Here is a 144,179-nt window from a genome sequence, read left to right as displayed (position 1 = left end):
TGTATTTCCAAAAAAATTGTATTTGAAAATTTAGATTTGTATTCATATGTCACAATTTATGTACAATGATAAAGAATCACACATGCTTGCCTTTGGAACAGCCATCTTATTCCACAGAAAAAAGGCAAGGCGCTATCCTAGGTGTGTCCTCTGCTTGAAAGTACTGCAAAGATATTGAACACTGCAGAAACTTTTATTGCTGCTTTTCAATCTGTCTTTTATATTCCTGGATGATACCCAGCTTCAGAGGTTATTATATAGAAGACATCGCCTATTTTCTTCAAAGTTGGAGTCTTGCATTAAGTCAGTACAATTTGATTTGAGTCCCCTAATCAACCGGTTGTATTGGGCCTTCCCTGGCTACAATAACATGACCAGACTATTTTTGTGTATTTTTTGAACAAAAGATCGAAAGGTTAAACAATAAAGACAATTTTTCACAGCCTTCTTTGCTCATATTTACCAAGGGTGCCAATATTAGTGGAGGTCACTGTAGTTGCTTGCAACAAATGTAAAGTTTTTCAGTACAGCTGGACTTCAATTGTATGCTACAAAAATCATAGAAGACGGAACTTGGAGTTACAGGAACGTTTTGTTGGGCCTGCTGGAATCGATTTAGCAGTTGTGTGTAAAAAGTGGCTTCAATTTTTCCAGGAGCGATGATGAAAGATGGCTTTTCCTTCCTAAAGGATTTATCAGAGAAAAATGCTGAGATAAGGAGTCTGCCTTGTCGTTTTAAGATCCCTGAGGAAGTGCCACTGAGGCAGGAAATGCAGTGGATTGGTGTGTACCTTTTTGTGATTTTAAATGGTTGGATAAACCTGTGTTGTGCTTACAATTGTTTGATATCCATGAGAGCAGAGCATTTTTTTAACAAAAGATCAAAAGGTTAAACAATAAAGACAATTTTTCACAGGCTTCTTTGCTCATATTTACCAAGGGTGCCAATATTGGTGGAGCCGGAGGGCACTGTATGTGGTGGCCTAACCTTAAACAAGCTGTCTTAAAAAAAAAAAGTTTTTCCACCTGTTCTTCCAACAAACATATACAGTGGGGCAAAAAAGTATTTAGACAGTTACCAATTGTGCAAGTTTACCCACTTAAGAAGATGAGAGAGGCCTGTAGTTTTCATCATAGGTATACCTCAACTATGAGAGACAAAATGTGGAAACAAATCCAGACAATCACATTGTCTGATTTGGAAATAATTTATTTGCATATTTTGGTGGAAAATAAGTATTTGGTCACCTACAAACAAGCAAGATTTCTGGCTCTCACAGACCTGTATCTTCTTCTTTAAGAGGCTCCTCTGTCCTCCACTCATTACCTGTATTAATGGCACCTGTTTGAACTTGTTATCAGTATAAAAGACACCTGTCCACAACCTCAAACAGTCACACTCCAAACTCCACTATGGTGAAGACCAAAGAGCTGTCGAAGGACACCATTAGAAAATGGAAGACATACAAGGCCTCTGATAATCTCCCTCAATCTGGGGCTCCACACAAGATCTCACCCCGTGGGGTCAAAATGATCACAAGAACGGTGAACAAACATCCCAGAACCACACGGGGGGCCTAGTGAATGACCTGCAGAGAGCTAGGACCAACGTAACAAAGGCTACCTTCAGTAACACACTACACCGCCAGGGACTCAGATCTTGCCAGACGTGTCCCCCTGCTTAAGCCAGTACATGTCCGGGCCCGTCTGAAGTATGCTAGAGAGCATTTGGATGATCCAGAAGCGGATTGGGAGAATGTCATATGGTCAGATGAAACCAAAGTAGAACTGTTTGGTAGAAACACAACTCATCGTGTTTGGAGGAGAGAGAATGCTGAGTTGCAACCAAAGAACACCATACCAACTGTGAAGCATGGGGGTGGCAACATCATGCTTTGGGGCTGTTTCTCTGCAAAGGGAACAGGACAATTGATCCGTGTACATGAAAGAATGAATGGGGCCATGTATCGTGAGATTTTGAGTGCAAACCTCCTTCCATCAGCAAGGGCATTGAAGATGAAACGTGGCTGGGTCTTTCAGCATGACAATGATCCCAAACACACCGCCCGGGCAACGAAGGAGTGGCTTCGTAAGAAGCATTTCAAGGTCCTGGAGTGGCCTAGCCAGTCTCCAGATCTCAACCCCATAGAAAACCTTTGAAGGGAGTTGAAAGTCTGTGTTGCCTAGCGACAGCCCCAAAACATCACTGCTCTAGAGGAGATCTGCCTGCAGGAATGGGCCAATATACCAGCAACAGTGTGTGACAACCTTGTGAAGACTTACAGAAAACGTTTGACCTCTGTCATTGCCAACAAAGGATATATAACAAAGTATTGAGATGAACTTTTGATATTGACCAAATACTTATTTTCCACCATAATTTGCAAATAAATTCTTTCCAAATCAGACAATGTGATTGTCTGGATTTGTTTCCACATTTTGTCCCTCATAGTTGAGGTATACCTATGATGAAAATTACAGGCCTCTCTCATCTTCTTAAGTGGGAGAACTTGCACAATTGGTGGCTGACTAAATACTTTTTTGCCCCACTGTACCTAAAGTCCCAGCCTGTTCAGTACAGTGTAGTCCTATTCCCAAACAATGTTGCACATACCTTACTAGGGATTTCATAGTTGATCTATCTCCCTCTTGAGGAGGAAAAAGTCATATGGATCATTGTAAACTGGTTTTCAAAACAATGGCACTTTTTGCCCCTGAAAAGCTGCAATCTGCCTAAGAGTTATTACATTTATTTATTTAAAATGAACTGGGAATTACCATCTCACTCTAATCTGGTGGTAGATCGAGATGGTTGATTCAGAATTGGAAATTATTTATTTCCCCCACCAGAATTGTCTCAGAACTCTTTGTGGCATACTTGCCTTCAATGCTCTTGGTTACCAACCCAAAACATTACCCATGCAATCAATCAGAGAAGATGTACCAGCCACTGATTAACTAGTTAGACTTTTACTATCTCATTGGCATTGGGTAAGAAAAATCTTGCTTCATACCACTCTGCAGTACAAAACCATGGCCAATTAATACCAATGAATTTATTAATTAAGGATGTCTGCAAAAATTATCTGGTTAAAGCAGCCTTCTAAGAAATTCTTATTGTGTTTTGTTGATTTCTTCTTGTTGCTGAACTTTGTACTGTTATTGCTCTTATCTGCAGTTTAAGTTTATCTCTCTGCTGATTCTGCTTAACCCTGCAACTTTGCCTGCTGTTTCGGCTTATCTCCAGTTGCTGACTCCAGCCTGTTCTTGGCCCTGCTCCTAGACAGGACCTTTCTAGTATATTACTCCATCTGTAATAGCTGGTCGGTCACGTCTTGAGTCTTATTCAGGAAGCTCTGCTTGGGTTATTCTATCTTTCCCCTGAAAAATTATAAATTGCTTTGGTTTTACTATTCATAGGTATGTTTTTGAGTAAAATGAACTTTTTTGTTTTATTCTAAAAACTACTGACAACATTTCTCCCAAATTCCAATTTAAAATATATTCATTTAAAGCATTCATTTGCAGAAAATGACAACTGGTCAAAATAACAAAAAAGATGCAGTGTTTTCAGACTTTGAATAATGCAAAGAACACACAGTTACTTATATTTTAACTTAGCAAGGCATCAGAAATCAATATTTGGCTGAATAACCCTGATTTTCAATCACAGCTTTCATGGCATGCTCTCCACCAGTCTTTGACATTGCTATTGGATGACTTTATGCCACTCCTTCCATCGTCCTGTTGATCACATTACAAAGGTTTTCAGTAGGGTTCAGGTCTGGAGATTGGGCGGGCCATGACAGGGTCTTGATCTGTTGGCCCTCCATCCACACCTTGATTTAACTGGCTGTGTGACATGGAGCATTGTCTTGCTGGAAACCAATCCTCAGAGTAGCTGTATATCAACCGAGGCACAAAGTATTTTATAAGCGTAAAATGTAATTCATTATTAATGAAAAAAAATATGCCAGAAGTGATACAAAAGGGAACTCTAACCAGGTGTAAATTAAGTCCTCAAGTTTTACTGGTTCTCAGGCTTTTTATTTTGAAGGATGTTGGATTGAAACTCTTCTAGTTTTAAAGAATAGGTGTTTATCTTATGTCTTACTTATGATCATTGTGATCCATTAAACAAAATGTTTGTTTTTTTCTTGAAAATAATTCATGATCTTCTGGACTTGTGTGTCATTCTCCCAATTCCTTTATTAGACTGAGGTTTTTTTTTTCCAGGTTCTTCATTGTTCATTATACTCTTGAATTTGCATAACTAGATTATTTCACACAAACATAAATCTTGAACTATGCTTATCTGTAAATCCCTATTCATCAAGATGAGTTGTAGCTCAGTGGGTTCATTTTGAAACAATTCTATTTTGGATTGTGTCTTCCTCTTTTGGTTTTACCAGTTCCAAATTTCAGATCTCACATGATCACAAGTAATTCCTAGATTGAAGGACTTCTTGTTGAATACTTCATTAAGCAAAGTAGCTTGTGCACTTCCATTGAGAGGTTATTAAATGTTATGGATGGCAGATGTCAATTTGTTGTTTAATATCATGCTAGATACAGATTTCTCAATAGTTTGTTTATTTTCAGAATGGACACAAGATTTATACAAAGAGAATAATGCACATTTGAAAATAGAAGGGATTTAAGTGTTTTAAAATTGCATGTTCTTTCTGATTCTTGCAAGTTTAATTTTGAAGTTCCTATACCTTTAAACTTATTATTGTATTTATACATCTAATTTGAGTGCACAGCATTTTTGGTAAAACTAAAAAGTTTACTTAAAGGTACAGTAACGACTAGTATACTTACTATACTGAAAGTGTCTTCTTAAAGGGACATGATTTTTTTCATTCATGATTAAGATAGAGCATGCACTTTTAAACAACTTTCCAATTTACTTATTTTATCTAATTTTTTTTTAATTTTCTTTTTCTTTGTTTCCTTTGTTGAAAAGCAAGTAGGCTGAGGTTGAGAAGCAGGAAGGAAGCTAGCGGATGATTGGTGGCTGCACATATATGCCTCTTATCATTGGCTTAAAAATGTGTTTAGCTAGCTCCCTCAAAGTTTTGCTTTGCTGCACCTTCAACAAAAGATACCAAGAATAATGAAGCAGAATTGATAATAGAAATAAAATGAAACGTTGCCTAAAATTTGTACTTATCTGAATCATGAAAGAAAATATTTGGGTTTCATAGTGAAATCTAATTTTTTTCTTTTATGATTCTTAAAATTCAACACACAAATTTAAACAATTGTCCTACTTCCTTCTATTATTACAGTTGCTTCATTATCTTGATATCCTTTGCAGAAGGATTAACAAATTCAACACAATACACAGTCACATACATTAACATCAGAATTTTTGATGTTTAAAAACATAGATAATCCCTTTATTACCCATTTTCCAGTTTTGCATAACAAACACAGTTATAATAATACAAGTTTTACCTCTGTAATTACCTTGTATCTTAGCCTCTGCGATTGCCCCTTTATTTCGGTTCTTTTGGCAGACTTGCATTTTAGCCAATTAGTGCTGGCTCCTAGGTAACATCACATGCGTGAGCTAAACATTATCTATATGACACACATGAATTGATGCCCTCTAGTGGGGAAAAACTGTTAAAATGCATTCAGATTAGAGGCGGCCTTCAAGGTCTAAGAAATTATCATATGAACCTACCTAGGTTTAGCTTTAAACTAAGAATACCTTAGAACAAAGCAAAATTGATGATAAAAGTAAATTGTAAAGTTGTTTAAAATTGCACGCCCTATCTGAATCATGAAAGTTTATTTTGGACTTCTTGACTGTCCCTTTAATGTACACATTCATTTTCCATACCATACATAATTGGTTGACAAGCGTGGGGTTACTCATGCAGTGTCAGTAACACCATGTTATTGCATTAACTATTTTACTGTGTCCACACAATCCCATTACCACACACGCTTGTCATTGGTTGAATAAGCACAATGTGGTTTTACTCTTGAAGTGTCAGTAACACCATGGTATTGTGTCAACCAACAACCATTTTTACTCACCGCACACACTCACTCTCACATGCCCACTTTAATTTTATTTTTAAATGAATTACCTTTATGGCTGCTGGCTTTGCACTATAAGTTTTACTTTTAAAGTTTTAGTCTGTTTGTTCTGAAGCTGCACTCAAAATTTTTTTTTATACTATTTTAAAAAATACTTTCTGCCGGCAGCAACCATTTCTTTTTAATTTAAAAAGTAAATTTAAAAAAATGCAGAGAAATAATCTCTTTGTTTAGATAGTAAAGTTGTTGAGGGCCTATGATCACTGATCAGTACGCAGTTTGAATAGATGTCCCCATAGATAACTCACTCTACATTTACATTTTTTTTATGAATTTTTATGATTTTATTTATTTCATTACAGAGTTCTAAGTCTGCCAAATAGTATTTTTCTCTTGAGTGACAACTAAATACGACTTTGTCTGGAAAAAAAAATGCAGCTGCCGACCCTTTCCTCCCCCAGCAGCTACTACAGGAGCCACAAGAACATCAGTGGCTGCGAGAAGTCTGTTTAGATTATTTGGGTCATGACCTTCGGCCAGTGTTACACAAACATTATGTGTGACTGACCCACTTAATAAAAGTAGTAGTAACACCAGCATTGCTATGCTACTAAAGTGACAAAGCCACGGGATGTGTCTGTCCATAGCCTCCACAGATCTAAGACACTGATCACTGGCATTTCACTTCCCTCCCTCCACCTGCCTAGAAAACTTCACAGGTTTCCACAGACAGGCTGAGAGAAACGGTCATTCTTTTTGGCTCCTCCTTCCTGGTTTGCATTTATTGGAAAAGGCCTGCTTGCATCATAAATAACCGCATCGATAACCAAATACAAAAATTTTAAAAGAAAATAAAGCATTTTTATTTTCTATTTTTATTTTTTGGGTCTTTTAATTATAGGTAAAGCAAAGAATAGAACGAAAATGCCATTTTCATTGTTTTCTTTGATCCTTCCAAAAATTAATGCACGTCTACTGCTTACTAAGGCTAGTAATGTGCAAAATAATTGTAACAACAAAGGACAGTTTCATAAACCTAGATAAGCTTATTAAAGCTTTGAAAAACTAGAAATATAAATGTATGAAGCAGCCCTCATACACATATTCTAAGCCACACTCTATATTGTGAAAACTGTTCACCATGAACTAAAAACATTTTTCACAATGAGAAGTCTAAAGTTCCAAAGGTAGTAAAGAAAGCAGCAAGAAGTTCACAATTTTTTGCTGATGAGGGAAATGTTGTATAAAGGAAGAAGAGTAATTCAGGTGTCCAATTTCTAATGAATCCTGCCCTATCTACCTCCATCTTCCTCCAAGGAACACTCACTGGCTAGCTTTCATGTCAGTCATATAACGGTTTACATTTCATACAAGGCTCTGTTCTGTTTCATGCACCATATTACTGTATATGTACTAGTTGTGATTCTCACACGTTCATAACATTAGAGCAACTGTATTTTTAGCATCTCATACAAAACTGAGGAACAGCTAAGATATAACTACATTTATTATTAGATATTCAAAGGATTACCCGGCCCTATTTACTCGACAAAAATGGCAACAAGCAGGATTGCAAACAGTCACCAAGAAAAAAATTTCACCCAACTTTTTCTTTTCTCTGTGTGCAGAGAGTTTTTGTCTGAGATAAAACTCCTCCCCATCTCTTAATCATTCTATAGATTTGGATATGCTCTCTTCTCTGATTGGCTACAATTTCTAGTATTAATAAGTCATATGTTTAATATACATGGGACCATATAGTGCCATTTAATACAATTTAGCATGTATTTATAGAGACTAAACATGAGTATATTACTTATCATATTTTAGAAAATGCCTTAAAAGTTGCATTTTTATGAGGTACTAGTAGTATCAATCAATGAAATATATATGTCTGACTTATTCTTTATATAAGTTCATTTGATATACTGGTACATATTTTATTTCCTAGTCACATCTTATATCATAGATATACATGAGTATTATAGTTATTTATTAATACATGTCTCAACAGTGTTTAAGACATGGGCCCCTATTTATTAAGGGCTGGCGGACCTCGCTGAATACGGCGAGCAATACGCTCGCCGTATTCAGCATTGCACCAGCAGCTCACAAGAGCTGCTGGTGCAACGCTGCCCCCTGCAGACTCGCGGCCAATCGGCCACCAGCAGGGGGGTGTCAATCAACCCGATCATACTCGATCGGGTTGATTTCCGGCGATGTCTGTCCGCCCGCTCAGAGCAGGCGGACAGGTTATGGAGCAGCGGTCTTTTTGACAGCTGCTTCATAACTGCTGTTTCTGACGAACCTGCAGGCTCGCCAGAAACACGGGGCATCAAGCTCCATATTGAGCTTGATAAATATGCCCCATGGGCTATGATGCATTTGTATATTAACTTATAGCATCTTATTTGGAAACCTCATATTTACACCAGTTCATCCCTGTAATGTTCATTAGATTTCTGGAAAACAAAGAAAAATGTGTTTATCTTTAAATATATGTGTTAGATATTTTTAATTTACTATACAGCTACTTATTCAATACAGCAGACATGTATCCAATATAGTATAAGTTTCAGGTAAATAATACATATATATAAATATATATATAGAAACTTCTCAAAAGGAAGAGGCACTCACAGGTCTTAATATGCAAAAAAGTACTTTTATTAATTCATAGGTTCAGTCAACGTTTCGGTCCTCGCAGGGACCTTTGTCAAGACTGTTTTTTGTTTTGTCAGTGTCAGGCGCTCACCGCTGACCACCTGACACTGACAAAACAAAAAACAGTCTTGACAAAGGTCCCTGCGAGGACCGAAACGTTGACTGAACCTATGAATTAATAAAAGTACTTTTTTGCATATTAAGACCTGTGAGTGCCTCTTCCTTTTGAGAAGTTTCTACCTATCTACCATAGAGTGCACCCAGGCGCATACCACTAACAGTGAGTGCTTGGATCCCAAAAACTTGTGTATATATATATATATATATATATATATATATATATACACATATACTGTATATATATGTTGTTACTATAATCTTATATGAAGATTAAGTCACAGCATTCCTGTATGTCTGTAGGTAATTTGAGTTCAGATTCTTTGTGTATCTGAGGTTCAGGGGCAATTAATTAACAGGCCTGTGCTAATTACTATATTCTCAGAATTTCTGTTTGCTTATCTGACTTATGTAGAGAATCCTGTCTCCAACATCCCATGATGTATCCTGGCTTGGTTAATTATCTATCTTCACTAATTGAACCAAATGTTTTCCCTTTTGATTTCCAACTTGTCTTAAGCAGCAGTGAGGGTGGGCAGTGGTGGTCTGATAGAAACTCTAACCTCACACCTTAGGCAGGAAACCTTTGAAAGCATTTCCCTTGTTCTTGAAATCTGTGCTTCAGAACGAGAGGGGGGTTGTTTTACAAACAGTTTCACAAATAAAATGAGTTCTTGGTCTTATCATATATATATATGTGTAGATAAATATACATATATACAGGTAGCCCTCAGTTTACGGTGGGGTTAGGTTCTAGAAGAAATGGTTGTAAATCGAAACTGTTGTAAATTGAAACCCAAATTATAATGTAAGTCAATGGGAAGTGAGGGAGATAGGTTCCAGGCCCCTCTCAAAATTGTCATAAGTAACACCTAATACATTATTTTAAAAGCTTTGAAATGAAGACTTTAAATGCTTGATAGCATTATAAACCTAATAAAATAATCACACAACACAGACTTAACTTGCATTTTTCTGCAAACAGTTCTTTCTATGCATTCCAATCTTGACTGAGTTATAGACAATAAGATCTTGTTCCTTTGAAATCTGCTCGATAGCTCAGGTCTGGTTAAACTGATTAATTTCAGCTTGCTTGGCTTTGCTGCAACACAAGCGGACAGCTGCACCTACTGGCTATTTTAATAAATGAACTGCTTCTCAATGCTTTTCATAAGCAGTCACATGACTGGAAAAAAAGGTTGTTATTCTGAAACTGTGTAAATTGAACCGTTGTAAAACGAGGGCCACCTGTATATATATTATTTAATAACACTCACAGATATCCTGACACTATTTCCTCCTAAACTGCCACACACCCTCATCGCAAAGTAACCCACTAGACTATTAATACCTAAACCACCACACGTCATCACAAAGTAACCCACTACACTATTAAACCCTAAACCACCATTTTCCCCCATCGCAAAGTAACCCTCTACACTGTTAACCCCTAAACCACCACACCCCCATTAAAAAATAACCCACTAACCCAACAACCCCTAAGTTACCCCAAAACAGACTAACCTTGCCTGTAAAAAAAACAACCTATCAGTTCCTCTAAACAAAAATTACCTGAAAAAAAATAAAAACCTAATCTTACCTTAAAACTAACAAAACTAACATTACAAAAAAAACACCATTACAATTTTTTTTTATAAATGTACCAATACAAAAAACAATAAACAAATTACCAAAAAATGAAAAAAGTTATGCCTATTCTACAACCCCACTAAAATAAAAAAACTACCCCAAAATGAAAAACCTATACTAACACTAAACTGCTGAAATAGCCCTTAAAAGGGCATTTTTTAGGGCATTTCTCTAAAGTGTCAGCTTTTTCTTAAAAAAAAACAAAAAAAACTCTACAATTAATCCCCCACCACCAAAAAAAGCCTATCTAAAAAAAATAATTATCAAAATATCATTTGGGTGAGCATTTAGCGGTGCACTATGCAGTGGATTAGGGGTTATTAGAGTATGGGGCTTTTGGCGATTCAGGTTAGGCGCAAGTATGGTGGTTAGGTTTTTTTCCACTTTTCTCTCTCCATTGAAGTCAATGGAGAGTACATTAATGTGGTTGCGATATTGTAACTTCTCTTTGGGAGAGTTGGGTTAGAGCACAAGCAAAAAAGATTTACTTTTAACTTGTAATACAAACTTTACCCAACACACACAAAGAGCAGAAATCGAGTGGAGTTAACGTGCAAGCAGGAACGGTAAAACTAGTAATCTAACCTTTTGTGTCTTGAAAATCTTATTTTTGCACAGCACTTCTTAGGGATTCCAATGGATCCATCTTGTGTTCCTTTCATATTTTCAAACTACAATCAATAAAATAGCAAGCAAATCAAATTAGTAAACAGAAAAACATGTAAAATGTTTAATCATGATTGCTAGTTAATTGAATGTTCTAAAAAATGTTACTGCATAACTCCTTAGCCTACCTACTTTTCAACAAAGGATACCAAGTGAATGAAGTAAATTTAATGACGGAATTAAATTGTAGAGTATGTTAAAATTAAAGGCTCTATCCGAGTCTTGAAAGTTTAATTTTAACATCCAAGTTCCTTTTATATTATTTAATTGTTTTTTTAAATAATCGCCAGTAATCTAGGATTACGGAATATACACAACTTTCTGAGGACTGAGAGTAATTTAATTAGAAAGCTACTAATACAAATGGTGGAATTAACAAATCTAAACCGCCTCTTCTGGTTCTAAAAATAGATCTGTTTTTTTTTTTCTGGTGATCTGTGATTAAGCTGCTTCAAAGCTAAAGATAACACTGCATTTGTTTTGCTTTGAATGTACACATATCGCTTATTAAAATATTTAAATCAGTAGCTTACTTCAGATTTAAAAATAAATAAATGTGCATGGTAATTAGATTAATGGGTTAGTATTTAATTTAATTGTAGATACAACCCCTGTCTTCTGCGCTATCACTGATCAATCATTAAAATGTATTTGTGTTTGATTTGTAAGTAGATGATGTTTAACTGTGCTATACAATTGCATACTATGGGCCAGATTACGAGAGGTGCCCTAACAGTTACACACGAGCGAAAAGGGGTTTATCGTGGGTGTTTCCGCACATCAGGTTTGTCGCTCACAATACAAGTTGAAAGTGAACAAGTGAGCGCAATTGCGATTTACACTAGAATGATTATCGCATCCTCAGAATTCTGGTTAACTGTTTTGCAAAAAAAAAAGTGCACAAAACACATAAAAAATACATTACAAAGTACAATTACAGAAAATCTAGGAAAACAGTGGCACTATCTAGTAACTAACAGGATTATATAGTATTACTTTAGAAATTACAGGTAGATATTAGACTAGATCCACCTGGTGCTACCCACTCCCAATTATAATTACCAAGAAGGGAAAGAAACTAAAAGGACAATATAAATCAAGGTGATGCTTTTGGCCGTACACTGGGCCTTTTTCAAACCAGTATATTGTTTTTCGTTATTTTTTAACTGCTGGAGGTTTGAGCTGTGTCCCCACCTGACCGGGAAGCTGGGGTGCACATTTATCTGACCTTTCCGTCAGTGTGTATATCAGCCTTTCTGGTACTTCTCTAGTACATAGTACAAGTACCCTTGTAAACAAGGACTTTTTTGCCATTTGTAGGTAGTAGGCTATCAGCTCTTTTTGGGACATTTTTGGTCCATATTCCTCAAAACGGTCCTACATATTTTAATCTATGTTAAGTTTAAGTTAGAAATATTTGCACTCTAAACACCCATTTTGGTCTCCTTACTTTCTTGGAAAGTACAGTTACACTCATAAAAACACAATCTAATAGAAATGCATAAAAATAAAATTGCACAAAAAAGTTATAAGGGCTCAAAGATATTAGGTATCAGGTGTTAGAAGAAAAAAAGGTTGCATAGGGCTTTAACATAGAGATATATACATCTCTAAAGACAGTTATGTAAGTATATATCTATGTTTATATGTGTGTACATATGTATTTACAAATTTCTATGTATTTACAGACATATATACACACATAAACACATAAATACATATGTATACATATATAGACATATACATAAGTGTATTGGAGCCTTTTGCCATTTAATAATAGAAGAAAACATATTTTAGAAAGTGTTATACTGTGTATTTACTGTAAATATTTCACATTCCAATGTTCTGAACATAGGAGAATATGTCTGATGTATTTATAATTAGATATTCCTATGTATATCTGTATATATATATATATATACACCTATATATAAGTTTATATATATATATATATATATATATATATATATATATATATACGTTTAGTGCTACGGTAACCAGTATGTGATTCAAACCGTTAAGCACTTATTGAGCAGCAACGTGAATATACTGCAGTGGACAGCACTAACTAGCAGCCGCAATTGCAATTATACTTAGCACCCAGGAACTCTGCAACCATAGGAGAAACCTACTACAGGAGCGGTTGAACTTGGAAGCAGGCAAGCATAACTTAAAGGAGGTGTGGATTGGAAGCATACTCCGTGACAGCAAAGTAGGTATTCTGAATGCACTCTGCTGAATACTATCGCAAGCAACCTGAGAGGTATCTGTTATTACACTTCGCTTTACAACCAAAGCTAACAACCTGAGTGAGTACACAAAAAAAGCTCTGTTACAAGTGGCTGTATGGAGTATTCACTGGAACTCAAACTTAATGCTTTAAGTTCAAATCCTAGACTTTAATTATTGGGACTTATCTTGCTTAACTTTTATATGGCAAATTCAAGGGGCCCCTTGCTACAATAAAATGTATTTATGTTGCCAAATATTGATTCACTGTTGCTGCTTTTTGGTAATCTTTCGCATTTAGCATTAAATTGAAATTTAACTTGTACAAAACCGTTGTCTATAACCATTTTTTAATTCAAATTGAACCTTTTGGTGTACTGGTAATTAAGGGTTAATGATTTAGTGCTGGAAAAGACTGTCTGCTCCTATTTTCCCCTTCTTCAACCTTATTCTATCTATTTCTTATAGAAATATGTATATACGAATAAATAGAACATATTCTGCTATGTGAAGAACATTGGCATGTGACATATTTTCATATCGGTTTAGCACACAAGTAGGGTATTTTTTTCCCACATTTGTTGCTCCATTGACTTCTATGGAGGAATATGTTATCACAATATTCTACGTTCGGCTTTTTGCGTGCATCGGGTTATCGTAAAAAACCTTACTTTGAACAGAGTTAGCATGCTCCGCTTGTAATTTGGCCCTTTATGTGTTGTGTAAGAAGAAACATTGGGGGGTTGTGATATATATTTATTTTATTTAATGTAATCATTTTTATTAATCAAATTGAATAAATTAATATAATTGATTTGATTAATTTGATTATAAAAATTAAAAAGCCCACAATCAACAATTCATCTGATCTCAGAGATGAGAGATCATTAAGGGAAGGAAAGTTTATAGTTTAAAAAAATGTTTAATTGTTGTTATAAAAAGCACTATGCAGTGGCTTATATTTAATAATACATGTATTATTCATCTGTTTAAATGGATCATCCCTTTAATCTATTTTTTAAAACTTAATTTGTGCAGTGTTCATTACTTCTTGTCACAGCCCTACAAGAAGGCTGTGGTCTCTACAGGAAGCTTATCGAGCATGATGTCATACAACTTCAAGAGTTAGTTTAGTATTTGCTCATGCTCAGAACTGGCAGAATGAAACTTAAAGGGACTGTCTACTTAATTTTTTTCATTGTATAAAAAGATAGATAATCCCTTTCATTACCAATTCCCCAGTTTTGCATAACCAACATAATGAAAAAAATTATGTAGACTGTCCAATTTAAGTTTAAAAAATGTTCTACTCTTATCACACTGGGGGCAGGGGCTACAATGAGAAAGTGTTTTGCACACAAAAAAACACACACACAAAAAACAAATAAGTTGTTTGCTGTTTTCTTTACACAATCTGTTTCTTTTTATGTTTACTTTGATTTAACATATGTTGTTTTACCAAAGGAGCCCTGTTTAATATCCCTTTACATGATTACTCATTACTTGTTTATATTTTGTTAGATACCTTCTACCCACCATTATTTGGATGAGGTGGAAAAAAGTAATATTCCAACAAACTTATAAAAAATCTAAGTTTCAAAGGTTCTCGGTGCCCTACTCTCTGTAATCAGAGAGCGGGGTATTGCGGTGTTACCTTATTTGGACAATATCTTGGTACTTGCTCAGTCTTTACATTCTGCAGAATCTCACACAAATCAACTAGTGTTTTTTCTTCAAAGACATGGTTGGAGTATCAATTTACCAAAAAGTTCCTTGATTCCTCAGACAAGGGTAACCTTTTTAGGATTCCAAATAGATTCAGTATCCATGACTTTGTCTCTAACAGACAAAAGACGTCTGAAATTGGTTTCAGCTTGTCGGAACCTTCAGCTTCAATCATTCCCTTCAGTAGCTATGTGCATGGAGGTTTTAGGTCTCATGACTGCAGCATCAGACGCGATCCCCTTTACTCATTTTCACATGAGACCTCTTCAGCTTTGTATGCTCAGCCAATGGTGCAGGGATTATACAAAGATATCACAATTAATATCCCTAAATCCCAATGTTCGACTATCTGTGACTTGGTAGTTAGATCACCATTGTTTAGTTCAAGGGGCCTCTTTTGTTTGTCCAGCCTGGACTGTGATCACAACAGCTGCGAGTCTTTCAGGTTGGGGAGCTGTCTGGGGATCTCTGACAGCGCAGGAGGTTTGGAAATCTCAAGAGGCGAGATTACCAATCAATATTTTGGAACTCTGTGCGATTCTCAGAGCTCTTCAGTTTTGGCCTCTTCTGAAGAGAGAACCGTTTATTTGTTTTCAGACAGACAATGTCACAACCGTGGCGTATGCCAATCATCAAGGTGGGACTCACAGTCCTCAAGCTATGAAAGAAGTATCTCGGATACTTGCATGGGCGCAATCGAGCTCCTGTCTAATTTCTGCGGTCCATATCCCAGGTATAGACAATTGGGAAGCGGATTATCTCAGTCACCAGACTTTACATCCGGGAGAGTGGTCTCTTCCCCCAGATGTGTTTTTTTCAGATTATTCAGATGTGAGGGTTTCCAGAAATGGATCTGATGGCTTCTCATCTAAACAGGAAACTTTCCAGGTATCTGTCCCGGGATCCTCAGGTGGAAGCAGTGGATGTGTTGACACTTCCTTGGAGTTATCAACCTGCTTATATCTTTCCGCCTCTAGTTCTTCTTCCAAGAGTGATTTCCAAAATCATAATGCAGCGTTCGTTTGTACTGCTGGTGGCTCCAGCATGGCCACACAGGTTTTGGTATGTGGATCTTGTTTGGATGTCCAGTTGCCAACCATGGCCACTTCCGTTAAGGCCAGACCTTCTATCTCAAGGCCCATTTTTCCATCAGGATCTCAAATCATTCAATTTGAAGGTATGGAGTGCGAACGCTTAGTGCTTAGTCATAGAGGTTTCTCTGACTCAGTGATTAATACTATGTTGCAGGCTTGTAAATCTTGTAAATCTGTGTCTAGAAAGATTTATTACCAAGTTTGGAAGACTTACATTTCATGATGTTCTTCTCATAAATTCTCTTGGCATTCTTTTAGAATTCCTAGAATTTTACAGTTTCTTCAGGATGGTTTAGATAAGGGTTTGTCTGCAAGTTCCTTGAAAGGACAAATCTCTGCTCTTTCTGTTCTGTTCCACAGAAAAATTGCTAATCTTCATTGTTTTGTACAGGCTTTGGTTCGTATTAAGCCTGTCATTAAGTCAATCTCTCCTCTTTGGAGTCTTAATTTGGTTTTGAGGGCTTTACAGGCACCTCCGTTTGAGCCTATGCATTCTCTGGACATTAAATTACTTTCTTGGAAAGTATTGTTCCTTTTGGCCATCTCTTCTGCTAGAAGAGTTTCTGAATTATCTGCTCTTTCTTGTGAGTCTCCTTTTCTGATTTTTCATCAGGATAAGGCGGTTTTGCGGACTTCATTTAAATTTTTACCTAAAGTTGTGAATTCCAACAACATTAGTAGAGAAATTGTTGTCCCTTCGTTATGTCCTAATCCTAAGAATTCTCTGGAGAGATCTTTACATTCTTTGGATGTGGTAAGAGCTTTGAAATATTATGTTGAAGCTACTAAAGATTTCAGAAAGACTTCTAGTCTATTTGTTATCTTTTCTGGTTCTAGGAAAGGTCAGAAGGCTTCTGCCATTTCTTTGGCATCTTGGTTAAAGCTTTTGATTCATCATGCTTATTTGGAGTCGGGTAAATCCCCGCCTCAGAGGATTACGGCTCATTCTACTAGGTCAGTTTCCACTTCCTGGGCTTTTAAGAATGAAGCTTCTGTTGATCAGATTTGCAAAGCAGCAACTTGGTCTTCTTTGCATATTTTTTCTAAATTCTACAATTTTGATGTTTTCTCTTCTTCAGAAGCAGTTTTTGGTAGAAAAGTACTTCAGGCAGCTGTTTCAGTTTGATTCTTCTGCTTATAATTTCAATTTTTCAGCAGAATTGGCTGTCTTTATTTTTATCCCTCCCTCTCTTGTGACTCTTGTGTGGAGTTCCACATCTTGGGTATTTGCTATCCCATACGTCACTAGCTCATGGACTCTTGCCAATTACATGAAAGAAAACATAATTCATGTTAGAATTTACCTGATAAATTCATTTCTTTCATATTGTCAAGAGTCCATGAGACCCACCCTTTTTATGGTGGTTATGATTTCTTTGTATAAAGCACAATTATTCCAATTCCTTGTTGATGCTTTCGCTCCTTTCTTATCACCCCACTTCTTGGCTATTCATTAAACTGAATTGTGGGTGTGGTGGGGGGTGTATTTATAGGCATTTTGAGGTTTGGGAAACTTTGCCCCTCCTGGTAGGAATGTATATCCCATACGTCACTAGCTCATGGACTCTTGCCAATATGAAAGAAATGAATTTATCAGGTAAATTCTTACATAAATTATGTTTTTCATTAGAATGTACATTAAAGCTGTAACGGACCTAATCAACAGAGGACCCTGGTGCAAAAATAAAATATATCCTTCTCTGTATAATGATTTTGAGTATATATGTGTATACATACTGTACATATATACACATACACTGATAATGAGCATGATCTTTATAAAGATACTGAGCATCTATACACTGGCAGTGAGCACACTGTGCGGTATAATGAAGTGAGTGCTATACCCTGATGGGTACATTGCTCTATATAAATATGATGAGTATGTATACTCTAATGAATATGGTGTGCTGTATAATGATGTGAATTTATATACACTATACTCTAATGAGTACACTGCTCTATATAAATATGATGAGAAGAGTATACTTTAATAAATATGCTGTGCGGTATAATGATGTGAGTTTATACGCACTATACCCTAAGGAGTACACTGCTCTGTATAAATATGATGAGTATGTATACTCTAATGAATATGCTGTGCGGTATAATGATGTGAGTTTCTATACACTATACCCTAATGAGTACGTTGTTCTATATAAATATGAGGATAGTATACTCTAATGAATATGCTGTGCTGTATAATGATGTGAGTTCATATTCACTATACCCTGATGAGTACATTGCTCTGTATAAATATGATAAGTAGGTTTACTCTAATGAATATGCTGTGCTGTATAATGATTTGAGTTTATATACACTATATCCTAATGAGTACACTGCTCTGTATAAATATGATGAGTAGAGTATACTCTAATGAATATGCTGTGCTGTATGATGTGAGCTTCTATACACTATACCCTAATAGGTACATTGCTCTGTATAAATATGATGAGTAGAGTATACTCTAATGAATATGCTGTGTTCTATATAGATGTGAGTTTCTATACACTATACCCTAATGAGTACATTGTTCTATATAAATATGAGAATAGTATACTCTAATGAATATGCTGTGCTGTATAATGATGTGAGTTTCTATACACTATACCCTAATGAGTACACTGTTCTGTATAAATATGATGAGTAGAGTATACTCTAATGAATATGCTGTGCTCTATATAGATGTGAGTTCTATACACTATACCCTAATGAGTACATTGTTCTATATAAATATGAGAATAGTATGCTCTAATGAATATGCTGTGCTGTATAATGATGTGAGTTTCTGTACACTATACCCTGATGAGTACATTACTCTGTATAAATATGTTGAGTATGTATACTCTAATGAATATGCTGTGTTGTATAATGGTATGAGTTCCTATACACTATACCCTGATGAGTACATTGCTCTATATAAATATCATGAGTATGTATATGGTGTGTTGTATAATGATGTGAGTTTATACGCACTATACCCTAAGGAGTACACTGCTCTGTATAAATATGATGAGTAGAGTATACTCTAATGAATATGCTGTGCGGTATAATGATGTGAGTTTTTATATACTATATCCCTGATGAGTACATTGCTCTGTATAAATATGATAAGTATATATACTCTAATGAATATACTGTGCTGTATAATAATGTGAGTTCCTATACACTATACCCTGATGAGTACATTGCTCTATATAAATATAAGTATGTATACTCAAATGAATATGCTGTGTATAATGATGTAAGTTTCTATACACTATACCCTAATGAGTACACTGCTCTGTATAAATATGATGAGTATGTATACTCTAATGAATATGATGTGCTGTATAATGATGTGAGTTTCTATACAATATACCCTGATGAGTACATTACTCTGTATAAATATGTTGAGTATGTATACTCTAATGAATATGCTGTGTTGTATAATGATGTGAGTTCCTATACACTATACCCTGATGAGTACATTGCTCTATATAAATATCATGAGTATGTATATGGTGTGTTGTATAATGATGTGAGTTTATACGCACTATACCCTAAGGAGTACACTGCTCTGTATAAATATGATGAGTAGAGTATACTCTAATGAATATGCTGTGCGGTATAATGATGTGAGTTTTTATATACTATATCCCTGATGAGTACATTGCTCTGTATAAATATGATAAGTATATATACTCTAATGAATATACTGTGCTGTATAATAATGTGAGTTCCTATACACTATACCCTGATGAGTACATTGCTCTATATAAATATAAGTATGTATACTCAAATGAATATGCTGTGTGGTATAATGATATGAGTTCCTATACACTATACCCTAAGGAGTACACTGCTCTGTATAAATATGATGAGTATGTTTACTCTAATGAATATGATGTGCTGTATAATGATGTGAGTTTCTATACAATATACCCTGATGAGTACATTACTCTGTATAAATATGTTGAGTATGTATACTCTAATGAATATGCTGTGTTGTATAATGATGTGAGTTCCTATACACTATACCCTGATGAGTACATTGCTCTATATAAATATCATGAGTATGTATATGGTGTGTTGTATAATGATGTGAGTTTATACGCACTATACCCTAAGGAGTACACTGCTCTGTATAAATATGATGAGTAGAGTATACTCTAATGAATATGCTGTGCGGTATAATGATGTGAGTTTTTATATACTATATCCCTGATGAGTACATTGCTCTGTATAAACATGATAAGTATATATACTCTAATGAATATACTGTGCTGTATAATAATGTGAGTTCCTATACACTATACCCTGATGAGTACATTGCTCTATATAAATATAAGTATGTATACTCAAATGAATATGCTGTGTATAATGATGTGAGTTTCTATACACTATACCCTAATTAGTACACTGCTCTGTATAAATATGATGAGTATGTATACTCTAATGAATATGCTGTGTGGTATAATGATATGAGTTCCTATACACTATACCCTAAGGAGTACACTGCTCTGTATAAATATGATGAGTATGTTTACTCTAATGAATATGATGTGCTGTATAATGATGTGAGTTTCTATACAATATACCCTGATGAGTACATTACTCTGTATAAATATGTTGAGTATGTATACTCTAATGAATATGCTGTGTTGTATAATGATGTGAGTTCCTATACACTATACCCTGATGAGTACATTGCTCTATATAAATATCATGAGTATGTATATGGTGTGTTGTATAATGATGTGAGTTTATACGCACTATACCCTAAGGAGTACACTGCTCTGTATAAATATGATGAGTAGAGTATACTCTAATGAATATGCTGTGCGGTATAATGATGTGAGTTTTTATATACTATATCCCTGATGAGTACATTGCTCTGTATAAATATGATAAGTATATATACTCTAATGAATATACTGTGCTGTATAATAATGTGAGTTCCTATACACTATACCCTGATGAGTACATTGCTCTATATAAATATAAGTATGTATACTCAAATGAATATGCTGTGTATAATGATGTGAGTTTCTATACACTATACCCTAATTAGTACACTGCTCTGTATAAATATGATGAGTATGTATACTCTAATGAATATGCTGTGTGGTATAATGATATGAGTTCCTATACACTATACCCTAAGGAGTACACTGCTCTGTATAAATATGATGAGTATGTATATGGTGTGCTGTATATTGATGGAATATCTATACACTAATAGTGAACATGCTGTACTGTGTAATGATGTGAGTATCTATACACTGTTTATGATCACATAGGCACAGGCCTATGTATAGACTCTGGTATGGGCCCTTAGCACTTGGGTCCTGGTGCGACTGCACCTGCTGCATCAATGGTAGCTTCACCCAAGTATTTAAAATACAACACACATAGATTTTTTTTCTATTTGAATACTGTAGTCAGAATACATTTAAAATATATAACCTAGTATATAAACAATATGCATGAACTATTTTCATTAGATAAATAAAGAGAAGCGCTCAACCTGAGAACGAACAATAGCATAAAAGATTGTTCTATGGCTAGTTACCACCCTAGTAGCAGCCTCTTTTTGCTCAATATGTGCCTTTCACAGAGAAGAACTTTCCTGTAGCATATCAGTCTGATCCTGACTTAATAGTACAGTCCATCCCCGAAATACCAGGCAATTCCTCTCGGAAAGAGAGAGGCAGCAAAACCCCAGATGTACGTTTCGGCCTAGTGTGGGCCTCATCAGTGAGGTGTAGCCATATCCCTCTAGGCACACTGAGCAACGGGTCAACGTCTGGAATCCCGCATCACACTTAGGGAGACTTCCCCAAGATTCATAATTTGCATTAATAAAAAGAGAGAAGCGCTCAACCTGGGAATGAACCATAGCATAATAGCTTGTTCTATGGCTAGTTACCCCCCTAGAAGCAGCCTCTTTTTGCTCAATATGTGCCTTTCACAGAGAAGAACTTTCCTGTAGCATATCAGTCTGATCCTGACTTAACAGTACAGTCCAGCACCAAAATACCAGGCAATCCCTCTCTGAACGAGAGAAATGGCAAAACCCCAGACATACATTTTGCCCTAGTGTGGGCCTCGTCAGTGAGGTGCAGCCATATCCCTCTAGGCACACTGAGCAATGGGTCCACGTCTGGATTCCTTCATCACACTTAGGGAGACTTCCCCAAGATTCATTATTTGCATAAATAAAAAGAGAGAAGCGCTCAACCTGTGAACGAACAATAGCATAATAGTTTATTCTATGGCTAGTTACCACCCTAGAAGCAGCTTCTTTTTGTTCAATATGTGCCTTTCACAGAGAAGAACTTTCCTGTAGCATATCAGTCTGATCCTGACTTAACAGTACAGTCCAGCACCAAAATACCAGGCAATCCCTCTCTGAACGAGAGAAACTGTAAAACCCCAGACGTACGTTTCGGCCTAGCGTGGGCCTCGTCAGTGAGGTGCAGCCATATCCCTCTAGGCACACTGAGCAATGGGTCTACGTCTGGATTCCTTCATCACACTTAAGTCAATCTCTCCTCCTTGGAGTCTTAATTTGGTTTTGAGGGCTTTACAGGCTCCTCCGTTTGAGCCTATGCATTCTCTGGACATTAAATTACTTTCTTGGAAAGTATTGTTCCTTTTGGCCATCTCTTCTGCTAGAAGAGTTTCTGAATTATCTGCTCTTTCTTGTGAATCTCCTTTTCTGATTTTTCATCAGGATAAGGCGGTTTTGCTGACTTAATTTAAATTTTTACCTAAAGTGGTGAATTCCAACAACATTAGTAGAGAAATTGTTGTCCCTTCGTTGTGTCCTAATCCTAAGAATTCTCTGGAGAGATCTTTACATTCTTTGGATGTGGTAAGAGCTTTGAAATATTATGTTGAAGCTACTAAAGATTTCATTTGTTATCTTTTCTGGTTCTAGGAAAGGTCAGAAGGCTTCTGCCATTTCTTTGGCATCTTGGTTAAAGCTTTTGATTCATCATGCTTATTTGGAGTCGGGTAAATCCCCGCCTCAGAGGATTACGGCTCATTCTACTAGGTCAGTTTCCACTTCCTGGGCTTTTAAGAATGAAGCTTCTGTTGATCAGATTTGCAAAGCAGCAACTTGGTCTTCTTTGCATACTTTTACTAAATTCTACAATTTTGATGTTTTCTCTTCTTCAGAAGCAGTTTTTGGTAGAAAAGTACTTCAGGCAGCTGTTTCAGTTTGATTCTTCTGCTTATAATTTCAATTTTTCAGCAGAATTGGCTGTCTTTATTTTTATCCCTCCCTCTCTAGTAACTCCTGTGTGGAGTTCCACATCTTGGGTATTTGCAATCCCATACATCACTAGCTCATGGACTCTTGCCAATTACATGAAAGAAAACATAATTCATGTAAGAATTTTCCTGATAAATTCATTTCTTTCATATTGGCAAGAGTCCATGAGACCCACCCTTTTTATAGTGGTTATGATTTCTTTGTATAAAACACAATTATTCCAATTCCTTGTTGATTCCTTTGCTACTTTCTTATCACCCCACTTCTTGGCTATTCATTAAACTGAATTGTGGGTGTGGTGGGGGGTGTATTTATAGGCATTTTGAGGTTTGGGAAACTTTGCCCCTCCTGGTAGGAATGTATATCCCATACGTCACTAGCTCATGGACTATTGCCAATATGAAAGAAATGAATTTATCAGGTAAATTCTTACATAAATTATGTTTTTCATTAGAATGTACATTAAAGCTGTAACGAGCCTAATCAACAGAGGACCCTGGTGCAAAAATAAAATATATGCTTCTCTGTATAATGATTTTGAGTATATATGTGTATACATACTGTACATATATACACATACACTGATAATGAGCAGGATCTTTATAAAGATACTGAGCATCTATACACTGGCAGTGAGCACACTGTGCGGTATAATGAAGTGAGTGCTATACCCTGATGGGTACATTGCTCTATATAAATATGATGAGTATGTATACTCTAATGAATATGGTGTGCTGTATAATGATGTGAGTTTCTATACACTATACTCTAATGAGTACACTGCTCTATATAAATATGATGAGAAGAGTATACTCTAATGAATATGCTGTGCTGTATAATGATGTGAGTTTCTATACACTATACCCTAATGAGTACATTGCTCTATATAAATATGATGAGTATGTATACTCTAATAAATATGCTGTGCTGTATAGTGATGTGAGTTTCTATACACTATACCCTAATGAGTACACTGCTCTGTATAAATATGATGAGTAGAGTATACTCTAATGAATATGCTGTGCTGTATAAAGATGTGAGTTTCTATACACTATACCCTAATGAGTACACTGCTCTATATAAATATGATGAGTAGAGTATACTCTAATTAATATGCTGTGCTGTATAAAGATGTGAGTTTCTATACACTATACCCTAATGAGTACATTGTTCTATATAAATATGAGTATAGTATACTCTAATGAATATGCTGTGCTGTATAATGATGCGAGTTCCTATTCACTATACCCTGATGAGTACATTGCTCTATATAAATATAAGTATGTATACTCAAATGAATATGCTGTGTATAATGATGTGAGTTTCTATACACTATACCCTAATGAGTACACTGCTCTGTATAAATATGATGAGTAGAGTATACTCTAATGAATATGCTGTGCTGTATAAAGATGTGAGTTTCTATACACTATACCCTAATGAGTACATTGTTCTATATAAATATGAGTATAGTATACTCTAATGAATATGCTGTGCTGTATAATGATGTGAGTTCCTGTACACTATACCCTGATGAGTATATTGCTCTGTATAAATATGATGAGTATGTTTACTCTAATGAATATGCTGTGCTGTATGATGTGAGTTTCTATACACTATACCCTGATGGGTACATTGCTCTATATAAATATGTTGAGTATGTATACTCTAATGAATATGCTGTGCTGTATAATGATGTGAGTTTCTATACACTATACCCTAATGAGTACACTGTTCTGTATAAATATGATGAGTAGAGTATACTCTAATGAATATGCTGTGCTCTATATAGATGTGAGTTCTATACACTATACCCTAATGAGTACATTGTTCTATATAAATATGAGAATAGTATACTCTAATGAATATGCTGTGCTGTATAATGATGTGAGTTTCTGTACACTATACCCTGATGAGTATATTACTCTGTATAAACATGATGAGTATGTTTACTCTAATGAATATGATGTGCTGTATAATGATGTGAGTTTCTATACACTATACCCTGATGAGTACAGTACATTGCTCTGTATAAATATGATGAGTATGTATACTCTAATGAATATGCTGTGTTGTATAATGGTATGAGTTCCTATACACTATACCCTGATGAGTACATTGCTCTATATAAATATCATGAGTATGTATACTCTAAAGAATATGGTGTGTTGTATAATGATGTGAGTTTATACACACTATACCCTAAGGCAGTGCTTTCCAAACTGTGTGTCGGGACACACTAGTGTGTCGGCAGCAGTGTGTAGGTGTGTCCCTGCTTCAGCACAATTTTTTTTAAATTTTTATTTTTTTGGTTTCCGACTTTCTGCCTGCCTGCTACACATATCACATGGTTGACACGTGATTTATACCTAGTGGGTCACCGATCATCTTAACTAATTGGCGCAGCTCAGTGGGAACTGAAACTATTCCCATTGGCGGCTTTGGCAGGACATTGGCTCCTGACTGCAGGTGAAGTCTCCTTAATTGGCTCGTGACTGCATGTGTAATCAGTGAGTGGGACAGCAGTGTGTTTGCAGCACAGACAGTAGTCAATCGGACTCACGGAGCTCTGAGGGTGGCAGCTTAAACGCTGAGCTTAAGTCAGAATTCACAGTGGGGTTTTATTGCAACTAGCTCCCAGTAGTGCGTTGCTGCTCCTGCTCTTGATATATGGATAGGAAGTGGAAGCTTAAAAATGCTTGATGATGAAATGCAAGTGTCTTTATCTAATATTCCACCAAATATTCAGAAACTGTGTTCATCCCATCAACCTCATACATCCCATTAAAATAGTAAGTAGATATTGGTGTTATTAAACTTTTTTTAATTCTTGCACATACATACTGTTACTTGTAAAAACATTTCATTATTATATAATTTATGTATGTGTCCGTATCTCTTAAAACAAGTTAGTTTAACCTCCATTTTGCTAGTACAACTGAATTAATTACTGTGTCGCGAAATGATTTAGGTCTAAAAAGTGTGTCACCAACATGAAAAGTTTGGAAAGCTCTGCCCTAAGGAGTACACTGCTCTGTATAAATATGATGAGTAGAGTATACTCTAATGAATATGCTGTGCGGTATAATGATGTGAGTTTTTATATACTATATTCCTGATGAGTACATTGCTCTGTATAAATATGATAAGTATATATACTCTAATGAATATACTGTGCTGTATAATAATGTGAGTTCCTATACACTACACCCTGATGAGTACATTGCTCTATATAAATATAAGTATGTATACTCAAATGAATATGCTGTGTATAATGATGTGAGTTTCTATACACTATACCCTAATGAGTACACTGCTCTGTATAAATATGATGAGTATGTATACTCTAATGAATATGCTGTGTGGTATAATGATGTGAGTTCCTATACACTATACCCTAAGGAGTACACTGCTCTGTATAAATATGATGAGTATGTATATGGTGTGCTGTATATTGATGGAATATCTATACACTAATAGTGAACATGCTGTACTGTGTAATGATGTGAGTATCTATACACTGTTTATGATCACATAGGCACATGCCTATGTATAGACTCTGGTATGAGCCCTTAGCACTTGGGTCCTGGTGCGACTGCACCTGCTGCATCAATGGTAGCTCCACCCAAGTATTTAAAATACAACACACATAGATTTTTTTTCTATTTGAATATTGTAGTCAGAATACATTTAAAATATATAACCTAGTATATAAACAATATGCATGAACTATTTTCATTAGATAAATAAAGAGAAGCGCTCAACCTGAGAACGAACAATAGCATAAAAGCTTGTTCTATGGCTAGTTACCACCCTAGAAGCAGCCTCTTTTTGCTCAATATGTGCCTTTCACAGAGAAGAACTTTCCTGTAGCATATCAGTCTGATCCTGACTTAACAGTACAGTCCATCCCCAAAACACCAGGCAATTCCTCTCGGAATGAGAGAAGCAGCAAAACCCCAGATGTACGTTTCGGCCTAGTGTGGGCCTCGTCAGTGAGGTGTAGCTATATTCCTCTAGGCACACTGAGCAACGGGTCAATGTCTGGATTCCCTCATCACACTTAGGGAGACTTCCCCAAGATTAATAATTTGCATTAATAAAAATAAAGAAGCGCTCAACCTGGGAATGAACCATAGCATAATAGCTTGTTCTATGGCTAGTTACCACCCTAGAAGCAGCCTCTTTTTGCTCAATATGTGCCTTTCACAGAGAAGAACTTTCCTGTAGCATATCAGTCTGATCCTGACTTAACAGTACAGTCCAGCACCAAAATACCAGGCAATCCCTCTCTGAACGAGAGAAACGGCAAAACCCCAGACGTACATTTCGGCCTAGTGTGGGCCTCGTCAGTGAGGTGCAGCCATATCCCTCTAGGCACACTGAGCAATGGGTCCACGTCTGGATTCCTTCATCACACTTAAGCCAATCTCTCCTCCTTGGAGTCTTAATTTGGTTTTGAGGGCTTTACAGGCTCCTCCGTTTGAGCCTATGCATTCTCTGGACATTAAATTACTTTCTTGGAAAGTATTGTTCCTTTTGGCCATCTCTTCTGCTAGAAGAGTTTCTGAATTATCTGCTCTTTCTTGTGAGTCTCCTTTTCTGATTTTTCATCAGGATAAGGCAGTTTTGCGGACTTCATTTAAATTTTTACCTAAAGTTGTGAATTCCAACAACATTAGTAGAGAAATTGTTGTCCCTTCGTTATGCCCTAATCCTAAGAATTCTCTGGAGAGATCTTTACATTCTTTGGATGTGGTAAGAGCTTTGAAATATTATGTTGAAGCTACTAAAGATTTCAGAAAGACTTCTAGTCTATTTGTTATCTTTTCTGGTTCTAGGAAAGGTCAGAAGGCTTCTGCCATTTCTTTGGCATCTTGGTTAAAGCTTTTGATTCATCATGCTTATTTGGAGTCGGGTAAATCCCCGCCTCAGAGGATTACGGCTCATTCTACTAGGTCAGTTTCCACTTCCTGGGCTTTTAAGAATGAAGCTTCTGTTGATCAGATTTGCAAAGCAGCAACTTGGTCTTCTTTGCATACTTTTACTAAATTCTACAATTTTGATGTTTTCTCTTCTTCAGAAGCAGTTTTTGGTAGAAAAGTACTTCAGGCAGCTGTTTCAGTTTGATTCTTCTGCTTATAATTTCGATTTTTCAGCAGAATTGGCTGTCTTTATTTTTATCCCTCCCTCTCTAGTGACTCTTGTGTGGAGTTCCACATCTTGGGTATTTGCTATCCCATACGTCACTAGCTCATGGACTCTTGCCAATTACATGAAAGAAAACATAATTCATGTAAGAATTTACCTGATAAATTCATTTCTTTCATATTGGCAAGATTCCATGAGATCCACCCTTTTTATGGTGGTTATGATTTCTTTGTATAAAGCACAATTATTCCAATTCCTTGTTGATGCTTTCGCTCCTTTCTTATCACCCCACTTCTTGGCTATTCATTAAACTGAATTGTGGGTGTGGTGGGGGGTGTATTTATAGGCATTTTGAGGTTTGGGAAACTTTGCCCCTCCTGGTAGGAATGTATATCCCATACGTCACTAGCTCATGGACTCTTACCAATATGAAAGAAATGAATTTATCAGGTAAATTCTTACATAAATTATGTTTTTTATTAGAATGTACATTAAAGCTGTAACGGACCTAATCAACAGAGGACCCTGGTGCAAAAATAAAATATATGCTTCTCTGTATAATGATTTTGAGTATATATGTGTATACATACTGTACATATATACACATACACTGATAATGAGCATGATCTTTATAAAGATACTGAGCATCTATACACTGGCAGTGAGCACACTGTGCGGTATAATGAAGTGAGTGCTATACCCTGATTTGTACATTGCTCTATATAAATATGATGAGTATGTATACTCTAATGAATATGGTGTGCTGTATAACGATGTGAGTTTCTATACACTATACTCTAATGAGTACACTGCTCTATATAAATATGATGAGAAGAGTATACTTTAATAAATATGCTGTGCGGTATAATGATGTGAGTTTATACGCACTATACCCTAAGGAGTACACTGCTCTATATAAATATGATGAGTATGTATACTCTAATGAATATGCTGTGCGGTATAATGATGTGAGTTTCTATACACTATACCCTAATGAGTACATTGCTCTATATAAATATCATGAGTATGTATACTCTAAAGAATATGGTGTGTTGTATAATGATGTGAGTTTATACGCACTATACCCTAAGGAGTACACTGCTCTGTATAAATATGATGAGTAGAGTATACTCTAATGAATATGCTGTGCGGTATAATGATGTGAGTTTTTATATACTATATCCCTGATGAGTACATTGCTCTGTATAAATATGATGAGTATGTATACTCTAATGAATATGCTGTGCTGTATAATGATGTGAGTTTCTATACACTATACCCTTATTAGTACATTGCTCTGTATAAATATGAGGATAGTATACTCTAATGAATATGCTGTGCTGTATAATGATGTGAGGTCCTATTCACTATACCCTGATGAGTACATTGCTCTGTATAAATATGATGAGTAGGTTTACTCTAATGAATATGCTGTGCTGTATAATGATTTGAGTTTATATATACTATATCCTAATGAGTACACTGCTCTGTATAAATATGATGAGTATGTATACTCTAATAAATATGCTGTGCTGTATAATGATGTGAGTTTCTATACACTATACCCTAATGAGTACATTGCTCTGTATAAATATGATGAGTATGTATACTCTAATGAATATGCTGTGCTGTATAATGATGTGAGTTTCTATACACTATACCCTAATGAGTACATTGCTCTATATAAATATGATGAGTAGGTTTACTCTAATGAATATACTGTGCTGTATAATGATGTGAGTTTCTATACACTATACCCTAATGAGTACATTGCTCTGTATAAATATGATGAGTATGTATACTCTAATGAATATGCTGTGCTGTATAATGATGTGAGTTTCTATACACTATACCCTAATGAGTACATTGCTCTATATAAATATGATGAGTAGGTTTACTCTAATGAATATACTGTGCTGTATAATGATGTGAGTTTATATACACTATACCCTAATGAGTACACTGCTTTATATAAATATGATGAGTATGTATACTCTAATGAATATGCTGTGCTGTATAATGATGTGAGTTTATATACACTATACCCTAATGAGTACACTGTTCTGTATAAATATGATGAGTACACTGCTCTGTATAAATATGATGAGTAAGTATACTCTAATGAATATGCTGTGCTCTATATAGATGTGAGTTTCTATACACTATACCCTAATGAGTACATTGTTCTATTTAAATATGAGAATAGTATTCTCTAATGAATATGCTGTGCTGTATAATGATGTGAGTTTCTGTACACTATACCCTGATAAGTACACTGCTCTGTATAAATATGATGAGTATGTATACTCTAATGAATATGCTGTGCTGTATAATGATGTGAGTTTATATACACTATACCCTAATGAGTACACTGTTCTGTATAAATATGATGAGTACACTGCTCTGTATAAATATGATGAGTAAGTATACTCTAATGAATACAGGGAGTGCAGAATTATTAGGCAAATGAGTATTTCTTTCATGTAATTAGCAAGAGTCCATGAGCTAGTGACGTATGGGATATACATTCCTACCAGGAGGGGCAAAGTTTCCCAAACCTTAAAATGCCTATAAATACACCCCTCACCACACCCACAAATCAGTTTTACAAACTTTGCCTCCTATGGAGGTGGTGAAGTAAGTTTGTGCTAGATTCTACGTTGATATGCGCTCCGCAGCAGGTTGGAGCCCAGTTTTCCTCTCAGCGTGCAGTGAATGTCAGAGGGATGTGAGGAGAGTATTGCCTATTTGAATGCAATGATCTCCTTCTACGGGGTCTATTTCATAGGTTCTCTGTTATCGGTCGTAGAGATTCATCTCTTACCTCCCTTTTCAGATCGACGATATACTCTTATATATATATATACCATTACCTCTGCTGATTTTCGTTTCAGTACTGGTTTGGCTTTCTTCAACATGTAGATGAGTGTCCTGGGGTAAGTAAGTCTTATTTTCTGTGACACTCTAAGCTATGGTTGGGCACTTTTTTATAAAGTTCTAAATATATGTATTCAAACATTTATTTGCCTTGACTCAGGATGTTCAACATTCCTTATTTTCAGACAGTCAGTTTCATATTTGGGATAATGCATTTGAATCAATCATTTTTTCTTACCTTAAAAAATTTGACTTTTTCCCTGTGGGCTGTTAGGCTCGCGGGGGCTGAAAATGCTTCATTTTATTGCGTCATTCTTGGCGCGGACTTTTTTGGCGCAAAATTTTTGACGTTCTTTTGCGTCAAAAGTGTCGGCGTTCCGGATGTGGCGTCATTTTTGGAACCAAAAGCATTTAGGCGCCAAATAATGTGGGCGTCTTATTTGGCGCTAAAAAATATGGGTGTCACTTTTGTCTCCACATTATTTAAGTCTCATTATTTATTGCTTCTGGTTGCTAGAAGCTTGTTCACTGGCATTTTTTTCCCATTCCTGAAACTGTCATTTAAGGAATTTGATCAATTTTGCTTTATATGTTGATTTTTCTATTACATATTGAAAGATGTTCCGCGTTGCAACTGAGTCAGAAGATACTTCAGGAAAATCGCTGCCCGGTGCTGGAGCTACCAAAGCTAAGTGTATCACTTTTGGTATCTGTTCCTTCAGCTGTTGTTTGTATTAAATGTTATGACAAACTTGTTAATGCAGATAAAATTTCCTTTAGTACTGTTACATTACCTGTTGCTGTTCCGTCAACATCTAATACTCAGAGTGTTCCTGATAACATAAGAGATTTTGTTTCTAAATCCATTAAGAAGGCTATGTCTGTTATTTCTCCTTCTAGTATACATAAAAGTCTTTTAAAACTTCTCTTTTTTCAGATGAATTTTTAAATGAACATCATCATTCTGATACTGATAATGGTTCTTCTGGTTCAGAGGTTTCTGTCTCAGAGGTTGATGCTGATAAATCTTTGTATTTGTTCAAGATGGAATTTTTTCGTTCTTTATTTAAAGAAGTATTAATTGCATTAGAAATAGAGGATTCTGGTCCTCTTGATACTAAAACTAAACGTTTAAATAAGGTTTTTAAATCTCCTGTAGTTATTCCAGAAGTGTTTCCTGTCCCTGATGCTATTTCTGAAGTAATTTCCAGGGAATGGAATAATTTGGGTAATTAATTTACTCCTTTTAAAACGTTTTAAGCAATTATATCCTGTGCCATCTGACAGATTAGAGTTTGGGACAAAATCCCTAAGATTAATGGGGCTGTCTCTACTCCTGCTATATTTTTAGCGGATGTTGCTGCAGCTTCAACTTTTTGGTTAGAAGCTTTAGCGCAACAAGTAACAGATCATAATTCTCATAGCATTATTATTCTTCTATAACATGCTAATTATTTTATTTGTGATGCCATCTTTGATATCATTAGAGTTGATGTCAGGTATATGTCTCTAACTATTTTAGCTAGAAGAGCTTTATGGCTTAAAACTTGGAATGCTGATATGTCTTCTAAGTCAACTTTGCTATCCCTTTCTTTCCAGGGTAATAGATTATTCGGTTCTCAGTTGGATTCTTTTATCTCAACTGTTACTGGAAGGAAGGGAACTTTTTTACCACAGGATAAAAAATCTAAGGTAAATTTAGGTCTAATAATCGTTTTCGTTCCTTTCATCACAACAAGGAACAAAAGCCTGATCCTTCATCCTCAGGAGCGGTATCAGTTTGGAAACCATCTTCACTTTGGAATATATCCAAGCCTACCCAATGCCAGCTCCTAAGTCCCCATGAAGGTGCGGCCCTCATTCCAGCTCAGCTGGTATGGGGCAGTTTTCGTTTTTTTCAAAGAAATTTGGATCAATTCCGTTCACAATCTCTGGTTTCAGAACATTGTTTCAGAAGGGTACAGAATTGGCTTCAAGTTAAGGCCTCCTGCAAAGAGATTTTTTTCTTTCCCGTGTCCCAGTAAACCCAGCAAAGGCTCAAGCATTTCTGAAATGTGTTTCAGATCTAGAGTTGGCTGGAGTAATTATGCCAGTTCCAGTTCTGGAACAGGGGCTGGGGTTTTATTCTATCTCTTCATTGTACCAAAGAAGGTCAATTCCTTCAGACCAGTTCCGGATCTATCAATATTGAATCGTTATGTAAGGATACCAACATTCAAGATGGTAACTGTAAGGACTATCCTGCCTTTTGTTCAGCAAGGGCATTATATGTCTACAATAGATTTACAGGATGCATATCTGCATATTCCGATTCATCCAGATCACTTTTAGTTTCTGAGATTCTCTTTTCTAGACAAGCATTACCAGTTTTCTGGCTCTACCGTTTGGCCTAGCATCAGCTCCAAGAATTTTTACAAAGGTTCTCGGTGCCCTTCTGTCTGTAATCAGAGAACAGGGTATTGGTATTTCCTTATTTGGACGATATCTTGGTACTTGCTCAGTCTTCACATTTAGCAGAATCTCATACGAATCGACTTGTGTTGTTTCTTCAAGATCATGGTTGGAGGATCAATTTACCAAAAAGTTAATTGATTCCTCAGACAAGGGTAACCTTTTTAGGTTTCCGATAGATTCAGTGTCTATGACTCTGTCTTTGTCAGACAAGAGAAGTCTAACATTGATATCAGCTTGTCAAAACCTTCAGTCACAATCATTCCCTTTGGTAGCCTTATGCATGGAAATTTTAGGTCTTATGACTGCTGCATCGGACGCGATCTCCTTTGCTCATTTTCACATGCGACCTATTCAGCTCTGTATGCTGAACCAATGGTGCAGGGATTACACAAAGATATCTCAATTAATATCTTTAAAACCGATTGTACGACACTCTCTGACGTGGTGGACAGATCACCATCGTTTAGTTCAGGGGGCTTCTTTTGTTCTTCCGACCTGGACTGTAATTTCAACAGATGCAAGTCTTACAGGTTGGGGAGCTGTGTGGGGGTCTCTGACGGCACAAGGGGTTTGGGAATCTCAGGAGGTGAGATTACCAATCAATATTTTGGAACTCCGTGCAAATTTTCAGAGCTCTTCAGTCTTGGCCTCTTCTGAAGAGAGAGTCGTTCATTTGTTTTCAGACAGACAATGTCACAACTGTGGCATACATCAATCATCAAGGAGGGCCTCACAGTCCTCTGGCTATGAAAGAAGTATCTCGAATTCTGGTTTGGGCGGAATCCAGCTCCTGTCTAATCTCTGCGGTTCATTTCCCAGGTATAGACAATTGGGAAGCGGATTATCTCAGTCGTCAAACGTTGTATCCGGGCGAATGGTCTCTTCACCCAGAGGTATTTCTTCAGATTGTTCAAATGTGGGAACTTCCAGAAATAGATCTGATGGCTTCTCATCTAAACAAGAAACTTCCCAGGTATCTGTTCAGATCCCGGGATCCTCAGGCGGAGGCAGTGAATGCATTATCACTTCCTTGGAAGTATCATCCTGCCTATATCTCTCCGCCTCTAGTTCTTCTTCCAAGAGTAATCTCCAAGATTCTGAAGGAATGCTCGTTTGTTCTGCTGGTAGTTCCAGCATAGACGGATCTTTTTCGGATGGCCTCTTGCCAACCGTGGGCTCTTCCGTTAAGACCAGACCTTCTGTCGCAAGGTCCTTTTTTCCATCAGGATCTCAAATCTTTAAATTTAAGGGTATGGAGATTGAACGCTTGATTCTTGGTCAAAGAGGTTTCTCTGACTCTGTGATTAATACTATGTTACAGGCTCGTAAATCTGTATCTAGAGAGATATATTATAGAGTCTGGAAGACTTATATTTCTTGGTGTCTTCTCATCATTTTTACTGGCATTCTTTTAGAATTCCGAGAATTTTTACAGTTTCTTCAGGATGGTTTAGATAAAGGTTTGTCCGCAAGTTCCTTGACAGGACAAATCTCTGTCCTTTCTGTTCTTTTTCACAGAAAGATTGCTAATCTTCCTGATATTCATTGTTTTGTACAAGACTTGGTTCGTATAAAACCTGTCATTCAGTCAATTTCTCCTCCTTGGAGTTTGAATTTGGTTCTGGGGGCTCTTCTAGCTCCTCCTTTTGAACCCATGCATTCATTGGACATTAAACTTCTTTCTTGGAAAGTTTTGTTTCTTTTGGCCATCTCTTCTGCCAGAAGAGTCTCTGAATTATCTGCTCTTTCTTGTGAGTCTCCTTTTCTGATTTTTCATCAGGATAAGGCGGTGTTGCGAACTTCTTTTGAATTTTTACCTAAGGTTGTGTATTCTAACAACATTAGTAGAGAAATTGTGGTTCCTTCATTATGTCCTAATCCTAAGAATTCTAAGGAGAAATCATTGCATTCTTTGGATGTTGTTAGAGCTTTGAAATATTATGTTGAAGCTACTAAGTCTTTCCGAAAGACTTCTAGTCTATTTTTCATCTTTTCTGGTTCTAGAAAAGGCCAGAAAGCTTCTGCCATTTCTTTGGCATCTTGGTTGAAATCTTTAATTCATCATGCCTATGTCGAGTCGGGTAAAACTCCGCCTCAAAGGATTATAACTCATTCTACTAGGTCAGTTTTTACTTCCTGGGCGTTTAGGAATGAAGCTTCGGTTGTTCAGATTTGCAAAGCAGCAACTTGGTTACTCTTTGCATACTTTTACTAAATTCTACCATTTTGATGTGTTTTCTTCTTCTGAAGCAGTTTTTGGTAGAAAAGTACTTCAGGCAGCGGTTTCAGTTTGAATCTTCTGCTTATGTTTTCTTTAAACTTTATTTTGGGTGTGGATTATTTTCAGCAGGAATTGGCTGTCTTTATTTTATCCCTCCCTCTCTAGTGACTCTTGCGTGGAAAGATCCACATCTTGGGTAGTCATTATCCCATACGTCACTAGCTCATGGACTCTTGCTAATTACATGAAAGAAAACATAATTTATGTAAGAACTTACCTGATAAATTCATTTATTTCATATTAGCAAGAGTCCATGAGGCCCACCCTTTTTTGTGGTGGTTATGATTTTTTTTGTATAAAGCACAATTATTCCAATTCCTTATTTTTATGCTTTCGCACTTTTTTCTTATCACCCCACTTCTTGGCTATTCGTTAAACTGATTTGTGGGTGTGGTGAGGGGTGTATTTATAGGCATTTTAAGGTTTGGGAAACTTTGCCCCTCCTGGTAGGAATGTATATCCCATACGTCACTAGCTCATGGACTCTTGCTAATATGAAAGAAATGAATTTATCAGGTAAGTTCTTACATAAATTATGTTTTTGACCACATCATCCTCTTTATGCATGTTGTCTTACTCCAAGCTGTATAGGCTCGAAAGCCTACTACCAATTAAGCATATTAGGTGATGTGCATCTCTGTAATGAGAAGGGGTGTGGTCAAATGACATCAACACCCTATATCAGGTGTGCATAATTATTAGGCAACTTCCTTTCCTTTGGCAAAATGGGTCAAAAGAAGGACTTGACAGGCTCAGAAAAGTCAAAAATAGTGAGATATCTTGCAGAGGGATGCAGCACTCTTAAAATTGCAAAGCTTCTGAAGCGTGATCATCGAACAATCAAGTGTTTCATTCAAAATAGTCAACAGGGTCGCAAGAAGCGTGTGGAAAAACCAAGGCGCAAAATAACTGCCCATCACTGGAGTGCCCAAAAGCACAAGGTGTGCAATACTCAGAGACATGGCCAAGGTAAGAAAGGCTGAAAGACGACCACCACTGAATAAGACACACAAGCTGAAACGTCAAGACTGATTTTTCTAAGGTTTTATGGACTGATGAAATGAGAGTGAGTCTTGATGGGCCAGATGGATGGGCCCGTGGCTGGATTGGTAAAGGGCAGAGAGCTCCAGTCCGACTCAGACGCCAGCAAGGTGGAGGTGGAGTACTGGTTTGGGCTGGTATCATCAAAGATGAGCTTGTGGGGCCTTTTCGGGTTGGGGATGGAGTCAAGCTCAACTCCCAGTCCTACTGCCAGTTTCTGGAAGACACCTTCTTCAAGCAGTGGTACAGGAAGAAGTCTGCATCCTTCAAGAAAAACATGATTTTCATGCAGGACAATGCTCCATCACACGCGTCCAAGTACTCCACAGCGTGGCTGGCAAGAAAGGGTATAAAAGAAGAAAATCTAATGACATGGCCTCCTTGTTCACCTGATCTGAACCCCATTGAGAACCTGTGGTCCATCATCAAATGTGAGATTTACAAGGAGGGAAAACAGTACACCTCTCTGAACAGTGTCTGGGAGGCTGTGGTTGCTGCTGCACGCAATGTTGATGGTGAACAGATCAAAACACTGACAGAATCCATGGATGGCAGGCTTTTGAGTGTCCTTGCAAAGAAAGGTGGCTATATTGGTCACTGATTTGTTTTTGTTTTGTTTTTGAATGTCAGAAATGTATATTTGTGAATGTTGAGATGTTATATTGGTTTCACTGGTAAAAATAAATAATTGAAATGGGTATATATTTGTTTTTTGTTAAGTTGCCTAATAATTATGCACAGTAATAGTCACCTGCACACACAGATATCCCCCTAAAATAGCTATAACTAAAAACAAACTAAAAACTACTTCCAAAACTATTCAGCTTTGATATTAATGAGTTTTTTGGGTTCATTGAGAACATGGTTGTTGTTCAATAATAAAATTAATCCTCAAAAATACAACTTGCCTAATAATTCTGCACTCCCTGTATGCTGTGCTCTATATAGATGTGAGTTTCTATACACTATACCCTAATGAGTACATTGTTCTATATAAATATGAGAATAGTATTCTCTAATGAATATGCTGTGCTGTATAATGATGTGAGTTTGTATACACTATACCCTAATGAGTAAATTGTTCTATATAAATATGAGAATAGTATTATCTAATGAATATGCTGTGCTGTATAATGATGTGAGTTTCTGTACACTATACCCTGATGAGTACATTGTTCTATATAAATATGAGAATAGTATTCTCTAATGAATATGCTGTGCTGTATAATGATGTGAGTTCCTAATCACTATACCCTAATGAGTACACTGTTCTGTATAAATATGATGAGTAGAGTATACTCTAATGAATATGCTGTGCTCTATATAGATGTGAGTTTCTATACACTATACCCTAATGAGTACATTGTTCTATATAAATATGAGAATAGTATTCTCTAATGACTATGATGTGCTGTATAATGATGTGAGTTTCTATACACTATACCCTGATGAGTACATTACTCTGTATAAATATGATGAGTATGTATACTCTAATGAATATGCTGTGTTGTATAATGGTATGAGTTCCTATACACTATACCCTGATGAGTACATTGCTCTATATAAATATCATGAGTATGTATACTCTAAAGAATATGGTGTGTTGTATAATGATGTGAGTTTATACGTACTATACCCTAAGGAGTACACTGCTCTGTATAAATATGATGAGTAGAGTATACTCTAATGAATATGCTGTGCGGTATAATGATGTGAGTTTTTATATACTATATCCCTGATGAGTACATTGCTCTGTATAAATATGATAAGTATATAGACTCTAATGAATATACTGTGCTGTATAATAATGTGAGTTCCTATACACTATACCCTGATGAGTACATTGCTCTATATAAATATAAGTATGTATACTCAAATGAATATGCTGTGTATAATGATGTGAGTTTCTATACACTATACCCTAATGAGTACACTGCTCTGTATAAATATGATGAGTATGTATACTCTAATGAATATGCTGTGTGGTATAATGATGTGAGTTCCTATACACTATACCCGAAGGAGTACACTGCTCTGTATAAATATGATGAGTATGTATATGGTGTGCTGTATATTGATGGAAAATCTATACACTAATAATGAACACGCTGTACTGTGTAATGATGTGAGTATCTATACACTGTTTATGATCACATAGGCACATGCCTATGTATAGACTCTGGTATGGGCCCTTTGCACTTGGGTCCTGGTGCGACTGCACCTGCTGCATCAATGGTAGCTCCACCCAAGTATTTAAAATACAATACACATAGATTTTTTTTCTATTTGAATACTGTAGTCAGAATACATTTAAAATATATAACCTAGTATATAAACAATATGCATGAACTATTTTCAGTTATCAGTCTGATCCTGACTTAACATTACAGTCCATCCCCGAAATACCAGGCAATTCCTCTCGGAATGAGAGAAGCAGCAAAACCCCAGATGTACGTTTCGGCCTAGTGTGGGCCTCGTCAGTGAGGTGTAGCCATATCCCTCTAGGCACACTGAGCAACGGTCCACGTCTGGATTCCCGCATCACACTTAGGGAGACTTCCCCAAGATTCATAATTTGCATTAATATAAAGAGAGAAGCGCTCAACCTGGGAACGAACAATAGCATAATAGCTTGTTCTATGGCAAGTTACCACCCAAGAAGCAGCCTCTTTTTGCTCAATATGTGCCTTTCACAGAGAAGAACTTTCCTGTAGCATATTAGTTTGATCCTGACTTAACAGTGCAGCCCTGAAATACCAGGCAATCCCTCTCTGAACGAGAGAAACGGCAAGAGCCATAAAACAAGCTATTATGCTATTGTTCGAGATTCAATAACTGTAGTTTAACAGCAATTGGTTAAAGGGACAGTAAAATAAAAACTAAACGGTTAAGATTCCAATAGATCGTGCAATTTTAAACAACTTTCCAAAATACTTCTGTTATCTAATTTGCTTTGTTCTCTTGAAATCCTTTGTTGAAAAGAATACCTAGATAGGCTCAGGAACAGCAATGCAGTACAGGCTGCTAGCTGCTGATTGGTGACTGCACATATATACATCTTGTCATTGTTTACCTGAAGTTTACAGTTAGATCCCAGCTATGCATAGCTGTTCCTTCAATAAAGGATAAAAAGAAAATTAATCATTTACTGGCAGACATTTTTAAACTATACCTCTTCAGTATTGGTAGTACTATTTTTATTCAACTTTGCATTTTTTCAAAGTGTGATTATTAAAAAAAAAAGCCCTGTATGGAGATTCAGATGACCAGTCCTCAATGTAAGCTCCTTCTAACTTGACTGCCTCCCATAGATTAGAGTTTGAGTTTTTAGGACTGCAAATCTATGCTCACTGTTTGCTCTTTATTTCAGCTACTTATTAATTTACATTTTAGGAAAAAGCCCCGTATGTAAATTCAGATGATGAGTATTAAATGTAGGCTCCTCATAAATTGTTGATTGGCTCCCATAAGTCAGAGTTGGTCAAGTGACATCAGTGTTGGCAACTGAAGAGAAAATGTTAATAGTTATTGGATTGTGAAAGGGACACTCAAGTCAAAATAAACTTTTATGATTCTTATAGAACAAGCAGTTTTAAAACACTTTCCAATTTACTTCCATTGTCAAATTTTGCACTGTCTTTTTATATTCACACTTTCTGGGGAACAAGATCCTACTGAGTAGTCATTTAAAGGGGCAGTCTACTTCAGAATTTTTATTGTTTAAAAATATAGGTAATCTTTTTATTACCCATTCCCCAGTTTTGCATAACCAACATTATTATATTAATATACTTTTTAACTCTGGGATTACCTTGTATCTTAGCCTCTGGAGGCTGCACCCTTATTTCAGTTCTTTTGACAGACTTGCATTTAAGCAAATCAGTGCTGACTCCTAGGTAACTCCATGGGCGTGAGCAAAATGTTATCTATATGACACACATGAACTAACACCCTCTAGCTGTTAAAAACGGTCAACATGTATTCAGTTAAAGGGACATTCCAGTCAAAATTTAAATGCACATAGATTTATTGCATCTTTGAATAGAAGCGTATTTATAATATACATGTATTGGCAAACAAAAATGCTTCTATTAAGAGTTATCATGTTTTAGTATTAACATTTTTCTCTGCAAGTGCATGTGAAGCATAGTTAGATATTCTCACTGCACCCACATTTTAAATAATGCAGCTGCATCAGATCATTAGTGGGGCTTGTATCATATCAGCAATTAACAAATTGAGTAATTACCAGATGGTACAAGCACCATAGGCTCTCCAAACAAGTGTTTGGTTTAAAATGCTCGTGCACGGTGCATACTTAAATACACTTTTGAAACAGCTATAGCTTTTATTAGAAGCATTTTTGCTAATGCATGTATATTACAAAACTGCTTCTGTTAAATTCAGAAATGCATTCATGTGGTTTTAAATTTTGGCTGGAATATGCCTTTAAGAGGTGGCATTCAAGGGCTTAAAAATGAGCATATGAGCCTACCTAGGTTTAGCTTTCAAATAAGAATACCAACAGAACAAAGCAAATTTGATGCTAAAAGTAAATTGGAAAGTTGGTTAAAATTGCATGCCCTATCTGAATCATGAAAGCTTAAAGGATTACTTTCTGTTATAATTTTTAAGCTAAACAACTAACATATTAAAGTTAATAAACATTAATTAAAACCTACTGACCTATATTTTATCCAATAACGTTCTAAAAGTTATATCTTTTATTCGCCGATGATGTCTCGTTATCCTGCCCACTATTTTCAGCACTGCATGTTCAAAATACTTAAACCAATAACTTTGTGTTTAAAGCGCCATTTTGAAACCTAGGTATTGTAAACGGATTGGTACAGAGCAAAGGATACCCACGGAGTGGGTTTGGAAAACAATTAAATTTGCAGACAAGATTTCTGATATACGGTGGAGATATGTTAATGAAATGCTATTGATAAAAAGCGTATTTGGGGTAGTTAGTTAGTAACAGGCATAGAAAATATTTACTTACAGTGGCCCTTTAATTCTGACTAGACTGTCCCTTTAAGTAAAATATGAAAACCAACCTTACATCAAGCGTGTTGATTGGCTAGGCACTCTCACACAGATTTTAGCTCTGATTGTGTTATATAGTCACACACTGCACTGGGGAGTCATCCCATTAATATACAGCAATTGTACATTTTGTAACTGATCTCAGTATATGGGATTATAGAGAGTTAACCTAAATATTGAAGTTTTGGAAATAAGCAAGGGAGGAGTCAAGGAGCATGGACTTTCTTCCAAAATGTTTTTCTTGCTCTATAGGCCCAGAACATTTTTTTTGGAACCTAGTAATGATCCTGAATATATCCAATATGTAAGCGGATCACACATACTTGTATTTCTTTTTTCCTCACAGGTCACATTTATATTTATATATATATATATTATATGAAATACTTAGCCTAGCAAAGAACTAAATTAAAATAAAATTGACATTGGAGTCACTCCCTCAAAAGCCTTACAGAGGCTACAGCTAAAGAAAACATTCATAAAATATGTACATGTTGGTATTAAAGAAGCAAATATAGGCTCATTATCCCATGTGTGTCATGTGTCAGTTCTCAGTATTTGTCATCAAGATAACCAAACTTTGTTAAAGTTGTATTGCATTATACTATAATGAATTTGTAATAAGAACAGCTGTAATGTATTTAGGATGATTTGCTAGTGAGATGTTAGCTCTGAAAAAAAGCAAAAAAAAGCTGTCAATGAAAACCTCCAGAGATGCATTAGACATTGATTTAAGTAAAAAAAAAAGTCATATTTGCCCTAAAAAAAAACCAATTTATTTTGACTTAAAGGGACACTAAACCCACATTTCTTCTTTCATGATTCAGATAGAGAATACAATTTTAAACAACTTTCCAATTTACTTCAATTATCTAATTAGCTTAATTTTTTAGATATCCTTTGTTGAAGAAAGAGCAATGCACATGGGAGAGCCAATCACATGAGGCATCTATGTGCAGCAACCAATCAGCAGCTACTGAGCCTATCTAGATATGCTTTTCAGAAAAGAATATCAAGAGAATGAAGCAAATTAGATAATAGAAGTAAGGTAGAAAGTTGTTTAAAATTGCATGCTCTTTCTAAATCATGAAAGAAAAAAAATTGGGTTTAATGTCCCTTTAAACACTAAATTAAAAACCTATAATCCCTTTCCATAACTGCATTTAGTGTAAATGTAATGAAGGACAGGATATGGTACTATACTATAAAAATTAGCTTAAAGTATTTCTATGAAAAGTAGGCAGCAACATCTAATGATTTTTGAGGTAATCTGAACCATCTGCCTCTGTATACTAAACAGTTCACCCTCTAATCCAGATTATGGCTGACAAACCATTTTTGGCATATCGTTCTCGGTATCTCTGAGCCCCTGACAAGCTGAGGCATCTGCACACATTGCTTTTGCAGAAGTTTTTTGTGCCAGGGGGGAATTTGTCTTATTATTTAGCTGTTGGTTTTATGATTGGTCATTGAAAACCATGTCTTTCTTATTAAAGAGCATGGTCAGCAGTCAGATGAAAAGCTTTGGTTTAGGTGGCACCAGTGAAGAAAAAAAAGAAGACAGTGAGGTTTCTGACCCGGCAGCAGCTCAAGGAATGACCCGAGAGGAATATGAGGAATATCAAAGGCAACTGGTTGAAGAACAGTAAGTAGTCAACTGTCATATGAAAGGACATTCTATTGAGTTAAATGTGGTACAGGTTATCATTATTATGATTCATAATACATTACTATAATTTATGTGTAAAGGGCCACAATGTTAAATAGTGATGAATACATGAGCAATCTGGAATATAACTCATTACACTTATTCACAATTACAATACAATATTAAGAATCAATACTTATATATAACAATGACGATCACAGATACCTTTAAATGCAATAATAAAATGCTCTGATTCATTAAAGCATGTTGTTATTATTGAATGAATGTTTACTAGAAACTATGTTTGACCCTTGCAAAAAGGTGTCCTTAATACTGCTAATGGACAGGGTTGCATTGCAGCTCCTGAGAGGGAATTTAACTATATGTTAAACCTATTTCCGGGGTATTAAAAAATAATTGCTGGTTAGTATTTGTACAATAATGAAATATTCTAATAAAATTGCGCATTTATTATTGTATTAGAAGGGCCCTTCAATACACAAGGAGATGAACCCTGCTTTGAAGAGATTGCAATTTAAAGATTTACAATTGAATGGGACAGAGGGCATTTGTGTTGCTTAGAGAATTCTTCAGTGGAGTAGGATCCAGCAGAAGTTTATTTTGGTGATATATTGTTTTGCAGAATTTTTAGAAGGTTGATGGTAAGATTCTCTAGATAGGTGGGTGTTCAAAAAGCTGTGAAGAGAAGTTTGTTGGATAGAGGTAGAGTGTTCCACTCTATAAGAGCGAAGATGAAATAATGGGAGAAGACAGATTTAGGTGGCAGGTAGGGGGATTTGGGCAAATCTAAAGACGAGTTTGAAAATGAAGAGTTTGTAGACTTAGCTGGTGAGTAGACATTAGGAAGAATGTCACTAAGAATTAAGTTTCAGTTAAAGGCAAGACTAGTGGGTGAATAAACATTTTGGTGGTGTCTTGGGAGAAGAAAGCCAGCATTCTAAAAGCGTTCAACTTAGGAGGTTATAGGTGAAACTTGAGCCATTTATGTTTCCCAAGTGATGGTCTATTAACCTGTAGAGAAGCACACCGTTATTCTGGATTGTGATGAACTAGAGGCCAGTAACAGGTTAATGTCTCTTGTTTAGGAAAGGTGCGTCAATTAAAATCACTCAAGTTATTAGTTAAAGAAAACTATATTCTTTTGTTTTTATTAGAAGTACTAATCAGCAAGTAATACCATAATTGTGCATAATGATACTTATTTGCTGGAGAAAAGCTATAGCTGTTAATATATTTGAGAAGCCCAGATACAAATTTCCATCAAACATGTCAGTTATTGTTTATTTAGAAAATGTACCTTTTAAATAAAGAATTATATTAAACAGTACACTCCAGAATGTTCATTGTTTAAAGAGATAGACAATCCCTTTATTACCCATTCACCAGTTTTACATAACCAACACAGTTATATTAATATACTTTTTACCTCTGTGATTACCTTGTATCTAAGCCTCTGCAGTCTCCCCCTTATTTCAGTTCTTTGACAGACTTGCGTTTTAGCCAATCAATAACTCCACAGGAGTGAGCACAATGTTATCTTTATGGCACACATGAACTAGCTTCGTCTAGCTGAGAAAAACAGTGAAAATGCACTTAGACAAGAGGTGGCCTTCATGGCCTTAAAAAATTGCATATGATCCTACCTAGGTTTAGCTTTCAAAAAATAATACCAAGAAAACAAAGCAAATTCAATCATAAAAGTAAATTGGAAAGTTGTTTAAAATTGCATGCCCTATCTGATTCATGAAAGTTTAATTTTGACTAGACTGTCCCTTTAATTGGTCTGTCACTGTGTGGGTAGTACTGGCGATCATTACAGTTTCTCTTTACTGGGCTAGATTCACTAGCAGCCTCTCCAGCATTTTACAGTCACCCCTCCAGTATCATATTATTTTGTGGAGACAGTAAATAAATATTGGAGGGATGAGTAGGTTACAGTGAAAGGAGCATGGCAATTGGAGTAAATTGGTTAGGCTGGAGAGGCTGGAAAAGCAGCCGGTAAATGTAAACCAATAGGTCTCCAAACTCTCCAGCTACTGTGTTGCTCCCTCATTTCTCCATTACTAATTACATTTAATAAGTATAGTACTGAGGTTATTCCCTGCCTCCATCTAGTTGTGGGTGCTAACAATATGAAATCTAGCTTTCACTACAATCCAGTAGTGAATTAGTGATGTGTTTGCGCATGAGCAGCAACTCTCTTTCAGATACCAGTGTAACCTAGGTTTTTAAAATGGCGGCACCCATAATTAGAGGGAGGTGCATGAAATGTATTTAGTGTTTAATGTCCCTGCATAGAATAATATAGAAATTACCAAGACACAGTTTGAATATAGAACACAACACACAACACTTTTGTTTACACCCCAGATAGATTATACGTTCTGCATCTCCACTCTACTTAAGTTTTTTCAACATTGAAGCTTTGCATATTGTAGAATTTACCAACAGAATGTTTTCATTCATGGTACAGACCTTTCCATATACATACACTACTGTTCTTTACATAACCCGCTCAAATTTGTTTTAACATCCAGAATTTGTTTTGATATTAATAGGAAGAGCTATCTTTTCTTCATGGTTGCAGAACATAGTTGGTTAGATTAGTGGAGCGCAAAAATATTAGCGCTATTGTGCGCTAATATAATTCATGTTAAATCAATAGTGGTTTTATCGTTGTGCTCATATTACAAGTTGAAAGTATTTTTTATTAGCCGATTGAAAGTCTACAGTGAGCTACCATCTGGATGCCAGGTAGCTCTGGAAAGCTAAATCCATCACATAATAGACTTCTTTGAGGGCACTGAAAAACTCATGGCTACCGCAGAGTGCCAAGCAGAATGTGCACTAAACCTCTGCTTAAGTAGTTGAGCTCTTTACCTAGTTATATACTATGGTGTTGAATTGAAATATAAGATAAAAACACTGCACACAGCTATAGATAGACATACTGTACATATGTGCACTCACACTTACACATACATACATATTCACACACTTTTGTTTCCTAGGTATCACATTGGCTATATGGATATCACAAATATGTATATGAAATACATAGACATTTTTAAATATCAGTAACGCCCACTACCAATGGACTATTTCAATCCGATGACATCATTCAGTGTCTCAAATATGGGGAAAATGGCTGATTTGTGCTTATCACCTTGCTGTTAAAACATAATGCAAAAGCATGTAAACTGGGTATAAAATGATAGATGATGTGAGATTTTGAGAGCCAAAATTTGAAGTGCTTTACAACAATTACCGATTATTAGCAACAATGTAAACACAGCTTAAGGTTTATCGGCCTAAGTGTTATTGCATTGTCTTTTTATAATGCATTTGTTGGTTATGAATGGTACTGCATTTTATAGTCCTTTACCTTTGCACAAGCAAGTGTTTGCCCAGCCCCTCCCCCTGCCTTTGGGCAACCAATTACGCAAGAGCAGGGCTCACCAACAGCATCTATCGATTGCTGCTTCTTGTGGTTGCTTGCAAATGCAGCTTGATAAACAGAGCTCTATAAACTCTATTTGTATGAAAACAACCTAAGATGTACACTGAATTTAACCTAGAGCAATTTTAAAAATAAGAAAAAGAAAATATTATTTATTGAGAATGTAAATTAAATGGAGTCAGCTTGTCTAAAATATCTGTTAGCCTGTATCACAGTATACATAAAAGTAGCCGCTAAGGATTATTGTCAGCATTCTCAGACATGTATTTGCTGTGGTTTGCTCTCATTCTAGACTTTAGATCAGTTACCTCTCAGCATAATCTTTTCTCTCCACTGCTAATACTGATGGATTTCTGACCAACTGTTTATTTCCATCTTCATTGCTGTGTATATTTTTCATCTGTTCTTTATTATAAACACATACTATGATATGTTTTTTGTTTATGTTATAGTTCATTCCTTACCCCTTTAAGACACTGTCACCTTGTGCTATTTTCTTCATTACGGATTTTATATATATATATATATATATATATATATATATATATATATATATATATATATATATATATATAAAGATTTCTATACATTGTTTGATATATTTTAGAGCTTTTTGTGTTAAAAAATTAACTGACCTTTGGAACTAGATTAACTGCAATCCCAGATACCTGGCTGTAACTGACTGAGGTCCCATCAACAATAGGAAGATCCAGTGTGATGCAATAGAGGTGTTGGTGTGGTATCCCCAATTATCAAGGCTGTGAATAGCTGTAAATCTGCAAGGCAGACACATTTTACACATTTTTTTCACATGAAATAATCATAAAAAAGAGTTTTAAATACAAAAATCAAAGCAACTATACCATCAGCGCTTAAGGTCCAGGACAAGTCCTATGGGACCATTAAAATACTCCCACTTTCATGATTTAGATAGGACAGGCAATTTTAAGCAACCTTCTAATTTACTCCTATTATCAATTTTTCTTAGTTCTCTTGGTATCTTTATTTGAACGTAAGCGTAGGAGCCGAACCATTTTTGGTTCATCATCTGGGTAGCGCTTGCTAAATGGTGGCTACATTTAGACACCAATCGGAAAGCGCTACCCAGGTACCGAACCAAAAATGGGCCGGATCCTATGCTTACATTCTTAATTTTTCAAATAAAGATACCTAGACAATGAAGAAAAATTGATAATAGGAATAAATTAGAAAGTTGCTTATAATTGCCTGCCCTATCTAAATCATTTAATTTTGACTAGACTATTCCTTTAAATAGTTTTTTGGAGTTGAAGCCCATAACATTTATTGTGTAGGCAAGAGTCATTTATCTGACAGAACTGATCAGTAGTTGCCCTGTTAGGCTGTCACTCATTATCAGCATATATTTGGGAACTCAATACAGAAAATATATCACCTAAGATAGATACAGTGCTGGGAATGCATGGAGTTATTGAGTTTAAAGACATTTAGTTGTATGTAACAATCCCCAGAATCACTATAGAACTGCAACTTTGGTGTAGTAGCTCCATATTTATGGTCATATCTCATTTTCTTTCATACAGATGGTGGGAGTCCACGATCCATTACTCTTGGGCATTACTCTTCTATACCACTAGGAGGAGGCAAAGATTCCCAAACCCCAATAGCTCTATAAAACCCTCCCACCTCACATATACCTTAGTCTTTACTTTGCCTCCGCTGGAAGTGGTTGAAAAGTAAAGATGTGTATTGTAAACCCACCCAACACTTAACCCCTGTCCCAGCACATAACCATAAATTACCAACAAAAAACCTTTATTAAAGGGACAGTAAAGTCACAAAAAATATTTCATGATTTAAATAGGGCATGTGATTTTAAACAACTTTCCAATTTACTTTTATTACCAATTTCTTTCATGTAATTAGCAAGAGTCCATGAGCTAGTGACGTATGGGATATACATTCCTACCAGGAGGGGCAAAGTTTCCCAAACCTTAAAATGCCTATAAATACACCCCTCACCACACCCACAATTCAGTTTTACAAACTTTGCCTCCGATGGAGGTGGTGAAGTAAGTTTGTGCTAGATTCTACGTTGATATGCGCTCCGCAGCAAGTTGGAGCCCGGTTTTCCTCTCAGCGTGCAGTGAATGTCAGAGGGATGTGAGGAGAGTATTGCCTATTTGAATGCAGTGATCTCCTTCTACGGGGTCTATTTCATAGGTTCTCTGTTATCGGTCGTAGAGATTCATCTCTTACCTCCCTTTTCAGATCGACGATATACTCTTATATATACCATTACCTCTGCTGATTCTCGTTTCAGTACTGGTTTGGCTTTCTACAAACATGTAGATGAGTGTCCTGGGGTAAGTAAATCTTATTTTCTGTGACACTCTAAGCTATGGTTGGGCACTTTATTTATAAAGTTCTAAATATATGTATTCAAACATTTATTTGCCTTGACTCAGAATGTTCAACATTCCTTATTTTTCAGACAGTCAGTTTCATATTTGGGATAAATGCATTTGTTTCAATCATTTTTTCTTACCTTAAAAAATTTGACTTTTTCCCTGTGGGCTGTTAGGCTCGCGGGGGCAGAAAATGCTTCATTTTATTGCGTCATTCTTGGCGCGGACTTTTTTGGCGCAAAAATGTTTTTCTGTTTCCGGCGTCATACGTGTCGCCGGAAGTTGCGTCATTTTTTGACGTTTTTTTTGCGTCAAAAGTGTCGGCGTTCCGGATGTGGCGTCATTTTTGGCGCCAAAAGCATTTAGGCGCCAAATAATGTGGGCGTCTTTTTTGGCGCTAAAAAATCTGGGCGTCATTTTTGTCTCCACATTATTTAAGTCTCATTATTTATTGCTTCTGGTTGCTAGAAGCTTGTTCACTGGCATTTTTTTCCCATTCCTGAAACTGTCATTTAAGGAATTTGATCAATTTTGCTTTATATGTTGTTTTTTTCTTTTACATATTGCAAGATGTTCCACGTTGCAACTGAGTCAGAAGATACTTCAGGAAAATCACTGCACAGTGCTGGAGCTACCAAGCTAAGTGTATCTGCTATAAACTTTTGGTATCTGTTTCTCCAGCTGTTATTTGTATTGCATGTCATGTCAAACTTATTAATGCAGATAAAATTTCCTTTAGTACTGTTACATTACCTGTTGCTGTTCCGTCAACATCTAATTTTCAGAGTGTTCCTGATAACATAAGAGATTTTATTTTTTAAATCCATTAAGAAGGCTATGTCTGTTATTTCTCCTTCTAGTATACATAAAAGTCTTTTAAAACTTCTCTTTTTTCAGATGAATTTTTAAATGAACATCATCATTCTGATACTGATAATGGTTCTTCTGGTTCAGAGGTTTCTGTCTCAGAGGTTGATGCTGATAAATCTTTGTATTTGTTCAAGATGGAATTTATTCGTTCTTTACTTAAAGAAGTGTTATTTGCATTAGAAATAGAGGATTCTGGTCCTCTTGATACTAAATGTAAACGTTTAAAAAAGGTTTTTTAATCTCCTGTAGTTATTCCAGAAGTGTTTTATCTCCCTGATGCTATTTCTCAAGTAATTTCCAGGGAATGGAATAATTTGGGTAATTTATTTACTCCTTCTAGACGTTTAAGCAAATTATATCCTGTGCCATCTGACAGATTAGAGTTTTTTGGGACAAAAATCCCTAAGGTTATGGGGCTGTCTCTACTCCTGCTAATGTACTACTATTCCTACGGCAGATAGTACTTCATTTAAGGATCCTTTAGATAGGAAAATTGAATCCTTTCTAAGAAAAGCTTACTTATGTTCAGGTAATCTTCTTAGACCTGCTATATTTTTAGCGGATGTTGCTGCAGCTTCAACTTTTTGGTTAGAAGCTTTAGCGCAACAAGTAACAGATCATAATTTTATAGCATTATTATTATTCTATAACATGCTAATAATTTTATTGGTGATACCATCTTTTGATATCATTAGAGTTGATGTCAGGTATATGTCTCTAGCTATTTTAGCTAGAAAAGCTTTATGGATTAAACTTGGAATGCTGACATGTCTTCTAAGTCAAGTTTGCTTTCCTTTTCTTTCCAGGGTAAATAATCATTTTCGTTCCTTTCCTCACAACAAGGAACAAAAGCCTGATCCTTCATCCTCAGGAGCGGTATCAGTTTGGAAACTATTTCCAGTTTGGAATATATCCAAGCCTTATAGAAACCTATAGCCAGCTCCTAAGTACCTATGAAGGTGCGGCCCTTATTCCAGCTCAGCTGGTATGGGGCAGATTACGTTTTCTTCAAAGAAATTTGGATCAATTCCGTTCTTAATCTCTGGTTTCAGAAACATTGTTTCAGAAAGGTACAGAATTGGCTTCAAGTTAAGGCCTCCTGCTAAGAGATTCTTTTCTTTCCCGTGTCCCAGTTAACACAGCAAAGGCTCAGCATTTCTGAAATGTGTTTCAGATCTAGAGTTGGCTGGAGTATTTATGCCAGTTCCAGTTCTGGAACAGGGGCTGGGGTTTTATTTTATCTCTTCATTGTACCAAAGAAGGTCAATTCCTTCAGACCAGTTCCGGATCTATCATTATTGAATCGTTATGTTAGGATACCAACATTCAAGATGGTTACTGTAGGACTATCCTGCCTTTTGTTTAGCAAGGGCATTATATGTCTACAATAGATTTACAGGATGTGTATCTGCATATTCCGATTCATCCAGATCACTTTTAGTGTCTGAGATTCTCTTTTTAGACAAGCATTACCAGTTTTGTGGCTCTACCGTTTGGCCTAGCCTCAGTTCCAAGAATTTTTTTCAAAGGTTCTCGGTGCCCTTCTTTCTGTAATCAGAGAATAGGGTTTTGGTATTTCCTTATTTGGACGATATCTTGGTACTTGTTCAGTCTTCTCATTTTCGAAGAATCTCATACGAATCGACTTGTGTTGTTTCTTCAAGTTCATGGTTGGAGGATCAATTTACCAATCAGTTCATTTGATTCCTCAGACAAGGGTAACCTTTTTAGGTTTCTAGATAAATTCAGTGTCTATGACTCTGTCCTTGTCAGACAAGAGAAGTTTAACATTGATATCAGCTTGTCAAAACCTTCAGTCACAATCATTCCCTTTGGTAGCCTTATGCATGGAAATGTTGGGTCTTAGGACTGCCGCATCAGATGCGATCTCCTTTGCTCGTTTTCACATGCGACCTCTTCAGCTCTGTATGCTGAACCAATGGTGCAGGGATTACTCAAAGATATCTCAATTTATATCTTTAAACCGATTTTACGACACTCTCTGACATGGTGGACAGATCACCATCGTTTAGTTCAGGGGGCTTCTTTGTTCTTCCGACCTGGACTATAATCTCAACAGATGCAAGTCTTACAGGTTGGGGAGCTGTGTGGGGGTATCTGACGGCACAAGGGGTTTGGGAATCTCAGGAGGTGAGATTTCCGATCAATATTTTGGAACTCCGTGCAATTTTCAGAGCTCTTCAGTCTTGGCCTCTTCTGAAGAGAGAGTTGTTCATTTGTTTTCAGATAGACAATGTCATAACTGTGGCATACATCAATCATCAAGGAGGGACTCACAGTCCTCTGGCTATGAAAGAAGTATCTCGAATTTTGGTTTGGGCGGAATCCAGCTCCTGTCTAATCTCTGCGGTTCATATCCCAGGTATGGACAATTGGAAAGCGGATTATCTCAGTCGCCAAACGTTGCATCCGGGCGAATGGTCTCTTCACCCAGAGGTATTTCTTCAGATTGTTCAAATGGGGGAACTTCCAGAAATAGATCTGATGGCTTCTCATCTAAACAAGAAACTTCCCAGGTATCTGTCCAGATCCCGGGATCCTCAGGCGGAGGCAGTGGATGCATTATCACTTCCTTGGAAGTATCATCCTGCCTATATCTTTCCGCCTCTAGTTCTTCTTCCAAGAGTAATCTCCAAGATTCTGAAGGAATGCTCGTTTGTTCTGCTGGTAGCTCCGGCATGACCTCACAGGTTTTGGTATGCGGATCTTGTCCGGATGGCCTCTTGCCAACCGTGGACTCTTCCATTAAGACCAGACCTTTTGTCTCAAGGTCCTTTTTTCCATCAGGATCTGAAATCCTTTAATTTAAAGGTATGGAGATTGAACGCTTGATTCTTGGTCAAAGAGGTTTCTCTGACTCTGTGATTAATACTATGTTACAGGCTCGTAAATCTGTATCCAGAGAGATATATTATAGAGTCTGGAAAACTTATATTTCTTGGTGTCTTTCTCATCATTTTTCTTGGCATTCTTTTAGAATACCGAGAATATTACAGTTTCTTCAGGATGGTTTAGATAAGGGTTTGTCCGCAAGTTCCTTGAAAGGTCAAATCTCTGCTCTTTCTGTTCTTTTTCACAGAAAGATTGCTATTCTTCCTGATATTCATTGTTTTGTACAAGCTTTGGTTCGTATAAAGCCTGTCATTAAGTCAATTTCTCCTCCTTGGAGTTTGAATTTGGTTCTGGTGGCTCTTCAAGCTCCTCCATTTGAACCTATGCATTCATTGGATATTAAATTACTTTCTTGGAAAGTTTTGTTCCTTTTGGCCATCTCTTCTGCCAGAAGAGTTTCTGAATTATCTGCTCTTTCTTGTGAGTCTCCTTTTCTGATTTTTTCATCAGGATAAGGCGGTGTTGCGAACTTCTTTTGAATTTTTTCCTAAGTTGTGAATTCCAACAACATTAGTAGAGACATTGTGGTTCCTTCATTATGTCCTAATCCTAAGAATTCTAAGGAGAAATCGTTGCATTCTTTGGATGTTATTAGAGCTTTGAAATATTATGTTGATGCTACTAAGTCTTTCCGAAAGACTTCTAGTTTATTTGTTATCTTTTCCGGTTTTAGAAAGGCCAGAAAACTTCTGCCATTTCTTTGGCATCTTGGTTGAAATCTTTAATTCATCTTGCCTATGTTGAGTCGGGTAAGACTCCGCCTCATAGGATTACAGCTCATTCTACTAGGTCAGTTTCTACTTCCTGGGCGTTTAGGAATGAAGCTTCGGTTGATCAGATTTGCAAAGCGGCAACTTGGTCCTCTTTGCATACTTTTACCAAATTCTACCATTTTGTTGTATTTTCTTCTTCTGAAGCAGTTTTTGGTAGAAAAGTACTTCAGGCAGCGGTTTCAGTTTAAATCTTCTGCTTATGTTTTTCATTAAACTTTATTTTGGGTGTGGATTATTTTCAGCAGGAATTGGCTGTCTTTATTTTATCCCTCCCTCTCTAGTGACTCTTGTGTGGAAAGATCCACATCTTGGGTAGTCATTATCCCATACGTCACTAGCTCATGGACTCTTGCTAATTACATGAAAGAAAACATAATTTATGTAAGAACTTACCTGATAAATTCATTTCTTTCATATTAGCAAGAGTCCATGAGGCCCGCCCTTTTTTGTGGTGGTTATGATTTTTTTGTATAAAGCACAATTATTCCAATTCCTTATATACTTTCGCACTTTTTTCTTATCACCCCACTTCTTGGCTATTCGTTAAACTGAATTGTGGGTGTGGTGAGGGGTGTATTTATAGGCATTTTAAGGTTTGGGAAACTTTGCCCCTCCTGGTAGGAATGTATATCCCATACGTCACTAGCTCATGGACTCTTGCTAATATGAAAGAAATGAATTTATCAGGTAAGTTCTTACATAAATTATGTTTTTGCTTTGTTCTCTTGGTATTCTTAGTTGAAAGCTAAATCTAGGAGGTTCATGCGCTAATTTCTTAGACCTTGAAGACTGCCTCTAATCGGAAAGCATTTTGACAGTTTTTCACCACTAGAGGGTTTTAGTTCATGTGTTTCATATAGATAACATTGAGCTCTGGCACGTGAAACTCCTAAGAGCGAGCACTGATTGGCTAAAAATGCATGTCTATCAAAACAACTGAAATAAGGGGGCAGTTTGCAGAGGCATAGATACAAGGTAATTACAGAGGTAAAAAGTATATTATTATAACTGTGTTGGTTATGCAAAATTGGGGAATGGGTAATAAAGGGATTATCTATCTTTTTAAACAACAAAAATTCTGGTGTTTACTGTCCCTTTAAGAAAAACCCAACACCCCTTAGCATTGCCTTATCCGAAGACCTAATGAAGAAGCTTTTTTTAAAGGGATACAAAACCCAAATGGCTTCTTGCATGATTCAGATAGAGCATGCAATTCTAATTTACTCCTTTTATACATTTTCTTCGTTCTCTTGCTATCTTTATTTGAAAAAGCAGGAATGTAAGCTTAGGAGACTGCCCATTTTTGGTTCAGACCCTGGATAGCGCTTGATGATTGGTAGATACATTTAGCCACCAATCAGCAAGCGCTACCCAGGTGCTGAACCAAAAATGGCCCGGCTCCAATGCTTACATGTAAAGCAAGCACATAACAGGGGGGCACCTCATGTGTAGATCAACAGATCAATAGCAGATAAACAAAATGATAGCCAAATGGGCACTCACATTTGGCAATAGCACCCTTATGTGCTAGTAGTATCAAGCTGATATCTCGGCTGTATCAGCTCACCCCCTCCTGGCTCCAAGTGAAAACTGGATCAGATTCAGGAAACAAAGGTCACCCGGATACGATAATCCAATAGGCGGCTGGAAAGAAGGTGCTTTCACTTGACTGGGTGACAGGCAAACAGGGTGCTGATCCGGGTGATGTGGCCATAATCTGTGCGAATGAAGGAGAATGAGCGGCAACTGCTACTGGGTCCTAAGCTTACATTCCTGCTTTTTTCAAATAAAGATAGCAAGAGAATGAAGAAAGATTTATAATAGGAGTAAATTAGAAAGTTGCTTAAAATTGTGTGCTCTATTTGAATCAGGAAAGAACATTTTTTTTTTTTTTTTGTCCCTTTAAGCTTCTTTATAGATTCACCAATTGATCCCTTATCATTAGTTGCTCAATGCAGTCAGGGCATCTTGCCAGCTTTACTCTAATACGTTAAAAAAATTATTAATAAAATAAATGCTTATGTCTGGCTCATTCAACTTACTGAAAAAAATATTGTAGTGGCAGCTGAACAGCAGATGTGACTGGTTAGTTACAGCTTTTATCGGCTGCTTTTCATAGACATGACTAACTCTTGTGACACAGCAGCTGCTGTTGCTGCATGCAAGGCTGCAAGCGACAACATTTTGGCTGCTTATAGGCAGCACATTGTTAATAACCGTGAGGCCTAATTGAGATCTAATGGTGGGTAAAATGTACCTGATATGGTAGCTTACTAGAGAGCATAGTAAATTTAAGGGACATGAAACACATTTTTCTTCTATAAGATACGACGAGTCCACGGATTCATCCTTTACTTGGGGGATATTATCCTCCTGCTAACAGGAAGTGGCAAAGAGCACCACAGCAGAGCTGTCTATATAGCTCCTCCCTTGACTCCACCCCCCAGTCATTCTCATTGCCTACTCTAAGTAATAGGAAGGGTAAAGTGAAAGAGGTGATAAAATGTTAGTTTTTATTTTCTTCAAGCAAGAGTTTTTTTATTTTAAATGGTGCCGGTGTGTACTATTTTCTCCCAGGCAGCAGATGGATGAAGACTTCTGCCTGGAGGCTGATGATCTTAGCAGTTGTTACTAAGATCCAAAGTAGTTCCCACAGAATGGCTGAGGAGTACTTAAAGGGACAGTCTAGGCCAAAATAAACTTTCATGATTCAGATAGAGCATGTGATTTTAAACAATTTTACCAATTTACTTTTATCACCAATTTTGCTTTGTTCTCTTGGTATTCTTAGTTGAAAGCTTAACCTAGGAGGTTCATATGCTAATTTCTTAGACCTTGAAGGCCACCTCTTTTCAGAATGCATTTTTACAGTTTTTCACCACTAGAGGGTGTTAGTTCGCGTATTTCATATAGATAACACTGTGCTCGTGCACGTGAAGTTATCTGGGAGCAGGCACTGATTGGCTAAACTGCAAGTCTGTCAAAAGAACTGAAATAAAGGGGCAGTTTGCAGAGGCTTAGATACAAGATAATCACAGAGGTTAAAAGTATATTAATATAACTGTGTTAGTTATGCAAAACTGGGGAATGGGTAATAAAGAGATTATCTATCTTTTAAAACCATACAAATTCTGGTGTAGACTGTCCCTTTAAGAAACTTCAGTGTGAGGAACGTTTTTCATGCTATAAGCAGTGAGGTATGTTCAGTCATTTTTTTCTGGAGAGACTGTGCTATTTCAGAATTGGCTGACAGTATCCCCATGAGGGAAAGGGTAAGCAGTAATCCTAAAGTATAAAGAGGGGGTATTACTGAACTTGCATATTGGGCTATAAAAAATGGTTGACACTGATGTTATGATGTTTGAGGGCAAACGTTTTCATGACTGGGAGTTACAGATAACATTTTTTATGAGAGACTTTTTTTTTATACTTTATTGAATATAAGAGGGTACACATGGCTTCATTTAGGGGTATATGAACCCACATGGCTAGTTTTTAGACCGCTCTGGTGCGGTTATTTTAGGCTGTGAGACATCGAGTGAAATTGGTGGGGCCTATTTTCGTGCCTCAGTTGCGCAGTTGTTTTTCCGAGGCAAGCAGCAAGCTCCAACTCTGGTGGGCCTTTTAGAACAGTATTGGGCCAAATCGAAGGTTTAATCCGATTTTACAGAGGTGCAGGGGGTGTCTTTTATTTGAAATAAACGTTTTATAGCATAACATTTTTCCTTTCCTTGTGGGGGCAAACTTAGCTGAACAGTTGGGATGCTTTTACCATAAAATTTAGATAATTTTTTTTTTTTTTATATATATATATATATATATATATTTTTATTGAAAAAGGAAATCCATGAGGGTAAAGAAAAAAGAAACAAAGGAGAAGGACATTGGGGGTATATTACATCTCAAGTTCACATATTTAGAAGTTGTAGATATACATTTTATACTCCCGAAAAAAAAAAAAAAAGAGAAAAAAAGGGAGATAAATTGAGATCATTTTTATTGTTTTAAGGCTGTTTTGGAAAAATTGTATGCTTTTTTTCTCTTAAGGCGCAGTACCGTTTTTTCAGATTGTTATTTTTTCACAAAATAAAGTGTTTTCAAGCCTGTTTGTGGTCATTACTAGCCTGTTTAACATGTCTGACATTGAGGAAAGCCAATGTTCCGTGTGTTTAGAAGCCATTGTTGAACCCCCACTTAAAATGTGTCCCTCATGTACTGAAAGGGCCTTACATTGCAAAGAACATATTTTAGCTGATAAAAGTATGTATCAGGATGATTCTCAGTCAGAAGAGAATAAGGTTATGCCATCTACTCCTCCCCAAGTGTCACAACCTTTAACGCCCGCCCAAGCGACGCCAAGTACTTCTAGTGCGTCTAATTCTTTCACCCTGCAAGATATGGCCGCAGATATGTCTACTACCCTCACAGAGGTATTATCTAAACTGCCTGGTTTGCAGGGGAAGCGCAGTAGGTCCGGTATTAGAGTAAATGCTGAGCCCTCTGACGCCTTATTGGCCATTTCCGATGTACCCTCACAATGTTTTGAATTGGGGGTAGGGGAATTGCTGTCTGAGGGAGAGTTTTCTGATTCAGGAAATATGTTCCCTCAAACAGACTCAGATATGAAAGCCTTTAAGTTTAAGCTTGAACACCTCCGCTTGTTGCTCAGGGAGGTTTTAGCGACTCTGGATGATTGTGACCCTATTGTAATTCCACCAGAGAAATTGTGTAAAATGGATAGATATCTAGAGGTCCCTTCTTACACTAATGTTTTTCCAGTCCCTATATTGTTACTAAGGAATGGGATAGACCAGGCATTCCGTTCTCTCCCCCTCCTACTTTTAAGAAAATATTTCCCATATCTGACACCATTGGGGATTCGTGGCAGATGGTCCCTAAGGTGGAGGGAGCTATTTCTACATTGTCTAAGCATACAACTATACCTATTGAGGACAGTTGTGCTTTCAAAGATCCTATGGATAAAAAATTAGAGGGTCTTCTAAGGAAATTGTTTATTCATCAGGGTTATCTTCTACAACCTATAGCGTGCATTGTTCCTGTAACTACTGCAGCTGCTTTTTGGTTCGAGGCTCTAGAGGAGTCTCTTAAGGTTGAGACCCCATTAGATGATATTTTAGATAGAATTAAGGCTCTCAAGCTAGATAATTCTTTTATTACAGATGCCACTATTTAACTGGCTAAATTAGCGGCAAAGAATTCAGGTTTTGCCATTTTAGCGCGTAGAGTGTTATGGCTTAAGTCCTGGTCTGCTGATGTATCATCAAAATCGAAGCTATTAGCTATTCCTTTCAAAGGTAAGACCCTATTCGGGCCTGATCTGAAGGAGATCATTTCCGACATCACTGGAGGAAAAGGCCATGCCCTTCCTCAGGATAAGACAAATAGAATGAGACCTAACCAGACCTGGAATAAAGGTAAACAGGCCAAGAAGCCTGCTGCTGCTACCAAGACAGCATGAAGGGGAAGCCCCCAATCCGGGACCGGATCTAGTAGGGGGCAGACTTTCTCTCTTCGCTCAGGCTTGGGCAAGAGACTTCAGGATTATTCAAAGACTATCCTCCAAGGGGGAGATTTCATCTTTCACGTTTGTATGTAAACCAGACAAAAAGAGAGGCGTTCTTACGCTGTGTAGAAGACCTATATACCATGGATGTAATCTGCCAGTACCAAAAGCAGAACAGGGGCAGGGGTTTTACTCCCAATCTGTTCGTGGTTCCCAAAAAAGAGGGAACCTTCAGACCAATTTTAGATCTCAAAATTCTAAACAAATTTCTCAGAGTCCCATCATTCAAGATGGAGACCATTCGGACAATTTTGCCAATGATCCAGGAGGGTCAATATATGACCACCGTGGATTTGAAGGATGCGTATCTTCACATTTCTATCCACAAAGATCATCACCAGTTCTTCAGGTTCACCTTCCTGGACAAGCTATTACCAGTTTGTGGCCCTCTCCTTTCGGGTTGACCACACTCCCAGAATCTTCACAAAGGTGCTAGGGTCCCTTCTGGCGGTGCTAATGCCACGGGGCATAGCAGTTGCGCCCTATCTGGACGATATCTTGATTCAGGCGTCAACTTTCCAGCTAGCCAAATCTCACACGGACATCGTGTTGGCTTTTCTAAGATCTCACGGGTGGAAGGTGAACATAAAGAAGAGTTCACTTGTCCCTCTCTTCCATTCCTAGGAACTCTGATAGACTCGGTAGACATGAAAATTTTTCTGACGGAGGTCAGAAAATCAAAGATCTTAACCACCTGCCGAGCACTTCATTCCATTCCTCGGCCGTCAGTGGCTCAGTGTATGGAGGTAATTGGACTAATGGTAGTGGCAATGGACATAGTTCCGTTTGCTCGCTTGCATCTCAGACCATTGCAACTATGCATGCTCAGACAGTGGAATGGGGATTATGCAAATTTATTTCCTCAGATAAATCTGGATCAAGAGACCAGAGACTCTTTTCTCTGGTGGTTGTCACAGGATCAACTGTCCCAGGGAATGTGCTTCCGCAGGCCAGCATGGGTCATAGTGACGACGGACACAGCCTCTTGGGCTGGGGTGCAGTCTGGAATTCCCTGAAGGCTCAGGGTGTGTGGACTCAGGAGGAGGCTCTCCTTCCGATAAATATTCTAGAACTGAGAGCGCTATTCAACGCGGCTTCAGGCGTGGCCTCAGCTGGCTTCGGCCGAATTCATAAGATTCCAGTCGGACAGTATCACGACTGTGGCGTATATCAATTATCAAGGGGGAACAAAGAGTTCTCTAGTGATGATAGAGGTTTCCAAAATCATTCGATGGGCAGAGAGCCACTCTTGCCATCTATCAGCAATCTATATCCCAGGAGTAGAGAACTGGGAAGCAGATTTTCTCAGTCATCAGACTTTTCATCCGAGGGAGTGGGAGCTCCATTTGGAGGTGTTTGCACAATTGATTCATCAATTGGGCACACGAGAATTGGATCTGATGGCATCTCGTCAGAATGCCAAACTTCCTTGTTACGGGTCCAGATCAAGGGATCCTCAAGCAGTACTGATAGAATCTCTAGCAGTACCGTGGTCGTTCAACCTGGCTTATGTGTTTCCTCCTTTTCCTCTCCTTCCTCGTCTGATTGCCAGAATCAAACAGGAGAGGGCTTCGGTAATTTTGATAGCACCTGCGTGGCCACACAGGACTTGGTATGCAGATCTGGTGGAAATGTCATCTCAGCCACCGTGGAAACTGCCACTGAGACAGGACCTTCTCATTCAGGGTCTGTTCCAACATCCAAATCTAGTTTCTCTGCGGCTGACTGCCTGGAGATTAAACGCTTGATTTTATCTAAGCGGGATTCTCTGAGTCGGTCATAGATAAAGTCCAAAAGATGAGGCAGCAGTCGGATCCTTGTGTGCATAAAAGTCAAATCTTTATTCTTCTATTAAAACATCACAGCAAACAGGTAAAAAGAATGCAGGCTGGTTGACTAGTTTCGGCAGTGCCGGTCATAGATACCTTGATTCAGGCTTGAAAGCCTGTCACTAGGAAGATTTATCACAAGATATGGCGTAAATATCTATTGGTGCGAATCCAAAGGCTACTCATGGAGTAAGATCAGGATTCCTAGGATTTTGTACTTTCTCCAAGAAGAATTGGAGAAGGGGTTGTCAGCTAGTTCCTTAAAGGGACATATTTCTGCTTTGTCAATCTTACTACACAAGCGTCTGGCAGATGTCCCAGACGTTCAGTCGTTTTGTCAGGCTTTGGTTAGAATTAAGCCTGTGTTTAAACCTGTTGCTCCGCTATGGAGTTTGAATTTAGTTCTTAAAGTTCTTCAAGGGGTTCCGTTTGAACCTATGCATTCCATAGATATTAAACTTCTATCTTGGGAAGTTCTGTTTTTAGTTGCTATCTCTTCTGCTCGAAGAGTTTCTGAGCTATCTGCATTACAATGCGACTCGCCTTATCTTATCTTCCATTCTGATAAGGTGGTTTTGTGTACCAAACCTGGATTCCTTCCTAAGGTTGTTTCTAATAAGAATATTAATCATGAAATTATTGTTCCTTCTCTATGTCCTAACCCTTCTTCTAAGAAGGAGCGTTTGTTACATAACTTGGACGTGGTCCGTGCCCTGAAATTTTACTTGCAGACGACCAAGGATTTCCGTCAAACATCTTCTCTGTTTGTAGTCTATTCTGGAAAACGTAGAGGTCAAAAAGCTACAGCTACCTCTCTTTCTTTTTTGCTAAAAAGCATCATCCGTTTGGCGTACGAGACTGCTGGACAGCAGCCTCCTGAAAGGATTACAGCTCATTCTACTAGAGCGGTGGCTTCCACATGGGCTTTTAAAAACGATACTTCTGTTGAACAGATTTGTAAGGCTGCGACTTGGTCTTCCCTTCATACCTTTTCCAAATTTTACAAATTTGATACTTTTGCTTCTTCGGAGGCTATTTTTGGGAGAAAAGTTCTTCAAGCAGTGGTTCCTTCGGTTTAGGTATCTGTCTTGTCCCTCCCGTTCATCCGTGTCCTGTAGCTTTGGTGTTGTATCCCACAAGTAAAGGATGAATCCGTGGACTCGGCGTATCTTATAGAAGAAAAGTAAATTTATGCTTACCTGATAAATTGATTTCTTCTATGATACGACGAGTCCACGGCCCGCCCTGTCTATTTAAGACAGATTATATTTTTTGATTTAAAACTTCAGTCACCTCCTGCACCTTTTAGTTTCTCCTTTTTCTTCCTATACCCTCTCGGTCGAATGACTGGGGGTGGAGTCAAGGGAGGAGCTATATAGACAGCTCTGCTGTGGTGCTCTTTGCCACTTCCTGTTAGCAGGAGGATAATATCCCCACAAGTAAAGGATGAATCGTGGACTCGTCGTATCATAGTAGAAATCAATTTATCAGGTAAGCATACATTTACTTTTTTCTTTCTTTCATGATTTAGATAGAGCATGTGATTTTAAACAACTTTTCCATTTACTTCTATTATCTAATTTGTTTTGTTCTCTTGGTATCATTTTCTGAAAAGGATGCCTAGGTAATCTCTGGAGCTGCTGATTGGTGACTGCACATATATGCCTCATGCTATTGGCTCACATGATGTGTTCAGCTAGATTCCAGTTGTGCATTGTTCCAACTTCATCAAACGATACTAAGAGAACAAAGCAAATTAGTTAATAGAAGTAAATTGGAAAGTTTGAAGTTTGTTTAAAATTGCATTCTCTAGGAGGCACCTGGTGGAGGAGGAGCAAGGTTCTGATTGCTGAGCTCTCCCCTCCAGTCCCACAGCACCTGGCGGTAGGAATTTTGCCCCTCCCCACTACCTGGGGCTGCTACCTGGACACTTTGAGACAACTTCCCTGGTGCCGTGCAGTGGAAATTCAACCCACTGCTTAGCTGCAGAAATGAACCCATAACTTGTTCTCAGCTATACTAAATAAACTTTCAACATCATTTTAAGTAATCATTCCCCTCTTTGGGGTTGCTCTGAAAAAAAGGAACACATTGAGAAAAATGGACTTAAACGCTTGAATTCCTCCCCGTTCCAGTCTACGCTACATTGTGCTATTACAACCGGCTGGAATCTGAGACTCCCTTTCCCTCCGCTCCCGCTTCGTGTTCAAAATTGTATTGGGTGTACTCACCTGGACTCCGGGAAGAAAAGAGAGACCGGCGGACTACCGAAAAAGGTACCTCTGCTCCCACGGGATTTACTGTGCTCGCGCTCCCTCCTCCCCCACCCATGCTGCGTGGGAGGAGGCATTGAGAATCCTGTTGGACGCCGAGAGCAGTGTGAGGTGGAGACTTGCTACAGAGGGTCTCCTGTCTGTGCCTTTCCCCCCCCCTCTCCCACCGGTGCTGCGCAAGAGGGGGTGAGGGATACGACTGCTGCTCAAAGAATCTTCAGACACCAGACTATCTGACAGGAGACCTCCGCAGTGTTCTTTCTCCGCCGGAGTTACCGCACTTGTCTTGGCTCACCATCCACTTCCAGACAGAAGGAGGACCGGGTAGCGGAGGAGAAGGTGAGTCCTTTTGTGCAGAGGTCTTGATACCTCAATTGAAAAGAGGACACTGGGGTCAAATAGATAAGCATAGGAATAAGAATATCTCACCCCCAATACGAAAATAAGCACACATATAAAGCTAAACAAGGAGATGAAAGCAGAGGAGAGACAATATACCTGAGAAGTAATTATTTTTCAGCCCTGCATAATTCTGGACTGGGACACATAGAAGCAAGGGAGAAGGAGAGTGAGAGAGAAGAGGGAAAAGGAAAGAAAAGGCTTTCTCTTTTTCTTCCTTGGCTGAGTATCTGCCCCTTTTTCCTTACTAAGCGAACATAGAGAAAAGTGAAATAAAGCAGTAGTACAACATTCAGGCTATCTCTGCTGTTCTCAAGGGACATACAGCGAAAAACTGGGACCCGGGGCAAATAAAGCCCTCTTTCTATCCTTGAAATATTAGAGGACTTATAATTCACTGGGACACTTGCCCAGAGAGTTTTTTTTTTTTTTTTTTTTTTTTTTTTTACTTATCTAGATTCAGGCACCTCAGTAATAAGTGCGGAGGGCTGAGGAAAAATTTTTTTGTGTAACTAAAATTACAATGGCATTTTAAGCTTAAGTTTTCTTTTGCTTAGTATTTTATGTAACTCTTGTTTACTGAGCCAGTAAGTAAAGTTGTTGAATTGATTTAAATCAGCAATAATAACCACTAATATTAGGGGTAAACTGTAAACTGTTATGGCTCTCCATTATTAGTATCAAAATCTCTACACTTTACAAGAATCTCTACTGTAAAGAAGTCGTATTTAGGTACCAAGTTCTTAGCACTCAAGCTTAGTGATTTACCCAATACATCAGAGGGTTTTTTTTCTTTTTTTTTTTCCTATTAACGACTGTACTCACTCTAAAAGAAAGGAGAGAGGGCACCCGTATACACATACGATTATTGAGGGAGCACTGACGTTAAATTTATATACCTTTATTTCCCACACTTACAACGCTAGGTCTATTCATAAATTTTTATGAACAGCTGGGAAACAATTTACATTGCCCTGCTGCCACCTAAGTTATATAACTTTCTGTATCTACTGGTGTTTTCTCTTTTTTGATTTATTCCTTTAAGTTTTGCTAGTATACAATTCCCATACTGACACATAATAAGCTCTAATTCTTCACTTTTATGTATATTAAATAAAAGGAGAGAGTGTAGAAATATAAAAAGTGAGGAATTAAAATAAGGTTTGGTTCAGGCAGAACCCTTTATGCCTGAAAGGTCCACTCAAATTAATGAAAAATACAGCTTCTCTGCTAAATCCTTAAGAATAGAAATACCTAGTCCTCAGGGGATGAAAGATAGTATCTTAATTTTTGGCTACTCCCCCCCCTTAAAAAATAATTAGTTGGCCCAGGTATAAAATTCAGACAATTAGTCAACTTTAACAGAGGATTAATTCTAACACAAATTAAATTTGGGAAGAAGCCTAGCCTTAATTCAGAAGAGTTGGGAGGAATATCTCCTTGTTACCGCAATAACTTCACTTTATCACTACTCACAATAATTTTTTATTTTCTCACATAAACTATCTAATTGTTTAACTACCCCTTCACTCACTATAAATCACATTAATCTTGATTTCTTTATATCCCTTGGGCTCTTGTAGCCCCCAGACACCAGGCCTTCACCTTCCTCCACTGGCACAACCTCACTTTTCCTTAATCGTATAATCGTATCACCACTTATATCACACATTAATTTCCCCCCCCCTTTTTTTTTTTTATTTATTTTTTTTTCCTTGCGGCACTTTTTTAATTCACATTCACGCGGTACATGGATAAATACCTTTCAAACTCCCCAAAAAATCTCTCCCCAAATATGACAGGAAGGCACAGAGATAGGAAACTTAAGAATACATTAGAACCAGTTGCTGAACAAACAAGTCCTATTAATGTGGCAGTAATGCCAGAAAATCTTCATATGCAGACATTAGTGACCAGTATCGCGTAGGCACTTGCCCCTAAATTTGAAATACTTAAAACTGAAATCAAGCAAGATATTTCCTGTTTAACTCAAGAGGTGAGGCAGTTTTCGAATAGACTGCAAGAAGTAGAACAGAGGGTCTCGATCTAGAAGATCAAGCAGTTACACACAAGCACTAGATTGAGATCTCAGCAAAAAAGGTTACCAAAAAATCATGGACAGGCTAGAGGACCTTGAAAAACCGTTCAAGAGGAATAATCTAAGAATAATTGGCCTCCCTGAAAGTAAACCAATTTGAAAATCTTGACATTTTTATATCCGATACTCTCACTAAAGCTTTAAAAAATCCCTTCCACAATCCTCCGATTATAGTTGAGAGAGCCATAGGATAGGCCCCCCCCCACGTTCAGAGGGTAACAGTAGCAGCAGAAATACGACGGTAATGCTAGGCTACTTAATTATAGGATAAGATCTATTGTTACAGTACTCTCAAAAGAACCAACCAATCATGATAGAGGGTAATAGAATTATGATCTTTCAGGACTTTTCGGCAGATACTGCCTTAAAGAGACGGGAATTAGCCCCGATTTGCTCTAAATTCATACAACAAGGGTATAGGGCGGTTCTGATCTATCCCTCAAAACTGAAAGTGGTACTAAATGGAATAACTCATATTACTGAAGATGTCCAAATTGCTGAAAATCTTTATAAGACTCTAGACACATAAACATAGGTGATAATTTACGGCTAATGGCTTTATCTATGTGGACCTATCTTGTATTTTTGTTTCTCTTTTATTGCATTAATTATGAAGACAAATGTATGGCGATGGCAGTTATGGGGGAAAATGGAACCCCCTCCCCTCCTTCCCCCTTTCCTGTCGTTTTTTTTTTTTTTTCCTCTCCTGGGCGGTCTTCCCCTTTTTCCCCCTGCTCTTCCTTCAATATTTTACTGGCTCTCCCCCTCCCTACACTTCTTTAACCCTCTCTTTTCTCCCCTTACATTTTAGAGAAATATGACATATAAACCTGAAAATTTTAAAATTGTATCATGGAATGTGGGGGGAATTTCTTCCCCTATTAAACGTAAAGCAATTCTGTCACATTTACGGAAAGCCCAGACTGATATTGGTTTAATACAGGAAACTCATTTAAATTTAGAGGAATCATTAAAACTAAAATCATCCTGGGTAAAAGAAGTTCTTGTAGCCCCGAGTATAGGGAAGAAAAGGGGAGTTGCAATACTTATAGGTAAAAGACTTCAAGTGGAGATTCTAGACTCTGAGGCTGACCCCGGGGGGAGGTATGTCTTGGTTAAAGTGAAAATAGGTCAGACAAAATACACAATCTGCAATGTCTGTGGTCCAAATAAAATCGATCCTGAATTTGGGACGCCCTACAAGCAAAGCTCCTTCTAAGTACTGAAGGACACTTAATTTTGGGGGGGGGGGATTTTAATATGGCCCCCCAATGCCCCATAGATAGACTCAGAAGAAATACTAAGCTTCTGAAACAGAAAAAAGATAATCTTGACTCTAAATTAATTAATAACATTAAACAGATCCTCTCTTTGCGTGACATCTGGAGATATCAGAACCCTGATATTCAGGACTTCACTTGTCTATCTAAGGCTCATAAAACATTATCTAGGATCGACCTGTTTTTAATTGGGGATCATTTAAGCTCTACAATGGTTAAATCTGAGATAATGCCTATTTTTTTCTCGGATCATGGGCCCATCACTCTTGAATTTAATTTTACTCAATATAGATCAAAGACCTCGCGATTTCTTTTTCCTTATTATTTCTACACTGAGTTAAAGTTCAAAGAATGGCTCAGGAACAAATTCAAGGAATACGCCCAATTTAATAATAACTACGTGGAACGTACAGATATCTTCTGGGAAACTGCTAAGGCAGTCCTCAGAGGGGAAATTATGGCATATTCCGGCATTCAAAATAAGAGAAGAAAGGCAAGAGAGAAGGAAGTTTGTAATTCATTGATTAATTCCTATAATCTTTACTTACTGGAAAGAACGCCTTTAAATTGGGCAAGATATATACGAGCTAAGGCTGCGAGAGATACTTTTCATTTAACGCAGGAAACATATAGCGAGCTTAGACTGCAAGCCAAATTGCATAAATTTGGCAATAAGTCTGGCAAAATGTTAACTAAACTAATTAAGAATGAGAATAAAAAACCTAATATTGATAAAATCCAGCAGAATGGGAAGCTTTTAACTAAATCGGAAGAAATCTCAAGTGTGTTCCATTAGTATTTCCAACAACTTTACACTAGTAAGGAGTTCGATATAGATAAAGCGACTGAATTTTGTAGTAAAATCATCTTTCCTACGGCCACCCCTGAGGAGGTTGCCGGACTCAACGCACCTATTACACGGGAAGAAATTGGAATAATAATGACCAAACTTCCTCTAAATAAGGCAGCTGGCCCGGATGGATTGCCCAACGAGTTATACAAAATTTTATCATCAGAGATAGCTCCCTATTTGGGCAATCTTTACAATGATATCTTTATTAATAATAAACAGACTTCGTCTTCCTTCGTGTCTTCACTTACCACTCTGATCTTAAAAGAGGGGAAGGATCCTACAAGTAAAGAGTCTTACAGACCTATTGCATTGTTAAATTCAGATTATAAAATCCTTTCCTACATTCTAGCAAGAAGGCTTCAGTCTATCTTATCCACAGTAATCCATTCAGACCAAGCCGGCTTTATTAATAATCGTAACTCCTCAGCAAAAATTAGAGAATTACTGGTTACTATGGAATATATTCAAGGAACATCTGCTCAAGGGGTGGGGAGGGAGGACCCCCCTGATCTGGCCATTTTATCAATCGATGCGGAAAAAGCTTTTGATTTAGTAATCCACAAACATATAATTTTTTCTTTCACAAGGTTTGGGATTGAGGGCAATTTCCCTAAGTTTGTGGAGAACCTATACAATCATTCTCTTACACGCCTGATTATTAACAATGATATTTCTTCTCCAATTACATTAAAGAGGGGCACTCGTCAGGGTTGTCCTCTCTCCCCGCCCCTCTTCGAGCTTACCTCTCTCAATATCCGGCCGCACAGCATTATTTAAAATGGTTCTCCTCCCAAAGTTGCTATACATTTTACAGAATGTCCCATTAATCCTGTTTGAGAAAGATATACGATCGTTAAATTCATCAATTGGACAATTTATCTGGCAGGGGAAAATATCTAAGATAGCTCTCTCTAAATTAACAGCGCCAAGAGAGACGGGAGGTTTAGCATTACCAAATCTAAGATTTTATAATCTTTGTTTCTTAGTCTGCATAGTAGCAGATTGGTTTTCCAGCAAGAACTATGTTCTAAATAATGACCTTGAGTCCAATATTTGCAATCCGTATTCACCATTAGCCCTGGCACATTTGGAACCTAGGGATCTCCCAATAAGTATTAAGGAATTTAAATTTATTTTGAACCCGCACAAAGCATGGTCTAGACTAACTATACTTCTTTCAATATGTCCTAAGGCATCAAAATACCTTCCCTTAACCAGAAACCCGAATTTTCAACCAGGCTTAGACTCAACTGTTTTTAACAGATGGCACAACAATGGTCTGGATAGAGTTATCTATCTAATTGATCGGGACAGAAAGTGTGTCAAACCTTTTGAAGAGTTGAGGAACGAATTAAATTTGCTAAATAAAGATTTTTTTTCGCATACCTACAGATAAGACATTATATAGTAGATCTTACACATAGGATTGGCTGGAGCTGGACCTTGGGCAACTTAGAAACGTGGTTAACAATAACTAAAAATTCTTCTATGTCCATTGCTCCGTGTTATTATATGCTGAGCCTTAGTAAGGCTGCCCCGCTAGTGGAGAACTTGGCCCTGATCTGGAATAATTTAATTCCACATAGTAACATAGAACCTAAAATTATTCAACTTTCATTGAACAAAGTAATAAAAACAACTCTTTCTTCTAATTGGCGAGATGCTCATTTGAAACTTTTGCACAGGGCATACTTCACCCCGGAAAGAGGCCTCAGAGTCCGAAATCCTGAATTTAATAAATGTCCTAAATGTTCTTACTTAGCTGCGGACTAATACACATGTTTTGGTATTGTCCTAGATTGAGGAATTTATGGAGTAAGCTGGAATATTGGCTCAAGAATATACTTAAAATTGAGTTGATAGCCTTCTCATTATTTCAGATTATATTTTGTCTAAAACCTCAAGAGGGACGTCAGCCTAATGAAAAATTAGTTAATTTATCTATCTTAGCTACCAGATATCTGATATGTAAGAAATGGAAATTGAGGGCAATACCAACCATTTCAGAAATTAGGAATCACCTAAAGAAACTAAGGCCTAGATTTGGAGTTTTGTCGGTAACGAGCCGAAAATCTAACGCCCGCGTTTTTCTGGCCGCACCATAAAAATAACTCTGGTATCGAGAGTCCACATAAAGGCTGCGTTAGGCTCCAAAAATGGAGCGTAGAGCATTTTTAACGCAGCTTCAACTCTCGATACCAGAGTTGCTTACGGACGCGGCCAGCCTCAAAAACGTGCTCGTGCACGATTCCCCCATAGGAAACAATGGGGCTGTTTGAGCTGAAAAAAAACCTAACACCTGCAAAAAAGCCGCGTTCAGCTCCTAATGCAGCCCCATTGTTTGCTATGCGGTAACACTTCCTACGTCTGCACCTAACACTCTAACATGTACCCCGAGTCTAAACACCCCTAACCTTACACATATTAACCCCTAATCTGCCGCCCCCACTATCGCTGACCCCTGCATATTATTTTTATCCCCTAATCTGCCGCTCCGTAAACCGCCGCTACTTACATTATCCCTATGTACCCCTAATCTGCTGCCCTAACATCGCCGACCCCTATATTATATTTATTAACCCCTAATCTGCCCCCCACAACGTCGCCTCCACCTGCCTACACTTATTAACCCCTAATCTGCCGACCGGACCTGAGCGCTACTATAATAAAGTTATTAACCCCTAATCCGCCTCACTAACCCTATCATAAATAGTATTAACCCCTAATCTGCCCTCCCTAACATCGCCGACACCTAACTTCAATTATTAACCCCTAATCTGCCGACCGAATCTCGCCGCTATTCTAATAAATGTATTAACCCCTAAAGCTAAGTCTAACCCTAATACTAACACCCCCCTAAGTTAAATATAATTTAAATCTAACGAAATTAATTAACTCTTATTAAATAAATTATTCCTATTTAAAGCTAAATACTTACCTGTAAAATAAATCCTAATATAGCTACAATATAAATTATAATTATATTATAGCTATTTTAGGATTTATATTTATTTTACAGGTAACTTTGTATTTATTTTAACCAGGTACAATAGCTATTAAATAGTTAAGAACTATTTAATAGCTAAAATAGTTAAAATAATTAAAAATTTACCTGTAAAATAAATCCTAACCTAAGTTACAAATAAACCTAACACTAGACTATTAATAAATTAATTAAATAAACTACCTACAATTACCTACAATTAACCTAACACTACACTATCAATAAATTAATTAAATACAATTGCTACAAATAAATACAATTAAATAAACTAGCTAAAGTACAAAAAATAACAAAGAACTAAGTTACAAAAAATAAAAAAATATTTACAAACATAAGAAAAATATTACAACAATTTTAAACTAATTACACCTACTCTAAGCCCCCTAATAAAATAACAAAGCCCCCCAAAATAAAAAAAAATGCCCTACCCTATTCTAAATTACTAAAGTTCAAAGCTCTTTTACCTTACCAGCCCTGAACAGGGCCCTTTGCGGGGCATGCCCCAAGAAATACAGCTCTTTTGCCTGTAAAAAAAAACATACAATACCCAAGCCCCCCAACATTACAACCCACCACCCACATACCCCTAATCTAACCCAAACCCCCCTTAAATAAACCTAACACTAAGCCCCTGAAGATCATCCTACCTTGTCTTCACCATAGCAGGTTCACCGATCGGTCCAGAAGAGCTCCTCCGATGTCCTGATCCAAGCCCAAGCGGGGGGCTGAAGAGGTCCATGATCCGGATGAAGTCTTCATCCAAGCGGGGCAGAAGAGTTCTTCCATCCGATTGAAGTCTTCATCCAAGCGGCATCCATCCGGAGCGAAGCGGCAGCATCCTGAAGACCTCCACCGCGGAACATCCATCCTGGCCGACGACTGAACGACGAATGACGGTTCCTTTAAATGACGTCATCCAAGATGGCGTCCCTCGAATTCCGATTGGCTGATAGGATTCGGAATTAAGGTAGGAATATTCTGATTGGTTGATGGAATCAGCCAATCAGAATCAAGTTCAATCCGATTGGCTGATCCAATCAGCCAATCAGATTGAGCTTGCATTCTATTGGCTGATCGGAACAGCCAATAGAATGCGAGCTCAATCTGATTGGCTGATCGGATCAGCCAATCGGATTGAACTTGATTCTGATTGGCTGATTCCATCAGCCAATCAGAATATTCCTACCTTAATTCCGATTGGCTGATAGAATCCTATCAGCCAATCGGAATTCGAGGGACGCCATCTTGGATGACGTCATTTAAAGGAACCGTCATTCGTCGTTCAGTCGTCGGCCAGGATGGATGTTCCCCGGTGGAGGTCTTCAGGATGCTGCCGCTTCGCTCCGGATGGATGCCGCTTGGATGAAGACTTCAATCGGATGGAAGAACTCTTCTGCCCCGCTTGGATGAAGACTTCAGCCGGATCATGGACCTCTTCAGCCCCCCGCTTGGGCTTGGATCAGGACACCGCAAAGGGCCCTGTTCAGGGCTGGTAAGGTAAAAGAGCTTTGAACTTTAGTAATTTAGAATAGGGTAGGGCATTTTTTTATTTTGGGGGGCTTTGTTATTTTATTAGGGGGCTTAGAGTAGGTGTAATTAGTTTAAAATTGTTGTAATATTTTTCTTATGTTTGTAAATATTTTTTTATTTTTTGTAACTTAGTTCTTTGTTATTTTTTGTACTTTAGCTAGTTTATTTAATTGTATTTATTTGTAGCAATTGTATTTAATTAATTTATTGATAGTGTAGTGTTAGGTTAATTGTAGGTAATTGTAGGTAGTTTATTTAATTAATTTATTGATAGTCTAGTGTTAGGTTTATTTGTAACTTAGGTTAGGATTTATTTTACAGGTAAATTTGTAATTATTTTAACTATTTTAGCTATTAAATAGTTCTTAACTATTTAATAGCTATTGTACCTGGTTAAAATAAATACAAAGTTACCTGTAAAATAAATATAAATCCTAAGATAGCTATAATATAATTATAATTTATATTGTAGCTATATTAGGATTTATTTTACAGGTAAGTATTTAGCTTTAAATAGGAATAATTTATGTAATAAGAGTTAATTAATTTCGTTAGATTTAAATTATATTTAACTTAGGGGGGTGTTAGTATTAGGGTTAGACTTAGCTTTAGGGGTTAATACATTTATTAGAATAGCGGCGAGATTCGGTCGGCAGATTAGGGGTTAATAATTGAAGTTAGGTGTCGGCGATGTTAGGGAGGGCAGATTAGGGGTTAATACTATTTATGATAGGGTTAGTGAGGCGGATTAGGGGTTAATAACTTTATTATAGTAGCGCTCAGGTCCGCTCGGCAGATTAGGGGTTAATAAGTGTAGGCAGGTGGAGGCGACGTTGAGGGGGGCAGATTACGGGTTAATAAATATAATATAGGGGTCGGCGGTGTTAGGGCCAGCAGATTAGGGGTACATAAGTATAACGTAGGTGGCGGTCGGCAGATTAGGGGTTAAAAAATATTTTTCGAGTGTCGGCGATGTGGGGGGACCTCGGTTTAGGGGTACATAGGTAGTTTATGGGTGTTAGTGTACTTTAGAGCACAGTAGTTAAGAGCTTTATAAACCGGCGTTAGCCCAGAAAGCTCTTAACTACTGACTTTTTTCCTGCGGCTGGAGTTTTGTCGTTAGATGTCTAACGCTCACTTCAGAAACGACTCTAAATACCGGAGTTAGAAAGATCCCATTGAAAAGATAGGATACGCAATTGACGTAAGGGGATCTGCGGTATGGAAAAGTCGCGGCTGAAAAGTGAGCGTTAGACCCTATTTTGAGTGACTCCAAATACCGGCGGTAGCCTAAAACCAGCGTTAGGAGCCTCTAACGCTGGTTTTCACGGCTAACGCCAAACTCTAAATCTAGGCCAATGTGTCTTAGAACAAAAATCACCAATATAGATAATGAACTTGATGTAAAGAAATTTTTTCATAAATGGGCGCCATTTATTAAGATTTTCCCTGAAAGAGAAATCGATTATTTGATCTCTCCATTTAAGAACTCGGAATTAGTATTACTGGGTATTTGGTGACCCGAGGTGGGTTAGAGTAATTCAAGAATTTTCCCCCTTCCTTTCTTCTCTTTTCCCTTCCTATCCATTTCCTGCTTCCCCCCCCCCTTTTTTTTTTTTTTTTTTGTTCAGTTTTGGTTGTTTTGTCTTGTTTTAAAAAAAAGGGAAGGAAAAAAAAAACTAATATTCTAACAATGAGTTATTAAAAAATAGACAGACTGGTTAGTACAGCCAATTGGGTATATGATATGTAATATATATATATATATATATATATTATTATTTTTTTACTGACTGTTACTGTCTGCTCTTCCTTGTTATTTTCTTTTATTCTTGTCACCTTGTACTAGTGAATTGTAATATTATGTTTTCTTGTTATTATGGAATTGTACTCATTGTTGGATGTAAATAAAGTGATGAAAAAAAAATTGTATTCTCTATCTGAGTCATGGAAGAAACATTTTTATTTCATGTCCCTTTATTGTTTATAACCTTGAAGTGAAGTCTTTCTTTTCCCCTTTGTTTAAAGGGACATTCTACTCCAGAATTTTTATTGTTTAAAAAGATAGATAATCCCTTTATTACCAATTCCCCAGTTTTACGTAACCAACACAGTTATATTAATATACTTTTTACCTCTGTTATTACTTTGTATCTAAGCTTCTGCAGACTGCCCCCTTATTTCAGTTCTTTTGAAAGACTTGCATTTTAGCCAATCAGTGTCTTCTCATAAGTAACTCCATGGGCGCACAATGTTATCTATATGGCACACATAAAATAATGCCCTCTAGCTGTGAAAAACTGTCAAATGCATTCAGATAAGAGACGGCCTTCAGGGGCATAGAAATTAGCATATAAACCTACCTAGGTTTAGCTTTCAACTAAGAATACCAAGTGATCAAAGCAAATTTGATGATAAAGGTACGTTGGAATCAATTGAATCAATTATCTGTAAAATGTTGCTTTTCCTTTGCCCCCATACATTTTGCTTTTAAAGAAACTTTAAAAGCCTCTTCTGTTCTGTTTTGTGTTTATATAGAATTTGATTTTCTAATTCAAGCATTTTTTTACTGATACAGTCAAAAGGGTCTTCTTGTTGATTTTAAATTGATAAAACAAAATCTCTCCAGCTTGGGGTGAAATCATTCTACAGACATCGCAGAGGGAGATCCTGCTAAATTCTTTTAGAAAACAGGGAAAACTGGAAGTCCGTGAAGATTGCTGCTTCCTCTTAAAGAAAGTAATTCTCCTCCAGACTGCAAAATCTTACAAGGCAGTGTAAAGTTCACATGGGGAGCACATGTCACCTGTAACAACACAGGTGACATGTTTATACATTACATTACTTTTTGTGTATTGTACAATACTTACAGAGTATATTAAAGGCTGTGGCGCCGATATTCAAAGCATCGACAGACAGTCAGGAAACTGCTTTGCTGGCCTCTGGTCTGTCGAGATATTCTAAGAAAAGGGATGCGTCCGAGCAATGCCGAGAAGTCAATGGGAGCGTGACATCACCACCAACATCACCACTAGTCAGCATTTTGCTGCGGCGGGGGCCCTATTTGAAGTGTGCCTACACGGTGCAGACAGTGCGCTCATTGAAACTAAAAATAGTTTCTGCGTAGACGAACTTCAATTATTGCCATGGGAACCTAAGTTTAATTACACCTACACTAACTAGCTCAGGCAATGTAGTCTCGACAGCTGATAGCTGGTGAGAAAAACATGGCTGCTACCCTCATCGCAACCTGTACTTCGCTGATTCAAACATATGCACACCCCGCTAACTCCCCCTGAACACCTATAACTACATCATGCCAGATCTACACTCTCCCTGCCCTGCCTCACTACCTCCCACCAACTGCCTACACCTATGTAACAGCTAACCTACACTTCCCCTGCACCACCCAGCTAATTACCCCTAACCACCAAAACCTCGCTGGGCTACTGTAACTCAGCGCTGCACCATAATTGAGCCCCTGTCTGCCACTTCTTAAAAGGGGTGCCGATCGAGCAGGGTGAAGGGTATCAAGTCGTCCTTTTAGTATGTTGTTGGCAATTTGATGAGGCACCTAGGGATACTACTTGTTTGGGGGTGCTACCTTGTGGGAGGAATGGGGGACACTTCAAATCTGGTTCCCATTCCTCGCAGAAGGTAGCACCCCAAACAAGTGGTATCCCTAGGTGCCTCATCTAATTGCTGACAACATACTAAAAGGGTGACTTGATCCCCTGTACCCTGCACAATTGGCACCCCTTTTAAGAAGCGGTGTATCAGGGCTCCATTCCAGGGCTGAGTTCCATGAGCCCGGCTAGGCCGACGAGGTTTTGCCTGCCCTCTGGTGTTTAGCTCATCTCCTTGACAAAATATGCATTATTTTATCATTATCATTAATGTACAATGTAGATTATTTAAAGTATTATAGATATTTTAGAAGGAATTTAATGGTTGCGTTGATATATTTGAAAATATTTATTTGATATATTTGAAAATATATGTTTATGTTTAAAATAATAGAATGCATCATTAAATACCTTTAGTCTATATATATATATATATATATATATATATATATATATATATATATATATATACAATGCTTTAAACAATATTCATTGTACATGATTATGCATATAATTAAAATGTTGACCCCTAAACTGCCATAACCTAAAAATTACTTAAGAAGCTAAGGCCCTACATGTAAATATTCAATATTTCAAATGACGCATTGATATGTAGAAAGCATAATGTTTAAATATGTTCATATAAATTAAAATGTAATTAATGCTGCTTGTTGGGCTTATTATTTGTAATTAAAAACAGTATAATTAACAATACATTTTAATGTATATGCAATACTTAAAGCATTATGCAATATACATGCATAACAGTTTAAATATTGAAAATCAATGCAAGGCCTGACTATATTATATCTAAAATGTTTGAAATAAAATGCATGGTCATGTATAATGCATATTAGTTTAAGTATTGTATATAAAAAAATATTAAAAATAAATACATGTTAATGGATATACAATAGTTAAAAGAATATGCATCATACATAATAATGCATAATATTTAAAAAATTGTATATAAATGCACTTGTAGCCCCTAAAATGCCCTAACCTAATCATCTGATAAACCGCCATACAGATATGAGGGATGGGTAGGAGATTAAGGCCTCATAAAAGGTAACTATCAATAATCACCTAATCAATCCCCATACAGATATGGGGATGGGTAGGAGATTAATGCCTAAACTGCCACCTCCCATCGCAAACTAGAACAACTAACCCCTCCTCTCTAAACTAAACCCCCTCTAAACTAAACACAGTCAGTTACAAAAAATAAAATAATCGAAGTTACAATAAAGTAAAAATGTTACAAAAAATAATAAACAGAATCTAAACAGTATCAAAAATAAAAAAAACACCATTATACCTAACACTAAACTACATGCCCCATAAAATAATAAATAAAAAAACGAAAAAAAAAACCCTAACCCTTACACTAAAATAAATTACAATAGGGCCTTTTTTTTTTACGGCATTGCCCTAAAGTGCTCAGCTCGTTTGTAAAACAGGATATGGCTTAATCCTGTCAACTGAAAGGGAATTTAGCACTCTTTTCTCATAAGTTCACATTCAGGTAGATTACAAGTTATGCGCGCTATTGGGAATTTAACGAACGCAACAAAAGTTGCGTTATTTAAACCCTTATAGCGCAGCCATTACAAATTTTGAAACAGCTGGCTTGTGCATGCGATATGGGGTTTTTAAGCTCCATACCGCACAAAATACAAGCGCTACTTTGACGTGCTCGTGCATGCTTTCCCCATAGACATCAATGGGGAGAGCGGGTCAGAAAAAAACCTAACACCTGCGATCGCAGAATGAAAAGCTCCGTAACGCATCCGCATTAATGTCTATGGGGGAAAAAAAATAACGTTTAAACCTAACATAAACACCCCTAATCTATTTAGCTAGCTTAGGTTTTAGTTTTATTTCACAGGTAAGTTTGTATTTATTTTAACTAGGTAGACTAGTTAGTAAATAGTTTTTAACTATTTACTAACTACCTAGTTAAAATAAATATAAACCTACCTGTGAAATAAAACCTAAGCTGCCTTACACTAAAACCTAACATTACAAAAATAAAAATCTACCATTTAAAAAAAAAAAAAAAATTACAAAAAATAAAAAACCTACTATTACAAAAATAAAATAAAAATGAAATTATCCAAAATAATAAAAATTATTCCTATTCTAATACCCTTTAAAAAAAAAAAAAAAACCCACCCCAAAATAAAAAACCCTAATCTATAATAAACTACCAAGGGCCCTTAAATTGACAGTCTAGTCAAAATTAAACTTTCATTATTCAGATAGGACATGTAATTTTAATCAACTTTCCAGTTTACTTTTATCATCAAATTTGCTTTTTTCTCTTAGTATTCTTAGTTGAAACTAAACCTAGGCAGACTCATATGCTAATGTCTAAGCCCTTGAGGGCTGCCTCTTATCACATGCTTTTTAAATTCCATTTCAACACAAAGAGACTGAACGTACATGTGGGCCATACAGATAACACTATCTTCAGGCACAGAAAGTTATTTAAGATTTAGCCCAACACAATTCTAACTGCAAGACCCAGGAAAGTGGCCCCTGCTCACTGATATGCACCAAAGCATCCGGGAAAGGGGCCTCTGCTTGCCACTTTCCCAGAGTGTTTGGGTCATTTTTGTTAAACAGCGTCCACTTCCCTGTGGTGCATTGGGGCCTACTGGCAAGCAGGGGCCACATTCCTTGAGGATTTCTAGGTGGCTATTGGTGAGCAGGAGCCACTTTCACAGGTTGCCGTGGATCCCAAGAGCATGGGACACTTTCTTGGGGTACCTGGGCACGTATTGTTGACGAGCATGGGACATTTTCTTGGGGTGCCTGGGCACGTATTGTTGACTAGCATGGGACACTTTCTTGTGGTGCCTGGGCACGTATTGTTGACTAGCATGGGACACTTTCTTGTGGTGCCTGGGCACGTATTGTTGACTAGCATGGGACACTTTCTTGTGGTGCCTGGGCACGTATTGTTGACTAGCATGGGACACTTTCTTGTGGTGCCTGGGCAGTATTGTTGATGAGCATGGGACACTTTCTTGGGGTGCCTGGGCACGTATTGTTGACTAGCATGGGACACTTTCTTGGGGTGCCTGGGCACGTATTGTTGACTAGCATGGGACACTTTCTTGTGGTGCCTGGGCACGTATTGTTGACGAGCATGGGACACTTTCTTGGGGGGCCTGGTCACGTATTGTTGAGCAGGGGCCACTATCCATAAGGGTACCTAGACGGCTATTGGCGAGCAGGTGCCACTTTCCTGGGGTGGGCATGTATTGTTGAGCAGGGGCCACTCTCCTTAAAGGGTACTTATATGGCTATTGGCAAGCAGGGTACACTTTCCTGGGGTGCCTAGGTGACTATAGATGACCGGGGGCACTGTCCCAGGGTGTCTTGGCACCTATTAGCAAGCAAGGCCCACTTTCCAGGGGCCTGTTTACCTTTTAGTGAATAGGGGACACTTTCTCAGTGTATATGGGTGCGTATTGATGAGCAGGGGTCACTTTCCTAGGAGTAAAATTTCTCCTTTTCTCTAGTTAAGAATAATTTCATTTTTTTAAAGTTTACATTGCTTAGAATAGTAAAATTGTGTACATAATGAGATTAGAAGATATATATATAAATATACACACATATATATATATATATATATATATATATATATATATATATATATATATATATATTCACTGTATATAAAGACATTTTTTTCTCTTTTTTTTTTTGAAAAAAATGGAAGGATTTATCTTTCTTGTAATCTCTACTTTTTAAGGGTTCTTAGATAGGTGTGTGGAGTTACTATGGAGTTAACATCATTTTCCCCTCGGTTTCAATTCCCAGAATGGATGTATCTGTTTCTTTTTTAAATACATTTTAGTAAAGTTTCACTTTAGAAATGTTTTAATACTGTTAGGTTAATAAGATGTAATGATAGTGTGTATTAATATGCTTAAAACACATGATTGAAACAAATGACATCAATGTGAAATACTTTCTTTACCAATTAGCAAGCAGGGGTCACTATCCAAGAGTGCCTGGGGACCTATTGGCGAGCAGGGGCCATTTTTAATGGGTGCCTTGGCATATATTGGTGAGCAGAAGCCACTTTACTTGAGGGTTCCTAAGCAGATAGCTTTTGGTGAGCAGGGCCACTTTCAGGGAATGCCTGAGCAGCTATTTGTGAGCAGGGACCACTTTTTCAGGTTGCATGGGCTCTATGTCCTAGGCAAATGGCTTTAAAAGCTGAAAAAATTAAAAAAAAACATGCAAAACTATTTGCCTGAATACTAGTCATGGAAAAGGCTTTTGCCTAGGCAAATGGTTTTTAAAGGTAAAATAACTATTTGTCAAACATCACCATTTACATATTGACATATGCCTGGGTGCACTTGCCCAAAATTATAAATAGTAAAACAATCCATAGGTAGGCACTTACAGGTCTTACCAAAGTAAAAATTTCTAATCTAAAAACATGGTTTGATAAAGTTGACATTTCGGCCCCCTCTGGAGCTTTCTTCAAGACCACCACACCATAGTCGACGTCAAATTTGTCAAACCTTGTTTTTAGATGAAATAATAAAGGAACTCTTTTATTTTGGTAAGACCTGTGAGTGCCTCTTTATGAATTATTTTAATATATATATATATATATATATATATATATATATATTGTATATATATTTATATATACAGTATCTCACAAAAGTGAGTACACCCCTCACATTTTTGTAAATATTTTATTACATCTTTTCATGTGACAATACAGAAGAAATGAAACTTTGCTACAATGTGAAGTAGTGAGTGTACAGCCGGTATAACAGTGTAAATTTGTTGTCCCCTCAAAATAACTCAACACACAGCGATTAATACAAATAAAAAGAGAGAAGCGCTCAACCTGGGAACGAACAATAGCATAATAGCTTGTTCTATGGCTAGTTACCACCCTAGAAGCAGCCTCTTTTTGCTCAATATGTGCCTTTCACAGAGATGAACTTTCCTGTAGCATATCAGTCTGATCCTGACTTCACAGTACAGTCCAGCCCCGAAATACCAGGCAATCCCTCTCTGAATGAGAGAAACGGCAAAACCCCAGACGCACGTTTCGGCATATTGTGGGCCTCATCAGTGAGGTGCAGCAAATTGCTCTTGGGTCTCCCTAAGAGTAAAAGGGGAAACCAGACGTGGACTCCTTGCACACATGCCCTTAGAGAGATGTGACTGCACCTCACTGACGAGGCCCACAGAAGGCCGAAACGATTGTCTGGGGTTGTTGTTTCTCTTGTTCAGAGAAGAATTGCCTGGTATTTCGGTGCTGGACTGTCATTGGGCAGGGTCAGACTCATATGCTACAGGATATTTTTTCTCTGTGAAGGGGCATAGTGTGCTGAAAGAGTATGCACCCTGAGTGGCACCCTAAAATGAACAGGCACAGAAGTTTTTCTAGCTTTTGTTCTGTCTCAGCTGAGTGCATCTCTCTCTCTTTTTATATTTATGCAAATTGCTCTTGGGTCTCCCTAAGAGTAAAAGGGGAAACCAGACGTGGACTCCTTGCACACATGCCCTTAGAGAGATGCGACTGCACCTCACTGACGAGACCCACAGAAGGCCGAAACGATCGTCTGGGGTTGTTGTTTCTCTTGTTCAGAGAAGAATTGCCTGGTATTTCGGTGCTGGACTGTCATTGGGCAGGGTCAGACTGATATGCTACAGGATATTTTTTCTCTGTGAAGGGGCATAGTGTGCTAAAAGAGTATGCACCCTGAGTGGCACCCTAAAATGAACAGGCACAGAAGTTTTTCTAGCTTTTGTTCTGTCTCAGCTGAGTGCATCTCTCTCTCTTTTTATATTTATGCAAATTGCTCTTGGGTCTCCCTAAGAGTAAAAGGGGAAACCAGAAGTGGACTCCTTGCACACATGCCCTTAGAGAGATGCGACTGCACCTCACTGACGAGGCCTACAGAAGGCGGAAACGATCGTCTGGGGTTGTTGTTTCTCTTGTTCAGAGAAGAATTGCTTGGTATTTCGGTGCTGGACTGTCATTGGGCAGGGTCAGACTGATATGCTACAGGATATTTTTTCTCTGTGAAGGGGCATAGTGTGCTAAAAGAGTATGCACCCTTAGTGGCACCTTAAAATGAACAGGCACGGAGTTTTTCTAGCTTTTGTTCTGTCTTAGCTGAGTGCATCTCTCTCTTTTTATATTTATGCAAATTTCTCTTGGGTCTTCCTAAGAGTAAAAGGGGAAACCAGACGTGGACTCCTTGCACACATGCCCTTAGAGAGATGCAACTGCACCTCACTGACGAGGCCCACAGAAGGCCGAAACGATCATCTGGGGTTGTTGTTTCTCTTGTTCAGAGAAGAATTGCATGGTATTTCGGTGCTGGACTGTCATTCGGCAGGGTCAGACTGATATGCTACAGGATATTTTTTCTCTGTGAAGGGGCATAGTGTGCTAAAAGAGTATGTACCCTGAGTGGCACCCTAAAATGAACAGGCACGGAAGTTTTTCTAGCTTTTGTTCTGCCTCAGCTGAGTGCATCTCTCTCTCTTTTTATATTTATGCAAATTGCTCTTGGGTCTCCCTAAGAGTAAAAGGGGACACCAGACGTGGACTCCTTGCACACATGCCCTTAGAGAGATGCGACTGCACCTCACTGACGAGACCCACAGAAGGCCGAAACGATCGTCTGGGGTTGTTGTTTCTCTTGTTCAGAGAAGAATTGCCTGGTATTTCGGTGCTGGACTGTCATTGGGCAGGGTCAGACTGATATGCTACAGGATATTTTTTCTCTGTGAAGGGGCATAGTGTGCTAAAAGAGTATGCACCCTGAGTGGCACCCTAAAATGAACAGGCACGGAAGTTTTTCTAGCTTTTGTTCTGTCTCAGCTGAGTACATCTCTCTCTCTTTTTATATTTATGCAAATTGCTCTTGGGTCTCCCTAAGAGTAAAAGGGGAAACCAGACGTGGACTCCTTGCACACATGCCCTTAGAGAGATGCGACTGCACCTCACTGACGAGGCCCACAGAAGGCCGAAACGATCGTCTGGGTTTGTTGTTTCTCTTGTTCAGAGAAGAATTGCCTGGTATTTCGGTGCTGGACTGTCATTGGGCAGGGTCAGACTGATATGCTACAGGATATTTTTTCTCTGTGAAGGGGCATAGTGTGCTAAAAGAGTATGCACCCTGAGTGGCACCCTAAAATGAACAGGCACGGAAGTTTTTCTAGCTTTTGTTCTGTCTCAGCTGAGTGCATCTCTCTCTCTTTTTATATTTACACAGCCATTAATGTCTAAACCGTTGGCAACAAAAGTGAGTACACCCCTAAGTGGAAATGTCCCAATTGGGCCCAAAGTGTCAATGTTTTGTGTGGCCACCATTATTTTCCAGCACTGCCTTAACCCTCTTGGGCATGGAGTTCACCAGAGCTTCACAGGTTGCCACTTGAGTCCTCTTCCACTCCTCCATGATGACATCACAGAGCTGGTGGATGTTAGAGACCTTGCACTCCCCCACATTTTTTTGAGGATGCCCCACTGTGACGACCAGGGTTATCCAACCCTGCGCCAGTCACTTATTTGGCACAGAAAGGGTTATCAGACCCCTTCTACTCTCACTAATATGTCACAATCTAGCCACACCAGGCAAGCTTGTGATTTAGTTCAGTGCAAGGGTTAACAACACTCTCCAGTTTGTACTAGACGTAAAAGAAATGCCAAAACTTCCCTTTAATGCCATCCACACTAAACTAACTATAATATCTAGCTGCCACCACTTAAGATTATATGATATGGGAAAACTTAAGGAAACCCCAGATTTACACATTAACTCTTAGAATACAATTTAGCAGAAAATAACCTAAAATATACAGTTATAATGTTCCAGTCTCTTTCAGTAACGTGGTTCAATTATTAGACAAAGGCCAAAGCTTAATAAATGAATTTTTTATTATGCCAAAAATATTATGCACAATGCATTATTAATAAAAAAAAGTTGTTACAAATAAAATTACACACAGCAAACAGGTTAAAATAAAATTAAGAAAATAACAGACCTAATAATTTCCTAGCTTATAAGTCTGCCCCAGGGAGATGGGCAAGAGAAGATGGTCACTCACGCTGTAGCAGCCTCCCATGTAGAATGAACAATTTTACATGTTGAAACATCAAACTTTATACAATTTTCAAGAGATCAGGTTGCTTCCCAACCCTTTTCACGGGGGCTAGGAAACCCCCTACCTTTTACGACCTCGAATAAACTCTAAGTCTTTGCCTGAACTTATAGAACACATTATAATTTCTGCTAGGTAAATCTATTTTCACATAAGCAGGAAGGCAATCTCTTGGTTTCATTGTGCAAATCAGTTTGATATCAAATATGACAGGGTTGTCATATTTACCTTCATTTACGGTCATAACATGTTTTAAACATTATACTACATGAAACCCATGTCGCTTTATTGACCTTATCAGTTTCTGTGCAGAGGCACTGTTCTGTATCATGCCCTCTGCTGACAGTCTGTTCCTGTATACTACACAGGATTTATGAGGGGGCCTGGCATTTCAAAGGAAACACAAACAAACACAAGACACAGTTCTTTATGAAAAAAAAAAGATTTTTAGCTCACAGGCTAAAGAGAATTAACCCCTTGGCAGCTAAATCATGAGGTATTCATGACACCCACAAATGCTCAATAGGGTTTAGGTCTGGAGACAGCCTTGGCCAGTCCATCACCTTTATCCTCAGCTCCTTTATCAATGCAGTGGTCATCTAAGAGGTGTGTTTTGGTTAATCATGTTGGAATACTGCCCTGCGGCCCAGTTTCCAAAGGGAGGGGATCATGCTCTGCTTCAGTATGTCACAGTACATGTTGGCATTCATCATTCCCTCAATGAACTGTAGCTCCCTAGTGCCCAGACCATGACACTCCCACCACCATGCTTGACTGTAGGCAAGACACACTTGTCTTTGTACTCCAGTCCTCACCTGGTTGCCGCCAAACACTCTTGACACCATCTGAACCAAATAAGTTTATCTTGGTCTCATCGGACCACAGGACATGGTTCCCGTAATCCATGTCCTTAGTCTGCTTGTCTTCAGCAAACTGTTTGCAGGCTTTCTTGTGCATCATCTTTAGAAGAGGCTTCCTTCTGGGACGACAGCCATGCAGACCAATTTGATGCAGTGTGCGGCGTATGGTCTGAGCACTGATAGGCTGACTCCCCCACACCTTCAACCTCTGCAGCAATGCTGGCAGCACTCATACGTCTATTTCCAATAGACCAGTATGAGTGACCAGTATGAGAGAGTGTGAGAGTGATAACACCAAAAATAACACACCTGCTCCCCATTCACACCCCATTCATTATCTCAGCCTTATATACCTATCTGTCAGGGGAAATCATTCAATATTATAGAACTATCATATGAACCCTATGACATTAGGTCCCAGATGCCACATTTGGGGGCAACCTAATATTGTGTAATTGCCCGATATACTCTGGTTATTTCAGACGGGGTTTTTTGAATGCCACTGTTCTGGGCACACTAACAGTAAAAAAATTGGGAAATATTTACCCCTCTCTCTCTCTCTCTCTCTCTCTCTCTCTCTCTCTCTATATATATATATATATATATATATATATCCAGCACCCTCAGCTTAATTGGGCATTATTATTATTATTGAGCAGTGTATTTGACAGTGCCAATCCCATACATTGGGTCATACTACAAACCATACTTGTTACCCCTCATGTGGCTACAGTTACTACACTATGTAGAAAACCTTTGTGTTTTTATGTCACCATTTGTATTTTTATTTTGTAGAACCAATAAAAGTTAAGTTTTAACCCCCTTCGCTCCGGATGTTTACCATGTTGCAATCTCCACACTGATGATATTGCATTCTCTTGCGAAATGTTTTGAGTGCTATATAAGTACACACTTCCCAGTAGCCCACTGGTTTTTGTGCTAACAGTCTCTTTTTGTGGACAGCACCAGCCTCACTAATTATCTAGTCACAGTCCTATTATCAAACTATACAAATAGGACTTTTATACTGATGTGTTTTGGCAACAACATATGTAGTGCCATCGTTGTTTCTCTTTTCTTTTTGCATTAATGGCTGTATGTTGAGTTATTTTGAGGGGGCAGCAAATTTACACTGATATACAGGCTGTACACTCACTATTTTACATTGTAGCAAAGTGTCATTTATTCAGTGTTGTCACATGAAAAGGTATAATAACATTTTTACAAAAATGTGAGGGGTGAACTCATTTTTATTTATGAGATACTGTGTATATATATATATATATATATATATATATATATATATATATAGCTAGATAGATAGATAGATAGATAAATAAATAGATAGATTATAATGACACTGAGTATTTATACTCTAGCAGTGAGCACAGTGTGCTGTATAATGATGTCAGTTTCTATACACGGTACCCTGATGAGAGCACTGCTGTGTATAAATATTATGTATACTCTGATAAATATGCTGTGCTGTATAATGATGCAATATCTATACATTAATAGTAAAAACACTGCACTGTATAATGATTTGAGTATTTATACATAGATATTGTGACCACATAGACACAATTTTATGTATAGACTGGCTTCTATGGGCCCCTCTCTGCAACTGGGCCCTGGTGCCACTGCAACTGCTGCACTAATGGTAGTACCGCCCTTGCATTAGTGATAAATGTTGGAGCAGCTGACAGGACTGTGGTATCTGATGCATAATTGTAGAAAAGTGCAATAATCTAAGCATTTTGGAAGACATTTCTTAGAATATTTCACAATTAATATGGAAACTTTTTATTCATGTCATATTTGACAGTATATAATTTCTAAGATAAATGTCTAAGATCAAAATATGTCTCATATATATATTTATATCAGACTGTGACTAAAGTAATCATCATAAAAAAATGATGGATGATTTGTTAGACAAATCCTCACTCACAAAAGTTAAAATTCATAAAGTGCAATACAATACAACAGCCACTAAAAGCACAGAGTTCCAATGTAACCAACCTCAGTGAGTGATGTCATCACCTGGGGCATCTCGGCATTTTCACTTTGAACAGTCAATGCATGGTCTTACAAACTTCAAGTGTCTCAACGCATTTTTAACCATTTTTATCAAGAATCCTTGATTAGTTCATATCCTATCTTACTAGGATAGGGTGGATCTGTGAAGATTTGGGTGGCCATATCTTGGTATTTGGCTGACCCCATCATTTCCCTAAATGGTCAAGTTACTGCCAGCTTGGACAATTTAGTTGATTAGGTGCATCCTATGGACTAAATATCAATAGCCAGAATCTTGGTTTTAGGAACACCAACATTAACTTCAACATCTGATCTGGCTAGCTCAATCACCTGACTTGAATATCATCGCACCACTGTGGGAAGTTTTAGAGAGCAGAGTGAGAAGTAGATTACCACCTCCAATATCCTTGAAGCAATTGGCAAATGTTCTAAACAATGGTACAGCATTCAAATGGAGACTATTCAAAAGTTGTATGAATCTATTCCAAGAAGTTTGGCAGCTATATAAAAGGAAATGGTGGTCTAACACCTTAATAATTTGCTAGGTGTTCACATTATTTTGTCCAACCCTTGTAATAGCCAAGCAACTTTACTATTGCCTTCTTTCATAATATAAAACAATCTCAGTTGTGAACATTTTCTATAGTTTACTAATTCATTCTATCTTGACTTGCAGGATGGAGAGAGATGCTAAGTTTAACCAAAGAAAAGCGGAACGAGCGACATTGCGAGTACATTTGAGAGAGAAATATAAGCTTCCACAGGTAAAATAACACGTATTCTAATTTATATCTTCTTCTCTTGACCCTAGCTCATTGGTTTTGATGATATCTGAACTGGAGCACAGGTGAAATAATCAGTTGATTAATAAACGGTTATTTTTTTTTATTTTTTTTATATTATTTTTTTTTTGTAAGTAAAATTTTTATTTTCAAAACATAAAGTATTACAACTGATATGCAAACCTTTATAAACATTTGCCAGGCACAAGAATCACACATCTTTTCAGGGCTGGTAGACAGTAATATTTGACAGCCTGGAGATCACTTTGTCTGCTCTTACCTTTACTGTGGGGACAGTCAAATATTAAGCTAGGAAGTGCGGGGCGAGGTGTGGGAATGTGCTGGTGAGGGGATAGAGTCGTAATTCGGTAAAAAGGTCAAGATTGTGGCAAGTTCTGCCACTTTAATTGTTTGGTTACGCTAGAAGCCCAATGGGGCCCAAACTAGGTTGCTCCAGGGCGACGCGAAGGCCTAGGGAGGCCATCAGCCGCATATAGTCGGGCCTAGATCCCATTTGGGTTCTTGTTGTATCGTCGTGGACCGAAACACTCCCACTGAGGGGGGAGGGATACTTATTCATGGGGCGAAAGATAGGTTGGGAAGGGGGGGAGGGAAGGGCACATTAAGTCGGAAGGAGGGGGGGGTTGGGTAGGGTACAGGAGCAGTCTGGCTGCTGTTTCAGGCGGAGGTATCACCAAGGGCTGGAAGTTAATGTTTAGTCTGGTATCTCTGCAAGTAGGACTCCCAGGGTTCCCAGACGAGACAGAAGATTTCTGTTTGGCGCCTAACTCTATAGACAAAGCTTTCCATGGATTTGACAAAATTTAGATAGTCTACAACACTTTGCCATTTAGGGGGTTGCACTTTCTTCCAGTTTCTGGCAATTGTCATTTTAATTGAGGTAAGTATGTATATTAGAAGGGTCCTCTTGTGCGGGGAAGTTTTTTCCAATCCTAAATGCAAGAGAGCCACTCCAGGGTCCGTAATTTCTGGGAGACCCATCGAGTTACAAATCGTGTTGGCCTTACTCCAGAGCGGCTTGATGTTGGGACAGGACCACCATGTGTGCAGTGGGGAGCCAAGGTCGCCACAGTTCCTCCAACAACAGGAGGAGTGGCCAGGGTATAGGGTCTGAAGTCTGGTCGGGACCAGGTGCCACCTGGTAATAAACGGTTATTTTACCTACTCCAAGCTAATAGCGAAAACCTGGCCTGTTGGGGAGGCCTGAGGACAGGTTTAAAAAACCAGTGCCCTATTTCAATGCCTAGAAAGTAATGCTGCACAGATCTGCTTTAGAAGTGTTTCTCAAATAGTTCAGACGTTGTATCCTTTTGGTCAGTAACAATTGTTCTGTTGAATAAGCTTTCTTCCTTTGTTTTCCTTTTAACTACACTCTGGCAACTTAAAGGGACATGAAACCCAAATTTTTATTTTATGATTCAGATAGAGGGGCCCGATTTAACATCGATAAATGCTGACTGCATACGTTGTTGTCCTTTATCATTGCACAAGCATTTCTAGTGAAATGCTTGTGCAATGCTGCCCCCTGCACATTCGCAGGCAATCGGCCGCTAGCAGGGGGTGTCAATTAACCCCATCATATCCTATCAGTCCAATTGCTGTCCGCTGCCTCAGAGGTGGCGGATGAGTTAAAGAGCAGCGGTCTTAATAATGTGTTTTACATCTATAATTATTTTTATTAATTATTTTCAATATTTTATATTTAATAAATACATAATGCACCTTAAAATAACTCATGTCGGGTTAGGGCACATGAAGAATTAGTTTACCTCCATGATGGTATTTGTGTGCAAACCTGACAGGAGTAAACTAATTCTTCATGTGCCCTAACCCGACATGAGTTATCTTAAGGTGTGTTGTGTGTTTATTATATATTAAATATTAAAAAATATCAATAATTAATATAAATAATCATTATAGATACACTCTTGTCTGATTAGGATTCAAGTTGAACAAACAAGTAAATACAATGGTAGTGAGCCGTAGTGCTGACCGGTAGTTAGATCCTTATACAAAAGGTCTGTTTCCAAATGCATACACTAAATTGCTCCACAACCGTTAAAACGTTAGAAGTTGACAGTATCACAGATATACAAATATACAAGTATACAAGTAAACAGATAAGGAGCACCAAAGGTATAAATCGGAGCTAGTAAGGCTAGTTTCGTTGCCCAGCAACCGATTACCTTATGCAGCTCCGTGTATGTTGTGCACTCAAAAACGTGCAGGTGTGACGTGTGGCGGGGGGGCGGAGCCTAACGCGTTTCGTAACCAATGGGTTACTTCATCAGAGGTGTGGGCCGCCCCCCAACCTAGCTCTATAAATGCGTGTGGGCTGTGGCTGATTGGCCAAGTGTTAGCCCCTCGGTCGCCATTTTGTTTAAGGGCAAGTGGCCAGACTTTACTGTTCTACTAAACCCAGTATTTTTAGTTTTCTTTTTCTTTTTTCGTTAATCATACATTTGAAATTGCCAATAGAGTTTTAGTTCCAAGTTGTGGATGTCCTGTTTTTATGCAGGAACTTTTGCAGTGTTATTGAATTAAGGGTTTGTTTCTCTTTTAATGAATAAAACAGGCAGTATGATTTGAACTACCTGTTAGATCACTGGTGAGACTTTTACTGGTAGAAAACTTCGTAGATGCCAAATAGAGGCAAGGAATATTGAGGTAGAAACAATTGTTGCAATATAAGTAAGGAACATAAAGCAAACAGTTCAGAGTAAATGATAAAAGAAATATGTATTTTGATACACTTTGTGAAAGCGTCAGTAATTGATTCTTGTTGTAGCAATGTTCAGATATGGCTTCACGCACTCACACACTCATTCATAAAATATATACATCACAGACAGACTATGGTAATAACCGGAAGATTCAGCAAGATAATGCGGTTGGTTTCCAGAGAGTGACAACTTAAGAACAATCCTTTGTAAATGGATTAATATTACCTTAAGTTTGAAGAGAGCGGTTTTACACTCTGTGACCGGTATACAGCTTCAGTGAGAGTGCGGCTTCCAGACGCTGCCAATTAGATCCGGTGCTTCCTTGATTCAGTTTGTTTGTTAAATTAGAATTCCGGAAGAATGAGTAAATACTTTGAAAGTAAAATGTGCAACAAAAGATTCTAGCTTACTACTCCTGTTTTAGAGAGAAAGAAACCAAAGCAAGTTAGGAATTTTCAAAGTAGAATCACAGCAATAGGGATGCGGTCAAATAAGCTGCAAAGGGAAAACAATTTTCAGGCAAGGAATGATGGTTCAGGTGTGCCTGATATAGGGTGGAGGAAAGGTAGGCGGGATATACCTTAAAGGTATATCACACAAGTTGACGATCGAAATTTTGTGTGCTTATTTGTCATTTTAAATGTTACTATATAAAATTGAAGTATCCAGTTAGAAACGATACTTAAAAGAGTACGGTCTATATAAAAAAATAGTAAATTATATACACACAGTAAACTTAACGAAATGTATTGTGACTATCGTTTTAAATAAAAATGTTATTAAGAATAGGTACAGAAATACTGGGATACGTTATGTATACTCGTATTATTTCTGCCTCATGTTGTTGATGAAAAGAGGATACTTAAAAGAACAAGGAATATCAAAACACCAAAAAATTTGCATATTATTAAAAGGGGAGATAAAATTCTAAAGGGATTGGATATTCCAAACTAACTTAATTAAAAGCTTTAGTATATATTTCTTAATGGTTTATATACTTTTAAAATTCTAAAAACATAAAACATAAATAAACAAACTGTCTCCTGATTTTTGGAATACATACATGGGGGAGAGATCAAGTGGTGTTCAAAAGATTCTCCCCAGTTTGTATACCAGTGATTATAGAAATGCTGCTAGGTTCAATATCTCTATTTAACCCATTGGGTTCTAGCCGTTCCCAATTTATGGATCCAAACTGTCTCCCTTTTTCGTAGTTCCAGAAGTCTACTACCTCCTCTGTTACCTTTGTGTATTTGTTCTATAGCCTTAATGAAAAAAGCATCTTTGTTTTTGTTATGAATCATCGTAAAGTGGTTTATAAGAGGATTTTTGAGGGTTCCTGCTTCTATATTTTTCATGTGTTCCAGACAGCGGATTTTTAAACCCCGTGTCGTGCGTCCTATATATCTTTTTGGGGTGTTACAGGTGCACTCCAGCATATAGACTACATGATCAGATCTACAATTTAGTAGACCTTTAATCGGATATTTTTCTCCTTCTTTTCCACAATCTATAAATTTATTGAAATTTTTATTCTTATTTATATGTGCACAACACACACAGTTTTTTCTTGCACATTTGAAAAAACCTTGTATATTAGTAATCTGACTTTTAGGTTGTTTATCTGTTTTCCCTGGTTTTCTGAATGTCACTAGGTGCTAAAAAATTCTTTAGATTCTTGTTTTTCTTGTATGTGACATATGGTTTGTTGCCTATAGTGTCTTTTAGTATGGGGTCATTTTTCAAGATTGACCAATTTTTCTGTAAAATGTTCTTAATCTTCCAGTGGCCTTCATTGAAAGTTGTAACAAAATTAATTTTAGTATCTCTTTTCTGTGTTGCCCTTATTGTATCTGGTATTGTAGTTGATTGTGTCTGTGATTGTTGATTATTACCATGTACTAATATTTCTCTGTTAAGTTGAATTGCTTTATTATATGCCTTTTGGATAGTTTTAGTTGGATAGTGTTTTTCTGTAAACTTATCTTTGAGGTTATTTGCCTCTAATTCAAAATTACTCATATCTGAGCAGTTTCGCCTCAGTCTCTGAAACTGTCCGAATGGAATATTTTCTATCCATTTAGGATGGTGGCTGCTACGTGCGTCTAGGTAACCGTTAGTGTCAGTAGGTTTTCTATATAGCTTGCTGCATATATTCCCATTTGATACATATAAAGTGACATCTAGAAAATCAATGGATGAGATTTCTATTCTTTGTGTAAAAGTGAGATTCATGCAGTTGGCATTAAGTTCTTGTACATATGTATCCCATAGATTAATCTCTCCATCCCAAATAACTAGGATGTCATCTATAAAGCGATGCCAGAATACAACATTTTTGTTTTTAAATTCCAAATTATTATAAACCATCTCCTCCTCAAATATACCCATATATAAGTTAGCAAAATTAGGTGCAAACTTTGTACCCATGGCTGTTCCTGTGTTTTGCAGGTAATATGTTCCTTCGAATTTGAAAAAATTATTCTGTAGGATATATCTAATGGATTCTAATAGAAAGTGTCTCTGCTCAAGGGCAATCTGATTAGCATTGTCTAGTGATCTCTTAATCGCACTTATCCCTTGGTCATGAGGGATAGATGTATATAATGCTGTTACATCGAGTGTAGCCCATTTATAAGTTGGCTTCCATTCTATTCTTTCTATAATTTGGAGAAGGTGGGGTGTATCTCTAAGGTATGATTTGAGATTAAGTACCATAGGTTTTAAAAATTGATCCACATATTCAGATAGTCTAGATGTTATTGAATCTATACCTGAAATGATAGGCCTGCCAGGTGGTTTGGTCAGGCTCTTGTGGATCTTTGGTAGGTAATAAAATATTGCTATTTTCGGTTCATCATTTGAGAGATATTTTCTCTCTCTGTCCGTGAGTACTCTGTTTTGGTAACCAGAATTTATGTGTTCCATATAAGTTCTCAGAAATAGAGGTGTAGGGTCACTTTTCAGGGTCATATATGTCTTACTATCAGAGAGTTGGCTATTAGCTTCCTCTAAATAGTCTTTCCTGTCTAGAATGACTATGCCTCCTCCCTTGTCAGCCTCCCGTATCACAATCTGTTCATTATCCATTAGTGTTTTTAGCACCCTTTTCTCTTTTATGTTCATATTATGTTTCTGGATTTTGTAGTTACTGCAGAGTTCCATACAGTCTTGGATGACCTTATCCTTAAACATAGTTATATACTTTCCCTGTGATTGGACAAGGAAGAAAATGGACTTGGGTCTTAGGCCACTATTAATAATGCTTAATTCATTTGAGTCAACTTCTGGTCCAAAATAGTTATTACAATCTATTTGTGAGTGATGGTTGTTCACATTCTCTAGATCCATTAAGGCTTCCAGTGTTTCTAAATCTGATTGTGTGAGGCTAACTGAATTTTGTGACTTTTTATCTTTTTCAAAATGTCTAACTAATGTTAGTTTACGTATGAATTTGTTTATGTCAATAAATAATTCAAATGGATCTGGTTTTTGTGTAGGGCGCAAAATGACAAACCTTTTTTTAGAAGGTCTGTTTCGTCTAAATTTAGATTGTGTGTTGACAAATTGAAGATTTTTATGGTTTCTTCTTTTACTGTCTCATCTCTCTGCGTCTTTTTAAGTTGGAATTTTCTACCAGCTCTACATCCTCTTCTTCTTCCATATGTCTTTTTCCCCTTCTTCCTTCTACATGTATTTGTGGTTGTCTCCATTCTAGTGGTATATGTTCTTGTGGTGGGGGTCTTACTTCTCTCTGTACCTCTAAAGCTCTTGGTTTGTCTGTCAGATGTCTGTCGTGAAAACCCTTATCATTATAACTATCTCTATTTCTAGAGTAGGTATGTGGTTGTTGTTCCCAATTAGAGTTTTGGTTTGCCCTTGTATCATTCCACCCTTGGTTACCATATGAATCCTGATTGTACCTGTTGGATCTATAATTTGAATTATAATTATAGTTATGGTTATAATGTCTTATACCTCCCCTGGGATGTGCTCTACCTCTAGAGTGATAATAATTTCCCTCTCTATTTTCTCTTTCATTCATATGGGAATCATGTCTCAGGTTTGGATTATGATAATAGTTATCTCTGCTAGTATTGTGACCCCTATTTTGTCTAGGAGTATACTCTCTAGAGGGGAAATTGAATTTAATGTTTGTTTGTTTGGGGGTTCTTGGACCTATATTCTTCGAACTTTTGAGATGATTATTCCTAATTACATCACTGTATAGAGTGTTAGTGGTCGTTAGTGGAGTGTTAGGTGTCTCGTTACCCCCTGGTGTGTTTGGTGTTAAAGGTACATCAGTCTCAATTTCGATATTTCCTGTTTGTTCACTAACTTTATTTTGTAAGTCTCGTTCCAACTTTTTCTTCTTTTTAAGTTTTAAATCTCTTTCTAATTTGCTCATTCTTTCTCTTATGTCACTATCTAATTTGTCATAGTATGTGTCTCCCTTAAAGGGTAACAGTAAAGTGCGCAATTTGTGTAGTTCTGCAGTAACCTTATCCAGGTTCGCCTCTCTAAATCTGATTATAATACGTATCAATTTATTTGAACTCTCTTCCAGAACAGTTTCTGGATCTCTCCCCCATGTATGTATTCCAAAAATCAGGAGACAGTTTGTTTATTTATGTTTTATGTTTTTAGAATTTTAAAAGTATATAAACCATTAAGAAATATATACTAAAGCTTTTAATTAAGTTAGTTTGGAATATCCAATCCCTTTAGAATTTTATCTCCCCTTTTAATAATATGCTAATTTTTTGGTGTTTTGATATTCCTTGTTCTTTTAAGTATCCTCTTTTCATCAACAACATGAGGCAGAAATAATACGAGTATACATAACGTATCCCAGTATTTCTGTACCTATTCTTAATAACATTTTTATTTAAAACGATAGTCACAATACATTTCGTTAAGTTTACTGTGTGTATATAATTTACTATTTTTTTTATATAGACCTTACTCTTTTAAGTATCGTTTCTAACTGGATACTTCAATTTTATATAGTAACACTCAAAATTACAAATAAGCACACAAAATTTCGATCGTCAACTTGGAACTAAAACTCTATTGGCAATTTCAAATGTATGATTAACGAAAAAAGAAAAAGAAAACTAAAAATACTGGGTTTAGTAGAACAGTAAAGTCTGGCCACTTGCCCTTAAACAAAATGGCGACCGAGGGGCTAACACTTGGCCAATCAGCCACAGCCACACGCATTTATAGAGCTAGGTTGGGGGGCGGCCCACACCTCTGATGAAGTAACCCATTGGTTACGAAACGCGTTAGGCTCCGCCCCCCGCCACACGTCACACCTGCACGTTTTTGAGTGCACAACATACACGGAGCTGCATAAGGTAATCGGTTGCTGGGCAACGAAACTAGCCTTACTAGCTCCGATTTATACCTTTGGTGCTCCTTATCTGTTTACTTGTATACTTGTATATTTGTATATCTGTGATACTGTCAACTTCTAACGTTTTAACGGTTGTGGAGCAATTTAGTGTATGCATTTGGAAACAGACCTTTTGTATAAGGATCTAACTACCGGTCAGCACTACGGCTCACTACCATTGTATTTACTTGTTTGTTCAACTTGCATCCTAATCAGACAAGAGTGTCTGTTTTATACTATTTAAAATAAATATATGGTTTTACAATCTCTGTTACATTAATATGTATTGTGTGGTCAATTGAGATATATAGACTATACACACACCTCTATACATATAATATCCCCTTACTCCCCTTATCACTGACAACGGATTACGGTGACCCACTGAAGATACATCCAACACTGGAGGATCGTGGACACACGAGAGGGGAGAAAAGGAACAGAGTACAACCATATAAGTGCACTTCTAGTACCTCACTACTTGAGGGTACACCAGGTGAGCGCGGATAATTCCCCCACTGTTTGCTTTTTATGTAACTTCTGTGAACGTATTACACGAAGTGTGCCCCTGTGCGCCTGTCTCCTTCTATACTTTTCCAGACAATTCGAGAAGAACCTCACCTTGCGGGGGATCATCTTTAGACCAGACGGGCTGCCCACACCTATAGCACACGGGAACTAGCTTTGTGGACTATATGGAATATTATACATCCACAGACTTTCCATCCGAATAAGACTGCCATTTGCATTAACTATAAATTGTTGCATACATATAGACATATATCTATATAAATATATTTATTCTTAATAGTGGATGAGAATATATATTTATTGTAAATAGCAGTTCATACATTAACTTTGAGCGCTGACCATTCTTTTGTTTATATATATATATATATATATTACAGTAGCTGTAATAATCATTGATAATTATTATTAATATTTTATATTTAATATTTCCATAACTCGTCTTAAGATAATTATTCATGTGCACTAACTCTGCACTGCGTCAGACCTAAAGCACAAAACCGAAAGCGAGTTATATTTTACATTCCAATGTTCTTCATATAGAAATGTTTTAATTTTTATTATTAAATATATATATATATATATATGTGTGTGTGATAATGTTAGTGTAAAATATATATCTATACCTATATATCTATATGAATAAATATATCGGTATAGCTATATACAGATATATATAAATATTTAAGTAAAATAAAAATAAAAATTTTCTGTGAATTATATGGAATGTGAAATATTAATAACTCCTGTCGGGTAAGCGTGCAAGCTATAAGTGTTAGATTTTTTTTCTTCTGCACTCTCCGTTGAAGTCTATAGGGAGAAAAAGTTAGCGTGGCTGCGACATCCAAGGTTCTGAAGTTAGCAAGCGCCGAGTTTCACTCTCGAGTAAACGTTTTACTTTCAACTTGTAATATGTGCACGCAAATACATTACTTCTTGTGTTGTTTATGCTGGAGCAGGAGACCTAAATACAGCTCCACTTGTAATCTAGCCCCTAGGGGTTTACTGTCAGATAGAGGTCGATAGAAATGTAGAACACTTTTATTTTCACTATGTGTTGTCTGGGTTTTGGATAAGGTAGTTTATTAGGAATCCATTTTGATTACGAACAGTATAATTGGCCGTAGAAAAAGGCATATATTTTAATTTACACTCTTACCCCTTGTACATTGGGGGTGTCTGTTGCCATTGGTAGATTTGTGTTTACCTTACATCACAATATACAAACATTACTATTGGCTTGTGTGGAGGGGGAGGCATGCATTGTTATTCCTAGTTATTTCATTTGCTATTTGGTCTATTGGGGCTGGAGCCTCCATTCTTAGTGTTTATACTCTTTTGTTATGCTGTTATTGGTCGTTCGTTATGGTATGTATTTTGAAGAAAATTTGAGTCAAATATGCCTGATGAAACTGCAGTTTACGCGTTGCAATTAGGGACTCCTTTGTAAGGATGATACCTGGCTTTTAATTGTTTTATTTGCTTTTAATAAACACAAGAAAACTATACAGCTTGACCTTTTAAATGCTACTGTTTAGCCATATCCCGCTTGATATTATGTCTTGAGAAGATCCGTGCTGAATATGGGATTTCAGCTACCAGTTTTATTATTCAGATCTGACACTGGTGAGCTGAGATGCTTGGTCTGATGGAAGACTTGAGACCCTCTTTCCATGAGACAGTGAGCTGGGCCACTTCAAACAGTCCAGCCTGCTTTATATAGCACAATCTTGTGTTAACACATTTAAGAGTTAGCGCTGCGGAATCTGTTGGCGCTCTACAAATAACCGATAATAATAATAAGAGTATACTTATTTATAATGGATTTTGAGTGGAATGGAATGCTCCAGAACTACTTGATCAGTTTCATCTAGGTCTTTCTAAGCAGCTAAAAGACGAACTTGCTTGTACAGGCCAACCCAGCTTTCTGGAAATGATGATATCTTTAGTGATCCAGATTGAGATGCCTTTGTGAAAGATAATGCTTGTCAAGGTCCAGGACCTTCTCAAACCTTTCCTGTTAATCTGTTTTCTAGTTCCATGACTGCTCAATCCAGTTCTCAGGAGGAGTTAAAGATTGGTGCTGTTGTTGCATAAATCTCCAATGAAGGAAAACAATCCAAAAATGAGAATAATACTGCAGAGTTTATTTACAAATATATCTGGAGATATGTTGCTCTCTTCAGAAAACAGACATTTCTAACAATCACATGACAAACCTGGACTTTTACACCTTATCAAGAATACTCTACACATAATTTCTTAGGTAGTTGCAGAAAGTTACAGAAAAGAAGCATTAAAGGGACATTAAACACTAAATAAATGATAGATAGAACGATGCATTCAAAGAAAATATTTGTCTGAGAATAACATATAGATGTATTTTTAATGTTTAATTAGTTGTTTAAATATTGACAAAATAAGTGTAAGGTTTTAGGGGCCTATCTATCAAGCTCCGTAAGGAGCTTGACGGCCCGTGTTTCTGGCGAGTCTTCAGACTCGCCAGAAACAGCAGTTATGAAGCAGCGGTCACAAAGAATCGCAAGGAATCGCAACAATTCAACCCAATCGAGTACGATTGGGTTGATTGACACCCCCTGCTGGGGGCCCATTGGCCGCGAGTCTGCAGGGGGCGGCGTTGCTCTTGTGAGCTGCTGGTGCAATGTTAAATGCGGAGAGCGCATTGCTCTCCGCATTCAGTGATGTCTTGCGGACCTGATCCGCACTGTCGGATCAGGTCCGCAAGACATTTCTTAAATATGCTTCATAGTGTCTATAAAACAGTGGGAGCTGCCATGTTGTAACTTAGGTTACATTTTATGCTGTGGCCAATTAGAGACAGTTATAAATAGGTCACTAGAGTGTGCAGCCAATGGCTGTGTGGAATATAACAGTGTTCTGCACTTTCATTTCTAACAGGAACTGAAATACAATTTCACAATGGAATTACAGGAAAATGAGACAAAATAAATAATGAAGGTATATTGCAGATCTTTTTTTAAATATATGATTTTTCATTTTATATTACCATCTCAAAGTGTTTAATGGTCCTTTAAGGTTAAAATGTATTACCACATATCTCAGATATCACATGGGCCACAACTACACAGCTACTTCCCTCTTTATATCACCCCCCACCCCTTAAGCAGGAGGTTTGTGTCTGGGCGAAAACTTTTAAAATTTAAGTTAAGACCCAGCACGTACCCCATGCCATGACCCTGAGCACATTCACAATGAGAAAGTAAGGATATATGTACAAAGGTTACATGCAATAAAGGGACAGTCTACTCCAGAATTTGCATGCCCTATCTGAATCATGAAAGTTTGATTTTGACTAGACAGCCCCTTTAATGAATAGCAGTACAATTGATATATCCATTATCTATTAGTTATTTGTTCTTAAATATAGTAATCTTATATAGACTTCCACAGTCCCCCTCTGAAAGTGTCACACTTCTAAACACACAATTATAACTGAGTGATATAGTAATGTATATAATACTTGATTCACTTAAATGATTCTGAATCCTAAATTATGTGTATATTCATATATGTTTGCTTAAGAATCTCTGAATAAGGTCTAACTAATCTTTTAGAGCTCACTTCTTAATATTACCGCATACAGCCTAATCAGTAGTAAATTACATCTCACAATGCCACAGTTCAGTGGTCTAGGTCCCCGCAAATTCTCCTTCCCCCACGACCACATCAGGCACAGCAATCCAACACCAGGAACACCCACACCATAACCTCAGATAAAACAATGTCCCGAACGTTTATGCTTCTGTCCTCCTTCCAAGTCTTTGGGGTCAATTCCCGACATTGCTAAATGCTGTAAAATGCTTGTGCAATGCCGCCCCCTGCACATTTAGGGCCAATCGGTCACTAGCAGGGGGTGTCAATCATCCCGATCGTATCGGGATGATTGCAGTCCACCACCTAAAATGTGGCAGACAAGTTAAGGAGCAGCGATCTTATGACCGCTGCTTCTTAACTTACGTTTCCAGCGATCCGGAAACTTCAGGCGTAGAAAGCAGCATCCGCTCCTTGTTAAATCTACCCCATTGTATTAAAAGATACAGTCTACATCTTGCAGAGAGGAAAACAGAAAACAAAGTTTCAATGCATAACAAAGGTAAAACACTAACCACTCCCCGGATATCCTGACCGGGTGGCCCACAGATGCATGATGACAAAGCCAAAACCTAGTCCTTGTACAAAGCCGAGACATTGTACAGAGAATTTCTGGGAGTCCTCAAGGAGTAGTAGGATGAGTCTTTGCACTGCCTACAGGGAATGACAAATTTCAGTTTTATAACGAGAGGCTGCTGTAAAACATCACAGAAAAAAAGCAAAGAGAGCAGCATACGTACCTGTCTGGTAGCATCTTTCTGGACACTTTCTCCTCTTGATCTTCAGTCCAGGTTAGATGGAGAATGAATGGGCAATGCAGGTAGCTGTTCCGAGTCATTCAATATATTTATATGGATTGCCCTCAAAGACCTTGCAGCCATTTCAATGTCATATTCCTTCTTTGTCATCTTCTTTTGTCTGCAACAACAGCAAACAGAGGACTCAGCAGTATATACAAAGACAGGAGCATCACAATATAATCGTATTCTGAGGGGGCAAGAGATAGCGATGCATATTTGGGATCTGTTGTAGGGGTGGAAGGGCCCCCAACCGGGACACTAGCCATCTGGACAGACCTGGTAATAGAGGAGAAAATACAGCGAATCAGTCCCCTGACAAGTGTCATCATGATTACAATTCCTAATATTGCACTACTAATATTAAACCATATGAAATCGTTCTACCCAAATCTCGTAGCCACTTTCCTATACCCCATCCTCCAATTCCCCCCAACTGACAATTAGATCCTTTTTCCTGATAATCTTGATATTGTTATGCAAGTCCTGTATTGCTTCAATAATATTATCATAATTATATAGGACATATGTACAACACTTCTGATTTCCCACAGTTCCACATACACCACCTTGGTGGGCTAATAGTGTATCTAAAGCCATTCTGTGCTAAAGTAACATCATTCTCATAGTATGCACCTCAGCTTTAATACCTTTCAGAAACTTTATAGTAGAGTTACCAATATGTTCAACAAGTTGGGTTAGCTCTGTGACTCTTGGGCCGATTTATCAAGGTCCGAATGGCCCCTGATGCCCCTGTTTCCGCGTGAGCCTTCAAGCTTGCCGGAAACAGCAGTTATGAAGCAGCTGTTTTAAGACCGCTGCTCCTTAACTGGTCTACCGCCTCTGAGGCTGCGGACATCAATCCGCCCGATCCTATACGTTTGGCTTGATTGACACCCCCTGCTAGCGGCCAATTGGCTGCGAATCTGCAGGGGGCGGCATTGCACAAGCAGTTCACCAGAACAGTGTATGCTGTCGGCATTCAGCGATGTCTGGCAGACATGATACGCTGCTAGACATTGGTAAATCGGCCCCATAGTGTTTACCTTTTGAAAAAGGGATATATGATGGTATATTACAATTAATTTTTTCCTCTATCTATATGTGGCCAACTAAAAAAAGATTATGAATAACTAATTTAAAGGGACATGATAGCCAAATGTTAAAGCACATTTTTTTGGACCTAAACTGCAGAACATAGTTATAATATTACTTAATGTACAGAGTGGTTCTGTGTGTGTAGCGCTCAACTCACCGCTCCCAATGCGATGACTGCAGGGGGTGGAGAGATCAGTCCTCCAGACGGCTCAAAGGAGAGTGGGTGTAATTTTAGAATGTCCCGTTATGCAGCCCCAAAAAATAAGTCTGCCAACTTACAAAGCAAGTGTAAAGATATCCAGTGTAGGGACGCACCACAGAGACACTCAGTCCAACTTAAAAGTTACTATTCATTTATTTCGGCACAAATGTAAAAGCATATAGTCAGGCACGCAGGCCCAGCAGGCTCACAGGTAAAAACATAACACAGGTGTGTCAGATAGTCAAGCAGACATGTTTCGTGAGCATGCTCACTTGTTCACGAAACATGTCTGCTTGACTATCTGACACACCTGTGTTATGTTTTTACCTGTGAGCCTGCTGGGCCTGCGTGCCTGACTATATGCTTTTACATTTGTGCCGAAATAAATGAATAGTAACTTTTAAGTTGGACTGAGTGTCTCTGTGGTGCGTCCCTACACTGGATATCTATAATATTACTTAGATAGTGGTTATAGTGTAGCATATGTAGTTCTGATAGTATTCCTTACAATTTGTATAAATTATAAAAGTATCTACAAAGTAGCTATGCTGTTAGTGGAACAGACAATCTTTTAATGAATATGTTATGAGACTGAACAATACAATTTTTGTATTAGAATTTAATCCCACGGGTTTAAAATTATGTATATATGCAGTTAACTAATAAATAATTGCTATGGTAGTTAGCAGGAGCACCCTTAGCATTTTAGAGGCCCTGGGAAAGACAAATTTGCGGGGCCTCAAAGCCCAGCGCTCTCCCCCCCCCCCCTTATTGCCCACTCCTGTCCTAATGTGTTGCCTATATATATATAAGAGTAAAAGTATATATTACACCTCCTGATACCATAAACACTTCTTCAGAAACAAAATACATGATATATATTGCACCTTCTCATACTCCCAAAGGGCAGGCCTGGTAGTTAGCCTATCCTATCAGCCAATCGGAATTCGAGGGACGCCATCTTGGATGACGTCCCTTAAAGGAACCTTCATTCTTCAGTTGGACGTCGGAAGGAGAAGATTGATCCGCGCTGGAGGTCTTCACGATGGAGCCGTTCCTCATCGGATGAAGATAGAAGATGCCGCTTGGATCAAGATGGTTGCCGGTCCGGATCGCCTCTTCTTCCCGGATAGGATGAAGACTTTGGAGCCTCTTCTGGACCTCTTCAGCCGCTGGATTATGGATCGCCAGCCCCCGCTTGGGCTTGGATGAAGATTTTGGAGCCAGGACGGATCGGTGATACCCGGCGAGGTGAAGATAAGGTAGGAAGATCTTCAGGGGCTTAGTGTTAGGTTTATTTAAGGGGGGTTTGGGTTAGATTAGGGGTATGTGGGTGGTGGGTTTTAATGTTGGGGGGGGTATTGTATGTTTTTTTTACAGGCAAAAGAGCTGAATTCTTTGGGGCATGCCCCGCAAATGGCCCTTTTCAGGGCTGGTAAGGTAAAAGAGCTTTGAACTTTTTTAATTTAGAATAGGGTAGGGCATTTTTTTATTTTGGGGGGCTTTGTTATTTTATTAGAGGGCTTAGAGTAGGTGTAATTAGTTTAAAATTGTTGTAAGATTTTTCTTATGTTTGTAAATATTTTTTTATTTTTTGTAACTTAGTTCTTTTTTATTTTTTGTACTTTAGTTAGTTTATTTAAATGTATTTATTTGTAGGTATTGTATTTAATTTATTTATTGATAGTGTAGTGTTAGGTTTAATTGTAGGTAATTGGAGGTATTTTATTTAATTAATTTATTGATAGTGTAGTGTTAGGTTTAATTGTAACTTAGGTTAGGATTTATTTTACAGGTAATTTTGTAATTATTTTAACTAGGTAACTATTAAATAGTTCTTAACTATTTAATAGCTATTGTACCTGGTTAAAATAAATACAAACTTGCCTGTAAAATAAATATTAATCCTAAAATAGCTACAATATAATTATTCGTTATATTGTAGCTATATTAGGGTTTATTTTACAGGTAAGTATTTAGCTTTAAATAGGAATCATTTATTTAATAATAGTTAATTTATTTTGTTAGATTTAAATTATATTTAACTTAGGGGGTGTTAGGGTTAGGGTTAGAATTAGCTTTAGGGGTTAAAAAATTTATTAGAGTAGCGGCGAGCTCCAATACTTGAAGTTAGGTGTCGGCAATGTTAGGGAGGGCAGATTAGGGGTTAATACTATTTCTTATAGGGTTATTGAGGCGGGAGTGAGGCGGATTAGGGGTTAATACATTTATTATAGTAGCGCTCAGGTCCGGTCGGCAGATTAGGGGTTAATAAGTGTAGTTAGGTGGAGGCGACATTGGGGGCGGCAGATTAGGGGTTAATAAATATAATATAGGGGTCGGCGATGTTAGGGGCAGCAGATTAGGGGTACATAGGGATAACGTAGGTTGCGGCGTTGTACGGAGCGGCAGATTAGGGGTTAAAAATAATATGCAGGGGTCAGCTATAGCGGGGGCGGCAGATTAGGGGTTAATAAGTGTAAGGTTAGGGGTGTTTAGACTCGGGGTACATGTTAGAGTGTTAGGTGCAGACGTAGGAAGTGTTTCCCCATAGGAAACAATGGGGCTGCGTTAGGAGCTGAACGCGGCTTTTTTGCAGGTGTTAGGTTTTTTTTCAGCTCAAACAGCCCTATTGTTTCCTATGGGGGAATCGTGCACGAGCACGTTTTTGAGGCTGGCCGAGTCCGTAAGCATCGCTGGTATCGAGAGTTGCAGTGGCATTGAATTATGCTCTACGCTCCCTTTTTGGAGCCTAACGCACTGAAAACCAAGCCATTCTGTGAACTCTAAATACCAGCGGTATTTAAAAGGTGCGGGGGAAAAAAAGCACGCGTAGCTAACGCACCCCTTTGGCCGCAAAACCTTAAATCTAGGCGTTAGTTTTGTGGTGTCACTGCCCATCAAACAAAGCCTGTGTGCAACTTGACAATGAGATTCTCAGAAGAGGCAATGTTGGAACTTTAGCCTGGGTATCCCCAATTCACCACCCTAGGCTGATTAATAAATTACCCCCTGATTAGTGAAGTGTTCTCGGAGTGGGACAAAATAATTTGCCTAGGGAGCTATGTTTCCTCCCCTCAATCACCCTTGATACCTTTTCGAGAACATCCAGACATAGGGATAGAATGTGGACCACATATACCTGAATATTCCTATCCTCTGACAGATACTTCTTTATGCAACATCCTTCATCAGGGAAAAATCAAAACACAGGCAGAGTTAGTTCTGAGGGGCACAACTCACTCATTATTACCCCACACACAAAAACAAGTCCTCTCTGGAGAGACAGAAGACACCCTTTGAAAACTTATGCACAACTACCCAGATCCCAAGCCACTTAATATCCCTACTTTACAAACTTCTGATTGTACATGGGGAATCAACTCTTCCATCATATGTACATCAGTGGCATAGGGACCTGGGTCAAGAACTAGAGACCAAAGCCTGGTTAAAAAAAATTAAAAAGCAAAGAAGTCCTCTTGAGTCAGCCAGGATGCAGGAAATGCACTGCAAATTCTTCAGACAATGGTATCTGACCGCTCATAGAATAAAGATAAAATATCCAAACATAAATGTGGAGTGCTGGAGAGGCTGTGGATAAGAGGGCACCCTTCTCAATATTTGGTGGTCTTGCCCACACAATGGCTCCTTCTGAGATGCAATACTCTCAGAGATCGAGTCCTGAAGATAGCCATTCCACCTAATTTAATCTATCATAAACTGCCCAAATTAACTGGGTAAGCCAAACAACTTCTCCTCCTGCTGATGCTTAATGTAGCAAAGGGACTCATCCCCAAATATTGGAAGGCACAATACTTCCCAAATCTACAGTAGTGGAAGGCCCATGTCAGAGACCTGCTTATTTTGGAAAGGTACCATGAACTGAAAGTGGGTAAGATAAAGACTCATGAAATCATGCCACTAACATGGGAAGCAAAGGCCTCTAGCTTGGCTCTGAATACACTGGGGTTTACTCACAGGAAGAATCTCACATACATACTCCCCTAATCTTTTCACCTAGGACACCACCCCCCCACTTCCTCCCCACACTCCCCTCCTTTTTTTCCCCTCCCACTCCATCTATTCTGTCCTCCATCCCCTCTTCTGCTCTCATACCCTTCATCGATATTCATATCCGGTCTTTTTATATGGGTAGATTTATCATGGCCCGAATGGGGCCAGATACATCTGTTTCCGTGTGAGCCTTCAGGCTCGCCGGAAACAGGAGTTAAGAAGCAGCAGTCTTAAGACTGCTGCTCCTTAACTTGTACGCCACCTCTGAGGCGGCTTACAGCAATCAGCCTAATCACATACGATGATTGACAACCCCTGCTATCAGGCCGATTGGACGCGAATCTGCAGGGGGCGGTATTGCACAAGCAGTTCTACAGAACAATGTTAAATGCCAACAGCGTATGCTGTCAGCATTCAGTGATGTCGGGTGGACATAAAATCGGTCACTATGTCTTCTTTCTGTGTGACTTTAGAATTAGAGGCCAATTTAACAAAGGTCTTGCTGACCTGATCCGACAGTGCGGATCAGGTCCGCAAGACCTCGCTGAATGCGGAGAGCAATACGCTCTTCGTATTCAGCATTGCACCAGCAGCTCGCCGCCATACGGAGCTTGATAAATGGGCCTTTTAGTATTTAGGTTTTACTGATCTGCTGATCCCGACTTGATATGTTCAGATTGTTTTCTTCATGCTATGTTTCTTATACCAATGATGTAAGTGATATATAAAACAAAATGCAAACTGCAAGCTCAATCCTTTTGGACTTTAACAAATCACCTTCATCAAGATTGATTTATTGGAAATGCTTCAGATTTTTGAAGACTGACACTGTGTGACGACGCAGGGCAAATTAACAATCTTTATCTAATTGTCTATCAGAACATGCACCACCATTCTTGCCTATGTATTGTTGCACATCCTTACAATAAAGCTTTTTTTAAAAAATAATAAAAAAAAGACAATGCAAATGCACTTAGTTTGAATTTCAAATGACTGGTAGATTTTTTTCTGATACATTTTAAATTTAGTTACATATCCTTACCACTGCATAATGTGACAGCCATCAGCCAATCAAAAAATGCATACATATATTCTGTGAATCTTGCACATACTCACTGGGAGCTGGTGCACCATAAAAGTGTGTATATAAAAAATCTGTGCACATTTAGATAATGGAAGTGAATTGGAAAATTGTTTAAAATTGTGTCCTCTAACTGAATAATGAGTTTATTTTTTACTTCAGTGTTCTTTTAATGAAATATAACAGAAATAAGATATTCTCTTGCACTCAGATTACAAATATCTTGCTCTATTTATGTGATTCATATATTTTTTTTACTACTCCAATGTTACAATGTGAATATGATAAATAAATGTATTTTGTTTAGCTGGTTTATATTTTGCCAGAACAAATGTTGTTTTTTATTGTTTTAATAAAGCATCCAGATATGTATTCAGTAATTTATATCCATTTATTTTAGAATTTAGCTGCAACCTTGTTCACATCATATTAAATATCCCTTTCATGATATTTAGTCAGAAATAAATTAATGAATAGAATACAATAGAAGTTAACTAGGGACACATATGCTTTGGGCACTGACTAATATTTGTTAAAGGGATATTGTACCTAATTTTTTTATTTCATGAGAGTGCAATTTTAAGCAACTTTCTCCTTTTATCAATTTATCAAGAGAACGAATAAAAATTGATAATAGGAGTAAATTAGAAAGTTGCTTAAAATTGCATGCTCTACCTGAATCATGAAAGAAACAATTTGGGTTCAGTGTCCCTTTAAGATGGCTCCAGTTTGAACAAGCTATCTGTATTTGACACTTGATAATAATAATAATAATAATAATAATAATAATAATAAAAAATAAAAATATTAACACTATTGTGTGCTAACACCACTCAAGTTAAAGCAATAGCTCTTTTAGTTTTGCACTCATATTATAAGTTGAAAATGATATATTAGTACTTGAGCAAAAGTCTAGGACATGCTAACGTCTTTCAGATAGTGCAGGTGCTTCTATGGGGAAAACTGTAAAACTCATGCCAGCAATTGCTAAAGCTCTAAGCCCAAGGTGGGCTAAACCAAAGGTCAAATAGTGTAGTTCTTTACTTACTCTTAAAATAGGATTTTCTAGCGAAATATGTTTAAAACAATGCACACATATATACATAAACATACATACACATGTACGCACACCAGTATTCCATCTAAGGCCAGAATTATATATCTATATATATATATATATATATATATATATATATATATATATATATACACACACACACACACACACAGACACAGAAAGAGAAGTGCTCTCTCAGGAACGGACATCAGCTCAATAACTTGTTAGCTTCTTCTATGGCAATTTACCATGAAGGAGCAGCTTTTTAGCCCAGTAATGCTTTTCACATAGAAGAAATTTCCAGAAATATATCAGTCTGATTACACCAAGCAATGTCAGTCCAGCCATGAAATGCTAGCCAATACCTCTCTGAACAAGGAACATGGCAACCCCAGACGGTTGTTGCAGCCTTCATTGTGCCTCGCCAGTGAGGTACAGCCATATTCCTCTGTTTGTGAAATATATACCTGTATATATATACACACACAAATACATGCCACACATACATATATATATATATATATACACACACAAATACATGCCACACATACATATATATATATATATATACACACACAAATACACGCCACACATACATATATATATAGACACACAAATACACGCCACACATACATATATATATATACACACACAAATACACGCCACACATACATATATATATATATAGACACACAAATACACGCCACACATACATATATATATACACACATAAATATACGCCACACATACATATATATATAGACACACAAATACACGCCACACATACATATATATATACACACACACAAATACACGCCACACATACATATATATATAGACACACAAATACACGCCACACATACATATATATATAGACACACAAATACACGCCACACATACATATATATATACACACACATACATATATATATATATATATATATATATACACACACAAATACACGCCACACATACATATATACAGTATATATACACACACAAATACAGGCCACACATACATGTACATCTTTGAGCCCTTCCCAGTCCAACACCTGATCATAGACCATATCTCCTTAAATCACTGTTAAAACATTTTTTTTTTCAATAATAAATCTTGATTTTACATTTAATATGCATAAATATGAGTGAAATACTTTGTTCTAATATATTTTGTTGTGCTTTTTTATGCATATATTCAAGAGTTAACTCTTTACTTCAGTTCTCTAAAAGTGCTATATTTTCCAGGGCTATTTTGTATTGTGATTAAGCTCAACACTTAACTCACCACTAGTATGAGCTATAATTCTGCACCCTGCACTATGCATTCCAAGTATAGGAAGATGCTAGATTTGTGTCGTCCGTGGTAAACCTTTTATCCATTCCCAAACACTTTTTTTTTTTTTTTTTAAATCAAAGTTTTTTATTAAGGTATTTAGTATATAACAATCAAAACATTACAGCCTGAATATCATTTACATGTCAAAATGGCTTACAATTGTAGATAATGATCAACGACAAACAATAGTACGAATACAACACATACTGGCACTTTTTTTTTTTTTTTTTTTTAATAAATATTTTTATTGAGGCATTGAAAGTCAGGGTTACAAACACAGATTGAAGGATAACAACTCAGGCACTAATACAAAACAGTAATTACACACCATAAACAAGTGTTAATAGAATATAAATTGAACAGTGGTGTTGACCTTTGTTGTAGCCTCAGTTTTTAGATAGTGAAACACTCTGACGTCAACAATGTAAAATAGATCCACGGAAGGGATCTGATAGCTGGAACTTATCGGAAGACAGAGTTCTCGGCTTCAAGAGCTCACAATAATAGTTAGAGCAACCGAGAGCTTTACAAGATTAGAGTCATCTAAACTGAGCAATATATGAATTTTCAAACTTTAAAGCATGACATAAGTAAACATAATGGAAAAATGGGAGACATAAAAACCAGAAGAACCTCTTCTAGGGGGGAGGAAGGGAGGGGCCAGAGGGGAGAAAGAAGAGAAGGGGAGTGGGAGAGAAAAAAAAAGGGGGGGGGGGTCCAGGGGACCATGGAGGAGTAATAACCGGGCCATCTGCAGTACAGACCGGTCCGGAGTGTTACGGAGCAGCCTGAGCTCCAGCTGGTCTAGTGGTTCGCCCAGGAGTATTTCTAACCCTTCTATGCTCGTCCCATAAGAACCAAATAGAGCAATAGAGGTCATAGCGACCCTCAACTCTCAGTGCGTATTCTTCCATTTTTTGAATGTAGTCTAGGGACTCCAGTACTGGGGCTAGTGTTAATAATGTGTTTTTTGTCCACTGCCTAGCTATAACAAGTTTTGCTGTCAGGAGAATAATAACACATAAGAGTCGGGATGATTTTGGGAGATCCTGCAGTCCAAGGTGAAAGAGCGCCATGTTTCCCGTAAGACCGCCAGTCAGACCCAATTGTCTCAGCAAGTCCGCCACCTGTGTCCAGAAGGTTCCCAGTCTGGACGGGAGGGGAATATTCTGTGTAACCTGGTCGGGACCCAGTACCACCTGAGTAAGATTTTAATGTATAATTCAAACAAGTTAGAGCATCGAACTGCTGTATTGACATCCAGGAGAGCACACTGCCAAGCCCCATCTGAGGCCACCACCCCCAGGTCCCTCTCCCAATCCTCTGTAGACCGGGTTTTTGTGAAACAGAAAGAGTCGAGTAGAGTCTTGTAATGAAACAATAGGGTACCTCGCAAGGATCTGCCCGTCAACCATCTCCTCTCCCATTTGGTGAGGACTTGCATGCTCGATTTCTGAAATCCCCAAGACAGGAGGAGTGAGACCATACGTAGGTACTCAAACTGCAACTCTCTGGGGAAGTTGTCTAATGGATAGGTGTGGGGTGGGATAGCTAACGCGTCCCCTCTATACAGATCCGAAATCAATCTAATCTCTAAGGCTTCCCACTTCCTGGGGTGGGAGTCAGGAAGGCAATGCAGCAGAGCCTTAATTGAATGTATTGGGGAGGGGTGCGGCACGACCGAGTCGAGGGAGCGCAATTCTTTCCAAAGCCTTAAACAGGTCTTAATTATGCGACTATGGATACCACTCAAGACCTCCACATGGTCCGGGATCCATATAAGATCAGCCAAGTTAACTCCAGTGGGTAATGAGCCTTGTTCAATTTGGAACCAGCATGAGGAGCAATCTCTAACCCCCCAGGCAGTTATATGTGAGAGCATAGCTGCTTTGTAGTAATAGGTGATATTTGGGACAGAGATGCCCCCACATTTTTTTGTTGTTTGCAGTTGGTTTAGGGGCAGTCTCGCGTGTCGGTCTTTCCAAATATACTTTGTAAATACAGACTGGAAATGGTTGAGAAGATATGCCGGGACTGCAACCGGGAGGCACCAAAATAGATAAGTCAGTTTTGGGAGCAGCAGCATATTTACGGCCGCGACCCTACCCGTCCAAGACACCACCAAAACTTAGCCCTAATTTAGCTTTGAGTGTTGCCCACAGAGTTAGTGCCGATACAGAACCCGTATCATTGATACGGAGGAACTCCTCTATCTCCTGTATCCAGGAGGGAACCAGCGCGTCCGCTAGGAGATATTCTGGTAAGCGCTAGGAGCGTTTGCCCTCCTCTAACAGGGAAAAGGTGATATCAAGAACCAACCTTGAATTTTTTATTTTGCTGAAATAGTCACTGTAGTATCTCTTTGACATAGTATGCTGCCTAGTAGGGTGAGACTTTCGACTAGGCTACCTGGAGCGTTAGAATACTGTCTGAATTGAGAGATACAATGTTTTACTGTAGAGTATAAAATACTAAATATATATATATAAAACCTCCCAAACTGGACTGGGTCACTCTTGTACCCTGAAAAGGAAATGACACTGGGGAGATTCCCAACAAACATATACATATATATGTATACATGCATACACATGAACTAAAGTATATAACTCTAAATGGTATATATAGTAGAACAATAGGACTAAACATATAGATATAAACAGATAATATAAACCAAACAGTTAGTATGACAACTTATTTTAAATCGGTGGCGGATTAATACCGCTAAGATATTCACCAAAATGGGTGAATCCTATGGAAATGAAATAGAGAGATTAGACTAGGGAGTAGGTGCTAATGTGAGACATTTGAGGTGATTCAGAAAGATGGCATCCCTCAGTGGCTCCCCTTCTTTGGAAGGCAATAACTTTTTTGTACAATTAATTTAATTTCAAGGCCTGGCTCATAAGATTGGGGGGAGCGGAAGATGAAATTAAGCAATATACCACATAGTAAATCTCATTCCATCTAAAAAATGGCTGGTACCAAGGTGAATGCAGACACATTTAGATAGGGGGTAAACTCTCCTCATTAACTGAAGAGTAATTATCTAGCTAGTATGGGCTATGATAGCTCTTAACTGTATCCCTTTAGTAGGGGGACTACATGCATAGATAGCCCCAAGGACATCTCTTGTTTGTGTAAAGTTTACAAGCCCCAACTGAACAGGTATATATACTAAATACTTAAGGTAGGAAGGGTGGATTAAAATAATGGTTAGAAACCTCAACTGGACATCAGACTAGCGAGTCGTCATTCACAGATAGAGAATTGTAAAGTCAAGCAGCCTGTATTAACAGAAATATATAAAACAATATCCTAAACAATGCAGTCTCCTGCAGTAATTTCTGCGTAAAAATATCTTCAGTTAAGCAAAGTGTAGAAAACCAGTAACCCAGTCTCATAATTAAATAGTCATCATTAACTTGTGGGGATCCGCCAAATATGATGAGGCTATCAATATCGAGACAAAGTTTACCCGATCCCCATTCTGGTGTTGCTGATCATGTCACCGTTGTAAAATGAGCTCCGGATGGAGGATGTGATAAGCAGGTGCAAATACAAGGGCTCCTCAAATTGTATCTGAAGGACCGGGGACGAGGATTGCAGGCTAGCATAGGGGTTCAGGTTCACATCAGAGCTAGTTCGAGTGTAGCCCCCAGGAATATGCAGGTCTCCGGTCAGCACCCGGACATTGGGAAACTCCTCACAACACATCGGGTGGTCGGCCGCACCCACCCGCACTCGTACCTGCTTCCCTTTAAGTACTCTCTCGATCCCGAGGGTGATATAGGTAGAGGCGTCATCTGAGTCCCCACTGTTTTGGTGCAGTAGATTAGCTTCCTGCGATCTCATGTTCGGAGCCTTCCGTGATACTGGGGTGGAAGGGGTGATCACAACTGTACTAAAATGAGGTTGTGAATGGCCATGCTGCAATTCTTGCTCCACCGTGGTCGCCATTTGCAATTTAACGCACTGCTGCTTTTGAGGGCGGGCTTTCACAATATATAGCAAATGAGTGAACTTAGTGTCTATTTTCTTAGCAAGAGCAGCCAGGAGGGTTTGTAGCATATTATTCAATGTCTCATCCATATTGTCCAGTGGCTTCACTCCCTAGTGTTAGCAATGAAATGGATCTGCTTTACTTGGCAGATCGGGGGGGATATGCAGATGAAAAAGGCCGCTGCTGTGCCCATCCAGACACCCTGGATAATGATTCTGTATGAACAATCTCCTTGTAATAGATATCAATCAGTTCAACTGTGCTTCATATGTCCGATTCTGCCGAAGATAATTCTGAACTTCTGGTTGATGAATAAATAAACAACAAACTTTCTTTATGTAGCTTGGAGCCTTTGTATTTTGCGTCTGGATATGGCGGCTGCTAAGACACGCCCCCCCCCCAAACACTTTTAATACTATCTTCAATCTTGTGTAACTTGAATCAATCATTCGAACATAACACTTTACTAACCTGTATATTTGTGTCTCCAAAATGAATCTCCAGTTCACACTGCACTAATTTAAAGGACCGATTAAATTATTTGATAGTGGGAGATGACCTGAGATGGTTTTGGCGAGCTTTTACTGTTGCATGCTGGTAAATGTAATGTAGGGCTGTAGACTACAGGCCAATTTATGTTTCCGCGCGAGCCTTCAGACTCACCGGAAACAGAATTTATCAAGCAGCAGTCTAAAGACCACTGCTCAATAACTTGTCCGCCTGCTCTGAGGCCATGGACAGAAATCAACCCGATCGAATACTATTGGGTTGATTGACACCCCCTGCTAGCACATAATAATAATAATAATAATAATAATAATAATAATAATAATAAGTTCCAAAGCCACATGTGAGCCAATGACAAGAGACATAGCTACCAATCATCAGTTCCTAGTAGTGCAATGCTGCTCCTGAGCCTACCTAGGTATGCTTTTAAAAAATAGGATTCCAAGCAAATTAAGCACATTTGAAAATAGAAGTACATTTAAAAAGTCCTCTATTATTGCATGCTATGGGGTAGATCATGTTCGCCGACATCGCTAAATGCCGACAGCATGTGCTGTCGGCAGTTAACATTGCACAAGCATTTCTGGTGAAATGCTTGTGCAATGCCGCCCCCTGCACATTTGCGGCCAATCGACCGGTAGCAGGGGGTGTCAATTATCCCGACCGCTGCTTCTTAAATGATGTTTCCGGTGGACCTGAAGGCTTGTGCGGAAACAGCTGCATTTGCAGCATGTTAAATCGGCCCCTATATCTGAACCATAACAGTCTTGCAGTACCAGTAAAGGGTTTCCTTTTGTGCACTGTGATTTTATCTAGGTCCACTTAGTTTAATGCTCTGTTTGAATGTGTAATACACTCTTTGACTGTGGAAAAGGAAAGGATTTGTCTCTCTCATGAGTAAGATACAAAATCTTTCCTGAGAAGGTGTAGAGCAATAGGCTCATTATTCCATATCTGGTGGTAGGAATGTGAGAAACTAAATGTTTATACAGATATTCTATAGATAATGGAGAAAAAAGTTGAGGTAACAATACAGCAAAGCCCACATATTTTGTTGTTTCATGATCTACCACAATTGAGAGATACAGCCAAAAAAACCAACTATTGTTTAATATGTTAGGTTTCAAAGCTCTTATACCCAGGTGTATGAGGTCTATCACAAAACCTACAAATACAGATTGGGAAAAGCAGGGGACATGGTATCTGCAATTAGAGAGATTCCACTATCTTTGAGATGATATTATAGAATAACATGAAAGAACTATGGAACCCAACTCTTCTCAGATAACTTAGTACAAACTAGTCACCATCATCAGCTGAAACCTAGAGGTAGTTCTAACAATGAGACGACTGGTAGGATGTCTCCTTTCCTTAGTTATCATGTTCTCTGTTAATGGCATTATATCTCTATCTGCTACTCTCCCCTTCGCTCCTATCTCCATCCTTTTATTTCTTTCTTTCTCCTCCCATGCTCCCCGCAGATTGGTCACGCACTTCAAAAGAAAGTAAACATTGTTTTTTGTTTTTCTAAACTTATGACAAATGTTCTTTCTATCATCTTGTTCTATGCTTTGTTTACTATATCTATAAAATATTAAACATTTGAGCTGTAAATCTGGGAACACAATCCTTATCTCCCCCCGTTTTCTTCTGTACCTTGTTTGGACTCTAAGGAATGACAAATCTTGGTGAAGAGAATTTATCTATGTAGTATTCAATATTGCTTGAGTTTAACTTTACTATTTTTCAATTATTGTCTATACTGTTGCATGCTTTATCTTTATGTTCCTCTATTTCTTAATTATTTTAAATTAAGCTCAATTATAAGAAAATCTTTCCAATACACTTCTATTATCAAACTGACCATTTTTTTAATATCCTTTGTTAAGTATCTCCTTTCCATGAGAGCATATCTAGATAGGCTTATGAATGTGCACATGTTTGGGTTTTATGTAGCAACAGTGTTTGCAATAATGTATATCATTATTACTAAAATTGTGGCAAACTGCTAAAATACAGTGCTCAAAACACATGCACATTCCTAAGCCTACCTTAGTATGCTCTCATGGAAAAGGAGCTATGTTTCAACAAACAATACCTAGAAAAATAAGTAATTTTGATAATAAAACTTTTTTTTTTAATTGTATGCTCCATTTGAATCCTGAAACTTTGATTTTAATTTCTATGTCCCTTTAATTTGGTGGTCTTGAGGCTGTTAAAATAGAAAAAGGGCCAAAGCTGCTCAGTATTTTCTAAAGGATTGGAATACATTTGGCATATTAGTGTTAGTGAAGCTAACTAGTTCCAATATGAAAAACCAGATGATAACATTACCAAATTGACTCCATTGTGGTTAGTTCAACCTTTTATAATATTTCCCATTGCATTATATAGTGGAGCATAACAGATTATTTTGCTCTAGAAAAAGTGTGATTATCTTTCCTGCAGATAATGTTGTCCAATTATTTGTCCAGAATAAAAAGTTCCTATCTTTTAAATGATAATCACCTATAGATCTGTAGGTCCCATAACACAATTCTCCTTTTTTTCCTGAAATAAATAGACTTTGTGCTCCATTTATCACTCTACATATGCAGCTTTTAGGGCTCTTCAGACTGCTGCTTCCAAATGTTTACGCCAGGAGAGCTGAAAGATTAAAATCACCCGGACACCATTACCTGGGGTGATTGGCAGCCCCTACTTGCACGCCATTGGGCTAGCATGAGCGAGAGGCCACATTGCACAAGCAGACGTGATCTCGGGTGGACATGTTTAGCGTAAGCAAACCCTGTCCATAATGGCTTTGTTAAATTGGCCCCTATGCATGAAAAACACACTCTTGTACTCCAAAGTGCTCTCATATATTAACTGTTGTTTACCTTCCCCTTTAAATAACATCAGGAAGAGCACCCCAATGTTTTTGTGGAAACATACGTTAGGGATCTACTGCTTTTCCACAGGACAAGAGACAGCAGAATCAAATCACCAGAGACCAGCAATTAGTATCATGAAAGCATAAAATACTAGCTGCAAATGAATTAAAAATAATTAGGAAAAATAATGTGTGTGAAAGATACATTTTTACACCATGGGGTCGATTTATCAGTCTCCATATGGGTGCTGCAGGGGTGAATCTGCAGGGGGCGGTATTGCACCAGCAGTTCACAAGAACTGCTGGTGCAATGATATTGATGTGCGGCGGACATGATTCGCTATAGCGGATCATGTCTGTCCGCACCATGATAAATCTTCCCCAATATGGGGCCTTCAGGCTCGCCGTTAACAGGAGTTAAGAAGCAGCAGTCTTAAGACCGCTGCTCCTTAACTAGTCCGCAGACAGCAATCAACCAGATCGAGTTGATTGACACCCCCTGCTAGCGGCCAGGACTGCTTGTGCATTGTTAAATGCCGACGGCGTACGCTGTCAGCATTCAGCAATGTCGTGCGGACATGACCGCTACAGCGTATCATGTCCTTCCGACAGATGGTAAATCGGCCCCTATATCTTAGAAACCCCAGCTTAGTTGTGATACTCCAGTATTGGCTGTGGGCTATCTTTACACTCTAAGGGGTCAAGGGCACTCTGAATACCAAAATATTAAAGAGGAAATTAAACAAATGTCGATCTTACCTATGAAAGAGCACTATGGCCTCTATTTAACAAAGTCTGCCGGACCTGATCCGACAGTGCGGATCAGGTCCGCCAGACCTCGCTGAATGCGAAGAGCAATACGCTCTCCTTATTCAGCATTGCACCAGCAGCTCACAAGAGCTGCTGGTGCAACGCCGCCCCCTGCAGACTCGCGGCCAATGGGCTGCCAGCAGGGAGGTGTCAATCAACACGATCATACTCGACCAGGTTGATTTCCGGCGATGTCTGTCCGCCTGCTCAGAGTATTTGTGACCGCTGCTTCATAACTGCTGTTTCTGGCGAGTCTGAAGGCTCGCCAGAAACGCGTGCCCAGAAGCTCACTACAGAGCTTGTTAAATGGGCGCCTATATGTTAAAATTATTTTTCCAATACGTTAAAAGTGTTTATTTTAAAAGGATATGAAACACACACAAAAAACATTATTCAAGTAGAGCCCACAATTCTAACCAACTTTCCAATTTATTTCTATAAACATTTTTGCTTCATTCTCATGGTATCCTTTTTTTAAATGAGGAGCAATGCACTACTGGCAACTAGTTCAAGATATTGGTAAACCAATGATGAGAGGCATTTATGCACAGCCACTAATCAGCAGCTAGCTTTCAGCGCCTGAGCCTACCTAGGTATGCTTTCCAACATTGGATACCAAGTGAACAAAGCAAATTAGATAATAGAAGTAAACTGGAAAGTTTTATAAAATTGTATGCTCTATCTGAATCATTAAACAAACATGTTGGGTTTCATGTTCCTTTACTTTTAAAACTAACAGGAATTGTATATCTGTACACATTTGGAGTGTGGGATAGAAACATTGTGCCTCAATAGGAAGACTTAAGCAGCTCTATTGGTAGATAGCAAGACACCCCACAAGCATAAGAACAGAACATTAAAACATGTAAAACATAGTAAAATGTACTCCTTAAGATGTAACACAATTATTTTGGTCTCACGTTAAATATTTATATACTTTTTTTAGAGTGAAAGAGATGAGAATCAAATACAGATGGCTGGAGATGACGTAGACTTACCAGAAGAACTTCAAAAAATGGTTGCAGAGGATCAAGTTGAAGAGGAGGAAAAAAATTCAATATTTGGACAAATCCCAAACATTCAAAATATTGATATGGACACCATTAAAGAGAAGGCAACAGCAACATTCACTGAAATGAAACAGGCGGCAGAAGAAAAATGTTCTCTAATGTAGTTTCAGAAAAGTATTGTAAAAATAGCCTTACTAGTGAGAACTGTTGTTTGCATAGACAAAAAAAGGTTAACAAGAAAAAGGATGGCAGTACCCATAGCAAAACCCCAAGGTATAATATAGAAAGGATCAAATAAAGAGATAGCTAATATGAAATCCATTTGCACTGTTGTGACCATCAAATGAACACAAACTTCCCACCAGGACCACCAATTAGCCTGTTCTGAAATACTCATTACTTCAATTTGTGAAAGGGCAATGACAAACATTCAACAATGCATGTTAGAGGTAGCTGTTTACAACCCATATGTCAACAGCATGGTGGCATTGCTGAAGGAGAAAGGACAAAAATGATATGTTTGTGGAATGTTATAGTATTCTTTTGTCCAGAACTATGATGAGTTGACAGATGCCTAGCTTTAACCTTCAAATAAGAAAATGCCGTTTCAAGCAAGGGTGACTACCCACTAACCTATCTACATAAAAAGGATACAACAGCATAGTCAGGGTGATCTATTAAATCTTCTATAGTGGGTCCACTACTCTTTTGCAGAAACCTCATGGTAGCATTTACCTGAATAGGTAAATAGTATGTTATCTTCTGTTGTGAGTGGATAAAGTAAGAACTTCTTCTTATCCAGTAGTAGGAGGCCAATAGAAATTTAGCAACTATTGTTAGTGTGGAAAATAAGAATTTCTTCTTATTCATGTCCAGGAGGTGTTTGTGATATCTATAATGAATTGGATTATTTTGTAAGTGAAACAAGTAGGCATTTCTTCCTTTCCATGACCAAGGGGAATGAGCAAATGTAATAATTAATTAACTTCTATAAATGCAGTAAGTAGATAGTGAATAAAAGTCTCTTGTGGGTGAAGAAAGTAAGAATTTCTTCTAATCCATAACTTCTGCTGTGAGCAAAAAAAAGTATGAACGAGTATAGGAAAATTGGGAATTACACTCTGTATGGACTTTGATGTTTTAGAGATATTTAGTAGACTTAGTGAGAGGAATAGTTAAACAAATTATTGTTGAGATATAAAGACATGGCTTTGTAGTTTAAATAGGAAGAGATTATGGGCCAGTGGCCAATGTCAGTAAGCACTGTATAGATTCATATTAGTCACATGAGAGTCAGTAAGCCTTTTTGTATTTTTTTTTTTAAATCAAATGTTATTTAGAGAGAAATTGCTATGTGTAAATGATAAAATAAATACTAGTAAACAAATACTAATGTATTATTCATGCAGACTATTATTTTAATTATAATCATCACGAACAACAACAAAAAATCATACCTTAAGAAGCGCTATTTATCTTTAGAGTATTTTCCGCTAATACAAAGAAATTTTCTTATTGAAAGAAGCACACTTGTTTTTCATGTTTAAATAATTAATTGTATAACTTTTAGTTTAGCTCTTGAAAAAAAAACATTATTCAATGGTGTATTTTACTATCTGCAACTATGGGTTAGAGTCTCTTCCTGATGAAGAGCTTTATCTGTGTACTATTGTTTTAGGCTTGTAGTAAGTATCAGCCGGGTTACATTTTTTAAATATATATTACAGAAAAAAATAGTAGTTCCCGCTGGTTGAGACCATTTTGAGATCTGCTGAAATTTGAGGATATTCAAGATGGTAAAAGGGACACCTAACACTAAATTCATTTTATGCACCTCTGTATAATTATGGGTTCCTCCATTTTGAAACTTAGGTTTCACTACAGGTGTCTGAATGAGAATTGATATATACATGGGCAAACACATCAGCACTGGAAAGCAGAGAAATCTCAAATTGGCGGCACCCATAGCTAGAAGAAGGTGGGGAAAAAAAACACAACACTATGCTTACTATTATACAGGTAGATTACGAGTTTTGCGTTTTAACGCTGAAAAAAATGGCAAATTCAGTGTAATGGCAGTAATGCACTATTATGAGTCGTGTCGGTATAGCTATACCGCAAGCATTTTAGCCTGTAATGCAACGTTGATTCTGCACTCAAAAAATTACGTTTTTGTGTGTGATTTTCATAGCGCCAGTATTACAGGTTGTGCGGTCCGGCTAAAATGCTTGCGTTACAGCCTATACCGACACGATCCATACCGCCATCTGAGACCAGTAGTTATGGATTTTGTGTAACAAAAATGTTTCACAAAACTCATAACTAAGATGTTACACAGTACACTAACACCCATAACTACCTATTAACCACTAAACCGCCACCTTCCTGCATCGCAAACACTATATTAAACATATTAACCCCTAATCTGCCGCCCACCCACATTGTGACTATTAAATAAATTTATTAACCCCCCCATTCTGCCACCCCCCGACATCGCCGACACTATAATAAAGCTATTAACCCCTAATCCACGCTCCCTGACATCGCTGACACTATAATAAATATATAAACTTTATATAGTTTTTTTTTTGATAATTTTGTTTATTATTTTTTGCAAGCTTACGGCTAGATTTAGAGTTCTTCGGCCAAAGGGGTGCGTTAGCTACGCATGCTTTTTTTCTCCCGCACCTTTTAAATACCGCTGGTATTTAGAGTTCACAGAAGGGCTGCGTTAGGCTCCAAAAAGGGAGCGTAGAGCATATTTACCGCCACTGCAACTCTAGATACCAGCGGTGCTTACGGACGCGGCCAGCTTCAAAAACGTGCTCGTGCACGATTCCCCCATAGGAAACAATGGGGCAGTTTGAGCTGAAAAAAAACCTAACACCTGCAAAAAAGCAGCGTTCAGCTCCTAACGCAGCTACATTGTTTCCTATGGGGAAACACTTCCTAAGTCTGCACCTAATACCCTAACATGAACCCCGAGTCTAAACACCCCTAACCTTACACTTATTAACCCCTAATCTGCCGCCCCCGCTATCGCTGACCCCTGCATATTATTATTAACCCCTAATCTGCCGCTCCGTACACCGCCGCCAGCTACGTTATCCCTATGTACCCCTAATCTGCTGCCCCTAACACTGCCGACCCCTATATTATATTTATTAACCCCTAATGTGCCCCCCACAACGTCGCCTCCACCTACCTACAATAATTAACCCCTAATCTGCCGACCGGATCTCGCCGCTACTCTAATAAATGGATTAACCCCTAAAGCTAAGTCTAACCCTAACACTAACACCCCCCTAAGTTAAATATAATTTAAATATAACGAAATAAATTAACTCTTATTAAATAAATTATTCCTATTTAAAGCTAAATACTGATCGGAACAGCCAATAGAATGCGAGCTCAATCTGATTGGCTGATCGGATCAGCCAATCGGATTGAACTTGATTCTGATTGGCTGATTCCATCAGCCAATCAGAATTTTCCTACCTTAATTCTGATTGGCTGATAGAATCCTATCAGCCAATCGGAATTCGAGGGACGCCATCTTGGATGACGTCCCTTAAAGGAACCGTCATTCGTCGGGAAGTCGTCGGTGAAGATGGATGTTCCGCGTCGGCGGGATGAACATGGATCCGGAAGAAAGAAGATTGAAGATGCCGCTTGATAGAAGACTTCAGCCGGATCATGGACCTCTTCAGCTCCCGCTTGGATGAAGACTTCAGTCGGATCATGGACATCTTCAGCCCCCCGTTTGGGCTTGGATCAAGACATCAGAGGAGCTCTTCTGGATCGATCGGTGAACCCGGCATAGTGAAGATAAGGTAGGAAGATCTTCAGGGGCTTAGTGTTAGGTTTATTTAAGGGGGTTTGGGTTAGATTAGGGGTATGTGGGTGGTGGGTTGTAATGTTGGGGGGGGTATTGTATGTTTTTTTTACAGGCAAAAGAGCTGAATTCTTTGGGGCATGCTCCGCAAAGGGCCCTTTTCAGGGCTGGTAAGGTAAAAGAGCTTTGAACTAGGGTAGGGCATTTTTTTATTTTGGGGGGCTTTGTTATTTTATTAGGGGGCTTAGAGTAGGTGTAATTAGCTTAAAATTGTTGTAATATTTTTCTAATGTTTGTAAGTATTTTTTTATTTTTTGTAACTTAGTTGTTTTTTATTTTTTGTACTTTAGTTAGTTTATTTCATTGTATTTATTTGTAGGTATTGTATTTAATTAATTAATTTATTGATAGTGTAGTGTTAGGTTTAATTGTAGATAATTGTAGGTATTGTATTTAATTAATTTATTGATAGTGTAGTGTTAGGTTTAATTGTAACTTAGGTTAGGATTTATTTTACAGGTAATTTTGTAATTATTTTAACTAGGTAACTATTAAATAGTTATTAACTATTTAATAGCTATTGTACCTGGTTAATATAATTACAAAGTTGCCTGTAAAATAAATATTAATCCTAAAATAGCTACAATATAATTATAATTTATATTGTAGCTATATTAGGGTTTATTTTACAGGTAAGTATTTAGCTTTAAATAGGAATAATTTATTTAATAATAGTTAATTTATTTCGTTAGATTTAAATTATATTTAAGTTAGGGGGGTGTTAGGGTTAGAGTTAGACTTAGCTTTAGGGGTTAATACATTTATTATAGTAACAGTGAGATCCGGTCGGCAGATTAGGGGTTAATTATTGTAGGTAGGTGGAGGCGACGTTGTGGGGGGCAGATTAGGGGTTAATAAATATAATATAGGGGTCGGCAGTGTTAGGGGCAGCAGATTAGGGGTACATAGGGATAACGTAGCTGGCGGCGGTGTACGGAGCGGCAGATTAGGGGTTAAAAAAAATTAATAGAGTGGCGGCGATGTGGGGGGACCTCGGTTTAGGGGTACATAGGTAGTTTATGGGTGTTAGTGTACTTTAGAGCACAGTAGTTAAGAGCTTTATAAACCGGCGTTAGCCCAGAAAGCTCTTAACTACTGACTTTTTTCTGCGGCTGGAGTTTTGTCGTTAGATTTCTAACGTTCACTTCAACCACGACTCTAAATACCGGCGTTAGAAAGGTCCCATTGAAAAGATAGGATACGCAAATGGCGTAGGGGGATCTGCGGTATGGAAAAGTCGCGGCTGCAAAGTGAGCGTTAGACCCTTTCCTGACTGACTCCAAATACCAGCGGGCGGTAAAAACCAGCGTTAGGAGCCTCTAACGCTGGTTTTGACGGCTACCGCCCAACTCTAAATCTAGCCGTTAGTGTTTTTTATTTTTCATAATTTAGTGTTTATTATTTTTTGTAATTTTAGATTTTTTAAATTTTTTCGTAGTTAGATTTTATAATTGGTAGTACTGTATTTTTTATTTTATTAGAATAGTAAGGTTAGGTTAATTTATAGTTTAATGGTAGGTTTATTTTTATTTCACAGGTAAGTTTTTATTTATTTAAATATAGATATATTGTCATTTTAATTAAAAGTTAGGGGGGGTGTTAGGTATAGGGGTTAATAGTTAAATTTATTGTTTTGCGATGTGGGAGGCCGGAGGTTTAGGGGTTAATAGGTTTATTTAGTGGCGGCGGTGTGGGAGGCGAAGGTTTAGGGGTTAATAGGTTTATTTAGTGGAGGCGATGTGGGAAGCCAGAGGTTTAGGGGTTAATAGCTTTATTATAGTGGCGGCGATGTCGGGGAGTGACGGATTAGGGGTTAATAGCTTTATTATAGTGGCGGCGATGTCGGGAGCGACAGATTAGGGGTTATTAACTTTATTTAAGTGTCGGCGATGTCGGGGGTGGTGGATTAGGGGTGTTTAGACTTACTTGTGGTTTATGTTAGGGTGTTAGGTTTAAACATAACTTTTTTTTCCCCATAGACATCAAGAGGGTTGCGTTACGTAGATTTTTCATTCCGCACTTCAGGTTTTTTCTAACACTCTCTCCTCATTGATATCTAGCGCGTCAAAGCAGCCCTTGGATTCTGTATGTAGGGTTGCCACCTCAGCCATGTTTTCCTTAACACTTATGAGTTACACATGCTACAGGGTGTGCAGGGAGGAACATGTATTGTGTTTCTGGGCAGCACTATTCATATTCCTCCCTGCACACCCTGCAGCATGTGTAACTTATAAGTGTTCTGTATTTTAAGGGACATGTAGCAACCCTATCTGTGTGGTATGGAGCTTAACGCCACCATATTGCACGCACAAGGAGGCTTTTCAGTAACTCGTAATGGCAGCTCTATGGAGAATTAAATAACTTTTTGGCGTTATTTTTGGTGTTTAGGGCAAAACTCATAATCTAGGTGATAGTGTTTAAACTCCCTTTAAAGACTACTAAAAACACCTGTGAAATGACATCTCTGATTGTGAAACTTCCATAAGGGAACACAGTTTAGATTTTAATTCACAACCATACTATACATCACTATATAGGCCCCTAGTTATCAAGACGTCAACCTCAAATACGCTGGAATTCCGCAGCATATTTGTGGCGAGGCTGATTCGCCTTAGTTATCAAGCCCTAGACACTGGCAAAAGTAGAATTTTGTGACGTAAACTTCGATCCGCCGGACTCAGTCCGACACAGATCGATGCTTACGTCACTACAGATGTTCCGCACACAAGTTCGGCACAATCTGACTACTTTTGCTAGTTATCAAAAAACTAGCAGGTACGCTCTGCACTTTTCCGGCCCAGCGTACCTGGTTTTCAAACCGCCGCCCTGGAGGCGGCGGATCCCATAGGAATCAATGGGAGTCTGACCATAGCGAAAGTTTATGTTCGCTGCTGCCTGACATCCCATTGATTCCTATGGTAGTTTCTACACCTAACACCCTAACATGTACCCCGAGTCTAAACACCCCTAATCTGCCCCCCTACACCGCTGCAACTAAATAAAGTATTTACCCCCTAAACCGCCGCTCCCGGAGCCCACTGCAAGCTATAATAAATATGTTAACCCCTAAACCGCCGCTCCTGGTCCCCGCCGCAACTATAATATATGTATTAACCCCTAAACCGCCGCTCCCGGACCCCGCCGCCACCTACATTATACCTATTAACCCCTATCCTACCCCCCCTACACCGCCGCCACTATAATAAATTTATTAACCCCTATCCTGCCCCCCCTACACCGTCGCCACCTATAATAAATTTATTAACCCCTATCCTGCCCCCCCTACACCGCCGCCACTGTAATAAAATTATTAACCCCTAAACCTAAGTCTAACACTAACCCTAACACCCCCCTAACTTAAATATTAATTAAATAAATCTAAATAATATTTCTCTTATTAACTAAATTATTCCTATTTAAAACTAAATACTTACCTTTAAATTAAACCCTAATATAGCTACAATATAAATAATAATTATATTGTAGCTATCTTAGGATTTATTTTTATTTTACAGGCAACTTTCAATTTATTTTAACTAGGTACAATAGCTATTAAATAGTTATTAACTATTTAATGGCTACCTAGTTAAAATAAAGAGAAATTTACCTGTAAAATAAAAACTAACCTAAGTTACAATTACACCTAACACTACACTATACTTTAATAAAGTATTCCTATTTAAAACTAAATACTTACCTGTAAAATAAACCCTAAGATAGCTACAATGTAATTAATAATTACATTGTAGCTATTTTAGGATTTATATTTATTTTACAGGTAACTTTGTATTTATTTTAGCTATTTAGAATAGTTATTAAATAGTTATTAACTATTTAATAACTACCTAGCTAAAAGAAATACAAAATTACCTGTAAAATAAATCCTAACCTAAGTTATAATTAAACCTAACACTACACCATCATTAAATTAATTAAATAATTTACCTACAAATAACTACAATTAAATTAAATTAAACTAACTAAAGTACAAAAAATAAAAAAAGCTAAGTTACAAAAAATAAAAAAAATAAGTTACAAACATTTAAAAAATATTACAACAATTTTAAGCTACTTACACCTAATCTAAGCCCCCTAATAAAATAACAAAGCCCCCCAAAATAAAAAAATGCCCTACCCTATTCTACATTAAAAAGTTACCAGCTCTATTACCTTACCAGCCCTTAAAAGGGCCTTTTGCAGGGCATGCCCCAAAGAAAACAGCTCTTTTGCCTGTAAAATAAAAATACAACCCCCCCAACATTAAAATCCACCACCCACATAACCCTAATCTAACCCAAAACCCCCTTAAATAAACCTAACACTACCCCCCTGAAGATCATCCTACCTTGAGCCGTCTTCAGCCAGCCGACCACCAATGGAACTGAAGAGGAGATCCGGAGCGGCAGAAGTCATCATCCAAGGGGCGCTGAAGAAGTCTTCCATCCGATGAAGTCATCATCCAGGCGGCGCTGAAGAGGTCTTCCATCCGATAGAAGTCTTCATCCAGACGGCGTCTTCAATCTTCATCCATCCAGAGCGGAGCGGAGCCATCTTCAGACGAGCCAACACGGAGCCATCCTCTTCTTCCCGACGACTAATGACAAATGAAGGTTCCTTTAAGGGACGTCATCCAAGATGGCGTCCCTTCAATTCCGATTGGCTGATAGGATTCTATCAGCCAATTGGAATTAAGGTAGGAAAAATCTGATTGGCTAATTGAATCAGCCAATCAGATTGAAGTTCAATCCGATTGGCTGATCCAATAAGCCAATCAGATTGAGCTCGCGTTCTATTGGCTGATCGGAACAGCCAATAGAATGCGAGCTCAATCTGATTGGCTGATTGGATCAGCCAATCGGATTGAACTTCAATCTGATTGGCTGGGGTCTAGGAGCGGCGGTTTAGGGGTTAATAACTTTAGTTGCGGGGGGCTCCGGGGGCGCCGGTATAGGGGGTAGAACAGTGTAGTTAGTGTGGGTGCTTAGTGACAGGCTAGCAATAAAGCTGTCAAAAAGCCGAAGAGCAGCGAGATCGGATGAGTGATAACTCTCACAGTCCACTGCTCATCGCCCCATACTTGGTGCGCGGCTTTTTGACAGCTTTTTTGAAAACTTAGGCGAAATTTTTCAGGTCCACGGCGGCGATGGTAGGCGAGCTTAGGCGGGCATATTGGACCGGCGAAGGCAGGTAAAGTAGACGGCTTGATAACTAGGCCCCATAGTGTAAAGATAAAAGGCTCACTTTTTATTAAAGTGATGAAGAAGGTTCTAAACATATTTGTAATGTAACGTTGTTTTTATTAAAATTATTTCAGTATGCTTCTATTCTTTTCTACTCTCCTTTGTTTAGAACAGGGATGGCCAACTGGTTGCCCTCTGCACTAACAATGGCCTAGATTACAAGTTTTGCGCTATACCGGGTTTGTAAATAACGCAATAAAATGAGCGAGAGAGTGTTAGAAAAAAATCTAACAACTGCGATTGCGGAATTGCACATCGCCGTAACGCAATCCCATTGATGTCTATGGGGAAAAAAGAAAGTTACGTTTAAACCTAACACCCTAACATAAACCCCTAGTCTAGACACCCATAATCCTCCGCCCCCGACATTGCCGACACTAGATAAAGTTATTAACCCCTAATCCGCCACTCCCCGACATCGCAAACACTAAATATAGTTATTAACCCCTTATCTGCCGCTCCACGACATCGCCAACACTAAATAAAACTATTATCCCTAAACCGCCGGCCCCCCACATCGCAAATAATAAACCTATTAACCCCTAAACCACTAGCCCCCCACATCATAACTAATAAACTAAACCTATTAACCCCCACATCACAAAACACTAAATTAAACTATTAACCCCTAAACCTAACACCCCCTAAATTTAAATTAAGAGTTACAATATAACTATCTTAAAATAAAAACTTACCTGTGAAATAAAAAAAACAAGATTAAACTATAAATTAATCTAACATTACTATTCTAAAAAAATACCAATTCAAATTTCTAAATTACATGATTAAAAAACCCTAACACTACGAAAAAATAAAAAACCTAAATTACAAATTGAAAAAATCCTAACACTACAAAATAAAATTAAAAACTCTAACGCCTAGATTACGAGTTTGGCGTTAGCCTTAAAAAGCAGCGTTGAGAGGTCCCAACGCTGCTTTTTACCTAACGCTGGTATTACAAGTCTGACAGGTACAGGCTCACCGTTCACTTTTCTTCCGCGACTCGAGGCTACTTCAAATCCCCTTACGTCAATTGCGTATCCTATCTTTTTAATGGGATTTGCCTAACGCTGGTATTACGAGTCTTGGAGAAAGTGAACGATAGAGCCTCTACCTCCAAGACTCCAACCGCATTTAAAAGTCAGTAGTTAAGAGTTTTATGGGCTAACGCCGGAACATATAGCTCTTAACTACAGTGCTACAAAGTACACTAACACCCATAAACTACCTATTAACCTCTAAACCGAGCCGCCCCCCACATCGCAAACACTATAATAAAATTATTTAACCCCTAATCTGCCGACCGGACAACGCCGCCACCTACATTATACCTATGAACCCCTAATCTGCTGTCCCTAACATCGCCGACACCTATATTAAATTTATTAACCCTAATCTGCCCCCCCAACGTCGCCACCACCACCAACCTACACTTATTAACCCCTAATCTGCTGACCGGACATCGCCGCCACTATAATAAATGTATTAACCCCTAAACCGCCGCACTCCCGCCTCACAAACACTATAACACGATGGACTAACGACGAATGACGGTTCCTTTAAATGACGTCATCCAAGATGGCGTCCCTCGAATTCCGATTGGCTGATAGGATTCTATCAGCCAATCGGAATTAAGGTAGGGAAAATCTGATTGGCTGATGTAATCAGCCAATCGGATTGAAGTTCAATACGATTGGCTGATTGGATCAGCCAATAGAATGCGAGGTCCATTCTATTGGACCTACCTTAATTCCGATTGGCTGATAGAATCCTATCAGCCAATTGGAATTCGAGGGACGCCATGGATGACGTCATTTAAAGGAACCGTCTTTCATCGTTAGTCCGTCGTGCTGGACGGAGGCTTCGCACCGGATGGTCTTCAAGATGGAGCCGCTCATCGCCGGAAGGATGAAGATAGAAGATGCCGCTTGGATGAAGACTTCTGCTGGATGGAGGACCTCTTCTGCCCCGATCGGATGAAGACTTCTGCTGGATGAAGGACCTCTTCTGCCCCGATCGGATGAAGACTTCTGCCGCTCCGGATGTCCTATTCTGGCCCATCGGTGCCCAGCTGGGTGAACATGGCTCAAGGTAGGGTGATCTTCAATGGGGCAGTGTTAGTTTTTTTTTAGGGGAGATCGGGTGGGTTTTAGAGTAGGGGTGTGTGTGTGGTGGGTTTTAATGTTGGGGGGGTATTGTATTTCTTTTATTTTACAGGTAATAGAGCTGATTACTTTTGTAATTTAATATAGGGTAGGGAATTTTATTTTTTGGGGGGGCTCTTTTATTTTATTAGGGGGCTTAGATTAGGTGTAATTAGATTAAAATTCTTGTAATATTTTATTATTTTTGTAATTTAGTGTTTGTTTTTGTAATATAGTTTAGTTTATTTAATTGTATTTTATTTTAGAAAATTGTATTTCATTTATTTAATTAATTTATTGATAGTGTAGTGTTAGGTGTATTTGTAACTTAGGTTAGGATTTATTTTACAGGTAATTTTGTAATTATTTTAACTAGGTAGCTATTAAATAGTTATTAACTATTTAATAGCTATTGTACCTAGTTAAAATAAATACAAAGTTGCCTGTAAAATAAAAATAAATCATAAAATAGCTACAATGTAACTATTAGTTATATTGTATCTATCTTATGGTTTATTTTATAGGTAAGTATTTTTAAATAGGAATAATTTATTTAATTATAGTAAATTTATTTAGTTTTATTTAAATTATATTTAACTCAGGGGGGTTAGGGTTAGACTTAGGTTTAGGGGTTAATAACTTTATTATAGTAGCGGCAACGTTGGGGGCGGAAAATTAGGGGTTAATAATTGTAGGTAGGTTGCGGCAATGTTAGGGAGGGCAGATTAGTGTTTGCGAGGCGGGAGTGCGGCGGTTTAGGGGTTAATACATTTATTATAGTGGCGGCAATGTCCGGTCGGCAGATTAGGGGTTAATAAGTGTAGGTAGGTGGCGGTGACGTTTGGGGGGGCAGATTATGGGTTAATTAATTTAATATAGGTGTCGTCGATGTTGGGGCAGCAGATTAGGGGTTCATAGGTATAATGTAGGTGGCGGCGGTGTCCAGAGAGGCAGATTAGAGGTTGATAGTATAATGCAGGTGTCAGCGATAGCGGGGGCGGCAGATTATGGGTTAATAAGTGTAAGGTTAGGGGTGTTTAGACTCGGGATTCATGTTAGGGTGTTAGGTGTAGACTTAAAAAGTGTTTCCCCATAGGAAACAATGGGGCTGCGTTAGGAGCTGAACGCTGCTTTTTTGCAGCCAGTTCAGCCCGATTGTATCCTATGGGGAAATCGTGCATGAGCAAGTTTTTCAAGCTTACCGCTACCGTAAGCAACGCTGGTATTGAGGGTTGAAGTGGAGCTAAATTTGCTCCACGATCACTCTTCTGAGGCTAACGCAGCCATTCAGAAAACCAATACCAGCGTTGGCTTAAGGGAGCGCTGGAAAAAAAAGGCTTGTTAGCCCCGCAGGTCTTTACTGACAAAAAAAATGAACATTAAAAATACGAAAAATAAAAACTGTAAGAAATAATAAACTAAATGATCAAAAATAAAAACAATTATACATAATCTAATAGTCCAATAAAAAGCCCCCCCAAAAAAACACCCCCTAGACTACAATAAACTACCAATAGCCCTTAAAACGGCCTTTTGTAGGACATTGCCCTAAGTTAAACAACTCTTTTACCTAGAAACAAATACAAAGTCCCCCCAACAGTAAAACCCCCCACCCAACCACCCCCCCAAAATAAAAAACCTAAGTCTAAATAAAACCTAAGCACACATTGCCCCTAAAGGGGCATTTGTATGGGCATTGCCCTTAAAAGGGCATTCAGCTCTTTTACACTGCCCATCCCTAATCTAAAAAAAAAACTAACACTAACCCCGTAAAATCTACTCACGGTTCCTGAAGTCTGAACATCCATCTCCATCCAGGCGGCGAGAAGTCTTCATCCAGGTGGTGAGAAGTCTTCATCCATGCGGCGACATCTTCACCCATCGCGGGGGCATCTTCTATCTTCATCCCGGTGGCGCGGAGCTATCCAGGACCAGCGATTGCATCCTGCGCGGAGCTGCCTCTTCATTGATCACTGCCGTACACTGAAGTTGAATGCAAGGTACCCATTTAAAAATGGTGTACCTTGCATTCCTATTGGCTGATTTGATTCTTCAAATTCAAATCAGCCAATAGGATGATAGCTTATAAAATCTATTAAATCTATTAAAATCTACAAACAACCCCCTCAACAGTAAAACCCACCACCCACACAACCAAACCCCCCAAATAAAATACTAACTAAAAAAACCTAAGCTCCCCATTGCCCTGAAAAGGGCATTTGGATGGGCATTGCCCTTAAAAGGGCAGTTAGCTCATTTGCGGCCCAAAGCCCTAACCTAAAAATAAAACCCACCCAATACACCCTTAAAAAAAAACTAACACTAACCCCCTGAAGATCAACTTACTGTTCTGAAGACCGGACATCCATCCTCAAGGAAGCGGCAGAAGTCTTCATCCAACAGGGCCGAAGTCCTCAACGAAGCCGGGAGAAGTCTTCATCCAAGCCGGGCGAAGTGGTCCTCCAGACGGGCAGAAGTCTTCATCCAGACGGCATCTTCTATCTTCATCCATCCGACGCGGAGCGGATCCATCTTCAAGACATCCGACTCGGAGGATCCTCTTCATCCGGAGTCTTCTTACTGAATGAAGGTTCCTTTAAATGACGTCATCCAAGATGGTGTCCCTTAGATTCCGATTGGCTGATAGAAATCTATCAGCCAATCGGAATTAAGGTAGGAAAAATTCTATTGGCTGATGCAATCAGCCAATAGGATTAAAGTTCAATCCTATTGGCTGTTCCAATCAGCCAATAGAATGCCAGCTCAATCCTTCTGCCCGTCTGGAGGACCACTTCGCCCGGCTTGGATGAAGACTTCTCCCGGCTTCGTTGAGGACTTCGGCCCGGTTGGATGAGGACTTCTGCCGCTTCCTTGAGGATGGATGTCCGGCCTTCAGAACAGTAAGTCGATCTTCAGGGGTTTAGTGTTAGGTTTTTTTAAGGGTGTATTGGGTGGGTTTTATTTTTAGGTTAGGTCTTTGGGCCGTAAAAAGAGCTAACTGCCCTTTTGAGGGCAATGCCCATCCAAATGCGCTTTTCAGGGCAATGGGAAGCTTAGGTTTTATTAGTTAGTATTTTATTTGGGGGGTTTGGTTGTGTGGGTGGTGGGTTTTACTGTTGGGGGGTTGTTTGTATTTTTTTTTTACAGGTAAAAGAGCTGATTTCTTTGGGGCAATGCCCCACAAAAGGCCCTTTTAAGGGCTATTGATAGTTTAGCTTAGGCTAGGGTTTTTATTTTTATTTCGGGGGTGCTTTTTTATTTTGATCGGGCTCTTAGATTAGGTGTAATTAGTTTAAAGATATTTAATTTGTTTTTTATTTTCTGTAATTTAGTGTTTTTTGTGATTTAGCTAATTTAATTTAATTTATTTAATTGTATTTAATTTAGTTAATTTATTTAATTGTAGTGTAGTGTAGTGTTAGGTGTTAGTGTAACATAGGTTAGGTTTTATTTTACAGGTTAATTTCCTTTTTTTAGCTAGGTAGTTATTAAATAGTTAATAACTATTTAATAACTATTCTACCTAGTTAAAATAAATACAAACTTGCTTGTAAAATAAAAATAAACCCTAAGCTAGATGTAACTATTAGTTATATTGTAGCTAACTTAGGGTTTATTTTATAGGTAAATATTTAGTTTTAAATAGGAATAATGTAGTTAATGATAGTAATTTTATTTAGATTTATTTAAATTATATTTAACTAAGGGGGTGTTAAGGTTAGATTTAATTTTAGGGGTTAATAAATTTAATTTAGTGGTGCAACGTTGGGGACAGCAGATTAGGGGTTAATAAATGTAGGTAGGTGGCGGCGATGTTGGGGCAGCAGATTAGAGGTTAATAAATATAATGTAGGCTGCGGCAATGTCCAGAGCGGAAGATTAGGGGTTAATAAGTATAATGTAGGTGGCGGCGATGTTAGGGGCGGCAGGTTAGGGGTTAATATTATTTAACTAGTGTTTGCGTGGCGGGAGTGCGGCGGTTTAGGGGTTAATATGTTTATTATAGTGGCGGCGATGTCCGGAGTGGCAGATTAGGGGTTAAAAATTTATTATAGTGTTTCTGATGCAGGAGGGCCTTGGTTTAGAGGTTAATAGGTAGTTTATGGGTGTTAGTGTACTTTTTAGAACTTTAGTTATGAGTTTTATGCTACAGCGTTGTAGTGTAAAACTCATAACTACTGACTTTAGAATGCGTTAGGAATCTTGACGGGGTAGGGTGTACCGCTCACTTTTTGGCCTCCCAGGACAGACTCGTAATACCGGCGCTATGGAAGTCCCATAGAAAAAAGACTTTACGAAGTTTACGTAAGTCGGTTTGCGGTAAGGCCTAAAAAGTGTGGACTCTGAAACAGTGAATAAATAGATTAAAAATCACTTAGCACATCTGCTTGTGAATAGGAAGTTAAGTATTGCTGTGTGGTATCCGGTTTCAAAGGAGGAGTTGCTTGTGTAGCAATAAAAATTTAATTTAAGTTGTTAGAAAAAGTCCGGTTTCACAGCACAATTAACTGAAATATATGACATGAAAATACCTTCTGCCAAAGTCCAAACTCGTGTGGGGCATAAAGGATTTGTGTAGGTCTTGTAGTAGTAGTCCAAGTTTGATCTGATTGTCCTGACTACTGGTACTATCTTGTCAGTCTCACCGGACCTGAAGTGACGTTACAAGTGGGTGTATCCCTTACGCGTTTTGTAAATTAGATTCACTTCGTCAGAGGGTTTGCCCACTACTTGTATCTGCTCTCTATTTATAGCGGTTAATTTTAATTAGTTGCCATGGTAATTTCCATGTGTATTGGGAGCAAAGAGTATGAATAGAAATGCGATCAGTCAGCACCAGAATTTTTGTTGTTTAAAAAGATAGATAATCCTTTTATTACCCATTCCCCAGTTTTGCATAACCAACACAGTTATAATAATACACTTTTTACCTCTGTGATTACCTTGTATCTGAGCCTCTGCAAACTGCACCCTTATTTCAGTTCTTTTGACAGACTGACATTTTAGCCAATCAGTGCTTACTCCAGGTAACTTCACGTGCGTGAGCTCAATGTTATCTATATAACACACATGAACTAACGCCCTCTAGTGGTGAAAAACTGTAAAAATGCATTCACATAAGAGGCATCCTTCAAGGTCTAAGAAATTAGCATATGAGCCAACCTAGGTTTAGCTTTCAACTACAAATAGCAAGAGAACAAAGCAAAATTGGTGATAAAAGTAAATTGGAAAGTTGTTTAAAATGATATGCCCTATTTGAATCTCAAAAATTTATTTTGGACTTGACTGTCCCTTTAAAAATGTCAACTGAAGATCAGATTCAGGCAGATTCAATAAGCCTGTATGACCAGCAAATGGTACAGGTAGATATGGCCAGCAGCAATAAAGGAAACTATGTCAGCTCTGTAAAATAGGTAGGAATGGTCGGTTGGCAAAAAGTGGAAACCACAAGCAGATAGAATGACTAGGTGTTGAGAAGATGCTGGTGATATCCCTATTTTAATTTTCCACTTGCAGAATTATTTGAGAACTCTTTGAATCTGGACCCAGGGTTAACAGTTTAAACAGTAAAGTGTTGTGGAAGGCATGGAGGGACTGAGACCAATCAGGGCCCCGGGCAAAAATAAGGGAAGGGCTCACACTGACTCAAATGTATGTAAATTAACATGGTAGCATTCCTGCCATGCCCCTACCAGGCAACCCAACCTCCAGGGCCAGACCCCCCAACATCAAGGGCCAGAGACAGAGCCCCCCAAACATCAAGGGCCAGGACCCCTGACAGCCCCCCCCACACACTCTAGGTTAGGACCCCCTGAGCAACAAACTTCACATCTTGGCACAAGGCCCCTGCTGTGGGGTCAGGGTCCCCACTAAACCAACACTTAACTGCTTAGTTACTAATTGATAGAGTTGTATTATGTCAAATATATTTTAAAGAAAAACAGATTTTGCTGTAAGATTCTAGTTTACATACACATTTTACATTTTGGGCATATTGAGTAAAATGGATTACATGAGTACAATATAAAAAACAGACACCCTGTATCCTGCCTATTCAGGTGCACATGCCCCACTAGATGATTATTTTGTTTTGTTGTGTGCTGAGTATTTTGCAGAACACTCTACCCATTTGATCCCTATAAATGCTTTCTTGTATACGACCTATGTTTATAGCTCTACGGAATCTGTTGGCGCTCTACAAATAACCGGTAATAATAATAATAACAAAAGCTCTAATACATATATGATACATGTATTCACACCAATACAGCTTCTCTTTTTAATTACTAATTAAAAAAATTCTCATGTCTATAAATACTCGTTCTACAAGCCATGTATGTTGTATTTTTCTAATTATGGCTATAAAATCTTTTTTTTTATTTTTATCTCACAGTAAATGTTACATTCTACTCTGGGACCCTGGCTTAGATTCACTAACAACCATTTAAGTCCCTACACATATGGGCATGTATTTATCAAGATGTCAACCGCAAATACGCTGGAATTCCGCAGCATATTTGTGGCAAGCCTGATTCGCCTTAGTTATCAAACCCTACAAACCGGCAAAAGTAGAATTTCGTGACGTAACATACGATCCGCCGGTCTCAGTCCGACACAGATCGATGCTTACGTCACTACAGATGTTCCGAACGCAAGTTCGGCACAATCTGACTACTTTTGGAAGTTATCAAATAACTACCAGGTACGCTCGGCACTATTCCGGCCCAGCGTACCTGGTTTTCAATCTGCCGCCCTGGAGGCTGCGGATGCCATAGGAATCAATGGGAGTTGGAAAGCAGCGAGAGCTCATGTTCGCTGCTGCCCGATAGCCCATTGATTCCTATGGGAACGTGTACACCTAACACCCTAACATGTACTCCGAGTCTAAACACCCCTAATCTGCCCCCCTACACCGCCGCCAGCTACATTATACTTATTAACCCCTTATCTGCCGCCCTGACACCGCCGCCACCTAAATAAAACTTATTAACCCCTATCCCGCCGCTCGCGGACCCCGCCGCAACTAAATAAACTTATTAACCCCTAAACCGCCGCTCCCGGAGCCCACCGCCACCTACATTATACTTATTAACCCCTAATCTTCTGCCCCCTAAACCGCCGCCACCTACATTATATTAATTAACCCCTAATCTGCCCCCCCTACACCGCCGCCACCTACATTTTATATTTATTAACCCCTAATCTGCCACCCCTACACCGCCGCCACCTACCTACATTTATAATAAGTATAATGTAGGTGGCGGTGGGCTCCGGGAGCAGCAGTTTAGGGGTTAATAATTGTATTTAGTTGCGGCGGGGTCCGGAATCGGCGGTTTAGGGGTTAAACACTTTATTTAGTTGCGGCGGGGTCCGGGAGTGGCGGTTTAGGGGTTAATACATTTATTAGAGTTGCGGCGGTATACGGGGTAAACAGTATAGTATAGTGTGGGTGTTTAGTGACAGGGTACCAAGAAAGCTGTAAAAAAGCTGAAGAGCAGCGAGATCGATGACTGTTGGTTAACAACAGTCCGCTACTCATCGCACCGTACTTGGTGCGCAGCTTTTTGACAGCTTTTTTGATAACTTTAGAGAACGTATTCAGGTCCGCGGCAGCGATGTTAGGCGATCTTAGGCGAGCGTATTGGTGCCGTCGAATGCAAAAAAGTTAGCGCTTTGATAAATAGATGCCTTAAAGTTTTACAAATTCCTATGCTAATTTAGTAAACCTTATTCACTCAGGAATGGAATTGTGTGGGTCTTAATGTGAAAGTTCCAAAGAGTAATGTGGGAGCTGGAGAATGTGAAGATTGTTTTAGTGAATCTAGACCGATATTTGGGTGAACATATCAGGGATAACTACAGACATGTGACCTTTCTGTCATTTCTTCAATTCAGTTCAACAGCTGCAATTAATGACTGATTCCCTGTCTCCAAATTTTATAGGCTAGTGCTGTAAGTATAATCTGATTAAAATCACTTTTAATCCAAATACTTCATAAAGATCAAGAGTTATTCATGTATGAAGGGTATCAGAAACTTGGATAAGTTATGGAATGTTTAATACTGTTATAAATATAATGATGAATTATTTTTAAAAAAGCCAAAAATTCCATTCAGGCTGGTTACAAAAAAGAAAATTATTACTTATATTCTCAGTAAACAGATGGATACACAGTAACTAACTTAAACCTTTTATTTTGCTAAAAAAAATTGGAGGTTTGCTTTGAAATACAGATAATTATTTTTTAATCTATTTTTAAATGCCAGATCCAAGTTTGTTTTTTAATGTACAAATATTTTCTACAAATTTTTTGTCTAATTTATACAGGCAAACATACTTAAGATTTTATTTCAAATATCTGGGGCCAAAAATCAGGGAATAGGAAATCCAGTGCTATAGTGGATGTGGAGGTTAAGGGCCAGATTACGAGCGGAGCGCTATTTACCGCTTTCGCTAATGCGCTAACTGTGCTAGAAGTACATTTTGCATGTTGGGATGCTCTCATATTACAAGTTGAAAGTATAAAGTTATCACTCGCACGCTAACCCCATGCACGCAAACAGCTGAAAGTCAGAGTTTTGAGGTTGCGTAATCATTCTAGTGTAAATCGCAATTGTGCTCACACATTCGCATTTATTTTAAACTTGCAATACAAGCACAATTTAACTTGCGTGCAAACGAACACTAAAACCCGATAGTGCTTGCGTGCAAATGATATCGCTCTACTCGTAAGCTGATCCTAAATACACAATGGGTTGGTTTAGGGTGAGACAGTTTGGCAGTATTTTTGGTGACTGTTAGGTTGTCACTAGTTCCACTTTATGAAACATTATAGGGCAGTGACAAACCCAGAATGCTGCACAAAATGTGGAAGGGTTTAGGGCTCTCACATTTGAATCCTGACCAATAAATGTATCTGATGTAAGTCTTGTATACACAAATATTTTTTTATCCTGCCAGATCAAAGCTTTATCTCCCAAAAACATCAGTATTTTATCTCATCCATGTCTTCTTTTCCCAGGTATACAGAGATAGAAAAATAAAACAAAACAAGCAAACATATTGTGTCATATTAATATCAAATTTACCAATTCATACTCTGTATGAAACTTCCTATATAGTAATTCCTAGTCTGAGTGTTGGACCCAGAGGAGAAGGTAAGATTAGAGGTTGAAACAAACTAACACTCTGTATATAGTGTCAAACTTTATCCAGCAGGCAGTGATGATGTGAAACAGTTGTAGAGATACTGAAATAAACATGAGGCTGGGTAATCTGACTAAAGACAGCAAAGGTGCTGCAAGGAGCAATAGAGTTGTAGATTATAAATGTACACAATAGTTTGAGAGCATTTTGCAGGTGAGTGTGTTACAGGTGCTAGAGACAGTGAGGCCCATTTATCAAGCTCCGTATGGAACTTGTGGGCCCGTGTTTCTGGCGATTCTTCAGACTCGCCAGAAACGCAAGTTATGGAGCAGCGGTCAAAAGACAGCTGCTCCATAACCTGTCTGCCTGCTCTGAGGAGGTGGTCAGAGATCGCCGCAATTCAACTGTCTCTAGTACTTCAATTCAAGTACTAGAGACAGTGTTGCAAGTGAGGAGGTTACAAGTACTAGAGACAGTGTTGCAAGTGAGGAGGTTACAGGTGCTAGGGACAGTGTTGCAAGTGATGAGGTTCCAAGTACTAGAGACAGTGTTGCAAGAGAGGAGGTTCCAAGTACTAGAGACAGTGTTGCAAGTGAGGAAGTTACAAGTACTAGAGACAGTGTTGCAAGTGAGCAGGTTACAGGTGGTAGGGACAGTGTTGCAAGTGAGGAGGTTCCAAGTACTAGAGACAGTGTTGCAAGTGAGGAGGTTCCAAGTACTAGAGACAGTGTTGCAAGTGAGGAGGTTACAAATACTAAAGACAGTTTTGCAAGTGAAGAGGTTTCAAGTACTAGAGACAGTGTTGCAAGTGAGGAGGTTACAAGTACTAGAGACAGTGTTGCAAGTGAGGAGGTTACAAGTACTAGAGACAGTGTTGCAAGTGAGGAGGTTACAAGTACTAGAGACAGTGTTGCAAGTGAGAAGGTTACAGGTGGTAGAGACAGTGTTGCAGGGGACCATATTACAGGTGTTAGAGATAGTGTTGCAGGTTATAGGTTTTAGGGGTTGTGTTGCATGTTATGAGGTTACAGGTGCTAGAGAAAGTGTTGGAGGTGAGCAGGATACAGGTGCTAGAGATCGTGTCACAGATGAGCAATTTACTGGTGCTAGATACAGGTGTTGCAGATGAGCAGGTTACAGGTACTAAAGACAGTGTAGCAGATGAGCAAGATGCAGGTGCTAGATGCAGTGTTGCAGGTGAGCAGGATACAAGTGCTAGATACAGTGTTGCAGGTGAGCAGGTTACAGGTGCTAGATACAGTGTTGCAGGTGAGCAGGTTACAGGTGCTAGAGACAGTGTTGTTGAGCAGGTTACAGGTGCTAGATACAGTGTTGCAGGTGAGCAGGTTACAGGTGCTAGAGACAGTGTTGCATGTGAACAGGTTACAGGTGCTAGAGATCATGTTGCAGATGAGCAATTTACAGGTGCTTGATACATGTGTTGCAGATTAGCAGGTTACAGGTACTAAAGACAGTGTAGCAGATGAGCAAGATGCAGGTGCTAGATACAGTGTTGCAGGTGAGCAGGTTACAGGTGCTAGATAAAGTGTTGCATGTGAGCAGGTTACAAATGCTAGATACAGTTTTGCTGGTGAGCAGGTTACAGGTGCAAGAGACGGTGTTGCAGGTGAGCAGGTTACAGGTGCTAGAAACAGTGTTGCAAATGAGCAGGTTACGGGTGCTAGATACAGTGTTGCATATAAGTAGGTTACAGGTGCTAGATACAGTGTTGCAGATGAGCAGGTTACAGGTGCTAGATACAGTGTTACAGGTGATCAGGTTGTAGGTGCCAGAGACAGTGTTGCATGGGAGCAGGTTACAGGTGCTAGATACAGTGTTGCCGATGAAAAGATTACAGGTGATAGATACAGTGTTGCAGATGAGCAGGTTACAGGTGCTAGATACAGTGTTGCATATGAGCAGGTTACAGGTGCTAGATACAGTGTTGCAGATGAGCAGGTTACAGGTGCTAGAGACAGTGTTGCAGGTGAGCAGGACACAGGAGCTAGATACAGTGTTGCAGATGAGCAGGTTACAGGTGCTAGATACAGAGTTGCAGATGCGCAGGTTACAGGTGCTAGATACAGAGTTGCAGATGCGCAGGTTACAGGTGCTAGATACAGAGTTGCAGATGCGCAGGTTACAGGTGCTAGATACAGAGTTGCAGATGCGCAGGTTACAGGTGCTAGATACAGAGTTGCAGATGCGCAGGTTACAGGTGCTAGATACAGAGTTGCAGATGCGCAGGTTACAGGTGCTAGATACAGAGTTGCAGATGCGCAGGTTACAGGTGCTAGATACAGAGTTGCAGATGCGCAGGTTACAGGTGCTAGATACAGAGTTGCAGATGAGCAGGTTACAGGTGCTAGATACAGAGTTGCAGATGCGCAGGTTACAGGTGCTAGATACAGTGTTGCAGATGAGCAGATTACAGGAGCTAGAGACAGTGTTGCAGGTGAGCAGGATACAGGAGCTAGATACAGTGTTGCAGATGAGCAGGTTACAGGTGCTAGAGACAGTGTTGCAGGTGAGCAGGATACAGGAGCTAGATACAGTGTTGCAGATGAGCAGGTTACAGGTGCTAGAGACAGTGTTGCAGGTGAGCAGGATACAGGAGCTAGATACAGTGTTGCAGATGAGCAGGTTACAGGTGCTAGAGACAGTGTTGCAGGTGAGCAGGATACAGGAGCTAGATACAGTGTTGCAGATGAGCAGGTTACAGGTGCTAGATACAGTGTTGCAGGTAAACAGGTTGTAGGTGCTAGATACAGTGTTGCAGATGTGCAGGTTACAGGTGCTAGATACAGTATTGCAGGTGAGCAGGTTACAGGTGCTAGAGATCGTGTCACAGATGAGCAATTTACAGGTGCTAGATACAGGTGTTGCAGATGAGCAGGTTACAGGTGCTAGAGACAGTGTTACAAGTGAGCAGGTTACAGGTGCTAGATACAGTGTTACAAGTGAGCAGGTTACAGGTGCTAGATACAGTGTTGCAGGTGAGCAGGTTACAAGTGCTAGATACAGTGTTGCAAGTGAACAGGTTACAGGTGCTAGATACATTGTTGCAGATGAGAAGATTACAAGTGCTAGATACAGTGTTGCAGATGAGCAGGTTACAGGTGCTAGATACAGGTGTTGCAAGTGAGCAGGTTACAGGTGCTAGATACAGTGTTGCAAGTGAGCAGGTTACAGGTGCTAGATACAGTGTTGCAGGTGAGCAGGTTACAGGTGCTAGAGACAGTGTTGCAGGTGAGCAGGTTACAGGTGCTAGAGACAGTGTTGCATGTGAACAGGCTACAGGTGCTAGAGATCATGTTGCAGATGAGCAATTTACAGGTGCTTGATACAGGTGTTGCAGATTAGCAGGTTACAGGTGCTAGAGACAGTGTTGCAGATTAGCAGGTTACAGGTGCTAGATACAGTGTTGCAGGTGAGCAGGTTACAGGTGCTAGATACAGTGTTGCAGATGTGAAGGTTACAGGTGCTAGATACAGTGTTGCAGGTGAGCAGGTTACAGGTGCTAGATACAGTTTTGCAGGTGAGCAGGTTACAGGTGCTAGATACAGTGTTGCAGATGTGAAGGTTACAGGTGCTAGATACAGTGTTGCAGGTGAGCAGGTTACAGGTGCTAGATACAGTGTTGCAGGTGAGCAGGTTACAGGTGCTAGATACAGTGTTGCAGATGTGAAGGTTACAGGTGCTAGATACAGTGTTGCAGGTGAGCAGGTTACAGGTGCTAGATACAGTGTTGCAGGTAAACAGGTTGTAGGTGCTAGAGACAGTGTTGCATTTGAGCAGGTTACAGGTGCTAGAGACCATGTTGCAGATGAGCAATTTACAGGTGCTAGATACAGGTGTTGCAGATGAGCTAGATGCAGGTGCTAGATACATGTGTTGCAGGTGAGCAGGTTACAGGTGCTAGATACAGTTTTGCAGGTGAGCAGGTT

At 38.3% G+C, this 144,179-nt stretch overlaps 1 protein-coding gene across 1 annotated transcript; it reads left to right on the top strand.

The window, feature by feature from the left end:
- The first annotated feature begins 43,797 nt into the window (after window positions 1–43,797).
- Window positions 43,798–119,969, top strand: CPLX4 (complexin 4). The gene is made up of 3 exons (XM_053700419.1): window positions 43,798–43,964; window positions 88,610–88,697; window positions 119,742–119,969. Exons 1-3 carry the CDS (start codon window positions 43,798–43,800, stop codon window positions 119,967–119,969), a joined length of 483 nt encoding a protein of 160 aa, XP_053556394.1.
- The last annotated feature ends 24,210 nt before the right edge of the window (window positions 119,970–144,179 follow it).

This window comes from Bombina bombina, chromosome 2, assembly GCF_027579735.1.
Source record: "Bombina bombina isolate aBomBom1 chromosome 2, aBomBom1.pri, whole genome shotgun sequence".
Taxonomy (NCBI): Eukaryota; Metazoa; Chordata; class Amphibia; order Anura; family Bombinatoridae; genus Bombina; species Bombina bombina.
This window is presented reverse-complemented; position numbering and strand designations above follow the sequence as displayed.

Excerpts from the sequence above, each read along its gene's own strand:
- CPLX4 (XM_053700419.1), top strand. The coding sequence starts at position 43,798 with ATGTCTTTCTTATTAAAGAGCATGGTCAGCAGTCAGATGAAAAGCTTT. Across the intron at positions 43,965-88,609 it reads AGGCAACTGGTTGAAGAACA|GATGGAGAGAGATGCTAAGT; the intron begins GTAAGTAGTCAA and ends CTTGACTTGCAG. Across the intron at positions 88,698-119,741 it reads AGAAATATAAGCTTCCACAG|AGTGAAAGAGATGAGAATCA; the intron begins GTAAAATAACAC and ends TACTTTTTTTAG.